This window comes from Hyperolius riggenbachi, chromosome 3 (genome assembly GCF_040937935.1).
Source record: "Hyperolius riggenbachi isolate aHypRig1 chromosome 3, aHypRig1.pri, whole genome shotgun sequence".
NCBI classification, from domain to species: Eukaryota; Metazoa; Chordata; class Amphibia; order Anura; family Hyperoliidae; genus Hyperolius; species Hyperolius riggenbachi.
The window spans coordinates 345,030,553-345,174,731 of NC_090648.1; the positions used below are offsets into that span (position 1 = coordinate 345,030,553).

The following is a 144,179-nucleotide window of genomic DNA, read 5'->3' on the forward strand; positions in this document are numbered from 1 at the left end:
CTTGGCAGCTGCACGCTTTACTTTTCTCAGTTCATGGGCAGTTATTTTGCACCTTGGTTTTTCCACACGCTTCCCTGTTGACTATTTTGAATGAAACGATTGATTGTTCGATGATCACGCTTCAGAAGCTTTGCAATTTTAAGAGTGCTGCATCCCTCTGCAAGATATCTCACTATTTTTGACTTTTCTGAGCCCGTCAAGTCCTTCTTTTGACCCATTTTGCCAAAGGAAAGGAAGTTGCCTAATAATTATGCACACCTGATATAGGGTGTTGATGTCATTAGACCACACCCCTTCTCATTACAGAGATGCACATCACCTAATATGCTTAATTGGTAGAAGCCTTTCGAGCCTATACAGCTTGGAGTAAGACAACATGCATAAAGAGGATGATGTGGTCAAAATACTCATTTGCCTAATAATTCTGCACTCCCTGTAATAAATATACATTTGTTTTGTTTTTTGTAATTGAAACATTTTCAAGTATAACAAATAAAATCAAATAATTTATGTTAAATCAAAGAAAGTTTGTCAGTTTAGAATAGTTATAATCATGAACTTATTCTACCTGGCCCTAATAAAAAAGATTTCTCAAAATATCCAGCCTATGAGGTATGATTGGTTCTTCTGTGTGTGATGGATAAGATTGAAAAAAATTAAAATTGAAAAAAAACCAAACCTTATTTGTTCACAAAGGATCATTTCCAATCAATTATATCCAATTTAACAAATCAATCATAGATTATGCAGCTTATTTCTTGTCTCTTTTCACTGAGTACTAAATGAGTACTAGAATAAACATGACCATCAATGATCCAATTTTTATTGTTCAATTTTACCAAATCTATGAAGTAGAAGGTTAGACTGAGTATACTTTTAATGGATACTTTATGTAGTCCCTAATATTACATAGAGGTGGTAGGCGAAGTACAATCAAGATTGTATCATTCACCTAAAGAGTGTATTTAGTAAATGCTATACATTTCTACAAGGCATTCAGAACTTTATCTGAAGGCTCTTTTACACTGAATGACTCAATGTTGACAATATCGGTGCAATTTTCCCACAATTGTGTGTGAGATTCTCATTCAGGAAACAAGAATTGCACCTGAAATGCAGCATACAGCACAGTGCAATCACAGCAGAATCATGTAAAAATGGTATTAAACAGCCCTTGCTTCTCTGAGACAGCTCAACACAGGCTTGCAGTTGTCAAACTAATTAGAGTAAAGAGTTGGGCAAAACTGTCTACAGTGAACTGAATTCTGATTGGTTGTTTTGGGCTAATGCAATTTCCAGTGCATTCCTCCTTGCACCTTCTACAAAATAAGCCTCTGAGACCGCCTATTGGCCTATCTAACATCATTAGCTGTACCATTTCATAGCAGATGGATAGAAGCAAATGGAATAACTAATAAATGGGTACAGATTAAATATTCATACTTGGGTTTAGCTACCATTAAAATAACTAACCTAGCCATTTCCAGCCCTGCTCTTGATATTATATTGGGATAATTATTTGTTTTCTACTTTGGAGTCATACATTTAATGGTTTGAAAAGGCTGATGTGGTTTCTAGTGTCTCAGTTGCTAAATGGGTTGAAGTCAATTGTGGGAAGACAGTCGAAGATGAGCAAAGCTTGTAGACTCCGTTATTGGTTTTATTAACAACTTATGTGTTCAGAGGCAAAACTAAACCTTCAAAACAAGATACGTGCAACAAAGACAGAACTACAACCAATATAGGAATAATAGCAGGTCAATTCAATTTGATCTTTATCTTCTGTTCCAAGTAGTGATGCAGGTGGTCTTTTGATTCTACTCTTCTATGATGAAAGGTAGAAGTCATGTGATCCATGGAACCTGAGAATCAAAGGGAACTGCCTCCCCTGAAGTCATCTGAACAGGGGACCAGGTTGCTATCATTAGATGGATCTGAGAATCTGGCTGACAATGCATTGCTAATGCACCTGTGTGACCTCTGGTGATGCTCTTATTTCCAACACCTCCTCAGATACGCAAGACTTTCTGACACGTGAGATCAAGTGAGTCATTATTCTCAGTCTGGTGATAAATGAACATTACAACGCAACTAATATAATAATTATAAGCCCACCCCCTCCTCACCATTTTCAGTTCAGTCATATCCCAGGTATTATAGAATTTTAATCGCATCAGTAAAAGTTAAGTTTCAATATCTATTAGTCCTCCTGTAGTAGTATAATATTGTGTTGTATTTATTATCAGAATTGTGCATTGTTTTGATAAATGAACATTCAAAGTTTATATGATTCTGCAAAATTACCTCCACAACATGAAAAAGCAGACAAAGCGTGTTGCAACTTTTCATCCACTAACCATTCTACCACTCTCGTAATGGACCAACTCCTATAAATAGACAATGTTGCTTTAAACACTCTGGGCCATATGCAATTCCCTTTTTCACCTGATTTTTCTCCTAGGAGATAATTTTTCATATTCAATTTAAAATAACTTTCCAGCACTTTTCAACTTAAAAAGTACCAAAAAGTAGGTGAGAAAGTACTAATAAAATTATTTTGAGTATTTTCTTGCTTGCTTGTGGCTTAAAAGAAATTTTATTGGCAAGTTTAAAATTATCACCTAGGAGAAAACTCAGGTGAAAAAGTGAATTGCATATGGGCCTTTATATTCAAAAATGTTTAACCCACTATAGTCTATGTATTATTTAGATATACATTTTTAAACCTAAAATTTTAATATTTTAAAGTGATTTAGTTGTTGGCAAGTTTTATCTTACAATTTCTAAAACATATTTTGAGTCGGCTGCTATGACTATTTAAAATGTATGTCGAATGTAACTTACCTGTATCATTTCTTTATATAATAATTTTTACAAATGTGACGTCAAATTTGTTAATTGTTTTTAAATAAACTGTTAATACGGTAATTCATTTTCCTTTTTAAATTGCATTTAAAGTGGACCTACCCTCAATTCAACAAAAGTCTTGTAACTCCATTTACCCCTCCCAGAGAGCAATCATTACACTCGGGAAGCTGCTACGGCAGACCCTCACTCATCACACATCAACATGGCTGCTGTATGTATTTCCAAATCTCCAGTCTTCCTGGCTGTGTGCAGAATGCTCCTCATGGATTACCCCCTTTGAACAATCATTGGGCCTGAATGTGATCACGTGGGGTTAGATGTGGTGATAGAGATTTGGTTTGATATTTTCATAGAAGAGTTGAAAGCTCCAAGAGTGCAGTTCAGGAGTGTGAGTACCTGTTACATCCTTCTCCTGATGGTGGCCATTTTCAGGGGATTTGAGGGATTTTGTTGCTCAGGTTCACTTTAAAACCACACATCAATTTATATGTATATCTCTACTTGTATCACTAGTTGTCCAGATTGTACAGTATGTTGAACTACTCATGTATCTATGCTCTCCATTGTTGTAGGTTTTGCATGTCAAACAGTGCTATGGAATATGTTGGCGCTCTATAAAATAAAAAATAATAATAAAGCCTCTTTGTTTCCCTTCCTTTGGTCCTAAATTGAGAATAGGACCTAAAGGAGCCCATCAATGATGCAACCATAATTGTATCATTCAAACAAATCTATGTACTAAAAGGCTAAACTTTGAATATGCTTTGAATAAATACTTTAAGCATACCTGAAGTCTTTTTAATAATCCGAAACAGCAATGCTGGTATGTGCCTTTATGGCAGACATACCTCTTCGGGTGGTTTGGTCTCTTTGCTGCCGCTACCTACAGCAGTTTTGCAAGACACGCACACCTCCTCAAGGTAAAAAGGGCTTCATTTCACTATAATAGTAAATGAAATAGTGGTGCCAACAAAATTAAAATACACTAAAAACTGATAAACAAAAAGAGGCTGCGGTGGACTTACCTCCAAGAAAACACAAACAGCCTATTTCAAAACCAGCTTTATTTAGGGAAAACTCCACTTGCGACTTGGAAGCACTGCGCTCACAGAGATTCAACTACAGATACTCCCATATTTTTGCCTGAGAAAGCAGTTGTTACTTGCGAAACACGTCGCAAATGGATTTTTCATAAAAATGGCTGTTTTTTCCTAAATAAAGCAAGCTTTTGATTAGGTCTTCTTGGAGATAAGTTCACTGCTACCTTTATAACTGTAAAGGTATTTTAATCTTGCTGGAGCCCCTGATTTACCTACTTCCATGTTGCCTATTGTCCAACCTTGGTCGAGGGATGCTACCTCGTTTCCAGATCTACAGAGAGCAACTTCTTAACCCAAGTGGGGTTCAGTTTGTTCTCCCCAGCCACCTTTATAGCGGTTGGCTTTGACGTAACCAACCTTTGTATCACTCTACCATATGTAATTTGGGTCCACTTTGGCTAGATACATACTACACTATATTTGGCTTGATACATACAATACTGTACTTGACTTGATACAAACTACACTATATTCGTTTTTTTCTCCCTTTTTGTGTTTTCTCCAAGCTTCATTTCAGTATAGCTTCTGATGAAATGAAGGTGTAGTCACTACTATTCTATATATGTAACCTCTCCACTAACTACACTGTTGGAATAAATCTCATCAGGATTCTATAGCACTGTCATCTTCAATTTACACTATTAATATTGAAAGTGCCTGATAAACATTCGCATAGGCTTAGAACAGTCTAGGATTGATGCCCTCATGCATTTTGCAGGTGAATCAGAAGAGCCCTAACTGCCTGATTATAGCCACTCAACACACATTTTCATTTGATGCAAGCTTATTTGTGTTTCGCGATTTCCATAAAAACAATTGCATTCTAAAAACATAAACAGTGTGACTGCCAGAACAAATGTTATTTTTATCCAGCAAGTAGGACCATCTCCAGAAGTGCTCTAGAATGAGGAGCGCAAAATAGAATCTGGCTGGAAAACAGCTGGCACCAACACAATCAGTTAAATGAAGTTGTCCATTCTTGTTTTTTTCTCCTTTAATTATCAAATATGTCATTAATTTAAAAGGAGCTCTCATCCTCTCATTATTTAGTGCACACTTTAATGTCATTAAAATCTTCCAAAGGACACAATTTCTCTAAGAGCCTTATCTCTGCATCACTAATGGACGGCTTTTGGCTTGGCTCCCTGTGAAGGGAAAGCAAGCAGTTGTTTACCGGGAATCTAGAAGTACATTACAAAGGGAATTAGCTCTGAGCTGTTAGTCTGATTAATGCACTTAACTATTCCTGACCACCCCCTCCTTCTCCTGATGGATAATGTATCCCCCATACATTATCCATCAGGAGAAGGAGGGGGTGATCAGCTGTAAATGGACAGGATGGGTCAGATTGAGGAGGTGATGGATGCGTAGACTACTGAGGAGGCTGACCGGTTAAGACTTTCGTGTTTTGCAAGAAAATAAAAGAAATAGAAATTGTTTCCTGGACATGAGCTAACATTGACACTTTATGACACATTCCATTAGGAATCATGCGGCAATTATTATTGAACAGAGTGAGAAAAAGAGTAAACATTAAAAACTTGAGGCGGAAAGATAAATCCACTGTGGCATGCATTTCACTGTGAAAAACAAATATCAGCTACATTTATGCCACACCTAATAACAAAAAAAAATCAACAGTAAAAGTTACATAAAATAAGCGGCATTGAAGATCTGGTGAAGATCAATTCAGCAAGGCTTCTTTGAGTAATCAAAAAAGACATTTCGCCACTGTTCAAAGTATCTTTATGACTTGAAATCAGTCACTTATAAAGTGAATCTTTCTCCACTTTAGTAGAGGGGGAAAAAAAGTCCCTTTAGTCCCATTCAATATATTTCAAGGGATAATACCAAACCTGCAACAACGACCCTTGGATGACATTCCATGGTCAGGATAGGTGTTTTTTTTCTGCAATTGACCTGCAATCTCAGCCCTAATATCGATCGACGGTCAATCAGTGCTGTGTTTGAATAGTGTATGGGTAGCATTAGATTCTAGGTGTAACTGTAAACAAAAACTGAGCTTCTATGCTGCGTCGGCATCATTTTTCTTGAAAACTTTCAACTGTTCTTTTTGCCAATTCTATTCATCGTCTCTATGTTTCTCCCAGGTTAATTTCCTTCTGGACCAAGAATAACATTAACTTAAATCTGCAAATGTGAATCAGGTTGCTGGTTCCCAGGAATGAGAGCTCTTCTTAAGTTTCCAAAGATTCCAAGAGGATACTGGCCACACATGGTGATCTGACCGAGATAAAACCTGGACAGACTATACAACCTGAATATACCAAGGGGGATGCAGACACACTAGAATACAGGTGTTAAACTCCAGTCCTCGGTGACCATAGCCATGTCAGTGTTTAGGATGGGCTGAGAAATGTGTTCCACTCAATGAACCACGCCTTTCCCATCAATTGATTTGAACTGTGCCAAAAATATGTGAGGGCCTAGGGCTCTTGGGAACTGGAGTTTGACATCCTTACACTACATAGATACTGGTAGGGTTCCAAAAAGCTTGCTAAATTAGGTGGGGGCTGGGTGTCAGGGTGAAAATATGCATTCCAATCAAGTTTATCATTGACAGATTCTGGTGCTCTCAACCTACTGGAAAGCAGCCCTCAGTACAAGAAAAAACAGCCCTGCCTCATTATTGATTAAAAACTAAACTCCTGAATCAGTCAGCTTCTTGGTTTAAATGCTCCCAGGCGATCACCTACTAATTAGCTATGCATTCCCTTATTTGGAACGACAACATGCAGTCCACTTTAAATACAGCCATTGATCTTGAGACATCATTACCTCAGGAGCTAGGATAATCCACAGCTTAACCACTCTCACTTATTCTCACTAAATGATGACCCCTTCCAGTACTGACAGATCAAATATTCCACCACCATTCCCAGCATTAAAGCAAAAAATTACAAAAAAAAATTATAACGCTAAATTATTCCTTAAGAGAGTACAGCAGGATGGGTTAAAATACTTCATTTTTAAATATGTTTTTACCTGCTAATTATTTGCAGCAAAAGATTGATAGACAGGCTTTTTACCTCCTGTCAAGACTTGGGCCCATATGCAATTCAGTTTTTCACCTGAATTTTCTCCTAGGTGTTAATTTTAAATTTGTCAATAAAATGCCTTTTAAGCCACCAGAAAGCATGAAAATACTCAAAATAATTTTGATAGTACTTTTTCACCTAATTTTTGGTATTTTTTTGTTTGAAAAGTGCTGAAAAAGTTATTTTAAATCAAAGATGAAAAATTATCTCCTAGGAGAAAACTTAGGTGAAAAAGTGAATGGCATATGGCCCTTGGTGTCCTTGTTTGGGATTAAATGAACTCTCAGAAGGTGTTTTTGTATCGCCTGCTGTACTAACAATTAAAAACAGTTCCTACAATGCAACCTCTTTTTTATACAGAATCTTCATCTTCCTTTAAATGTGTATGGAGACATGGCCTGCTTCTGTGTTTAGTTATGTGCTTGTTAAGGTCTTCCCCTGTGGCTCTCTAACTAGGTTACAGGCCCTGGAGATGAAGAACATGTTTGCCTGGATTATTTTACTGAACTTACCTTCTGCTTATACATCTGCCAGGGGAGCGACAGAATTCACAAAATTGTTGAGCCGTTAATAGTGGTGTAATAGATTAAATGAAACCACACATTTCCTTACTTCCTGAAAGGGCCATTGTGTTCAGTTATTCATAAAGATAAGTACACAATCCAAGTCTTTCATTAAAGGGGCACATTGGTGAAAAACGAACGTAAACAGTAAAACTGAAGCCACCTAAAAAAAAATAAAAAAAAAAATAGATAACTATGGAAAGGGAAGGCTCTGGATCTCATAGAGCCTTCCTGGTCCTCTTTCTATCCCCTCGTTCTTCAACCAGCTTGTTCAAATGCCCCTTCCGGAGTCCTTGTGAAGGCTTTGAAAGCACTTGTGTCCCCGAGTACTTCTAAAGACGAGTGGGTTCATACTGTGCATGTGCAAGTCAGGTCTCACACATGTGCAATCTGGAAAAGCCTTCCCAGGATTCCTGAAGGTGCAGAATTTTAACGGGGGGAAAAGCGGACTAGGAACAATGTACAGGATCCAGAGCCTTCCTGCTCCGGTGCACATTTTTTAAGCTTGCTTCACATTTGCTTTAAAGTGAACCTGAGATTTTAAAGTAGTGGGCATTTATACTTTCCTGGGGCTTCCTTCAGCCCCATGAGGACTGGCCTCCCTTGCCATCCTCTTCGCTCCCCTACGTTCGTGCACTATTCTCGTGCTGATCTGGGCTTGGCTGCACATGAACCCCTCATTGAGCACCCATGGCAGAGAGCGCTCTGCATCTGAGCAGAACGCTCCTGGGGATGGGAGTGCAGCAGGGATGTGCATGCACAGGGCCAAGCCACGCATGCGTAGAAGCCCATGACTAGCGGTGACTGACCGGATTCCTGGAAGTCAGAACGGAGGGGTCAAAGAGGACGGCGAGGGAGGCCACGATCTTCATGGGGCTGGAGGAAGCCCCAGGTGTGTATAAATAAACCCCAGTGCACCATCTCAGGAACATTTTGAGTGCTTTTGAAAGTAAAACAATAAATCCTTCGAATCCCGCGTGAGGAGATGGACTAGTCCAAGACCTGTCAGGAAGAGGTTCAGAGTTGGCAGACTACTATATAATACTTACTGTAAGTGACAGCTACAGTGAAATAATAATAGTAAAAGAATAATATGGCAACTGGGAGACAAATGTACAATAGTTAGAAGTGCATTTAACTGGCTCTAAATTGTATAATTTTTGCATCAAATTTACATGGTGCGTAGAATGATTTGCTTCTCACTGACCATCTCTATCTACCAGCATGAAATCTCAGATACACAGCTGCTAGTGTGGCACACATTCTGTTCTTCCTGAATCATTAACTTATAGCATATGGTATGACGGTTAGATATTTCAGTGGCTGACAAGATTTACAAAGTTTTGCCAGTGTAACTTTATACACTGATTTTCTTCCTAAACATGCCAGTTTCAAATCCATCTACTAGATTTCATTAAAAGCAGCCCTCAGGACAGAAAAACAGGAGCTGCAATATGTGAGTGTCGACACATCAGCTACCACTGTAAAAAAAAACGAATTTTGCAGAAATTTCTGAAATACTTATTTCCTAGATACGCCAGTGTGGATTACATGACCAGTACCTAGGCTTCAAGACAGGAAGTGCAGGAACCTCCCATGAGGGGTCTGTGACAACTATATAAACATGTTTTCTAATTGCTACTAACAATAAAGAAGTTAAGTACTGTAGGTTATACTCTTTATTTGCAGTAGCAGTAGTGTCTTTGAGTTTTGGGTTCGTTTTCTGGATTAATCCCTTTATGAGGTCCTGAGCACACGGACTCACTGCAAAGTTTTACATATTGTCCTTTGCTTCTTTTTAGGTTATACAAACGCACTATAATGCCTACAATCAATTAACTTTAGTTGCTATTAACCACTTAATCTCACAGGCTATTTAATCCTTCCTGCCAAGAGCCATTTTCCCCCGTCGGCGCTCCTCCCATTCATTTGACCATAACTATCACTATCGCACAGAAGCTCCCTGCTATAAATCAACCCTGATTGTCTGCACTCTGAGATGAAAGAATAATCCCTTGGAAGCTTAGAGAATGTATTGTGGCACAGCTCCATGAATAAAAAGTAAATCTATTGGAGTAGAGGGGGGATTTTACATGTAATTTTGGTTTAAAATTATATTCTACCTTTCATGGAAAAATGACCATAACATAGGCTCCTTCACATCCAGCGATATATGGCTCTCACAAGTCCCTTTTGGATGCCTGTTGGGATCAGTGTACATCAATATGACCGCATCCCTCTCCCAGGGGATGGATATTTGTACATACAGAGCCACATATACAGTAGATGCAGGACGAGGAGGGGTTGCATAATAATGTCACACCATAATTTCCCCTAGAAGAACAGGCCGTGTGTTGCTGATAGGCAGTGGGAGAGGTAAAATAAAGCGGTACCCTTTTCTGTACAACATATGAACAGACATTACTTTAACTAAATATACATATGTTTTATTTATGTTTCAGGAAGATTGTGCAACATCATTTATACTGCAGAATATGTGAACGTTTTCCTTCATTTTACACGTATTAATATTACACATAGATAAGTTGCATATACAGTAAGTTATTGCACAGCTTACTTCCATATATTAAGAAGTAAATGTTACCATAATAACCACATAAGTGTATTATACCGGAAAGGTTTTATAGTATGGGAAATTAAGCTATGCATTCTAGTACCTTTCACAACTCTGCATACATTAAGAAGCCATTATGATGTTACAAGAGGCGTTGTAAGCACATAATAGCCAGGAGAAGCATTTTCATCACAAGTGGGAATAGCTACAGCAAGTTAGTATACAATGAGCTGTCAGAATAATAACTGCCAACCCCCTGATGTGTAGGGCCCCATAACAGTCACACAGTCTGCTATGCTTATAGACGGCCCTTAGTGCAAGCCCCAGATCAACAAATCAGGTTCTCCTATTCAACAGATGTCACTTGCCAGTGCTGGTTTGACATTGTTTGGCTGCTCTGGACTGAGTCAGCACTTTAAGCTGATTTAACACTAAAGCGTAGCCGCAATCAAATGTATGACCCTTAGTGTGTGTTCATTCTTTTTTGGTGTCCATTGTAGGGGGCATGTGATAGACAGCGTGCTATCTATGATGTTCAATATCCATCCTGCATCTGAAAAAGTTGCGCAGGATGTGACCTTGTGTATAGTCACTGCGACACAGCGGACATGTCAGAACCTGCTTGAACGAATCCTAAAGTTCAGATTTGTCCGAAAATGTTTACATTTGCCCTATGGTGTGAAACTAGCCTACAGGGATACAATCTTGATTGCACAATTTTACCAAATGTATGTAGTAGAAGGGCAAAATGAGTGAATACACTTTGAATGGATACCTTAGGTAGTACTTCATATTACATAGACTCAAGAAGCACAATCAAGATTGTATCATTAGTGGGCACCTTGAGGCCCTATTTCCACTGGGTGCTACAGCAGTTTCCGAATTGGTGTGCTAATATTAGCAAGAAAGTGTTGGCACCAGATGCAGACAGAAGGCCGGTCACTTTTGGCGGTGCTTGCCCAGAACACCAGCAACTCAGAGTTAGCGTTAATGATCAGCAGAAAGGATATGATGAGGCAATGTGTCCTTAAACACCTTTTATTTCTTCAGTCGGGTATATATACAGAGGTTCATACAATGGGGGTTCGCATCATCAGAGGCCTTAATGACCTCCAATGATGCGTTAGTATGTGAAACGGCTCTTAGGCCAATCACCTAGCCCTCACTGTATGTATGCCTGACTGAAGAAATTAAAGGTGTTTAAGGGCATCAGTTTCCGAACTGGACATGGCACTCGTACTGCTGCAAAGCTGCAGATGAATCACGGCTGCATGGTTATAGGGATTCGGATGGGTGCAAGGGAAAACTGCAGCATGCCATCCAGAATTGCACCTGTAGGCGATTCAGACGGCATGCTGGTGTCAGCATAGGCAGCGTTTCCCTGTCCGGCTCGCATGTGGGAAAATGCTGCACATTCAGATACAGTGGAAACGGGGCCTCAGACACTGAGAAAAAGGTGAAGCACTTTGGGGCCAGTTTATAAAAGTACAACTATAGTTCCCTTTTTTATTTGCTACACATCACATCATTTCACATAGGAAAGTTTGAGCAGTGTATGGAGTAATGGAATGTAAAATACACCTGGTTGTGATGTGCAGTGAAGTATTTATGCAAATCTTGTTACCAGGGCCGGTTCTAGACGTTTTGCTGCCTGAGGCAAACTTGTGAGGATGCACCAGTCAATCTACTCTGCTTCATTTAATGTTCTCACATGACATGCTGCAGCTCATCACAATAGCACACTGGCTGGCTGTGAGTCTGTGACAAACAAACTGCTCACCCTCAGCCACGCCATTCCTTCTCAGGAAGGTACACACAGTACAAAAAGGCAGCCCCTGTAATCTGTGTTTCACCTTGCCTCATGAGAGAACCGGCCCTGCTTGTTACTGCTTAATAACAGAGGCGCCCAATTTTTTATAACCAATGAATGGAAGACTGGCACAGCACTGGTGCAGAAATGGAACACATATCCAGAACAAAGACTTATCACAGGATACAGGCGGACAAAAGAGAGTGCAGATAGTTCCCACGTCTCTCTATACTGATTGCTGTCACTATCGGAGTCTGGATGTGTTTGTTCCCCCCTCTCCCAGTAGGAGGGACTTGAGTTTTACAGTGAGAAGTCCATATGCAAAGCTCATAAGCATTTTTGGTTTTAACAAATATGTCCTTTGGACTAGAACTTCTTACGTTTTCTATTTTCATATACATTAAAGCAACCTTTAAGCTTCCGGTTACTCATTTTCCTCAACTTCAGTTTTCTGATATTGAAGTTATGCATCTCTGGGAGTTAAAAACAAAATCACCTGGCTGTCACAATCTGTGCACTAATGCAGAGGATAAATACGGCTACAGTAGTAAACCCACTTAAGCTTGCTTGAAGCTTCCATGAGACAGGAAAAGCGGCATACACTGAAACCTAACCATCAGTTTGAAACTTGTACATACATTACAAGTGTTTTTTAGTTGTTAAAGTGAGACTCCACTGTTGCGCTATGCATGGCGTGGATAAATAGCAATGCTTATTTTACTCCTTACATGTAAGCATGTTATTTCACAGGATTCCTAAAAGAGATATGGTGGAGAAATCAAGATTGCTGCCAGCAAATAAATTAGTGCGAGTGTGGAAAATGAGTAACAAGCTCCTACTCTGTGCAGCTAGTTCCTCCAGAATATGGGGGCAGTCTGTGCTGTCCATACAGAGAGGGCAGATTCCAGTTTTATAAAGAAGTCAATTTTCAGCTTCCGCCAGTTTTGGAAATTCATAACTGGCAGCAAAGTGAAGTAGAAACATACTAACAACATTAAGTTTGTAAGTAAAGTTTAGAAGAGCATAGATATGTGTTTGTTTACAAATGTTGAATGAAAATGGAGTTTCACTTTAATACTATATGTGATATCTGTGCTGGTAAGATATGGACTGAGTTCAATGCAAATTTCAATGCAACCATCTCAAATAATGATTTTCACAAAACAGTTTGAAATGGATTGAAAGCAATAATGCAATGGTTTTAAAAAAACAATTAATTTGGTCTCATCAAATCAACATTTCCCATCTCTCTTTATCTTTCAGGAAAATTACTGCATTTCACTGAAAGTACTTACACTGATGGTTAAAAGAGGAACTGTAGTGAAAATAACATACTAAATAAAAGTGCTTATTGCTTACAATAATCATTTATAGATTATTTAGGCAGTGTTTGCCCATTGTAAAATCTTTCCTGTCTCTGATTTACATTCTGGAATTTATCACTGGTGGTGACATCTTTAATTCTGCCAGGTGATCTGAATGGAATGTTTGTTACTTAGAGTTCTATGCACAGAGGGGGTTGTTACTTGCTTGGCAGTTGGAAAAAGCTGTTATTTCCCATAACTCAACGAGGTTTACAGACAACAAACTGTCAAGACCTTTGTCATGACATCACACTGTGAGAGGGGTGTCACCACAATATCAGCCATACAGACCCCCCTGATGACCTATTCAAGAAAAGGTAAAGATTTCTCATGGGAAAGGGGGTATTAGCTACTGATTGGGATGAAGTGCAATCCCTGTTCCTCTTTAAAATTTGCAATTGAATTGTGCACAGATGTTTTATCAAACTGATTGTTTCATAGCACAATCAAAATCTTAAGTCTTATACAGAGGCAAGGTTGTTTTTTAACGGAGCTTCCTCTGTCTAGAATCTACAATGTGTACGGCTACGTCTGACCCTTCCTGATACATTGGCGAGAGATCTGGACTGCCAGATAATCTCATCCGAACGACAACTCAGTGCATTGTTCCCCTCCTTACCCCTCTCTCTCCATGTCACCCCTCCATCTTATCCATAACAACAGAACTTGGCCCTGCACTATTGCCCCAAGGATTAAGTCCCGATCTATGCAGGTGAAAGAAATTGTGCACGAGTATGCACATCTAGTGTGTGTGGCCAGTATTACAACCAAAGTGATCGTGGTGTAAAAATCTGCTCTGCTTCTTAATTTTACAGAATGATGCAGATTCTGATTATGCAGAATGGACAAATTCTGACAAATGAAAACAGGTGCGTAGATTAAGCATTGCCCCTTTCTAGTCCCCATTTGTAGCAGAGCAGAAGTGTCTCTCCAATTTGTTTAGTCAGAAAAGGTAAGTGTCCCTATTCCAGGCACATCAGTTCCACTTTTCCTCCAGACTTCTTCTGCGATATGGAGAACAACACACAGCATTTCTGTTTCAGTTCATAGCATTGATATCCTCACACATACAGGAATAATAGTACCGGGATGGCTTGGAGTCACAGGGCAGGAGAAGAGAAGAGGATTCAGCTCTTTATGAGGCAACCAGCATTGAAAAGGTTCCGTCAACATTACAGTTCCTCCCGTTCAGTTACCAGCCATATGTCTGGATGTCAGAGGTCAACCAACAAAGCTGCCAAGTCCTAGCTATGTGCTGACCACAGCAATATGCAGTCACTGTCTGGTCACCTCACACTTCCTGTCCACTTCTGCTGCTTTCTGCATGTCTTTGTGGTGGGACGCCATGATGCAATGAAACAAGAAAGGAGATCCCCATGTTTTGAGAAACATCTTCATTTAGCATAAGGTTGAAAGCCAAATCCAATGTAAGTCATCTATTTTCCAGATGTTTTCTTGTATGGAAGATAAAGAGCTAAAGCCAGCATGTGTATATTATTGTGCTGTAGCGCTGGTTGCAGTTGCATTGTTCCTTTGCTTACATATGTAGCATAATGTTCAAGAGCCACAAAAACAATGCAGGACTTAACAGTGTCAAAGCAAGGGATGGAGATGACACACCAGATGCTGTATTCTGAGACCGTATCATTGTGGCGTGAAGGACTGGCACCTGCAGGGAGCACAAAGATACATACCGTAATTATAGTAAGTGCACTACAGCATCTTAGCAACTCTGGTCTAATATACAAAGATGAGGGAATCATGAAAAGCAGTTGTGCAGTAATAATAATACATAAAATAAGGTGCAAATTAGTAGACTAGACACAGTATAGTACTATAACTACCTGTCATTTCCATGTATTAAATGATCTGCCTGTGATCTGAAAAATCCTCAGAGCATGCCTCTCTTAAAGGACCACTAGCAAAAAAAAAAAAAAAAACAACAACATTGTAATGTCACTGTTACTTACAGTAGGTAGTGAAAATGTGACATATATAACAGGTTTTGGAGTAGGCCATCTCCTCATGGGGGATTATCCAATATTTATTTACAAAAGCAGTTACTGAATGGCAGTTGCTCAGTCCAACTGCCAAAATAGTGTGAAGGAGTAGGGAGGCCACCCGACATTTTTATATACAGTGGTGTGAAAAACTATTTGCCCCCTTCCTGATTTCTTATTCTTTTGCATGTTTGTCACACTTAAATGTTTCTGCTCATCAAAAACCGTTAACTATTAGTCAAAGATAACACAATTGAACACAAAATGCAGTTTTAAATGATGGTTTTTATTGTTTAGTGAGAAAAAAAAAACTCAAAACCTACATGGCCCTGTGTGAAAAAGAAATTGCCCCCTGAACCTAATAACTGGTGGTTGGGCCACCCTTAGCAGCAATAACTGCAATCAAGCGTTTGCGATAACTTGCAACGAGTCTTTTACAGCGCTCTGGAGGAATTTTGGCCCACTCATCTTTGCAAAATTGTTGTAAATCATCTTTATTTGAGGGTTTTCTAGCATGAACTGCCTTTTTAAGGTCATGCCACAACATCTCAATAGGATTCAGGTCAGGACTTTGACTAGACCACTCCAAAGTCTTCGTTTTGTTTTTCTTCAGCCATTCAGAGGTGGATTTGCTGGTGTGTTTTGGGTCATTGTTCTGCTGCAGCACCCAAGATCGCTTCAGCTTGAGTTGACGAACAGATGGCCGGACATTCTCCTTCAGGATTTTTTGGTGGACAGTAGAATTCATGGTTCCATCTATCACAGCAAGCCTCCTAGGTCCTGAAGCAGCAAAACAACCCCAGACCATCACACTACCACCACTATATTTTACTGTTGGTATGATGTTCTTTTGCTGAAATGCTGTGTTACTTCTACGCCAGATGTAACGGGACACGCACCTTCCAAAAAGTTCAACTTTTGTCTCGTCGGTCCACAAGGTATTTTCCCAAAAGTCTTGGCAATCATTGAGATTTTTTTTTAGCAAAATTGAGACGAGCCTTAATGTTCTTTTTGCTTAAAAGTGGTTTGCGCCTTGGATATCTGCCATGCAGGCCGTTTTTGCCCAGTCTCTTTCTTATGGTGGAGTCGTGAACACTGACCTTAATTGAGGCAAGTGAGGCCTGCAGTTCTTTAGATGTTGTCCTGAGGTCTTTTGTGGCCTCTCAGATGAGTTTTCTCTGCGCTCTTGGGGTAATTTTGGTCGGCCGGCCACTCCTGGGAAGGTTCATCACTGTTCCATGTTTTTGCCATTTGTGGATAATGGCTCTCACTGTGGTTCGCTGGAGTCCCAAAGCTTTAGAAATGGCTTTATAACCTTTACCAGACTGATCGATCTCAATTACAGTACTTTTTTTCTCATTTGTTTCTGAATTTCTTTGGATCTTGGCATGATGTCTAGCTTTTGAGGTGCTTTTGGACTACTCTGTGTCAGATAGCTCCTAATTAAGTTATTTCTTGATTGAAAGAGGTGTGGCAGTAATCAGGCCTTGGGGTGACTACAGAAATTGATCTCAGGTGTGATAAACCACAGTTAAGTTATTTTTTTAACAAGGGGGGCAATCACTTTTTCACACAGGGCCATGTAGATTTGGAGTTTTTTTTTCCTCACTAAATAATAAAAACCATCATTTAAAACTGCATTTTGTGTTCAATTATGTTATCTTTGACTAATAGTTAAAGGTTTTTGATGAGCAGAAACATTTAAGTGTGACAAACATGCAAAAGAATAAGAAATCAGGAAGGGGGCAAATAGTTTTTCACACCACTGTAGATCCTGTTCCAGAGAGAGCTTCTGTAAAGAATAAAGGAGATCTTGAGGATCCCCTATGAGATTTTAGACTAGTCCATCTGCTATCAGATCTGTCAGCTTTCTACTACTACATATGGCTGGTAAGTGGCAGGGAAGTATGAGAAAAGTAATTATTTTACATTTTAAAATGCTTTGTGCTAGTTGTCCTTTAAAGGAAACCTGAGATGTACATATAACCTGAGATGTGTATATACATACCTGGGGTTTCCCCCAGCCCCCTCCAGGCTTATCGGTCCCTCGCCGTCCTCCTTCGCCTCCTCCTTCTTCTGCAATTGGCCCCTGAAGTGTGTAACGTCCGTGTGTCGCGCATGCATGCTGGCAAAAAAAGCACCGCCACAGGGGCAGTGGGCTCAGGGACACAGGGGTTTTATTGTATGGGATATATTTCTTAAGTCCCATCTCACGTACACTTGAAGAGATCATAGACACTCCAATAGGAAATGATGAAAACGTTTTCTGCTGAGGAAACTGGCATCAGTAAATACAAGACTGTAGGTTTATAACATTCTGCAGTATATTATTATTATTATTTTACATTTATGTCTCTTTTTGTGGTGTTTCTCTCCCTTCTTGTTTATGTGATCGAGGTGATTTCTATATTAGGTAAGAGGAAATCTTTCCACCCACCACTGGGGATACTGAAAGCAGTAAAAATCTAACAGAGGTAATAAGCCTTATTTTATATCAGAGCTTTACATGATAAAAAAGAAACTGTTAAATCTGTTTTTTCCCCCTCGGGAATACTTACCTTGGGGGGGAGGGAGGAGCCTCTGGATCCTAAGGAGGCTTCCCCTTCCTCCTGTGCCAATGTGGATCCAGCGTGGGACCCCCCGGACAGCAGCAGACAATAATATTTACCTTTGTGATCCAATGCAAGCGCATTACCATCTCCCTCTCGAGCTCTGGCGGAAATAGCCCGATCGGCTCCGCTCTACTGCGTAAGTGCAGTCGTCTCACACCTGTGCAGTAGGGAGGACCCAATCAGGTTTGGCTATTTCTGCTGGAGCTCGGGGGGGGGGGGGGGGGGGGTGTGTGTGTTTAGTTGGTACTGCGTCTGCGCTGGATTGCAAATGCATGCACTACTGCGCCTGTGCACATCCGCTGACAAGCTTGTTGGTGGATATTCCGTGGGGGAGGGAGGTAATGACAGGGGTGGTTCCAGGGCTGGATCAGGGCTACTGCGGAGGATGGGGAAGCCTCATTAAGATCCCGAATTAAGTACTTTTTATTTGCTAAAGGTACACTTTAAAGTTTATCATTTGTCCAAACTGAGGAAGTCCACTAAAAACAAAAAAGCTACAATCTTGATACTTTTAACACCGGTAATAAACTATACAGTTCCAAAATTGCACACATCATTTCTTATTAAAAAAATATATATATATTTTTTACCTCAGGCTCAAGCAGAACAGGTGGATTAACTCTCTCAGTAGGGGTTGTCAGCTCAGGTTCTGTATTTATGTCAATGTTTAATTCTGAACTGAGTGCTCTCTCTGAAAAAAAGTTAAAGAGGTAGGTAGACTGTTACTGTCTTTCCTTACTACATACACACACACACAAACGGTAGGTAGACTGTTACTGTCTTTTCTTAGTACACACACACACGATAGGTAGACTATTATGTCTTTTCTTAAAAGGAAACCGTGACCAAGAATTGAACTTCATTCCAATCAGAAGCTGATACCCCCTTTCCCATGAGAAATCTTTTCTTTTTTTCAAACAGATCATCAGGGGGCTCTGTATGGCTGATATCGCGTTGAAACCCCTCCCACAGTGTGATGTCAGGACCATGGTACTGATATCACACTGTGGGAGCCTTGTTGCATTGTGGGAAATAACAGCTGTTAACAACTGCCAAAGAAGCAAGCAGCAGCTACTTCCACTGACATCACCTGCTAGCAGTAAAAATGTCACCATGTGATAAATGTTAGAATGTAAATCAGGGAGAGGAAAAATGTTACAATGCGCAAACACTGACTAAATCATTTATACATAATTATTTAAAAAATTGTTTAAATAATTGTTAATTGTTAATTAATACACACACACACACACACACACACACACACACACACACACACACACACAGAGTTAAAAACCTATAATTGGACCATTGAGGGGTGAATAGCAGAGTTAAAAGAGTTGTTTTTACCAATCAGTGAAATTTGTACACAATAGAGAGGAATGGCAGCACATCTAAACCAAGCTGAATCTGACTGACACTATCTGCAAAGAGCTGCAAGGCCTCTTACACAACTGTGCTCGTTACAGCTGAGACAGTTGCTCATCACCTAATGGAGGATGTTTGCTTCCAAAATTATGTGCATGCCAAGGATTTTGTACTAGATTATTCCACTGTGATGAGGTCATCCCGTTGGAAGGTACTCTACACTAGGATTGCTTGATCTCTTTCCAGCTCATACTGGTTTACCCCCAATATAAGGCAGAATCTTATTTTTCTTTTTGCTCCAAAAGATGATTAGAGCTTATTTTGAGGCTGGATTTAAACTTAAATGCAATGAGTTGCATCACTTTGCAGCAGGCTTTTTTTTCCAGTAGGATGCAACTCAATGCAATGCATGTAAGTGTGAATCCAGCTTCAGGGAATCTCCTCAGGTTGGATTCACACTTAGATGCGTTGCGTTGAGTTGCTTGGTGTTGGATTCCATTGAAAAAGCATGCTGCAATGCAATGCAACGCATCTAACTGTGAATCCAGACTTATTATTCCTTGAAAACAAAAATCTACATTACACTTAAATAAAAAAAAAAGTTGCTTTCCAAAGAGAAGTGTATTGTATTTACTTGTTGAACACTAATGGGCTAAATGTGGGTATTTCTCTATTTCCCATCAGATACCTTATCTCAATTAATTATGCTTTCAAACCTGTGTGTGTATGTGTGTTGCTGGTTTTAATTATTTAGGTCACTATTTACTCTCCTTTATTGTTGTGGGAGGGGTTTAGCATTTATGTATGCTTACTGCACCTGTTTCAGTTAGGCTATGACTAAGGGCCAGACGGTGGCCTGAAACATGCAAGCCTTTCTGTCACCGATGTCTTCTGTATAATAAAAGAAGAATTTTGGCATATGTGGTGTGCTGCAGGCTCTCCTTTTCAAAAACACATGTGTGTTGTACAAGTAATGCTTATATATGGAAAGTGATTGCAATTCTCTTAGCTATGCCCAATATGCAGAGTAGCACAGAGAGCAGTAGCCATTAAAGTGGACCTGAACTCCTGCACAGGACAGAAGGAAAACAGAGATAAATGCAACCTGTATGTATTTAGTTAGTTTAGCCTGTTTAAAGAGACACTGTAACAAGAAAAACGTCCACTAGGGGGTACTCACCTCGGGAGAGGAAAGCCTCTGGATCCTAATAAGGCTTCCTCGGTCCTCCACTGTCCCACGGGGGTCTCGCTGCAGCTCTTCAAAGCCGGCCCGACAAATCTGACAGCCTGTTCAATATTTACCTTTCCAGGCTCCAGCGGGGGCGCTGTTTTGGCTCTTCTGACGGAGATGGGCGGAAATAACCGATCTCCGTCGGGTCCGCTCTACTGCGCAGGCGCAGAAGCCTTGCGCATGCGCAGTACAGCGGCCCGACGGAGATCGGCTATTTCCACCTATCTCCATGAGAAGGAGCGGATACTGCGCCTGCACTGGAGCCAAAAGGTAAATATTTACATCGCCGCAGCTCCGGAAGGATTTTCGCCGCCACCGTGGGACCGAGGAGGATGGGAGAAGCCTCAATAGGATCCGGAGGCTTCCCCCACCCGAGGTGAGTACCCCCCGCTGAGTTTTTTTCGTTACCTATTTTCTATAATCCCTCTCATTTCTGTATAATCACAAGTTGTAATTCGATCTCTCCTCTGTGTCACATGACTGCCACAGCAGAGATGGCAGATAAGCTCATTTGAAACCACAGGCTGTTAACAATATGTCTGCTTCCATGAAAGCAGGAAGTAGAAACAGTGCAGATTTATTTTAGGATTTGTATCAGCTGTAACAAAGAAATGTTTTTGTTTAAGGATTATTATGCTGTTGTGTATCTTTTAGAGCAGAGAGGAAGTTCTGAGTTCAGGTACACTTTAAATGGTCCCAGCACTGGGTAACATCCACTCTACCCGCTGGTGTCCAGCAGCATATCTTCGTACAGTTTTTAGGTGTTCTGTCACACTCACATGCAGGAAATCCCAGGATGGAGCTATGTGGCTCCACACCGGCCTGTAAAGAAAGCAGATCCCACCCTGCGCTAAAAGCATGCCCAGGAAGTTCTAGGGACACCCCTCCCCAGTGGGTCACAGGAGAAGACCAGAGAACTTAAGCTGTGGAAGTCTAAAGCTGGCCACTAACGGTCCAATTTCTAGCAAGAAATTCTGATCGAATTGGTTGTAAATAATCTCCATTGGTGAACACAATCGATTATGAACGAGTGAAAAAAATGTCGCCCGAATGAATTTTCGTCGAACGAAAATTTAGATTTTCTTGGTGGTCGTGATAGATCGGAAGCAATGATTGGTTAGTTGATGGTGTAGGGAACGATTTTTCGTCTGATCAAAATTTCTGATCGCTCGAACGATTTTTCGTTAGAAATTGGACCGTTAGTGGCCAGCTTTAGTATGCATCTCTTCCCAGTGTAGTATCACCAAACCATTACCAGCACTAATGTAGAAGCAGGAGATCAATCAAGTGGCGTGTGGGAGATGGGAACTAGCATGTGAATCCTGGGTAGATCTGCAATCTAGAGGGACTTTTTGCTGTGCACCCATATGTTGCATTTATTGTATGTTCTGTTACCAAAACACACAGTCCTTTAAGCCCCTAAGTAAATTGACTATGAACAGTACTAATTCCCAAGGCTGAAGAAAAGTATGCTACAAATATGTCTGACATTAGTTTTGTTCATTATAGGTAAAAAAAAGTTTAGAAAAATTGTACTGTTTTTGTACCTCATAACAATTAGTGCTATCCCGAAACAAACTTGTAGGAGACAACAGGAAGAGCTGTAGGAGTTCTGTAACTCTGGAAACTTCACGTGGGATGTTCATTTTTACACTGTTCTTCTGTCCTACTACAAATAGGCATGTTTCTGTGATTCTTTACAGACTTTCCATTCTGTGCAATAGCTTCCACATGTACAAAACCCCCTCACAATCTATGCTTAGGTAGAGGTGAGAGGAATCACTATGTTCTGACTTCTAAATGGGAAAATCATGATCAGCACAGTCTTCAATCCTGCTCAGTCTAGTATTTCCCCAAGAGTAGTTGGCCAGCAGGTGACTAATTCACCTATAGTTATAGTGTTATTTATTATCCAATCTAAATACAAAGTAAGTTGACAAGCAAATCACTTTAGTAAGGTAGACTAGGTATCTGGCCTACCGTAAATGTTATAATAACAGCTATAGCATTAGACAAGTGTGCATACATCTGCTGATAGCCATAATAACATGGCAGTACAATTATCCTTTATATGCCTCAGTGTGACCAGAAAAAAAGATATTTTTGAGAAGCTTAAAGCTGACTTAAGGAGGCACTATGATGAAAAATTGTAAAATTTAAAATATGTGAAAACATAAACAAATAAGAACTACGTTGTTTACAGAGTAAAATGAGCCATAAATTACTTTTCTCCTATGTTGCTGTCACTTACAGTAGGCAGTAGAAATCTGACAGAAGTGACAGGTTTTGGACTAGTCCATCTCTTCTTGGGGGGGATTCTCAGGGATTTATTTATTTTCCAAAGCATTTAGTGAATGGCAGTTGCTCTGTCCAACTGCCAAAAAACTGTGTAGCGAGCAGGGAAGCTGGCCAGCATAATTGTTTAAATACTTTTTAGGGAATATCTTTATAAAGAATAAAAGCCTTGCTGAGAATCCCCTATGAAGAGATGGACTAGTCCAAAACCTGTTGCTTCTGTCAGATTTCTACTACCTACTGTAAGTGACAGCAACATAGGAGAAAAGAAATTTATGGCTCATGTTACTCTGGATAAAACATACTTCTTATTTGTCTATGTTTGCACATGTCTTAAATTTTACAATGTTTCGCAATAGTGCCCCTTTAAGCACAGGAAACAAAAATATGATACTATATCCTTTTTTCCTATCCAGTTACATTGGAGGCCTCCAGTTCTTCTATTCAAATTCTAAATCTTCAAGGTTTCACAATTCGCATGAACAATCCAACCCGCTTGTGATGTTTTTCATTCGATTCCAGTAATTGGTGCTTGGGACACTGTGCATCATGCCAATGCGGAGGACCACTCTACACATCACTAGGAAGGGCCTAGCTACTTGCCAGAATTCAAAGCCCACTTACAGTATTACTAAACCAGGGAAGCTGAGTATCAGCTCATACCTGATGATGCCATTTACAGTAATAGCTGGGGGTGAGGCTTATTTCATTCTTTATTTTTAGAACAGTTCTGGTTTTCTTTAATCAAATACTCTATTTAAAATGCAGTTAATTCATGGGTATAGATTCTGACAATAGTCACTAGTGTGTCATTTGGAATTTACACTTACTAAGACACTTGTTAGAGGTGAACATTGCAAGAATATCTTTGCACCTCTCCTCTTCGTTCGCACTCCCTTCACAAGTGCACCATAAGGAGATATCCATAGACATGTTATTGATAAAATTTGGAGTCATTACAGTACCTGTGCAAGACATAAAATAGAACAAAGTCAGTAATTCTGTTGTTCAATAGACTACACAAGACCTAATTTTGGTGTGTTTTCCAAGTCATTTCATGAATAACATTCCCATCCCCCCACCACAACCACCACTGCCTATAATACTGGTACATCATTGTAGTAGGGCTGATGGTAGAAAGCTTGTAGGCACCATGCAGATGCAGAATAGCTCCTCCCACCCCACAAACTAGATGCATAATAGCTCCTCCCACACAATAAACTATATACAGATTAGCTCCTCCCACACCACAAACTAGATACACAATAGCTCCTCCCACACCACAAAAAATGCAGAATAGCCCCTCCTGTCAGGAATATACTGGGGTGCTTATGATGTAAGGATAATATTTTCATTTTTCTGTCTACTGGGTAAAACCTCAGATGTGTATTGGGCTTGGGTGTAATTGGTCACCTGGCCAGAGTAAACTAAAGTCTAATGTAATTCGGTATGTAGATGTCCATTACCTCTGCCCCATTGTCCAGCAGGGGAAACTGTGTGTACTGCTAATTAGCGGCCAATTGAGGAAGAATAGGCTGGTCGGCATGGCTTTTGAGTCTGGTGTCAGCTATTGTCCCATTATACAAGGAAAGCCTGCTAAGAGTCTTGAGGAAAGGGGTGAAGTCCTTTTGATACCATTTTCTACCTGTGGAAATTGAATTATTGGTGGAGGTGCAACCTCCTTATCTTTGATCAGCTAGGAAGTACTGTCAACAATGGGGTTGTCACCTGTAACGTGGACTAGGGAAATCTTTTCATGTATGTGGGCTATTGTACATTTTTCGCAGGTGGATGTTAGATCTCTGGAGATCCAATTATGACTGAGGATGTAATTAAATCTAGCTTCCCCCCGTCCACACAGGCTTACAGCCTCGAGGCGAATATTTCATTATAAAAACCAGGGGACATCTACCTCAAATCAGTTCTCTTCTGACGGTAGTGGCAGCCGGTCTCCTGGCCCAAGCTAGTGAACTCCTGGTCTAACCAGAATTGTGTCGGTCCACAAAAGTCCAAGGTTCTTCTATCTGGATTCCTGTATTTTTGGTAAGCAAATTGCTTGGTGTTGTATCTTTGTAACCTCTTATCTTTGTAACCTCTTATCTTTGTAACCTCTTATCTTTGTAACTATTTTTACTTTGTTTTTTGTAATCTCTTTGTATATATTAAGTTCTGCACTGTTCTATGTTTTTCTAGAATATTAAATTATTATTTAATAAGTTTGACTTCTGCCGTACTAAACTAACACTCATAGCCTAGAAGAGACTGAAGTGCAACCGTGTATAAGTTCATGCCTAATTGTACGCTTGAGCAACACTACCGTATGAAATTGTAATTGCATTGTGTGTGGGGGCGTTTGTCATACATTGGCCTAAGCGCGCAGCTGACCCAACGTACGAACAACGCCAGTGCGAGTAGCGACAGCAGAGTGGCTAACAGTATCGTTCGGAACGACTGTTAGTGGGTCTTTGCTTCACGACAGTGTAAGATTGCAACTGTGTGTGTGTGTGGGTGCGTGGCGTTCCCGTATTTGGCCTAAGCGCAAAGCTGACCCAAATCCGAAAACGCGGAGTGCGCGCTGAGGACTCGACAGCAGAGTGGAAGTGTCTAGCGAACCGCTAGTGGTGGCAGTGAGAGGTGTTCTGAGGGGTTCCAGCCTTGTTTTAGCTTGACTAAGGCTGCTTCCCCTCTCAGTCTGGTCAAACCCGCAGTCGGGAACCGTATACGCAGGCGTGCCGCGGGCCGGTTCCTGACACCTCCCACACCTCAAACTAGATGCACAATATCGCCTTCCACGCCACAAACTAAACTGTGCAAAATTGTCACTGCTGCCAGTAAAAAAAAAATATATTTTTTTCATACAAAACATCGTTCTTGTATGATTCATTTAAAATAATGTTCAATCAAATGCATATAATAAATTGTGTCCAAGCCTGGGCTTTAATGTAATAACTCATAAATTCATGAAAAAAAGAAGATAACTTTGGCCAATAAAAGATATGATAAGGGACCCATACTTCTCTATAAATGAACATATTGTGATAAACCATTATAGCACAACCGTCCTCAGAACTCACATGCAGAAAACTCTTATGACAAATGACACCTCACCTATCATCCCCATGTAGGACTGGATGCATGGGCTGTGGCTTTCCGCAGGGCAGCCTTCCGTTGTTTTGTCAGATAGGAAGCAATGTTTTCGGTAGTCTAGAAGGCGTGATCTGAAATAGAGCAGAGTATTACCAGATATGAGCAGTGACTGAACATTGGCTAGAGATGCCAGATACATTCTAAATACCATCACAATTCTTGGCAATACACAGAAACACTTTTTGCCACATATCACAGAAGACCAATTGCTAGGGGATCCAGAGGTTTGCGACCACATCAGGGGGCCCTGGACCAGAGGGGCCCACTATAGAACCTCCTCCATCCATCTTCTTTTCATTGGTTATGCTGGTAATGAACACCTCTATATGTGTATTGCATAGTGGTAATCCTTAAAGAGACTCTGAAGTCTCTTAAAAATCCTCTTTTTATTACAAATCCTGTGTAATAGTATTGCCCTACCTAAACCGCCACATCCCTGCCGCTGTAATCTAACTAAATCCCCTCAAACTCCCCGGGGGGCAATCCGGGCAGCGCTTCCGTGAGAGGCAGAGCTATGAGTTGCATCTCTGTCTCTCAGCGCGTCTATCAGCCGGATCGCCGCCTCTCCCCGCCCCTCTCAGTCTTCCTTCACTGAGAGCGGCGGGGGAAAGGCGGAGATCCGCTGCTGATAGACGCGTAAGGAGGCAGAGCTGCGGCTGAAAGCTCTGCCTCCAACAGCAGCAAAATCCACGACCAAGAAACTTGTGGATTTTGCGGGGGAGAGAGAGGGGGAAGTTAGGGGAGATTTAGTTAGATTACAGCCGTGGCGATGCTGTGTTTTAGTTTGGACAGTAATGTTAAACAGGATTTTGTAATAAAAAGATGATTTTTAAGAGACTTCAGTGTCTCTTTAACATACTGTTTCCTAACTCTAAATACATCCCTCCGTCACTGCAGCTGTCATTGGTAGGTTTTGGGGCTCTATATCAAGCAGGCGTGCTTCCCCTTTCTTCCTTCAGCATCCTTCCATCTTCTCCCTTGCAGTGCCTCTGTGACCAGGTGGCAACTTCCTGGTGGGTCACAGGGACAGAGATGCCACAGGGATTGGGACAGAGGGATGCTGAAGGATGGAGGCACCTGCTGGACAGTTGAGAATGCTATGCTGTGTGCACTCTGGAAGAGAGGGAGTGCAGGTTGCCCCTGATTCGGCTAATTTGGAGGGTGTCACATACAGTCAGTACTTGATACCACTAATTTGAGGGGGAAGGGGGGGCACTGATAACATTTGCCCAGTGTTCCATTTTATTTAATGACTTCTGGGCAGCTGCACCCATTGTACAATATTTCTCTCTTCGCCTGTATTTAGCTGGAAGTAGAGCTGCTATAAACTATCACCTCAGGCAGCAGCAGCTGTAATCTGGTGCGCTTGTCCATGCTCACTCCTCCTTGAGTCACAGGTCTGTACTCTGTGCTCTGACCTCTCCTCTAAGTGACTGAAGGGAGGGGGCAGAGAAGAGTGCAGATGCCTGTGGTTTGTGGAGAAGAGACCATGGGCAGCACAGTGACATAGTGGTTAGCACTCTCACCTTGCAGAGCTGGGTCCCCGGGCAAAATTCCAGCCAGGGCACTATCTGCATCTTCTCCCTGTGTCTGAGCAGGTTTTCTCCGGGCACTCCGGTTTCCTTACACATCACCCCAACAATACAAACAGATAAATGAATTGGCTTCCCCCCTAAATTGGCCCTTGACTATGTTACATACACTATACAATAGGAGGAACAAGCAGGCACAATAATTGTAGTGTCTTCGGCATGCACGGGCCCCGTTAAGAGCATGAGCCCGGCCTCAACTGTGGGCCCAACGCCAGTGTTTACAGCACTATTGATTTTGTTTGTTTTTAAATGAATTAGCTAACATTTAGGATTGTAGCTTATATAGGATTATCATTTACTAAAACTCTAAATTCGATATACTTAAAGGAATACTATTGATGTAGCACACATTAGGACAAGTACTAGGAGCAATTTGATTCCTCACACAGCTGTTTCTCTCAGCTGTAAAATCCTCCGTCAGTTTTGGCGTCAGTGTTGGATACAAAATGTATCTAATACTGAGGCTCCCAGAGGGCTAGACCATGTCTTTGCACAGGGGAGTTGCTATCAAGTCTTCAGTTTATAGTTTAATTATCACCTTGCTGAAAGAATCTTGTTGATATGGTGGTAAGGGGTTAAAGATTCTAGCAATGTGTGTTTATTATCTTTGCTTCTCTTGACTGATAAAGATACTAATAATGCTAATTGTAGACAGTGGTCTGCCCCTCTCAGCAGCTTGTAAAGTGGATGCAGCCTGGAGTGAATCACCTCAAGCAGGCAGCCAGTCTGAGTGTAAACACAGACTCCTGTTATAGCTAGTTATATTCCAGCAATATTACAGCCTCAGATCAGCCTGTTTCTCCTCAGGTCTCCTGCATGCTGTGAGTGACACAGTGACATATATTTGTGAGCTGTGTGACAGAGTAACCAAGCAGCTCAGGGTGACCCAAACTACTATGAGCTGTGTGAGAAATTAATTTTTAAGCAGGGATAGTGAGAGAGAGACCTGGGTGAATAAATAAAGTGCCCCTAGCACTAGTGGTAATGTGTACACTAATATAGAGTATTAAAAAAAAAGTCGTTTCAATCGATAGTATTCCTTTAAGTAAATCAAACCCAAGTACCCCCTGGACCTATCAGAAGTACCCCCTGGAGTACGCGTACCACTGCCAGTTTCTCCTACTCATTGATTCGTCACACTATATATAGGTGCTGGTTAACATACATAAACACCAAGGGATACTGCTTCTAAAAAATGAACTGCTCGCCCACATTTTTACTATATAGAAAAGTAATTGCACCAGGTTTGCCAAAGATGATGGCAGGAATAAATCATGAACACAATCCACTCTCTTGTATGAACATGGATGCGTTCAATACACACACATAAGCACAAGGGGGGTGGGGGGTGGAATTTACTGCTACAATAGTAGTGTAAGGGAGAAAAGGAGATTCCCGTATAATTGCTGTCAGTGGCATAGTGTATAAAGGGCACAGCAAGCATTGTACCTTCAGGCTGTTTCCCAGGCATTGTTCTGCACTGCCTCAGCAGATGTTCACATCCCAGCGGCCACCCAGCATGAGAGAACATGGGAGTGCTCTATTGGCAGCCTCTCGCTGGGATATGAAACGGTTAGCTCAGTGCAGCGTACTGTTATATCCCACTGACATCAGTGACTGCCTAACTGCTGCTCATCTCTGTCATGTTACTACAGCCATTCATTCAGCCTACACAATATGCCACCCATCCTCACCAGGCCCTCAGGCCCCAGGAAAGTTCCCCAGGGGAGGGGAGGGGGGTGCACTGATGAATACAGTTATACATGCAGATCATACATCTTCCCAGGATAAAGATGGACCTTTCACACCTGCAATGGTCATTTGTGTACATTATATCAAGTGTTTTATCTGTGCATCAGTGCACATTTTGTTTACATTTGCAATTTTCGCCACTATTACATTAAACCACATGCTTTTTCCCCCGATAGATGCAACATGCTGTGCCTTTGGAACTGCAAACACGCAAACGTGAAAGCAGTAATGGTTTTCTATGGAAAACCACAGGTAATGAGTTTTTAAAAATGCACAGAAACACTTGCAGAGTGAAAAGGCCACAAGTATATCTACTTACTGAATAGACATGCATCAGAAGAAATACACAGGGCTGTGCAAGTATACTAGGCAGGCTGTGAAGCAGGAATGCTTTCAAAATAATCTTGTAAATAGTTTTTTTTTGTATTAAACAATAAATGTCCTAGAGAGAAGACTACAGACAGGAGACTGCTGGTAACCATTTACAGCAGAGGAAAGGGCAAAGTGCACACACAGGCTTTTTCAGGAGCAGTGTGAATGTATTGTCCCGTCATACACATACAGACATCTGACCACTCTCAGATGATCGTTTCAGGGCCTCTCCGATCCCCTTTATCTAGCCCTGACAAAGAGGAATGGATAGGCCCCCGAAACGATCGTCATTGTACAGTCAGATGTTCCTGAAATAAGCCTCCCTGTGTTCGGATACCTTCTTAGATTTTGTGGATTTACATTTCCTTGGTGACGCAGCACCGGCAACCACTTTATACAGGTGTGCGATTCTCCTTACAGGAATCAAAATTCAAGGCATCCTGCCGGAGGCAAGTACAAAAAAAGAATCCGTTTTACTCACTTGCATAAATTATCATTGATGCAGGCATCATGGAGCTCCAAACAGCTTCTCTTATGCTTTTCCTCAAAAGAACACTTTGGTACTATATTTTGCCGCCTTCGTTCTGCACAGTAACTATCCTGATTACATGGGCAAAATAAGAACCTCTTGGTAAATTCAACAGGCACTTTTTTGAAGAACTGGCGGAGATGATAGTGGCATTTGTGTCGGGAGCAGGAGCTGAAGGGATTTCCACAGTTTCCTGCGTAGTCGGACTTATGCTTGTCACACTTTTCATAAGAACTGCAAATATTCGCTTCCCTCAGACAAGCATTTTTGCTGTTACTCCCAGTCTCGGTCCCTGAGAAGAGAGATGAAACAGACAGTCAATACAGACAAGAAAGACAAAACTGTACCCAAAGCAAGTCATATATCTTGTAACTGATTGGGTAAGCCATTAATATCACCCTATGCACCATTTGATACTAGGTGGATTTCAGTAGAACTCTTATGGAACATTTACTGGAACACCAGAAATGCTAGCTTTGTACTGCTCAACTCAATATAAAGCTATGTAGAAGCTGAACACACACCTCATACCCTACCAACCTCCCCCCATAGCTTCCCAATCGCCCAATGGCTTTCAAATGGCCTGTCCTGATCACTGTTAAGGTGCCCATACATTGCTTGATTTGCAACAATATCCGTCCAATTCAATCATAGTGATTGAATCCGGCAGAGATCGATGCTGCAACATGGCCATCCCATCGATTGTTTAGATCGATTTCTGACCTAATCTATTGAAACAATTGATCCAGCATGCTGGAAAGATCTCACTCGAAAGGGCTTGGTCGGGAGCAGGCAGTGATGGCTATCAACAGAACTAACAGACTCCCTGGCCTGTGTTCCCCCATATAATTTGTGCCCCCCCACCGGTCCATGGTGAGTAAGGAAGCAGTGCACCTATCTACTGCGTGTCTCTTCTAGTATCTTCTCTAACGCCGGTGGGGGCACCTATACCCCATGACCCAGACTAATGTACTGACATTGCGTATACGAGATGGGGTCACGGGCTACAGGCACCCCCAGCAATGCAGAGTAGATACTAGAGGAGGCATGCAGTACATAGGTGATCTGCTTTCACACTTATCACAGGGATGGGGGGGGGAGATTACATGGGGGCTAAGAACAGCAGGCGGTTTTGTTAGGTAGATTTCCAATAGATTTCAGGCTGAAATGTATTGGAAATCTGTGTGCAGTGTGTTGCCTGGTAATACATCCCTCACTGATCAGATTCATTTAGAGAGGGATCTATCAGATGGTCGATCTGGTAGTTATAGACTAATGCACAGCCACTGTTACACATACACCATACAATGTTTTTAATAGCTCTGACTTTTGATTTCCTAAAAACATCACAATATCTAATATGGATTACAACCTGGGCTTTTTGGGTAAAGTTTTTACTGTACAGTATATTTGTTTGAATCTATGCCTTATCAAATCAATGGTCAAATCATTTAAGAACATTACAGGGTTTACTGCTACTGTCAGGTCACTGTTAAATAAAGAATAAATGTAATTGTGATATATATTCTATATAATAATAGGAAACTGTCCCTGCATACAGCAGGGACAGTTGTCTCTGTGTAGCTGGGTCCGTGCTTTTTGCTACTGCGCATGTGCACAGCACGTCCCCAGCCTCACACAGGCAGGAGGACAGGGTCAGGGAGCCAGGCGGGCGTGTGAGCGGGCGGCCGGGTGTGTGGCGGGTGCATGCACGCGCAGCGGACGTGCACAACAGGTGGGTGCGCGCATGCACGCGTCAGGCGCGGACACAGACGCAGCCCCTTTTTAACACGGGCTAAGGTCACTAGTATACTATAAAATGAATTTTGTTTGCTGCCTCAGCTATTTGTTTACTGTAAAGACTGAACTGTCTGACTGTTACAGTATTTTGAACATCTTAAAGTTAAGAATAGATATGTTGTAATCTAAGTTTATTTATGTATAAAAATGAAGTACACAAAAGACTTGAAAAAATACACACACACAAAAAAGGTACTATAACCAGAAAAAATTAAAACATACTAGACTGTAGAGTAACTGCACGTCTATAGTCAGCGGCTCCCTTGGCGTCGTTTTCTTCAGCTATATATGGAGAATCATATGAATCCAGGGAACCTGTACAAACAAAACAGTGAAAAGTCACAGAGGTATGTTTTTGTGGTTTTGCTACATGTCTATGCTGTGTAGTGGAGGGGTTGACGGTTGAGATGAAGTGTGGATCATGGATAGCGGCAGTATTGAGACAGCAGAATTGCAATCCCAGGCTGGTATGAGTCTGCTCCGTCAGGAAAGGGGGAGGGCACACAATGTAAGTGAGTATGTACAGTGTTTTGAGGTGTTGAGAGTACTACTGCAGGTTAGGTGTCAGAGGCTTAGGGACTCGGATGGGCAAGGTTAAAAAAACAACAAAAAATGGGATGGGCTTTAATTGGTATACCATACGAACAAGGCTGGGTTAATATGTTTTCTGCCCCCAGGCCAAATTCCTTGTTGCTCCCCTTCCCTGCACAGCTGCTGCTCTACCATTTTATGTTCAGCCTCCTCTTCCATGTCTAACATCCATATACAGATTGTTGGGCAGCACTCCCCTCCCCTCTTTTATATGGTGCTCCCCATTTCCTGCCACCCTTTTCCATTTGCAACTTTATGAAGCAGCCCCTCTTTTATGTTAAGCCAAACCTTTGGTCAATACGTACCCAAGGCCTGGGCCTTTGTGGCCTTTCCAGAAATCCAGCCCTGCATACCACAAGTCTCAACCCCTACAGAGCATTCAGCTCCTCACCTTACTGTGATAAGTGGCAATACCATGAAACAGCTGTATGTAAGAAGAACTCATTATTTCAATGTGTGATATAAACGGATGACTCTGGATGCCATCATAAGTATAATTCAGAGAACGGGAATCGATCACATACAATTCCATTTTGTTTAACCTCCTGTGGACCGTGTCTAGTAAATCCTACACCACACTTGTGGTTGCCTAAGCCTGATGCGGTGTAGGATTTACGCCACCTGCTTTTTCCGCTCCCTCCACGATCGTGCACACCCGAGAGGGGAGATTCAGCTGTTATATGACAGCCGACACCTCCCCTCACTGATCAGCAGCCATGGCAATTGGCTCCTGATCACACGATCACTACGATCACCGGTCGATCGTAGTGAACAACCTAAGCAGCGGCAGTAGGAGGGGAAGAAGAGGACCGGGACTCACCTTCCTGACGTTCCCCCAGCAATCGGCGCTCTCCTCTGCTCTGCCTGGCATCCCTGCTCGCTCTGGCTCTAATGTAGGGTCTGGGCTTGATGACATCATCAAGCCAGGACCCGGAACTTGTCAGCAGTGCAAGCAGGGATGCCGGGCAGAACGGAGGGGGGTAGAGCTGCTCATCGCTGGAGCTTGGGAGGTGAGTAATGGTTGCTGGTTATACAGGGGACACCAATCTACACTGGGGACACCCATGCCTAGCTATCTATACTGGGGATACGGCTACTTGGCTATCTAAATTCCCCCGCCCCTCACCTCCACATGTAAAAATTCTCTGGTCCTTAAGGCGGGTTAGGCTGCCGGTCCTCAGAAGGTTAAGGTGTCTATACTGTGCATATCTTTGGATTTTTGTTACACAAATAATTGTTATTGGCCATTTCAAAATAACAAATCCCCATACAAACATGCTGCTCTGCTCATGGCCAAGTAGCCTGCTCTATCCTATGGAGAGGGGAAGGGGCAGTAATGAGCAAAGATGTGCTGCACTGGGAAATATATAGTCTGAAAGGTTTTCCAGCAAGTTCAAAAGCCAAATTGGTTTCCCTGAAATTCCAGTGTGGGTACAGGCATCCCCCAATGGCTGCAAACAATCATTCAGATGACAAAAGACTGAAGCATGTACACGCCTTTTGTAATGCAGTATTGAAGCAAAGCATTAAATTAAAAAAAAACCCTTAGATACTTACCTCTGTAGTGGGAAGCCTCTAGATGGTCCAGAGGCCTCCCAGATCCTCTAACAAATGTTCCAGAGAAATGTCACTCTAAACTTATTTGACTTACGCCAGTTAATTACGTTTCTTCCAGCCGTGTTTCCTCCTGTGTACAAGAACATTCCAAATGAGCATGTGCGAGTAGGGTCCACACATGCCCAGTAGATTGAAGAAACCTTTTCCTCCTTTAACATGCCCTGTGTTCTACAGGGCATGCTCAGCCTGGAAGTGATAGTGTGATAGTGCGGCTGGAAGAAACTTAATATACTGGAGAAAGTCAAATTATCATCATATATCCTGCATCATATCCCTTCTAGTCCCTAGTCACAGTAATTGTGGGAAAACAATGATTGCAGTTTCCATTAACAAACCTGCCACTCCTTTACATTTCCCAGAGTTTCTCTGACCAGGAGGGAAGGGAATTGGTGACCTATTATTAATAGTTACAAGAGCTGCTCATTGAGATGCTAGTAATTCCAGCCTACATGTACATTTATTTCAAACTGTTTGCAACTTGGAACTGGAATTAGCCAATCAATTGTGCTATTTCTGCCCATTTGGATTGGCTAAATTCTGCTAGTATGCAAATTGGCAAACTGTATACAGCTTAGAAATGGGTCTGTCAAAACAGTCAGTAAGTGTATTTGATTGGCCCAGTTCCAAGCTGCATACAATATGCAAGATGGAATTTGGCTATCTCTATTGAGACTGCCACAGCAGTGATGGAAAAAAAAAACAAGAAGAGTAACACCAATGACTGGCAAAAGTCCTTTTTGGCCTCCACGCTTTTGACATTCTCTGTTTTGTATTTTTCAGTTACAGACATGATGGAGTTGTGCCACATAATTCAACAGTCACATGACCATTCTGCCAAGTATTCACTAATAAGACGCTATTTTCTGCTGAGAGAGGTTTGTTGGAGGGCTGGTGTAATCAATAGAGTGAGCTGCGCGGTGTGTGCTGTATGTAGCACAGAGTATGGGGACCTCTTCATCAAGGAAAGGACATTGAAGCAGAACTGCAGTCTGGCAAAACAATTAAAACCCTTATAACCTGTCCTCCAATGCATAATGGAGTGGTTGGTTATCCATGCCTTCCTTCGACTGAAAGCAATGTCATCTGTGTAAAAATTATAATCTACCCATCAGCTAATACAGGAAGCTGCCATCTTCCATAACAATGTAGTATCCAGTTCAATATGTAAGTACAACATTGCTGCTTTTAAACTGCAAAGATTTTTTCTTATCTTTACCCCAGTATTTTTCTCTCCTGCATTCAGGATGTACAAATGGCAAATTGGAGAGCTTTGTACTGGCTCATCGACTGATAAGGCTTCCAGGAAAAAAAGAAAACTAAAACCATCACTTTCAGACACTTTCTTTTTAAAACAAAAGGAAGAAATTAGAGAATCCCAATAGTGTATTATTGATAATTTGCAATTAAGAATTGAGAGAATGTAATGTATGCAAAAGCGTGGGTTGCCGCAGCAAGCAACTACTGTATGTGCAGATGGGGAAATTATCCTGTCACCACTCAGGCTAAGAAGTCGCTCTCTGTAGGCAGGAAAAAGGGTAGTGACACCCATCCACCTGGTAGATATTCAAATGACTTTGAAAATACAGAGGAACAGTAAAGATTATAAAATATGTTAAGAACAGCTTAAAAATGAGGCGGGGGGGGGGGGGGGGGGTATTACTGGTGTACTTACCTCTCCACAGATGGCACAACAGTAATGTATCATGAAAAGATATAATATTTACTTCTTACTCAAAAAAACATGTCGATCTTAAAATAGAGTGGCTAATTTGCTGGAGCAGTGGGGAACTTTTTGCTGTAGTATCACTTTAAAGGACAAATTAAGTAATAGGGATATGGAGGCTGCCATATGTATTTCCTTTTAAACAATACCAGTTGCCTGGCAGCCCTGCTGGTCTATTTGGCGGCAGTAGTGTCTGAATAACACCAGAAACAAGCATGCAGCTAATCTTGTCCGATCGTATAAAATCAGAAACATCTGATCTGCTGCATGCTTGTTCAGGGTCTATGGCTAAAAGCATTAGAGGTAGAAGATTAGCAGTGCAGCCAGGCAACTGGTGTTGCTTAAAAATAAATAGGCAGCCTCCATATCCCTTTTGCTTCAGTTGTCCTTTAATGCATTTGATGATGTGCACCAGTCAGGAATTACGGTTGATGCAGTAATAATGTATGTTTTTCTATCTGTCCTTTGTTATAACTGTAACTGGGAGGTCAGTGAGGAAAGCAAGAGGAACTTTGAATGGTTTAATGAATGAAATGATTGTTATTGAGTGTACATGCTGGAACATGCGATCTAACAGCAGATGTCCTCATTCTTAATCAAAATATCAACACTTCAAAGTATAGTTGATTTACATAAGGTGAAAATTACCTTGAGCGGAACCTGGGTGAAGAGTCCAGTAAATAGTCACACAGTGCTCTTCCTTCTTCATCCGCCTGGAACATCTGCATTGCATTAGGCCCTTCTGGGAGAGAACCCTGGATGCTTCTTTGCACTGTGCTGAATATACCGGGTTCATTACTTCCTTGTGGGAACAGTTCATGAAAAGCTGGTAGCTTGCTTCACATTGAGGATCTTCCATGCACAGCTGTTTAGCAGACAGGCAGTCGCTTGTTTCCGTAGAGTTGGTGGATATAACATTTACTGTAACAAAGAAGGTCAAAGGAGGAAGATTTAGTTTTTCTCTAACTGAACAAAGGAAAACTGAGATTTACTGTGAAAGTTTCCTAATTACTCTCTGCTGTTCACTGTGCCAAAATAAAAAAATTGCCCCTAATCATTTCATAACCATGCAATACACTCTATCATTGCAAAACCGTAGCAATTTGCTTTGCTTTGTGCTCGGTTGTTAAAACAGTTCCTCTTTGGGGCAGATTGAAATTGTAATTTCAGTGGAATTGCAATTTAATCATAACAAACAGCCAGGCCAGGTCACAGTGATAAAGATCCAACATGACAAATTAAAACCAGGGAGAGGAAAAGGGCACAGAAACCTTAAGGTGCCCATACATCTAGCGATGATGGGCAGATTCGACCAAGAGACGAATCTCTCTCTAATCAAATCTGAATAGAGAGATATCTGTCAGCTGCCCATACACTGCAAGCCAATTTCCGATCAATTTCATGCAGAAACCTCTCAAGAATCATTCTCGGGACGCCGCATCTGCCACCGCGCCGCTACCCCCAGTGTATAAATGTACCCCCTGTGTATGCGTTTATACATTACCTGTCCTGTGTTGCCCGCCACGCGGTGCCCATCTGTTATCGGAACCTTCCGCTCTTCCATTAGCGGTATACACGCCGCCAGCGTATAGCACATGGCGCTTGTGAGGTCATGTGGGCAACACAGGACAAGTAATTTATAAATGCACACACATGGTACATCTATACCATGAGGAACACCGTTGGGGGTTCTGACGTGTCCACTCGTCTTGATATCCCTCACTGTTACCACCATGCACCCGATTGACCACAATGGCCCGACATCTTGCAGCATGCCCAATCGATAAATGTGACCAGTTTCGGCCTAAAATTGGTCACACTGTCGATTGAGCATGATCTTAGTAGCACAGATTTTCATCCAATTCAATAATACTTATTGAATTGGATGGTTGAACTGCCGCCAACTCGAGAGATGTTCAGTATGAGCACCTTTATACTGTGACAAAGGCAGCTCTGACTTTTAAAATAAGCAGAGCAGTGCTGAACTAGTAGCACCAGACCTGCTGCCGGTGTTTTTTTTATATTAGCTTTTAGTTGTGTTTTAGGGATACATTTTTTTTACTCATCTCTAACTCACATCTCACCTCCTGCCCCCTTGATCCTATTCCTTCTCAACTCATAACTCACCTTTTTTCTTCTATCTTACCTGCTCTAAACTCTGTATTCAACCTTTCCCCTTTCCACTGGTACTTTCCCATCCACATACAAACAAGCACCTTGGAAAATCGATACTCAGAAAAACTTTCTATTGACCCCACCACCCTGTCCAAACACTCCATCTCTCTCCTTCCCTTCTCCTTTAAACGACTTAGCTCAGAACTTGTATATCACCTAACTGCCAACTCAATGATCATTTCCAGTTTGGGTTCCGACCTAGTCAATCCCCATAAACAGCTTTAGTTAAAATAGCTAACGATTTATCCACCGTTAAAGCTAAAGCTTTCTACTTTATTCTTTTCCTTTTGGATCTCTCCTCAGTTTTTGACACAGTGGGCCATCTTCTGCTTCTCCAAATCCTCTCCTCTCTCGGCATGCAGGGTCTTGCTCTCTCCTGGCTTTCCTCTTATCTCTCAGGAAGAGCCTTCAGAGTTGCACATTCAGGTACCACCTTCTCCTTCCACCCCTCTCTGTTGGTGTTCCTAAAGGCTCAGTCCTTGGACCCCTTCTTTTTTACCATCTATCACACATGGTTATGAGCTAATTATCAGATCCTTTGGCTTTCAGGGTCACTTATATGTTGACGACCCCAACTAAATAACATTTCCTGCAATCACGCTTTCTCACCCAGGATGCCACCAAACTTCTTGTGCACGCCTTGATTGTCCAACATATTAATTACTGCAACTCCCTTCTCTGTGGCCTGCCTGCTAATTGGCTGGCTCCACTCCAGCCCATTAAGAACTCCAAAGCATGGCTCATCAACCTCTTCTCACGCTCCTGTAATGCTAACCCGCTCTATCAGTTCCTCCACTGGCTGCCTATCACACAAAGGATAATATTGAACATCCTAACTCTCACCTACGGTACAAAGCACTCTACAGTCTTTCTCCTCTCTACAAAACTACACTTGTCTCCAAATACAGTTCTGCACATAATCTTGGCTTCTCTAACAACATTCTCCTCTTCTCCTATCTAGTCACCTCTTCTCATTCTCGCATAAAAGACTTCTGTTGACTTTCTCCACTCCTCTGGAACTGCCTTACACAATGTGTTCATCACTCACGTAAACTTACCATCTTTTGTCTAAACCTGAAAACTGACTTCTTCAGGAAAGAATATAACCTCACCTAAGACTCTTAGGGCCCATTTACACTTTTGCGGGTGAATTTACCATGATTAGTGGGGTAAAAATCGCTGTACACTCTCACAATTCCCCAGCGACCTCCATCAGCACTGTTTAAGCACTGTATCGTGATCGCTCCAGAATCGCGATAAAATGCTACATGCAATGCGTTTTGCGATTGCTACTAATCGGGAATTGCCCGCGATCAGTAGCAATTACGGCAGTGAGATCACGGCCACATAGTTAATGTTACACTATCGCTTTAAAAAGCGATATCGGTTCGGCGATTAGCAGTAAACGGCAGCTAATAGCCTAAGTTAGAACGGGCCCTTAACTAGCCACCGATCACCTCCTTATACACAGCTCCTCCTACTCTTTATCTACTTAGATTGTAAACCCATTTTGTGCAGGGCTCATCCCATTTCTGTGTTATTACTGCTGTGTACAGCGTTCCATGTTTTCCACCTTCATGTATGATGCATTGCTGGAGTACATATTGTGGCACCACCGAGTGAGTTGGGCACCAATATGAAAAATATTAGTAATATAACATCACTGATATTTTACTATAGACTGACCCCGCGCCCCACTCTCACATTTACCTTCTCTTCTACTGCTTAACACTAAGGACCCGTTTCCACTACCCACAAATTCGCATCACATAGCATTGCACCAATCCTGACGCCAATGCATGTCAGTGGAGTAGTTTCCATTGCATGCAAATTTTGCACTAACCTATGGCTCTTCTACTTAAAGAGACACTGAAGCGAAAAAAAAAAATGATGATATTATGATTTGTATGTGTAGTACAGCTAAGAAAAAAAACATTAAGATCAGATACATCAGTCTAATTGTTTCCAGTACAGGAAGAGTTGAGAAACTCCAGTTGTTATCTCTATGCAAAAAAGCTATTAAGCTCTCCGACTAACTTAAGGTAGCCATACACTGGTCGATTTGCCATTAGATCGACCAGCTGACAGATCCCTATCTGATCGAATCTGATCAGAGAGGGATCGTATGGCTGCCTTTACTGCAAACACAGATTGTGAATCGATTTCAGCCTGAAACCGATCACAATCTGTGGAGCCGCCGCTGCCGCCTGTCCCCCCCCCCCCCCCCCCGCGCATACATTACCTGACGCTGGCTCCCGGGCATCTTCTCCGCATCTTCTCCACGCTGCACCCGCTCCATCCCGGCGCTTCCTGTGTCACTCCGTGACCAGGAAGTTCAAATAGAGCGCCCTCTATTTGAACTTCCTGGTCACTGCAGTGACAGGAAGCGCCGGGATGGAGCGGGTGCAGCGCGGAGAAGATGCGGAGAAGATGCGGAGAAGACGCCCGGGAGCCAGCGTCAGGTAATGTATACCTGATCGGATCGGCCGCCGCTAGCGACGCACTCCCTACCCGCGGGCGATCGAGGGTAATTTCCCGCACGGCGCGATTGACGGACCGATCCGATTTCGGGAGGAAATCGGATCGGCGGGTGCATTTAGCGCGAAAGATTGGCAGCAGATTCGATCCCAGGATCGAATCTGCTGTCGAAACGGCCGCGAATCGGGCCAGTGTATGGCCACCTTTAGTCGTGGAGAGGGCTGTTATCTGACTTTTATTATCTCAACTGTAATTGAACTGTTTACTTTTCCTCTGCTAGAGGAGAGTTCATTACTTCACAGACTGCTCTGAAAGACTCATTTTGAATGCTGAGTGTTGTGTAATCTGCACATATTATAGAATGATGCAATGTTAGAAAAAACACTATATACCTGAAAATAAAAATATGAGAATATTTTCTTTGCTGCTAATCCTCTAGTAATTATTCATAGTACACAACCAATTCATTATATCATATATTTTTTTTCGCTTCAGTGTCTCTTTAACACTAACCCCCCAGCGCCCAAATGATCACAATTACAAGCCCCTCCAATATTCAAATAGGCAATCGGCTAACCAAAAAGGGGTAGTCTGGCACTCAGGTTTATTATGGTGCAGGGTGGCAGTGAAGTATTCTGCTGCTGTGACTGCATGGTGCTGTCCCACTATCAACTCAGTAGTGGGCTCGATTCACAAAGCGGTGCTAACCCAGTTAGAGACTTTAGGCATGATAACCATTGCACCACGCCGGTGAAAAGCCAGTTTAGGCGTGATAAGTTTAGGTGTGATAAGTTTAGGCATGCTAAGTTTAGATAAGTTTAGTTCACTTGCAAAGTCCCGCACGCAAAGCAGCGCCATTAAACTTTATGCGAAGTGCACCAGACTTTGCTAGCGCAAATCTTTTGATCAGCTGTGCACTGCGGTGCTAACCCAGTTGGTGCTTAAACTTATCACGCCTAAACTTATCACGCCTAAACTTATCATGCCTAAACTTATCACACCTAAACTTATCACACCTAAACTTATCACGCCTAAACTGAGTTTAGGCATGATAAAGGGCTTTTTACCAGCGTGCTAACTGTTAGCACCGCTTTGTGAATCAGGCCCAATGTGTTCAGGATGGCAAGGAGAGTAATACAACAAATCAAATAGAAACAACATCTGGTACCATTGTGAAGATTTATTTGCCAACAGTACAAGTAAAGTGCATGTGCACAGAGTGTGCTTGTATTCAAATACGCATAGCAAGTCCAATATCAATCTTGTACTCTTGGCATGTGTGGGGACGGGAGGTCCGGTGGTGGGTGCCGAGGGGTGCAATCTTCACAATAGTTCCAGACATTCTTTCTTCTATCAGTAACTGCCAGAAATTTAGCACTCATGCCAATTGATGGATTATGTGCTAAAAATATAAACAGCTCAGGCTTCAGTCACCCAGCCAGCACCCAGTACAGCCACTGGGTAATAACTATGAACTGTAGCATCTGTAAGAATAAGCTGTATTTGACAGGGAACTATATGGGATGCTAGTTGCCCTGCACTTTTCTGCCAAATAGAACCCTACCCTCTGTATACATAAACTATTCCTTATCTTGTCTATTTTACCAAAAGTGTCAAAAACTAAAACAGAACATTCAGACCATGATGACAACCCTGCTGAGGCAGAGTCCAACAGTTCAGTCCTATATATGAAGCATGTCAGCCAAAAATACAAAACAAAAACAATGTGGCATGCCTTTAAATCAGGGAGAGACTAAATTACAAGAAAATCTGTGTTCTGATTGGCTCATACACCTGCCCTAGTGTAGTCCACATCATGCCCTTTCCTTCCACCACCCACCTCTTGCGTACACACAAAGACCAGATGGAGGAATCGTTACCCACATGATTCCCTCCAGATGGAAAAAGCTTTCGTTTACTTAACCACGAATCAGCTGTTATGTTAGAATATATTGGTTAAACAGCCCTTATCAGGAAAACAATAGGGTTAATTTATAACCTGTGATCAGTGCATTGTGCAAATTTGTCCACTACTCTGGAAAGAGTGACCTTTGCTGATAGGTCTCTAGGAACACCAGGTGATAGTTTGTGTTTCTGATCCAAACGTCTGCTAGTGTCAAAGCGTTCACTGTGGCAAGCTTTGCAGTTTATTTAACTTGCGCTATTTTTTCATTCATCTGCCAAAGTGGAAGAGATTGCTTATTGTAAAGCAATAACACCTCTCTTGTTTGCACACATTTGACTGCAGCTGCTCATAAGAAATGTAAAGGTTCATATCTCCAGGTGGTTGTTATCATTCTGTATATTAAGTTATGTGTTAAACGATAGTTTTATATTTTGATGGCTGCTTTGTGTAAATGTCTGTGTCATTCTTGATTGGAATTATTTGCCCTCTTCTTAAGTTTTTTATGCAAGCAAGTTTAAGCTCGGCCAAGGCAGCTGATAAAGACTGCCTCTGCTGAGAATCTAGAGTGTGTACAGCACCCCGCGATGCCCCCTTTACGAGTCATCAAGAAATCTAAACTCGGCTGAGTGCTGGCCGAGGGCATTGTACTTCCCACTCACCCTGTCTGCTCTGTGACCCTCCTTGTGCGTCACTCTGTCAGCCCTCCTCCCCTCTGCATAGCAACTGAATGCGTTAGCCTCACCCGCACTGTCACCCGTGGGATTGAGTTCCATCCTCTGACGGGCAACGGTCTTTGTATGTGTGTATGACTTTTCAGCTGAAGCAGTACTGGGAGGTTCAGATATTGTGATGTATGTTCTTGGGCTGAAACAATGTAAGGAAGAAATACAGATGAGTATTTGTCAGACGCCTGTAGAGGGTCCCCACGCTGTCCTCTGGGCCACCATTGTCACTGGCGGACCACCAAAAGAAATCTGGTAAGAGCTTGTCGGATTTCTGACCATGAATCCTTTCACAGATGAGGTAATTAGTGTCTCAGCAGAGTTCAGTAACTACCTCAGTGTTTTCTGCAAAACGTGCACTGTCGGGGGTCCTTGAGGACAGAGTTAAGAAACACTGCGAGGATCCAGAGGCTTCCCTCTTCTTAAGGGGCCCATACACCTAACGATTTTCCCGCCGATATACAGCCGTTTCGATCACAGTGATCGAAACGGCTGTTAAAACGCCGTGCACACCGCTGACAGAACGATAAATTTTCGTCCGAAATCGATCGTTCCCGTCGACCCATCCGTGCGGAAGATTTTTCTCGGTCGCCGGCAGGTCAGGAGTGCGTCGTTAGCGGCGTTCGAATGCCCGACGACCGACGCAATACAGCAGTGATACATTACCTGCTCCAGCCGGCGTGAGTCCCCTGGTCTTCTTCTCCGCTTCGGGCTCCAGACCGTTTCTTCTCCGCTTCGGGCTCCAGAGCTACACAGAACTTCCTGTCCCAGGCAGGAAGTTTAAACAGTAGAGCGCCCTCTTCCCCTGGACAGGGAGTTCAGTAGCTGGAGCGGAGAAGAAGACAGCGGGGACTCGCGCCGGCCAGACAGGTAATGTATGCAGGGGGGGCGGCAGCTCCACAGATTGTGATCGGTTTCAGGCTGAAATCGATTCACAATCTGTTTGCAGCAAAGGTGGCCATACGATCCCTCTCTGATCAGATTCGATCAGAGAGGGATCTATCTGTTGGTCGAATCTGATGGCAAATCGACCAGTGTATGGCCACCTATCGGCAAGTATCTTTTTTTTGACCTGAGGTTTGCCTCGGGTTCACTTTAACTTCATAGTGCCACCTTTAAAAATCTAAAGTGGATTTTTTTTTCCTAATGAGATGTTATCGAGTTCTGTTTTTTTTTATATATTTTTTTCAATTTGAGAAATTTGTTTCCACTACAACTTCAGTGGAGCATTTTTAAATTACCTGTATAGCACCATGTCTGCCTCTTCACAGCAGCCTCTTGCTCTAAAGCCCCATCTACACGATACGATTCTTTGTACGATTCAATTACGATTCTATTTACGATCCGATTAAATCCGACATGTCCTATCAGGATTCGATTCGATTCAGTTTGATTTGCTATTAAAACAATGGCAAATCGAATTGAATCGAATCGAATCCCGATTGGACATGTCGGATTTAATCGGATCGTAAATAGAATCATAATTGAATCGTACAAAGAATCGTATCGTGTAGATGGGGCTTAATTCAGCCATGTAAGTTTCCCAACCTGGGTGCTAAAAGTGGGGGGAGTATCAGAGGATCATTTAAAAACACTGCAAGTTTCAAAGGGTGTGGCTATCTCCCCTATTGATTACAGCTGCTGTACAGAAATCTTAGCAGCTACAGTTTAATACAGTTAGCGCCAATTTCTATGTGTAGCTGCCATTTGAAGCTGTTATTTTCTATGTGTAGCTGCCATTTGAAGCTGCTATTTTCTATGTGTAGCCACTATTTATTGCCACTATTTGCAGATGCTAATTTCTATGTATATCCGCTATTTGTAGCCGCAATTAGGGTACCCTTTAAGGTTAGTTGGGATGGGCGGTTTAAGGTTAGTTTCCCACCAGGTTAAGAGTTAGGCACCACCGGGAGTGGGGTTAAGGTGTAGGTACCACCAAGGAGGGATTAAGGGTTAGGCACCACTAGGGAGGGGTTAAGGGCTAACCACTGGTGGAGGGTTTTTTGTTAGAATAGGGAGACGCTAGATTATTATTATTTATTTATAAAGCGCCAACATATTCCGTGGCGCTGTACAATGTAAGAAAACAAACAAGGGATATATAATGATACAGACAATGATATACATCAAATATAAACACTGATACAAGATACAGCACTGCTGATTACAATTTGATTTAACATGATGACTAAAATGTATAAATGTCTAACAGTGTGCAAGCAATTAAATTAATAACATTGAATGACACAAAAGGGTGAGAGCCCTGCACTTGCGAGCTTACAATCTAAAGGAATGGGGTGGAAACAAGAGGTGGGGATGTATACAGTATATGTACAGGCAGTGCGTAATTAGGTTATTTAGTGGGTGCATGGCCTAAGCTAGAGAATATGCTTGTCGGAAAAGGTGGGTTTTGAGGGAGCGTTTAAAGATTTCAAAGGTGGGAGAGTGGCGGATGTGTTGTGGAAGGGCATTCCAGAGGAGGGGTGAGGCACGTGAGAAGTCTTGTACACGTGAATGTGAGGAGGTAATTGTAGAAGAGGATAAAAGAAGCTCGTGTGCAGATCTGAGATTGCGGTTGGGTTGGTATCTGGAGACTAGTGAGGAGATGTACAGGGGAGAGAGATTGTGGAGAGCTTTGTAGGTTAGGGTTAAGAGTTTGAACTGAATCATAGTAAAGTATTGGTAAATATTACCAATATTTTACTACATGAATATTGTAGAGTATCGGTAAGGCTGTAGACACACTGAGCGTTTCTGAGTGCTTTTCTGAACATCAGTGCTTTCTGAGCGTTTTTTACTTGCACTGATGGTCAGAAAAATGCTCACACTGTGTCTATAGCCTAACACTGCTGAGATTCTACTGTCACAATCCTGCACCCTTTTAAACGCGCGGCTTTTTCAAATGTATGCGAGTATCAGGGGGAGCATTCTGAATGAAGAAAGGCAAAAAAAGAAACAGTTTAGTCTACGTTCACACTAGAGGCGCTTTTTCATTTTTTTAAGCGCTGGTGATTTTTCAAAATCTCCCTGAAAGTGCTTACACTATGTTTTCGTATGTGCTAGTTCAGATTGGGGCATTCCGTATACTTTCCGATCTGAAAAGCGATGCATAGACCATTTTTGGGGCGATTTTGCGATAATGGGAGGTATAGGAAAAGTGCAAAGCGCTAGAAAAAGCGCTTTTGCCAGCGATTTTGTGGGCATTTTTTCCCTGTCAATTTAAATGTGAATTGTTTCCGGGAGTTTTAGGTCCTTTTCCCTTTAAAAATAAGGCCTAGGACACTTAGAAATTGCAAAACACCCCAAAAAGCGCTTACAAAAACGCTTACCAAAAACGCCCAAAGCACAGAAATTGTCAGGAATCGCAAAAAAAGCGTCAAAAACCGCTTAAACGAGAACGCGATCAGAACGCAATGTGAACAAGGCCTAAGAGCTGTGACAGGCTGTGGTTTGGAGGAGTATCATTTATAGATCCGTAGGGTAGAGATTTTGTGCCCCCAAGATGTAACTCCAGTGCTGATCTTTGGTGAAAGAGAGACAGCAAACTGACAGTGCTTGAGTTCATTTCCTTTGTCTCTGCCTATATCATTTACAAGCTAGGATATTACACATCTGTTCTAGGTGGAGGTTGGCAGACAGTCTGGCCAACAAAATTTATTGCATCGCAAATACGAGAAATGTTTCTTTTAGCTTCTGTCCCAGCATCCCTGAGTTTCTATTTGCACATATCTCACTGAACCACGAAGGGTACTTCCACTATACACATGCGCTGTACATCCTAAAAACAAGGATCCCAAATGTGTGGAAAAGTCGCATTGCGCATTACAAGTGTGATGCGACACATAAAGTGCATAAAAGTATGCTTCACAGCAACTCTAAATGTGCACGTCATCTGGCAAATGCACAGCATGTTGTGTGTCACTCCAACAGAATCCGCCGCCCAGCACTAATACTGCGCCAATGTGAACAAACCATTGCCATATAATTGCATCGAGCTGCCATGCAATTATGTTGTCTATTGCAACGGAACGAATGCAGCGTGAAAGTATTGTTGCGGAAAAGGCATGTGTTTCTGCACATAACAAAAGTCTATGGACCGCATAAAAACGCATATTTATGCTTTTCGCAATGTGAATCACAACTTGCATATTTCTCAAAAACGCATATAGGGGTTGATTCAGTAAACCGTGCCAACTCATATCACGGCAGTTTCCGCCTACATTTCGCATTTGCGCACAATGGTGAATTATTGGGCACAACCTCCAATTATCGCACAAAAATTTGCGATTGTGCACAATAATTCCCGATCGGGTGCAAATGCGAAAATGCGCGCGAAAACGGACGTGATATGAGTTATCATGGTTTAGTGAAGCAACCCCATAAAACGCACATATTGTTATTTAATGGAGATGCAGAGGACTGTGTTTTTATTACACGCCTTTTTGATGCATTTTTTATTAAATAAGATACTGCAATTTACTCCACTGAAAAAAGGAAAACTATTTAAAAAAAAAAAAAAAAAAGCAAACCGCAAAAACGCATCCAAAAATGTATCCAAAATGCAGAAAATGCCTGGTTTTGTGCACTGCCTAGTGTGCTCCTAGCCTGCAATATTTTTATCTTGCCTGTATTCCACTCAACAACCCTGTAGAAAAAAAGGTTTTGTGAAACAGATTGGAAATTTAAGGTGTAAACTGACAAAATAAGATTAACCTTTTACCCTGCCAAATCAACAATATTAAAAAGAATCTGAAGACCTACCATACCATAGCCAACACAAAGATTTATCCTTCAAACACTAAGGTGCCTATACATCAGGCGATTTGAATCAGGCGACCAACCGATAATCGAATCAGGAAAGATTTGAGTCAATATCGAGCACAGAAAGAGTAATCGACCAACCAATAATTGTAAGAATCGCGCCGTTTCATTGATCGCGCATGCGGCAAGATATCGGTTGATCGAGAATGAATCGAGTGATGTATGGGCACGATCAACCGATCGCCGTGCACCCGTGTACTGCACTAGTAAACCGATCGACCATGGCGGGCGAGATAAATAGTCTATTTTCTATAGTATGTCACACGTAATGTATGGCCTACCATCCGACTCATCACCGATCGACCAACTATTTTTAAAGTTGATTGTTCTAGTTAAAGGGAGGGGGGACACCAAGAGCCCAATAGTGTGATATTGTATAGATGATAATTAATAATGAGTAATGTAACAATTTAATACTCACAAACCAGGGTTACCATTAGGCAACCACTGTGAAGGCAGGGGAGATTAACCTGACCCCACTCAGGATTAAAAGTCGCTCTCTGTAGATGGGAAGAAGATGGGTACAACCCTCCACCAAGGGTGGACTTAGCAATATGTAGAAGCTTTCCAGAGGCGCCAATAGAATAAAAGTCACTTAAACGAGCTTAAAACCGATGGGGCAGTGGTGGGCCTATCCCATCCATGCAGACAAAGCAAACAAAGGAAGGACTGTGGCATCAACAGTCAAACAACAATTTATTTATACTCCATAGTAAAAATAGGCAACGCGTTTCATGGGCTCAATCCCGCTTCATCAGGCCAATCAAAAAGGAGCATACAGCTAATCAGCATCAAAACCATACTGAGCGCCTCTGTCTAGTTGGTCAATTCTACATCTATGGGCACCTTAATGCTGGGAATACACCATGAGATTTTTCGGCAGATAGATGGCTCGATAGATAATTTCCAACACGTCCGATCTGATTTCCAATCGTTTTCCTGCTAAATGTATATAGAAGTGATCATAAAATTGATCAGAAAAACTATTGAAATCAGATCGGACCTGTCGGAAATTTTCTATTGAGCCAACTATCTGCCGAAAAAACTCATGGTATATTCCCAGCATGAGGGCTGGAACCCACTAGAGCGATTTTTTAGCTAATGTTAATGGATGGGCCAAATTCCACTGGAGTGATTGCGATTACCAAAATCGCAAACGCAGGACATGCAGCAATTTTTGAGCATTAGCGTTTTGTGCAATGTAAAGTATATAAACGCTGGCGTAATCGCTCATGAATCGCTACACATAGCGATTTGCTAGCGTTTTTAAATTACTGCACACTGTAAAAAAATTCAAATTAATTGAAAGGACCAATCAGAATTAAAATCGCTAATCGCAAATCGTTACACAATCGCTGGCAAAAAGCTTACACTTTTTAAAATTGCTACCAAAATCCCCAGAAAACACTCATGAAATGGCTTACAAAACGCTCACTAAAAACGCTAGCGATTTGTAATGGGTTCCAGGCCTAAGAAGTGAGAGGAATTACTTGCCATCTTCATTCCCTTATAAATAATAGCAGTTTCCTGGCTGTTCTGCGGGTGTCTTTGGCTGCATTTCCACTTGTGCGGTGCAATTCGCCGCGGTAAAAATTCGCATGCGGATGCAAATTTTGCATGCGAATCTTCATGCGAATTCGCATGAATGACGATGCATGCGAATTTAACCATGGCAGTGCTGGTGTGCTTTTACATCGTTTCTATGCGAATTCGCATGAAAATTCGCATACTCAAACCTCATGCGAATTTCCTATTAAATACATTGTATGCGATTCACATAGCGGTATGCGTTATGCGAATTCTGATGGTTATGCCATGCAAATTTTTTCTGCACAGAAAAACGCAAAGGAATCCTGACAAGTGGAAACAGTCCCATTCACTTATATTGCTATGCGAATTTGCATGCGAAAAACGCATGAAAATTCGCGATAGTGGAAATGGGCCTTATGTGTCTGAATCACACACCAGAAACAAGCATACAGCTAATCAGGTCACACTTCTGCCAGAAAAAATGATCTGCATGCTTTTTAGCAGTGCCTACATAGTGTAATGGTCATGGGCTCTGACATAGGCAACCTGAGTTAAAATCTTGGTTCTTCCTATTCAGTAAGCCAGCACCTGTTCAGTAGGAGTTATTGGGCAAGCCTCCCTAACACTGCTACTGCCTACTGTGTTCTAGTGGCTGCCTCACAAGCGCTTTGAGTCAGACAGGAGAAAGGTGCTACACAAATATGGGAATTATTATTGTTTAGGGTGTATGGCTAGCTGTATTAGAGGCAGAGCATGTGCAGGACAGCCAGACAATTTGCATTGTTTAAAAGGAAATAAATACATCGACCTCGATATGCCTCTCACTTCAGGTGTGCTTTAAGTATTTGGTGCAGACATCAGCACAGCAAGTCAGGAAACTTGCATTGTTTATTAGAGAATAAAGATGGCTGCCTCCATATTCCTCTTCCTTCATGGTTCCCTTTCAGGCCTCTTGCCTCAGGGCTCGTTTCCACTATAGCGAATCCGCATGCGGGCACTGCATGCGGATTCGCATACTTAATGTTAGTGGATGGGGCCGTTTCCACGTGTGCGGCGGCGGCGTTTTTCGGTGCGGGGAAAATCTGCACGACAGGGTCGTGCAGATTCGCGTGCAGCAGGAATGCGGGCGAATCGCCGCTAATGTATTCAATAGGGAAATCGCATGCGGCTTTGTCATGCGGATTTCCCCACGATTTCGCATGCGATTTTGCATGAAAGCCAATGGAACTTAACACAGGCAGTGACATGGTTAAATTCGCATGGCTCCTTGCCATGCGAAATCGCATGCGAAATCGCGGGTAAATCTGCATGCGGAAACGCAGCCGCATGCGATTTCTTCAGCGGTGGAATCCAGGCGATTCCGCACCGCTACAGTGGAAACGAGCCCTAAGTGTTATATCACACAGGAGGCTGAACTGCACTTGTTAACCTGCTGCACATTAAGCAACGCCCTGTCACCATGTAACATAACCAAATGGCGGTGTTTGTATCCACAGCTGTTGACATGCTGTACAGTTACTGCGCAGTACAAAACTGCGGAACATAACATCAAGCAGTCGTTTGCCACCCACTCGGATGCTCATGCAGAGGACAGGCGCTGACACACCGCCCATGCCGAACGCTTGCAGAAGTGCCCAACAGGTCCATGGAGCAGCTGCCAGGCGGTGGACAGTAATTGCTCCACTTCCATAAGCTGCATAATATGAAAAGAAATAGCAGGACATTAATTGCCAAGCAAAACATTAGCTAATTCCAGCCTTTTATCACATATTCACTCCAGCCAAGCCACAGTGAAATATGATACATCAGCTTGAGAAGGAAATGATACAATACAGAGATTAGAACAATCCCAGAAGATAAAGTCACTACCACTGCTATGAAAAAATAGTCTAATGCTGGGCATACAGGGGTCGATCCGGCGGCCGATTAGCCAGGGAATTGAGCGGCTGATAAGGACCGCCAGCGGGGACGAGCGGGGATCGATCCGGCGGCTAATCGGCCGCCGGATCGACCAATGTATGCCCAGCATAAGGGCACCTGTATTAGGAACAATGTACGACCCACACCATCCTGTTTATTAGCATGGCTGTAAAAAATTCAAATATATGGAAAAGTTGAGCTGATAAATAGCACTTCAGACACCACAGCTGAATTTCTGAAGAGAAAACACTATACACAGGCAGCCATTGTTCAGGGTGATGGATTTCTGTTTATTAATACTGATAAGGATACTACTGAAAAGTACATGATGAAAACAGAAGAACGATAACAAATGAAGAATGAAAACCACAGAAGATATCACGGAAACAGATGGAAGATGCAGAATTAGGGCTGGAACCCACAAGAGCGGTTTTTTGAGCATTTTGGCAGCGCTGCGATACGCTAGCGTTTTGCCAAAACGCTCAGCTGATGTTAATGGATGGGGCAACTTCCACAGGAGCGTTTGCGTTTCCCAGAAACGCAAACGCAGGACCTGCAGCATTTTGGGAGCGTTAGCGCTTCAATGTAAAGTATTAAACCGCTAGCAGAAACGCCCAGCAAAACCTAAACTGAGCGGTTTTGCTAGCGTTTTGCGGTTCAGCACACTGTAACAAAATTAAAAATAATTCACAGGACCAATCAGGATAAAAACGCGAAACGCAAAACGCTACACAACCGCTGAGGAAAAAAATACACTGTTGCAAAACGCGACCGAAAACTCGCATGAATCCGCTTGCAAACCGCTCATGCAAAACGCTAGCGGTTGCGTTTTGCGTTTGCGGATTTCAGTGGGTTCCAGGCCTAAGAAAGTAGTACACAGATCAGATGGAAGAAAGATAAGAAGGATACAAATTAGTACTGCTTTAGAACAGAAGTGTTTCTTTTGTCATTTTTAAAATATCTATTAATGTATTTTAACGTGTATTTTTAAGAGATCCTCTTATTGAAGGAGGGTTCCATATTCCATATAATTTCCCCATTATCTCTCCATCTCTGCTTGTTTCATGTAGAGTTCCCCCTGATGTTACACACCATGTAGAGTTCCCCCTTATGTTATGTACCATGTAGAGTCCCCCCTGATGTACTGTACTGTACTGTACCTGTGCAAGTACAAGCGCTTGCGCAGTATAGCCACACTCGTACACAGTGTTGAGCGCCAATGATAATATATCTCTGGTCTGCATGAGGCAATGGTGGCCTCCAGGAGGATGTGGGACGCTTCTTGGGGATTCAGAGGCTTCCCTATTCTTAGGTATCTGTTGTTGTTTTTTTTATTTTATTCCACCTCGGGTACTCTTTAAGAGGCAAGCACTTATAGCAATGCCCTTGGAATCATCTGTCTGAATTCCCAAAGTGCTGTTTTTGAATAGCAAACGCACAGTCCCCAGGTTTTGACGCTTCACAGTTTACATTCTATTAGTGAGATACCTACCCAGTCTTGTCCAGTTTGGGTCCGATCTGCTGGTGGTGTTTGGCACTGCATCATTGAACATGGAAGAGGTGCAGAGAGTGCCCCCCGCCCAAAAAAAAAATGTTAGCATATCTGCAAGTGATGTATATAGGTATAGAAAAGGAGATCCTACCGTCAATAAGTACTGCTCACATTTTGAGAGTTAAATAAAAAAAAGTTTCTTTAATGTGCATTCGTAGACAACGCATTTTACGGCAGCACAGGCACCCAGGACTAACTTTGTACCCTGTAATGCACGGTAATTGACCTGAGGAAATGGCTTACACCATGAAATGCGTTGCCTACGAATGCACAATAAAGAAACACTTTTTTTTAGCTATCAAAATGTGCAAACTACTTAAAGAGACTCTGAACTCACCCGAAAATGAGGTTTTTATTTTAAAAACCTCATTAACATTATTGCCCCTCTTAAAACGCCGCAGAACCACGGCTGATAACCCCCTCAACCACCCCAAACTCACGGGGGTACATTGCAGGCTCCTTCCGCATAGAGGCCAGCGCGGGTCGCTGCCTCTCCCGCCCCTCTCAGTCTTCCTTCACTGAGAGGGTTGGGGGGAGGCGGAGATACGCGCTGATTGACGCGCAAAGAGGCAGCAGCAAAATCCATGACCAAGGAAGCCGTGGATTTTGCCTGCCGAGTAAGGGGTGAGTTTGCGGTGATTGAGGGGGTTTTCAGCCACGGTTCTGCGGCGTTTTAAGAAGGACAATAATGTTAATGAGGTTTTTAAATATATTATTTTCCTATATTTATCTACTGTACATCGCTTACAGATATGCATACAATTATTTTGGGGTGCCTCTAGTAATATCCTTACTGTATCTAAGCTACCCCAGAATAGGGGTAATCACACGTGGAGTGGATCTTTTCTTTTCTGGGAGCCGTGAACCCCTGTCCACAAGGCCGAGAGGGGACGGTATTTCCCCACATGCTGGTAAAAGTGGTTGCCTCTTGTGAGTATAATCACCCACCTGCACTTCCCATACCTTGATACCGTAGGACAGTAGTTCTCAAACTTTTTGGGGTAAGGGCACCTTGAGGGATTTGAAACTTTTTCAAGGCACCCCTGGGCAAAAAACAACTACCAAAATGCTATTATGACCTTTATTAGGCCTCTTGCACACTGCAAGCGATTCCGATTCAGATTCCGCTTTTTAATCGGTTTTTACATCCGATTCCGATTCGCAGTTTGCTCCCTGCACACTGCAAATCGGAATCTGAATCTGATGTAAAAACCGATTAAAAAGCAGAATCGGAATCGCTTGAAGTGTGCGAGAGGCCTTAGGCAGAATCTCCACCACCACCGCCCCCCGCCTTCCAAGCAGCAAGTGATGCTTATTAGGCATCATTCCCCTTTAAGTAGTTAGTGGCCACTCCCTGATTGGGTACAGTTCCCCCCACTGATGGATAAAGATGAAATGGGGCCCTAGGCAAGGTAGTAGCTTTGGCCCATGCTTATGGTCCTTTTAGCAATCTGAAGTGGGAGACAAGGCAGAAAAAGTGGCAGTTGGGCCCCTTGACACCCACTAGGTCCCAGGCATCTGCCTAGGTTGCCTTGTGGATAGTCCTGCTCTGATTCCCCCCAAGTAGCTAGTGATGCTCATTAGGCATCATTTCCCTCCTTTCAAGTAGCTAGGGATGCTTATCAGGCCAATTCCCCCTTCAGGTAGTCATTGACCCTCATTAGGCAGCATTTCCCCTCCAAGTGGTCACTGTTCCACCCATTGTATATCAATGTGCGGTCACGTTACCAGATGGCAATGCACAAAGGATGGGGATGACAGCTGAGGCACCCCAGGGAGGTGCTTGAGGCGCAGTGCCACGGCACCCAGTTTGAGAATCCCTGCCCTAGGATAATACACCAGACTGGGCTCCCGGTGTCCCTGTGTTCTTTTGTCTCCATAAGTTTGACTCTTGTGCAGAGACTGAGCTGTCTAGGAAAATTACTACCTAAAGGTGCGTACACACATGCGACTATAGTCGTTTGTAACGATCGTTCCCCGATCTTTACCAACGACGATCGTTACAAAAAACGAACCACCGACTATTAAGGCAAACGACGAACGAGCCAAATCGTTACAAAAGAAAGTTCTGTCTCGGCGGATTTTAACCAACGACGATCGTTTGCAAAAGTAGTACATCGTTGGAAACGGTCGTTCGTACTAGGCTTGACATGCGCATTTCACTATTTCTCTGTGAAACTTCTCATTTTTATGCGCAGGCGCAATAGTTGCTTTACGTGATGTAACTCCGTTCTAACGATCAGATCGTTACACACCTTTTAAAACTATCTTTACTTAGGTCGTTCGTTCATCAATTAAAAGTTTGTTCGTCGTTCTCAACGAACGATCGTTGTCGCATGTGTGTACGTAGCTTTAGGCTCTGGAGGTCTGTGCTATAGGCAGCAGCTGATTGACTAATGAAGAAGTCTCTACATACAATATAAAGAAAACACAGCCACTGTTTAATTACACAGGACTAGTAAAATATTTATTCCTGCACTTGGGTTTTTAATGAAATTCAAAAACATCTATAGTACTTTCACTTTAATAAAAAAACGTGTCTTTTTCCATCTTCCCCCACAGCTACGTCAATGAGAATAAAGTACACAATAAAACACAGCCATAATCAATAATGCTTTTCCGATTCCATAATGCGGTGCAAAACCATTAAATTTACTAACTCGGTGTTCCAGTTGCTAAGACTCGATAAAGTAACTGGTGTTATTAACCTTTGTGAATGGACAGAAGAGGAGCTGGCCTGATTTACTAAGCCGTGGGATCCCATTTTGTGATTTGTTTTGGGTTAAAATAGAATAACAGGGCTGTAATATACTGTATGTAGATATCGTAGGTATTATTTGAGGTGACAGTGTTTTCTGTAAAAAAAACTGTGATCTTATAAAGATCATCCTTTTCACAGACTATGCAGTGATCTACTATATAAAATACATGGATGTACAGCGACATTGCCCGCTGTTTGCTGGTGATGCTGTAGCCATCACCAGGGCATGTTAGCCTATGGTGATCAGTAGTGAGCTGTTCGGAAACAGAATAAGGCATCATTTGGGCACATGTGGTAGGCATTTGTTTGTAAATATTCCAATCAACACTTTTCCTGCATCTCAATGTTTGCCACCCATTACAGCTATTCAAAAGGTAGGGGGTCCTAAATCCTAGTTACCAGTAGGGGGAAACCTGCAATGGTGGCTCACCTTGAAAAATGAGGCTCTACACCATTAGGGTTGGCATTCATGGGGGCCATGTGGGGTCACACTTGGCAAAATCGCTTGCATTTTGCCACAATGTGAAACTGCATGGGGAAATGCACATAATGGTTTCCTATGGGTCTACTGTGAGTTCTATTCCTCTCTACAAGTCTACATGGGGATAATGGGTTGTTATGCCTCAAGCGAGTCACACCAGTACTTAAAGAGACACTGAAGCGAAAAAAAAATTATGATATTAGGATTTGTATGTGTAGTACAGCTAAGAAATAAAACATTAAGATCAGATACATCAGTCTAATTGTTTCCAGTACAGGAAGAGTTAAGAAACTCCAGTTGTTATCTCTATGCAAAAAAAGCCATTAAGCTCTACGACTTTCAAAGTCCTGGAGAGGGCTGTTTTCAGACTTTTATTATCTCAACTGTTCCTGAACTATTTACTTTTCCTCTGCCAGAGGAGAGGTCATTAGTTCACAGACTGCTCTGAAAGAATCATTTTGAATGCTGAGTGTTGTGTAATCTGCACATATTATAGAATGATGCAATGTTAGAAAAAACACTATATACCTGAAAATAAAAATATGAGAATATTTTCTTTGTTGCTAATCTTCTAGTAATTATTCATAGTACACAACCAATTCACTATATCATATTTTTTTTTTCTCTTCAGTGTCTCTTTAAGCAAAAACGATTCTACGGTTCTGCATTACTTTAGGCCGCAGGAAAGAAAACTGACAACATGCACTACTTTTTTGCTTGCATTTGCGAATTGGATGCGAGTCACAAATAATGTATTTAAAGGGACCCTGAGCAGAAGCCGTGGGTTTGCATATAAGCATACCTACGGCTATTTAGTACAGAGTAGACACTCACTCGCGCCTTATAGAAGTGCTCCTGCTGCCGGGCTGGCCGCTATTAATAAAATTGGATCCAGTGACTCTGCACTAAAGTCACACTGTGACTCGGAAAAGGAAGCCTGCAGGTCCTCTCTGTGCATGCGCAGGCTATCTGGCTTCCTCCTCCCCACCGCTCATGAACCGCATAATGGTGCACAGCAGAGGGAGGGGGAAGAAGCCTGTCAGGGCTTGTTTCCACTGTTGCGACGCGATTTCGGCCGCATTCCGACGCTTGTAAAAACGCATGCGGATGCGTTTCCACATGCGTTTTTACCCGCGATTTCGCCTGCGATTTCGCATGGCAGGGTGCCATGCGAAATTAACCATGACACTGCCAGGGCTAAATAAAATTGAAAAAGGTGCGAAATCGCACGCGAAATCGCGGGTAAAAACGCATGTAACAAACGCATGCGTTTTTACTATTAAATACATTAGCGGCGATTCGCACGGATTCCCGACGCAGGCGAAATCGTTGGCTCTTTTGTGCGTTTTTTTCACGCTGAAAAAAACGCACCTCAACAACGCTACAGTGGAAACAGGCCCATCCACTTGTATTACATGTGCGGATCTGCATGCGTTGGACGCATGCAGATTCGCGATAGTGGAAACTAGCCCTAAGCCTGTGCATGCGCAGATAGGACCTGCAGGCTTCCTTTTCCAGGTCACAGCGCGACTTTAGTTCACAGTCGCCAGATCCAATGTTATTAATAGTGGCCAGCTTGGGAGCAGGAGCACTGCTATAAGGGGCCGGTGAGTGTCTACTCTGTACCAAATAGCCGTGGGTATGCTTATATGCACACCCACGGCTTCTGCTCAGGGTCCTTTTAAATGGGGTAAAACACACTAAAATTGCATTAAAAAATAATTGCACATTGATAAATAGCACAAATGTATTGGAAACGCAGTAGAAGAAAAAATACATGTGTTTGCAACCCTGCAAGTGTGAACCTTGCCTGAGGAACAATCTGTGGTGACCTGTAGGCAGGCAGGGGTGTAAGGATCACCACAGCAGCTGCTGTGGGATCCATAGCAAAGAGTTCTACCAATTACAGTGAGTTCTAGCTCAGTCTCTGAAGTCAGGTTTTGCGCTTGTAAATCACCAGACACATAGGCCCATATGCAATTCACTTTTTCTCCTGAGTTTTCTCCTAGGTTATATTTTTACAACTTGTTATAAAATGCTTTTGAAGTCACCAGCAAGCAAGAAAATACTCAAAATAATTTTGATAGTACTTTTTCACCAACTTTTGGGTACATTTTCATTTGTAGAATGCTGAAAATTTAGTTTACAGAGATGTTGAAAATTATCTCCTAGGAGATAACTCGGGTGAAAAAAATAATTGCATATGGGCCATAATGTCAGAAAACACATTGCATTGCCTTTAACCTGCATTACAAAGAATGACTTGCACAAATGTTTCCCATCCCGTGTACAAATCACATGCAATGTATTTCAATGGGAATGCATATGTACTGCGTTTTTTAGGCTTCAACATAAGATACATTAATGGAAGCTGTTCATTTAGAAATCCGTTGTGATATGCCATGATGGATTCAATGTGAACTTACCTTAAGGTTACATTCACAGTAGTGCGGCGGTCTAATACAACTTGCCACACTGCAATGCACCACCTCTGTAACCTTCACAGAGCAGCAGGTGCGTGGAGTACAGCATCCTAACGCACTGCGTGCATGCAGTACCTTTCCCCAAAACACGCAAGGTAACAGCAACAGTGAAGCATACTTTTCATTGACTGTATGCTTCCTTGTATGCAATGCTACATACAGATAATGTGTGGCACCGCTTTCCCAATCTGTTGTGTTCCCACGGTTACAGGGAATTCAATGCCCACTGTGAAACTAGCCTAAGGCCTGGGACCCACTGGCAGCACACCTGCAGCACTTGTTGATCGCCGGGGATCGGTAAAGTGCTGCAGCAGTGGAACCAGTGGGTGTGGTTCCACATGCAGCATTTTGGGAGCATCCTAAAACGATCGCATCATTGGCTGCAGAACAAGAACTGTGACTGCTCTAGGAATCACAGTCACAGCACTTCCACTAAGAGTTTGTTGTGGGTCCCTGGCCTAAGGCCCAGTTCACAGTGGAAAGTTGTGGTGCAGCATTATGCAGGCTCTGCAATGCAGCTTGCCACACCAAAATGCGCCAATTAGGGCTGGATTTACCATAAGGCACTGTAGGCACGTGCCTACAGGCGTCTGATGATGGAAAGTCGGCTCACTCCCATCAACTAGCGCCTCCCTCCATCCTTTCCTTTGCAGTCCCAAGTGGAGTGTAAATGACAGGTCCCGGCACTCCACTGATGAGATCTCCCTTCAGTCAGAGGGACCTCTAGCTACTTAATACTGAGGGCACCTCTGGCTACTTAAGGGCTCTTTCACAGTGGGACGTTAAAGTCTGATGTTACAGCAGTCTGTAACGCAGACCAACTCACAGTAATGAAAAATCAATGGGCTGTTCACAGTGCCCACGTTGCGTTGGAGTATAATGCTGCACGTTAAATGAAAGTGCAGCATACTGTGCGTTATACTCGTATTCGGCTGCGTTAGACTGTTTGCACATGCTCAGTAATGTTTTTTGTTTTTTTAAATGTGCCGCATACGCCATTTTCGTTCGATCCATATGCGTCAAAAAGTATGCATCAAGTACGAATCAAGAGACGCATAACGCAGTTCAATGTAACGTCCAACTTCAAAGCTAACATGCGTTGCGTTAGGGGCACGTTATGCGACCTTAACGTCACATCAAACGCAACGTCTTAGTGTGAAAGAGCCCTAAAGCTAAGGTGCACCTGTAGCCAACTATGACGGACAAGGGAAGTAAGGTAGAAGTGACAGCTGGGACAGCCAGCACACTGGCGGTACGGTTCGGCGGAGGTTGGTAGATTCATGGAGGGTGAAGTCTAGGGTGCCAGGACATCTGTGCCTATAGGCTCTTGTGATGTAAATCCAGCCCTGGCGCCAACTTTTGCGATGTTCACAGTGCGGCAGGGGCATTGCGGTATAATGGTGGATGGCACGCAGTGCATTATTGTAAAACCTGCAATAGTACTATTCATTGAAATGTGTGCTTCATCGTACCCAACAGAAAGCATGGGTAACATCGCTGTTGCTAACATTGCGTTGTGTTTCTGCTGTCACAGGGAACGCAACACAACTGATCATTATGAACAAGGCCTAGGACCCACTAGCAGCGCTTTTCTAAGCGCTTGTGATTTGAAAAGCTCTTGCTAATGCAATGCTGTGGTATTTTTTTGCTTTTTTAAATCACATCCCTCAAGTGGGATCACACCCATAGCATTACATTAGCAAGAGCTTTTTAAATCACAAGCACTTACAAAAGGGATAGAAAAGCGCTGCTAGCTAGGAATCGCTGCATCGCTTTAAAATTGTCACATCGGTGTGTGCAACGATTTCTAAGGTGTTTGGATGCGCTGTACAGCAACCTGTACAGCGCTTCTGATTTGCAGTTGTTTTTTTTAATAAAACTTTACTATACGTACCAGGCAGCCTTCTTCTGTCCATAGCCCCACCCCCTAAAAGATGGGGTCATAGGTGCTTCTTTATGACCAATCAGAGAAGCGCCTGTGACCTCTTCCTTTAGGGGGCAGAGCTACAGACGGAAGAAGGGAATACAGAGACCCAGTAAGTATAATAAAATTAGGTACTTATCCGTTAGCCGGGCGCATCCGGCAAGTGGCGCTAATTACTATTCCCCCTCCAGGCCGACATGGATAGTAGGGAAAGATGTAACTCTGGTGGAGTTTTGTCGCCACCTGCCGGATGCGCCCGGCTAACGGATAAGTACCTAAAATTGTATTAAAAGGTAATCACTCTGCGCCCATAAAGCACTGCATAATCGCTTTGATAAGCGATTGATGTAGCGCTTATATACTGAACATTGAGCGCAAAATGCTCAAATTGCTGCATGTCCTGTAACTGCGATTACCCCTAATCGCAGTTGCACTAATGGGTTCCCCCCACTCACTTTCATTGGCAAAGCGTTTTTGGGAATCGCCGGCAATCCCAAAATGCTGCCAAAAACTCCCTAGTGAGACCCTACCCTTAGAGCTGGTCAGTAAGGTATAAAGGTACTTATCCGTTAGCCGGGCGCATCCTCTAGGTGGCGATAATTACTATTCCCCCACCAGGCCGCCATGGATAGTAGGGAAAGATGTAACTCTGCTGGAGTTCTATCGCCACCTAGAGGATGCGCCCGGCTAACGGAAAACAACCGGTATAAATAATTCCAACCAGCATACACATTTTCATGCAAATTCTATGCAGCTAAGATGTGGACCACTAAAAATTGACAGGATGTGCATTTGATTGGCCCGGTTTCAAGCTGCATACTATTTGCATGAAAACCAGACTTATTAGCATCTCACTTAGGCCTCCTTTCCACGGACTGTTTGTAGGCAGTGAAATGCCTCTCAAACTCTGACAACGACTCACTGCTGCCTAGTAACTGCTTGCTGCTGCCTGGTAACTGCTCACTGGCACTGCAGCCTGGCAACTGCTTGCTGAGCACACAGCTTAACAATCCGTGGAAAGGAGGCCTAAGGCTTCTTTTCCACGAACTGTTGAGCTGTGTGCTCAGCAAGCAGTTGCCAGGCAGCAGTGAGCAGTTGTGAGAGTTTGAGAGGCATTTCACTGCCTAGAAACAGTTTGTGGAAAAGAGGCCTAAGTCTAGCCACTTTACATATTCTTCAATAAGTCCTCCTTTCCACAAACTGTTGATAGGCAGTGAAATGCCTCTCAAACTCTCACAACTGCTCACTGCTGCCTAAAAACTGCTTGTTGCTGCCTGGTAACTGCTCACTGCTGTCTGGTAACTGCTTGCTGAGCACACAACTCAACAGGCCGTGAAAAGGAGGCCTAAGAGGCCTTTTCCGCAGACTGTTGAGCTGTGTGCTCAGTAAGCAACTTCCAGGCAACAGCGAGCAGTTACCAGGCAGCAACACGCAGTTGTGAGCGTTTCAGAGGCATTTCACTGCCTATCAACAGTCCGTGGAAAAGAGGCCTTACTGCTGGCCGTTCACTTCTGGGTTAATAAAATGGGAGTGTAACTCTAGAATGTAGTTTGGGCCTGTCTGATCATTACCACATGGGAAGAGTTGTGTCCTGAGAATAAATACTCCCTTGTTATAGGAGGAAGGTGTGTTCTATAAACTATGTCAACTACAAGTAACCATTTCTTGCAGTCGGTTCTGACTGAGCTGGGATAAAATTCTGGGATGCCATCTTGGATGAATTAAATGTAATGTGGCTGCAGTTTTTATTTATGGCAAGTTACTGTGACTATGCAAATATCAGCTTTCAAAGGTGAAAGAGAACATTCAAACTCCCATGCAAATACTGTGCAGAAGATAAGTCCACTGTCTTCCTGTCAGCTAAACACAATAGCTTGTAACCAATACAAAAATGTATTTAACAACAAGGAAAAAACTTCAGGAGCTCATTCAACTATATCACATAATCAGTCCACACAAGCCACTATATTAACGTTTAGTAACAAAAGCCTGAAAGCAGCTTTTCAGCTGGAGCCCAGGGTGTTAATGAACAGCTAAGCATGAATTTGACATGGTAGTGACTCCAGCTGCTGATTCCAGGCTGCCTCCCTGCTCCTCACAGCCACATACTGAGGCCAGCAAATCAATGAAATGGTTAAATAACTTAATCAACCTCTACATACTGCACATGTCCTACCTGCCAAATGAAGCCTTTATAGTTGCAATTACTTTAGTACTTCATTACTGCTGTCACTAAACACACTTAATTTGTCTGCATGGTTGGTCATAGCATTTATACAGTGCAACTACCAGTCTACTGCAGTGTCACTACCAGACACAAGTCACTACCTTGGGCAAGTTGTATGCAATGGTTTCCAATCTATGTGCTTTCTGCTACTGATAAGCCACCATGCTCACATGCCTGTATGTACACTCTAATCTGGCTATATGTGACAAGCCTTGGAGCCCATATTACTTCCTTAATGTCTCTTTTTACCTTTAACCACATGTCCGCACCTGCAGGCAAATGGGATGTTGTTGCTTATAGTAGCCAAAGCAGAATTTAACATGCTGCTGCCCCCCTTTACCCAGCCTATGGTTCTGTACAGTCGAGTAGATGACTAGACAGCTTCTTCAATGAAATAGATAGGGAGGCCAACTACTGCCTACAGGGCAGCACCATCTAGTGCGTGGAGGAAGACTATGGCCTCAATTCACTAAGATCATGCTGGAGATAATAAGGCAAGAGATAACTTGCCACCACACAGTGAAAGAGTTATCTTATCTCTTCATTCCTTAATTTACCTCCTCTGTAGTTAATTTACCTCCCCTGTAGTTAATTTACCTCCTCTGTAGTTATTTTCACACGCAGTTAATAAACAGCCTGTCTTTAAAGCGGAATATAACCCTGCATTTCAACTTTGCTCTAAAACATTATTTACAGCATATTATATGCAAAAAGCATTTTTTTTTTTACTAGACCAGCATTGGAAGGGTTAAACACAGAGGTTTTAAGTTCCGAGCAGATGTTCAGATAGTTACATTCTATTTAGTTATATGTATATATTTAGAAATGTTACACACTCTTTGGCTGTCTTCCAATTCCTTCTCCGTGAGAGAGATGAGTCACAATAAACACTTAGATACATTTGTGTAAACAAAAAGTATCTAACTCAAGTTCGGATGCGTCTGCAAAAATCTCCAGGGACTTTAAAGCCCTGTGTAACCCTTCCAATGCTGGTCTAGTAAAAAAAAAATGCTGGTTGCATATAATATACTGTAAATAATGTTTTAGGGCTCGTTTCCACCATAGCGAATCCGCATGCGGCGCCGACATGCGGATTCGCTTGGTACATTGAAGTGGCCGGGGCTGTTTCCATATGTGCGGCGTGCGGGAGCGATTTGGCGGCGGGCCAAATCTGCATGACGGGACCCACAGAATTCGCCTGCGTCGGGAATCTATGCGAATCGCCGCTAATGTATTTAATAGGAAAAACGCATGCGTTTTTTACATGCGTTTTTACCCGCGATTCGCGTGTGATTTCAACACCTTTTTCAATGCTATTTTGCCCTGGCAGAGTCATGGTTAATTTCGCATGGCACCCTGCCATGCGAAATCGCACGCGAAATTGCGGGTAAAAACGCATGCGGAAACGCATCCGCATGCGTTTTTACAAGCGTCGGGATGCCGGCGAAATCGCGTCGCAACAGTGGAAACGGGCCCTTAGAGCAAAGTTGAAATGCAGGGTTATATTCCGCTTTAACTCTGGAGTTATTTTAAGGATTGAAGAGTTAACTTAAAGACAGAAGAGTTAAGTTTAGGTTTTCCTGAGGTAAAATGTTTCCTGAATACTATATGCCTCATCACCATGGTAACAACTCTAGAAACGTTATTAAAGACAGGAGATAAGCTTAGTGAATTGAGGCCAAACTCTCTAGTGCAGAGGTGGCCACACTTTTTCAGCTTGTGAGCTACTTTTAAAATTACCTACCAGGAAGAATCTACCTACAGATGCAAGCCACATCTGCAGCACATGCACCAGTGATTACTACAAGCCACCACTGCAGCACATGGACAGCGGCAGTCCATCAGTGATTACTACAAGCCACCACTGCAGCACATGGACAGCGACAGTCCATCAGTGATTACTACAAGCCACAACTGCAGCACATGCACAGTGGCAGTCCATCAGTGATTACCACATGCCACAACTGCAGCACATGCACAGCGGAGTACATTTGAAATCGGCGCCGGTAGACTTGGGCGGAGGATACAGCTGTTATACGGCTGATCCTGCTTTTGCACAAGTCCGGGCAGTTTTAATTACCATTCCCCCTCCAGGCCACCATGGATAGTGGGGGAATGAAATAATTCGACTTCCAGCGATTGCTGGAGGCCGAATTATTGTGTTTTTTAAGCAACCGGCTCCGTCTTCTGACGGAGCCTGACGTTACTCACTGAGCGCTGCAATAGGAGTGATTCCTATTGTAGTCTATGGAGGCGCCGGCTGCGCCCAAATCTAGCAGCGCTGAAAAGCACTGCTCCGGCACAGTCCATCAGTGATTACCACAAGCCACAACTGCAGCACATGCACCGCGGCAGTCCATCAGTGATTACCACATGCCACAACTGCAGCACATGCACCGCGGCAGTCCATCAGTGATTACCACATGCCACAACTGCAGCACATGCACAGCGGCAGTCCATCAGTGATTACCACATGCCACAACTGCAGCACATGCACAGCGGCAGTCCATCAGTGATTACCACAAGCTGCCAGTCAATCAGATGCATAGTCTATCACAGTAAGCCAAATAAAGCAGTGCTTGATCAAAAAGAGTCACAATATCATGCTTATAATATCATACCCAGTGTCCTTCAAAATTGTTAATCAGCAGTAGCACATAATGGACTTGTTTCACAAAGCCGTGATAACTCTTATCACGGTCGCGCTAGCGTTTTGGCGTGCTGTAACGCTCATAACGTTTTTCACGTGCTATAACACACATAACGTTTTTTGCGCGCAAATGCGAATTTGCATTCAAAATTGCAGCCATTTTTGCGCAAAAATTTGCGTTTTCGTGCGAAAATGGCATTGAATCAAGCCCCATGCTTCTAAATGTCTGGCTCCCCACCTTTCAACATCATATTTGTAATGCTTGGGGGTTAGACTTTGACCACCCAGAGCAACAAGGCTGGTAGCTGAATAATGGAAGAGGCTACACAGGCTGCCCAGAGCAACTGCAGCTCTGGGCTTCCGATATCGCTACAAATAAAACACAATGGCAGCGCAGTGCGATGTTGCACTGCCTTAGCGATAGCAAGCATTCAGACAGGACCAAGACAGGACTATAGATTGGAGCGTAACTAGTAGCAACCGCAGCTCACAGTCACGTCCACAGAAGCAGAGCAAGCAGGCTAACAGTCACCAGCAAGCATCCACCCAGGCAAAACTACAGGATAGACGGTAACTAATAGCAACCGCAGCCTATAGTTACGTTCCCAGAAACTAGAGTAGCAGGATCACTACCAGTCACCAACGTGGCGATGGCAGAATCCAAGCTATCAGGATAATGGACTTCACTGACCCACCGCGGATTCAGCGAACGTCCATCAAGCATGGAACTAGGCAATACACAGCAATACAGAAAAATAACAAATGACTCAACTAACGGATAAATATATATTCAAAATATATAATTGCGCCACAAAGTCCCCACAATTGTGTTGAAAGTCTATTTGTTACCGGGATCGCTGCAGAAAAAGCCCCAAAAAACAAACAATTCAATGATTACTGCTGCGTTCTTCGTGATCAGAAAAAAGCCACCTCAGCCTCCAGGTGGGTCTTAGGTTTTAATCACAAGCCTTTTACTTCAACTCTTGTCCTGTAAAATATATAGGGTTTGATTCACAAAGCGGTGCTAACCCAGTAAAAGACTTTAGGCGTGATAACCATTGCACCACGCTGGTAAAAAGCAAGTCTAGGCGTGATAAGTTTAGATCGCGCACAAAGTCCCGCGCGCAAAGCAGCGCCATTAAACTCTATGCGAAGTGCACCAGACTTTACTAGCGCAAAACTTTTGATCAGCTGTGCACTGCGGTGCTAACCCAGTTGGTGCCTAAACTTATCACGCCTAAACTTAGCATGCCTAAACTTAACTTATCACGCCTAAACTGAGTTTAGGTGTGATAAGGGGCTTTTCACCAGGGTGCTAACTGTTAGCACCGCTTTGTGAATCAAGCCTATAATCTCCACATAGGGTAATACTGTTTCTGCTAGTTGCAACACTATACACCACTTTTGCACAGTGCTTAGGTGAACACACTCCGTGCGGTGACACTCCCCTTCACCCCACACTAGTCGCTTGCCAGATTTAGCCCACCTCTGGTTGCAGGTGGATCATGCGCATAGGTTGTTTCCTTATAGTAGTCAAATGGCATTTCCATATGTCTCCATGGCAGCACGATAGGGTTAAGTCCCACCCACTTCACCCCATAGGACCAATAGTGAATAAATTGAATCCCTAGAGCGTCCCTCCCCAGTCTTTTGTCCTCGTAATCACCTCACCCCTGGACCGGTGCAAGAGGATTAGAAGTTATTACATGTTGCAGAGATCCTGCTTCCTACCATGCCAGCAGGTTGAGCCTCTCCTGCTGAGGTTCCCTGCCAGCAACTAAATGGCGCTGGCTGGAGAAGGACACCATTTCTGGCCATGGTGAAGGTTAGTGCGGGCCGCAATGCACCCAGACACTACTAATTATTTTTATGCATAGCGCAAGGCGCTGCTGTGGCTGACTCCATACTAGTTACCTGGTTAATGGCGTGTCGCCGGCGCTCCCCCTGCAGTAGGATGCACGCTCTGGCGTGCGTTCCATCCGGAGTTCCGCTTTCGGCTCTGTGACGTCAGCCGCATCATTCCACCGCCGGGGGCGGTGATTGGTCGCTCGGCGGCTGACTGGCTGGGACTCCTCCCCCTCCGCTCCTCATTGGTCAGGAGAGCTGGGGAGGGATATTTAAGAAGCTAGCTGTCAGTTTTCGCTGGCTTCTGACGGAAGTGCAGCGCGGTCAGTGTGGGGACCAGCTGAATGGGCAGTAATTCACTGTGACTGGTAAGAAACAATCTTCGGTGGGAAGCGCTGGGGCATGCATTATTATTATTATTTTGAGCAAACTAATAGTATGCTCTGTGTTTTCTGCGGCAGGGTTGCTGTATCATGGAGTCTTTGCCTGATAGTGACCAGTTGGATGGCCTGAGGTAGGAAGCAGGTAGTAAGTGGCCTTTCTTCTCATTTACAAAAGAGTGCTTACTAATAGGCTGTTTTTGCTTATATTACAGCCTAATTCAGGAGCAGGTACGAGGCTTAGACCAGGCGGATCCTTACAGAGGTCAAGATGAGGGATATTCTCCAGGGAGGAAATCTACCCCAAGGAGAAGATCATCTTCTAGATCCCGCTCTCGATCTCGTTCCCGCTCCAGTAGGCGCTCTTTGTCAAAAAGAGGGGAAGATCGCGGATCACCCAGACGTAGAAAGTCACCTTCACCTTCTGGGAAGAAATGCTGGGCCTGTGGCAATAGAGTCATGACTGGCAAGCTAGTGTGCAGGGCATGCTTTGACTCTATGGCCAGGGAACCTGAACGACCAATGGACATTGCTCATATGATCAAACAAGCGGTTCAGGAGTCCATGAACCAGTATATAGCTACCTTGCCCTCCCAACCAAATACCCAGAACATGGATACGGGTACACATCCCGGAATACCAACTAATGTCGAGACAGAGCCGGACCAACCACCAGTTGGTTTCGACTTCAGCCTGGTACAACCATATATTAAGTCAGTCAGAGACGCCATGGAATGGCAAGATGAGGAGACCCCAAGTACTTCTGCACAAGCACAGAGGGAATACTACTCACATCTCAATAAGAGTATCAAGACCTTCCCGTTTATAAGTAATATTAATGACATTATCTTAGAGGAATGGAAAAAGGTTGATAAGAAACCGTCTATGGCTAATAAGCTAAACAAGCTATACCCGCTTGAACAAGACAAAACGACTGTATTGGACGAGCCCCCCAGAGTGGATGCATCCATTATGTCCTTAGCCAGACATGTAACATTACCCCGTGAGAATTCTGTATCATTCACAGATCCATTAGAAAGAAAGATAGACTCGGAGCTTAAAAAGTCTTATTTATCTTCAGGAGGTGCCTGCAAGCCAGCGGTCGCTCTCACGGCAGTTGCTGAGGCCTTAAGAGGATGGACTCAGAACATTGAGGACGCCTTAAGGGCTGACACAGATAAGGAAGTAATTATTGCAGCATTGGATGACTTCAAGCTTACAGCCGATTTTATCGGTGAGGCGGCAGTTGACGTTCTCCGATGCTCCTCCAGATCAATGCTGCATTCTGTTGTTTCCAAAAGAGCCCTATGGCTGAAGCACTGGTCTGCTGATCAGGTATCTAAACAGGACTGGTGCAAGATCCCTTATGATGGGAAGAATCTGTTCGGCCAAGAGTTGGATACGGCCATTAAAAGGATAACTGGGGGAAAGTCTGGGATGATTCCCCAAGATCGCAAGAGCAGAAGACCGAACCTGACGCAGAGACCTACATATCAGCAAAACAGATTTAGATCCACTACAGGTTACAGGCCAACGGGAGGCTTTAGACGGAACTGGCAGAGCTCCCAATCAACTCTGCAAAGACTTAATAAGCAGAAAAAGACCAGCCAGGGTCCCGGCCAGCAGAAGTCGTTTTGATGTTCAGACCGCCCAGACATTGCCAGTTGGCGGGAGGCTGCAGGCTTTTGGGGACGTCTGGGCGGATGGCATCAAGGATCCCTGGGTCGTACAGACAGTAAAAATAGGACACCGGTGGAAGTTCACAACAAGACCACCACAGATATTCAGAACTACAAAAATACCAGTTTCTCAGAAGAAAAGACAGATTTTGATGGAATATGTTCAAGAGTTATTGAACAAAAATGCAATCATACAAGTTCCTCAGAGAGAAAGAGGCAGGGGCGTCTACTCACCCCTGTTCTTCGTAAAGAAGAAATCAGGGGAGCTACGTCCAGTAATGGACTTACGAACTCTAAACAGACATATCAGTCTAAAAAAATACAAGATGGAGACCTTACAAACTATAACAAACGTAATTATGAAGAACGACTGGGCCCTCTCGATAGACCTAGAGGACGCCTATCTTCACGTCATGATTCATTCCCACTACCAGAAGTTTCTGAGGTTTGCGATCGGCAACCGCCACTTCCAATTCCGTTGCCTACCGTTTGGCATCTGTACTGCCCCGAGAACTTTTTCAAAAATTCTGTTGTCGTTAGTGGAGGTTCTAAGAATAAAGGGACTCAGGTTATTCCATTACCTGGACGACCTACTTCTGTTAGGGCAAGACAGGCAACAGCTGCTGTTACAGAGGCAGATTCTGCTACACCAATTGGAAATGTTCGGTTGGAAGATCAACACCAGGAAGAGTCAGTTAACACCAACAAGACAGCTCATATTTCTAGGTGCTTTGTTCCAGACTCAGGCAAATACCATAAGCCTCCCGCCAGAAAAACAAGAAAAACTCATTCAAAAGGTACGCAATATGATATGTTTGTCAACAACAACAGCGACACAATGTTTAAGTCTTCTTGGAACAATGACCTCGACAATCCCGATGGTCAGGTGGGCCCAGTGGCACTGCAGGGAATGGCAAACAGGATTTCTGAATCAGTGGTACAGCAGGAGATTAACACAGGATGTATTGATAACGCACCGAATGAGGAACAGTCTGCTTTGGTGGACGGAAAAGTCGAATCTGTCGACCCCGTTACTAATATGCCAGCCTTCTCCAGTCATTGTGACTACAGATGCCAGTCAGATGGGCTGGGGAGGGCACCTGTTGGGACAGGTTGTACAAGGTGCTTGGGGGCAGAAGAATGTGACTCTCCCTGCGAACATTCTGGAGATCAGAGCCGCTTACCTAGTTCTTCAGAGATTCAAGTCTTTTCTCAAAGGGAAACGAGTGCTATTACGCATGGACAACCGCACAGCGGTGGCGTACGTGTCCAAACAGGGTGGAACGAGATCCAAGACCCTTCTTCAGGAGGTGGCACCGATATTCAATCTAGCAGAAAACCATCTCCTAAGTCTATCAGCAACCTACATCCCGGGGCTGGAGAACACAGAAGCAGACTACCTCAGCAGAAATCGTTTAGACAACAACGAATGGACCCTCAACGACAACATCTTTCAAATGATCTGCAACCAGATAGCTACTCCAGAAGTGGACTTAATGGCAACGTCGAAGAATACAAAGTGCAAGACCTTTATGTCCAGATGGCAGTCCAGAGATGCACTAGCGACGGATGCCCTATTAGCGGAGTGGAACTTCAAGGTGGGATACGTATTTCCACCAATTCCGTTGATCCATCGCCTACTCCTGAGGTTGGTGAGAGAGTCAGTCACCCTGATAGCGGTAATTCCATTCTGGCCAAGGAGGCCTTGGTTCCCATTGCTATGGGAGTTGAGATCAGGGGAACCTCTGAGATTGCCACAATGCCAGGACCTTCTACACCAAGGTCCGATTCTACATCCAGACCCAGGCAGGCTGGACTTAACGGTGTGGACATTGAAAGGGAAAAACTTGAAACCTTAGGCTTCACAAGTTCAGTTATTGAAACAATATTGAAAGCCAGGAAGCCGTCAACCAGATTATCCTATCAGAACATCTGGGAGAGATTTATACCCTTCATGAATCAGCTACAACTCGATCCATTTAAGCCAAAGGTTAAGGAGATACTACACTTCCTACAAACAGGATTAGACAAAGGCTTGGGTTATCACACCTTGAAAGTTCAGGTCTCGGCTTTATCTGCACTCACCGACTTCAGGTGGGCCCTGCACCCCTTAGTGATACAGTTCCTTCGAGGGGTGATGAAACAGAAGCCTCCCACAAAGACGATTTTCCCTAAATGGGATTTACCTCTTGTGCTGAAGGTTCTAGCAGGGCCACCATTTACACCACTAGTAGACTGTGACATAATACATCTATCCTACAAAGCTGTATTTCTGGTGGCCATCTCATCGGCCAGGCGAGTGTCAGAACTCCAAGCCTTGGGTGTAGAGGAACCATCTCTAACGTTCTTTCCAGACAGGGTGGTTCTTAGACCAATTCAACACTTTATTCCAAAGGTTGCATCTGTATATCATTTTAACCAGGACTGGACTCTACCTACGTTCTGGCAGGAGGATAGAACATCTCCTCATCCGCTAGATGTAGGCACAGTCTTGAAAGAGTATATTTCAAGAACGGCAGCTATCAGAAAATCGGAGAGACTCTTTATAATACCGACAGGATACAGAAAAGGACTCTCAGCATCATCTAGAACAATAGCAAATTGGCTAGTCAGGACTATCCAGGAGGCTTACAAAATGAGTGGCTTAGTGCCACCAGAACAGGTCCGTGCCCACTCGACTAGAGGCATGGCTGCCTCATGGGCAGCATTCTCAAAAGTGTCACCCGACAAGATTTGCCAGGCAGCAAATTGGAGCTCGCTAAACACATTCATGAGGCATTACAGAGTAGACCCAGCAGCAAACTCCTCTGTACAATTTGGTGCAAGTGTATTGAATGTAAATACTGTAAATAATGTATGAATCTAATTAAAACTTCTGAATTGCACCTCATCCCTCCCGATGTTTTATTGACTAGTTATGTCCCTATCGTGCTGCCATGGAGACATATGGAATAAGGAAAATTGGATACTTACCTGCCGGTAATTTTCCTTTCCAGATGTATCCATGGCAGCACGAGGCTCCCTCCCTAGATTCGGTGATTCCGAGTGACAAGACTGGGGAGGGACGCTCTAGGGATTCAATTTATTCACTATTGGTCCTATGGGGTGAAGTGGGCGGGACTTAACCCTATCGTGCTGCCATGGATACATCTGGAAAGGAAAATTACCGGCAGGTAAGTATCCAATTTTCCTTAATGTAGAATTAGTTGATTTAGGATTATGAAAATACTTGAAAATATACAAATTCTAACTCGGCAAAATTTGATGGGCCAATATGCAAGCTGCATAAATTTGCATTCAAAGTTTACGTAATCCTGTATCAACTCGGAACTATTTGCATATCATTGATAATCACTAGTGGCTACTGTGAGCAGATAAGACCTGATGCATGCGGATTAGGAAGGAAGGGAGCAAGTACTAGGGTCAACTGAGGCAGAGTCAATTTTAAGTAAAATGGGGCCTTGAGCAAAGGTTATCTTGAAGCCCTTTGAAAGTTTTAATACTGTTCTGACATTTCATTAAAGCAGCTATTAAAGTGCATCTGTAACAGAGAAAAGTGCCCCTATGGGGTACTAGCCTCGGGAGGGGAAGCCTCTGGATTCTGGAAATGCCTCTGCCTTCCTCCTCCACTTGCCCATTCCAGCATTGAGATCCCTGAAAATCCCTTTGACAGCTTGTGCATGCGCAGTAGCATGGACTCGATTGTGCTCGGCTTCTTCTCCTGGAGCTCAAGGTTAGTGCTGCTGCACAGTCGGAGTGCGAATGCACTTCAGGATCTTTGCTGGATTGGCCTGGCTGAGGAGGATGGAAGAAGCCTCTTAAGGATCCAGATGCTTTTTCCTCCCGAGGCACAGAAAGTATCCAAATTCGCCGATGGCAAACTTCACAGGTTTGCTTTAATATAATTTCAAACATATGTTCAATGTTTATTCCTGTATTTGCTTGTGGACCAGGCTAATTGAAATCTTCATCCTGTTTGGGACCTGTTTTCCCTGCCAGGGCGTCGATTTCAATTATTACGCTGCACGCACCAGCCGATTGTGCCGCTCTCCAGTCACTGCAGCCCACTCATTCTGCCGTCGCTATGACAGCAGAGCTCCGTGATACGGTCAGGAGCGGATTTCATTGGCTCATGACCCTGTGAATACTTTGAGCCAATCACAAGAGCAATGGGTCCGTGCAGCATGATGTCGGTGAGCCCCGTTTTTTGTACCAGCAGTCTCTGACCCTTAGGGGACAAGAGACTGTTGGTACTCATGTGGGTAAATCAGTATTTCTCAAAAGAATAAAACGAAAACAGTTTGGCTACAGCTGAGCAGCACCTCTGTAGCAATCATTACTAAAGCCATGTACTGAAATGATCAGTGTGATGATTTGCTCAGCTGCCTGTGCAGGCAGCCAGCCTTTTGACCATTGTGTAGGTTTGCATGCTGCAGGACTCTGGAAAGAACAGCTTCTGTCAGTTTTGCAGCTTGTGCTTGCAGAGGAATTTGCATACGTTGTCATGCAAATTGCCTGGCCACATTCATTGGAGGCGTGTACTATAAGTACTATGTCTTTCCCACAATGCTTGGCTGTTCATAAGGATTTCGTCCTATGTAACACTCCTGGTGGGGTGTCAGCCTTGCTCTCTGTTTGAACATCAGCTTAGAGTAATTCCTAAATCTGCGCTAGGCAGATTTCCCTAGTGCTGTTAGAATTGTATTATCTGTATTGCCTGTTCTGTCTTGTCTTGCCTGTTTGCCATTGTCCTGTCCCTATGGTGGTTGACAGGAAATGGTTCTGATCTGTGTTCTTGGAGTATAGCTGGTGCAGCGGTTGCTACCAGCTATCTCTTCTGTTCTGTCTCCTGGGATCGCACTAGCTACTTTTTGCTAGCGCTGGGGATCCTTCTGTTCTGTCTCCTGGGATCGCGCTAGCTACTTTTTGCTAGCGCTGGGGATCCTTCTGTTCTGTCTTCTGGGATCGCGCTGGCCACTTTTCGCTAGTGCTGTGGATCCTATCTCTCGCTTGTCCCTGTTTTCGTGTGTCTGTCTGCTACGCTTGCTGGAGGCTCGGTGAGGTAACCGTTAAGCAAGCGCTCGCATCCTCTGTTTCATGTTTGTCTGTTAATGGTTAGTTAGGCGTGCTTGTCTCTATTGTGCTTATCACGTGGAGACCGCGCATAACCGCGTGCACTGTTGCGAATGAGTGCGGTGTTCGCGGTTAGCTAGCATTTGTTATTTTCCGTATCTCCTCATTGTATTATTTGCTGTGCCTTTGCTAACCTCGTATTCTGTTCTGATCTGCCTTGTGTCTCATCTGGCGATCGCACCTCTCGCGATCGCGTTCCTATTTCATATCTGCTGTTGTGTGTGTGCGGTTGCGGGGTGGCGACTGGATTGGCACACACACATACAACCTGTCCCTTTGCTCATTCTCATTCGCAATCGCCTCTCTTGCGATTGCGTTCTGCGTTTTGTACAATTCCTGTCTGGCATTTGTGGAGGTACAGAGGATTGGTTCCTCTGCACTCCCCAGCGCCATCTGCCGACAGGAATTTTCCCTCTACGGGTGCGTAGCACCTTTTGCTGGGTTCCTGCAAATTATACGCTTGTGGAGGATTTCCGCCGTGTCAGCGCACGCGTTGTGCGCTGATCACGGGGAAAGTTCCACGATCGTTACAGTATGAACAGCCCAACCCAAAACCCCAGTGTAGACGGAAATTCCGATTTGTACGATTTTGTCGAGTTTGGGTCCTGTGTCTTTAAGAGCTTTAAAAGGCTTAATTCAGAGACCAAGGCAGAATTTCTTTCTGAATGTGTGAGGTTTTGCCTGAATCCCACCTTTCAGATTTCTGATCCGTCCACGTCGGCTCTTCTGTTTGCCTATGTGCTCTTAAAAGACGATTTGTTCACCTGGGCATATAATCTGTTAAAAATCAATTCTTGGAATGGTAATCTGTATCAGTTGCTTGCAGAGATATTCTCTCACTGGTTTAAACTGCCTGGATTACCACCTGCTCTGATTGAGTGTGTAGCTGCTAAGTCAGCTGATCTTTCCCTTCCATGCAAAACTTTTCAGTATGACAATCAGTTCAATGTGTCTGTTGCCACTTCAGGTTTTAAACAGCAGACATGCAAAGTGGCGAAAAAGAGAAAAACTAAAAGACGCAAGCATCGGAATAAAACACTTCCTATTGATGTTTGTAATGATGTTCCGTCTCCGGCTTTTTTGCCCCAATCCAAAGCTTATGTGGATCCTGCTATAGGTAGGATCGCACACTACATTAAAGCAGTTAAAAAATCTGTTCTTTTTCCTGAACTCCAACCCTATGGAGATTATCTGGATACTGGCCTGTTTGAACCCCCATTTGTTTCCTGGGATGTTGGGGCCTTGCTGGAGGAATTCGATTTTGATTGGAAAGCCTTTTGCGATTTTTACATCGCAAAAAGCGAAGATGTCTTGAATGCTTGTCTTGACTCTATGTACCTTCTGATTGATTCCGATGAATGTGACAAGGATGATGTGGATCTGGTGATCTATGTATGGCAAACGATTTTGGATGAGTTGCACACACACCAACCAATTGATTCCAATAAAGAGACATCGTTGTCGGATGATTGTTCCTGCCTTTCTGGGGTAAAGCATGTAAGTCTTGACTTTGTGCAATCTGAAATGAATGAGTGTGCCGCTGTGGTTGATTCCTGTGCGAATCCTGAAGGATTCGCTCCTGACAGTGTGCAGTTTGAATCTATGCGATCTGATGCCTGTTTCTCGGATGTTCCTGCAGATTGTGATCGGCATGAGTCTGCCGGTTTCCTCAAGGATGTGTGGGAACCTTTGTCATTTAGAAACAGATCTTTGAGATCTTCCGTCTGTGACCCTGCTATGGGGAAAAGTTCTCGACTATGCAGCGTCAAAAGTAAATTTAATATGCCTAATAAAATTTGTCCTGTTGATGTCACTATTTCTTCTGCAGATGAGTCTCTGTCTCACCCTGTTCACACCTGTAAGGGCCCGTTGCCTGGGGACAGTTGCTCCAGCGTTTCGGTCCTAGATGCCTTGCAGTCTGCTCCGCAGATCGCGGAGGTTTGCGCTATAGAAGCGTCAGTTTCACAACCTAAAGTGAATTTTGATTCGCAGGTTTTGCGTTCTGATTCTTTGGATTCGACATTGTTAGCCGAATCTAAGAGTGAGACAGCGCTTCGGTTTTGCGAATCTGATGCTGAACCCTCTTTGCCTTATTCAGAGACGCTTTCTCTGAATCTGCCCTGTACCATGAATAAAAACATGATCTCCACTTGCACTGACATTTGTGAGTCCCTTTCTTGTTTTGAGAAAAATGCTGATTCTGCACCCTGTACTCTGGATGAGTTAATATTGCCTTGTACAATGTCTCCTGCAGTGCCCCTAGAGGCTCGTCTAGGTATTGCTGCTATACTCACCTGTTTTTCTGCAGTTTTGGAGTTGCAAGCTAGTTTGACTGCTACGCAGAATTCGGGGTGCAGTGAGATTAAAGTTGGGGAGTCAGTGTGTGTTCTAGTAGATATTCCTGTACATTCCGCTCATGATGATGAGATCCAGTCTCAGTTTATAGTGGAACCTTCCCTAGGACATTTGCCCTGTCCACAAAATAAAGTTCTAGTTTTGCCCTGTAACATGGATAGTTCAGAATCCTTCTCAGAAAACTTGAAAAATTATGTTCCTGAAGTTTTGTCTGATGTTCTGGAGGTCTCTGAGTTCCTCCCAAAGGGAGCAGAACTTGTAGGAGATGTCTCCTGCCCCCCAAGTCCTTCTGAGGTGTTGCCCACTTCAGTAGGCATTGCTGTTGTGCTGACTACCTTTGCAGCTCTGGTGGAGCTTCACTCATATGTAGTCAATGATGATATTGCAGTCACAGAAATTTCTGAATTTGAGTCCGAGTCTTCTTTTGAAAGTCCAGTGCTTGAGACTATTGCTCGTGATGATTCTCTGCCCGGTCCTGGTTTTGGTTTCCTCGTGTCGGACTCTGAGGTTGGCAGTTCCCCGACATGTCCTGAGGTTTCTCCTGTGCTGGTGTACCCCAGTGTGCTCTGTGACCCAGAAAGCCCAAGTGTGCCTCGGTTACCAGCGTACTCAGATGCTTCCTCGGTGGAGACATGCTCTGATATGGCCTGCCTGCTTGCATGCCCAGAAGTGGTCCCTAAAAGTCTTGATCTTGATGGGGGTCCTCGTAATTCTGAATCCGGAATTGTCATTGGTTCCATGGGGGTTCTTGGTAATTCTCCATGTGAGCCTGGTGATTGTTCTGCCCTCTTGGGATCTCTGTGGAGCTTCAAAAGGTTCTGGGAGATTCCGGGAGAAATTTTGCTTGGTACCCTGGATAAGATCAACGGTGGCTTTTGTGTTGTAAGGGACACTTCGAACAGGTATTGTGGCAGATTTGGTATTTTCAGACGCTCCTTGGAAGGTGGTGGGTATTGTCTGGAGGGTGTCGATGGCTTCTTCTCTGGCTTTCACAGTCCTGATGGGTGTTATACTGAGACTGGTAGTACTGATGGGCATGTTTCGGTGGCTTCTGTTTCCGATGAGGTCGGTTTCGGGTGGACTGACTCTGGAATTGGACCTTGTCGGGCTGCCCCGACCTTCATGAGTCTTCAGTTTGAGTCTGTTGCTAATAGCAGTTTTGAGGGTCGTCTAGAATTCGACCCTGGAGGGGGGGGTACTGTGATGATTTGCTCAGCTGCCTGTGCAGGCAGCCAGCCTTTTGACCATTGTGTAGGTTTGCATGCTGCAGGACTCTGGAAAGAACAGCTTCTGTCAGTTTTGCAGCTTGTGCTTGCAGAGGAATTTGCATACGTTGTCATGCAAATTGCCTGGCCACATTCATTGGAGGCGTGTACTATAAGTACTATGTCTTTCCCACAATGCTTGGCTGTTCATAAGGATTTCGTCCTATGTAACACTCCTGGTGGGGTGTCAGCCTTGCTCTCTGTTTGAACATCAGCTTAGAGTAATTCCTAAATCTGCGCTAGGCAGATTTCCCTAGTGCTGTTAGAATTGTATTATCTGTATTGCCTGTTCTGTCTTGTCTTGCCTGTTTGCCATTGTCCTGTCCCTATGGTGGTTGACAGGAAATGGTTCTGATCTGTGTTCTTGGAGTATAGCTGGTGCAGCGGTTGCTACCAGCTATCTCTTCTGTTCTGTCTCCTGGGATCGCACTAGCTACTTTTTGCTAGCGCTGGGGATCCTTCTGTTCTGTCTCCTGGGATCGCGCTAGCTACTTTTTGCTAGCGCTGGGGATCCTTCTGTTCTGTCTTCTGGGATCGCGCTGGCCACTTTTCGCTGGGGATCCTTCTGTTCTGCTACTCTGTACTTGGATCGCGCTAGCCACTTTTCGCTAGTGCTGTGGATCCTATCTCTCGCTTGTCCCTGTTTTCGTGTGTCTGTCTGCTACGCTTGCTGGAGGCTCGGTGAGGTAACCGTTAAGCAAGCGCTTGCATCCTCTGTTTCATGTTTGTCTGTTAATGGTTAGTTAGGCGTGCTTGTCTCTATTGTGCTTATCACGTGGAGACCGCGCATAACCGCGTGCACTGTTGCGAATGAGTGCGGTGTTCGCGGTTAGCTAGCATTTGTTATTTTCCGTATCTCCTCATTGTATTATTTGCTGTGCCTTTGCTAACCTCGTATTCTGTTCTGATCTGCCTTGTGTCTCATCTGGCGATCGCACCTCTCGCGATCGCGTTCCTATTTCATATCTGCTGTTGTGTGTGTGCGGTTGCGGGGTGGCGACTGGATTGGCACACACACATACAACCTGTCCCTTTGCTCATTCTCATTCGCAATCGCCTCTCTTGCGATTGCGTTCTGCGTTTTGTACAATTCCTGTCTGGCATTTGTGGAGGTACAGAGGATTGGTTCCTCTGCACTCCCCAGCGCCATCTGCCGACAGGAATTTTCCCTCTACGGGTGCGTAGCACCTTTTGCTGGGTTCCTGCAAATTATACGCTTGTGGAGGATTTCCGCCGTGTCAGCGCACGCGTTGTGCGCTGATCACGGGGAAAGTTCCACGATCGTTACAATCAGCAATTGTTTTTGAGTGACAGCAGTTTAGTGTCTGTAAGGGACTTCTAGGTCTGTAGCTGCAGTTCAAGCACTCTCAACAGTTGTTGAACTGCACACTGAGCAGTTACCAGGCAGCAGCAAGCAGTTGTGAGAGTTCCAGAGTCTTTTCACTGCATACTGTATCAACTACTCATGTAAAAGGGCCTCCTGAACTGCTTGGCAAACGCTCATGGAAGCTATCTGTCAGAGGCGCTATACCCATCCTGACACTCATTCAGCTGCTCCATGTTGTACTTTGCCTGAGGAAGCATGCGAGAGACCCGCGAAATGCGTTGCAGATGTTACTGGAGTAAGAAATAAATGTTGAATACGTTTTAAATATACATTATGGTTGTGTCATCTATGGGGAGGTAAGTCCACCAGTACCCCCCATTATAAACTGTTTTTAATATATTTTATACTTTCTTGTACCTATGTATACACAAATCATTGAATATCCTCCTGGTGGATGGGTGTCACTACCCTTTTTCCTGTCTATGGAGAGCGACTTCTTAGCCTGAGTGGGGACAGGATAATCTCCCCATCTGCGCATATACTGTATGGGGCGGCAATCCATGTTTGTGAGTACAATTTCTACTATTCATTGCTACTAATACCAATCAACAGTATTACACTATTCAGGGCTCTCAAATTTTTCTTCTTGTCTAACAGCTAATCTCTCATACTAATAATAGAAACCGAGGGGCGCTGCTAATGTAATATTATATAAGAATAATATTATGTAATAATAATTATAGGTTGCGAGTACAAATTTCTTCCTGCTGCTACCTCACTACAGTGGGGATACACCACCACCCCATCCAAGGAAAGGTACAATATATTTAAAAAAAAAATAGAGGAGCCCTGGATATATTTCAATTGAAATCTTCTATATATCTTCATTGACAATAAAACAGAGTTGAATGCAGTACAATAAATGTGAACACATTCCCATCCATTCACCACGCATACAATGAGTTTACTGGTTCCCCTTTTAAGAAAAAAATGTACTGTATACTGTATATAATCTCTAGTATTAAAAAAAATATATATATAATTATAAGTCCAGAAAAAAATTCTAAAAATAGCTGCTTCTCAAAAAGAGGAAGAGTCATAGAACATACCTGAATGAAAGTGCAAAAAGTTGGACACAAATGTAACATGACTAGCTCTTCAAAGAGCACTGCATCAACAGTTTTTGTGATGAAAAAAATAGGACCACAATCATTTCAAAATGACTGTCTGACTACTCTTTTATCTGTGCCCTACCTAGTAGGGATCTGGTGGCACTTCTACCTTTTAGGCCTTAGTCCATATATCTTGCACATTTACGGCCTGCGTGTCACTGTGTGCTGAGATGACACACTAGTCATCCCTCAATTTTTGGAAAAGATTGGGACATTGGAACTGAAAGAAGGCAAGTGATCTGCTATACCGTTACTAGCACCCTTTTAATATAAGTACAGCATTCAGTCTTCTTTTGGAGGAATGTATCAGCATGGTACATCTTGAGTTGGCAATACTTGCCAACTCTTCCAAATCTGTCAGATTGGGAGAGCATCTCTTGTGTACTGACTTCTTCAGGTCACCCCACATCATTTCTATTGGATTTAGGTCTGGGCTCAAGATGAGCCATTCCAAAACTTTAAATTTTTGGTGAAGTGTTGTTTTTGCATGAAATGAACTTTCAGAATTGTTGCCAAAAAGTTTAACCCTGGTCTCATCAGACCATAACACATGTGCTTTTGGAAAACGTTTTTTTTTTTTCCGCAAAGCTGCTGTACGTCTTTTGGCAGCGTACCCTCTTGTCTTTTTATCAATATTCAAATTTTGGAGGGACATCCATATTTACTTCACTTTTTTATGACGGTTTTCACGTTGTTCCATGGTATGTCCACTGCTATGGAAATTTGTTCCCTTCTCCTTTCATGGCTTTTGCAGTACCAGGAAATTGAGTAAATGTCAGGAAAACTCTATTTAGACATCTGAACATTATTTGAAGTTAGAGTCTATTTAATTCATGACAGGTATGTACCCAAGAAGAGTGAGAGCTGTAATTAAAGCAAAAGGTGCTTCAACAATGTGTCAGTTTAAAGTGAACCTGAGATGGTACATACTGTTGTTTATACTTACCTGGAGCTTCCTTCAGCCTCATGTGGTCCGTGGGCTCCCTCACCATCCTCCCGGGCCACTCTGTTGTCCCGTGGTAGCCCCAGGTCAGTATAAATGCAGCAGTACCATCTTAGGTACACTTTAAGGATGTGCACACAAGATAATAAGCTAGCTGCATATGTTGTTTGATTTGGTTGTTTTTTAATGGAATTGTACATATAAGTCACTTTAAAGGTAGAAATAATTGTGAAAAGATTATTGTGATCTAATTTTTTTTTTTTACAGGGAGTAACTTTAACAGGGGTGTGAACAGTTTTTATATGCACTCTACAAGAGTGGCTTGTAAGGTCCTTTTCCATGAATGGTTGAACTATTAGTTTGTCGAGCAAATCAGCCTCCCAGCTGTGCAGTTTGGCTGCAATTACATGCATCCCAATGGTAGTTTCCGGTAACGTGTCAACGGGCATGTCTTGCTTGACATGAGGCAGCGTTAACCAGCTTTAAAAAATAAAAAATCCCATGACACGACTACATACATGGGGTGGACCGCCTGTTCCCTGCCGGCGCTGAGCACTAACAAGCACCCGTTCAATAGAGGGGAGCAGCTGACAGGCGCAGAGGCATATTTAGAGGGGTGCAGGCATGGCTTGTGCCACGGGTGCCACAGTCCCAAGGGCTCCATGCCTGCCCCTGTGCTGCGCTCCCATGCCTCTCTGTCACTCACACCTCAGATTAATGCTGTTATCTGGGGAACATGGCTGCTTAACTTATGCATGTATGGTGCACTTTGCTTAGTGTTAGAAAAGAGGACAAAAAGTGAATAACGAGAGCTATCTCCAAAAAAGTAACCTCAGCAATATCCTGAGCTAAAATACACAAGCAACCACAATACATGTATGCAATAAAGAATGCTGCTTTTAGAAGGGAAGGGGGCTCTGAATGAGGAGGGGGGGCGCAATTTCAGTGTTTGCCATAGGCGCTATATTACCCAGATACGCCCCTGGACAGGCGGTGAATTTCCAGCTGCACGTGGAAAAGAAGCCATAGATAACTGCAATAAAAACTTTTCTATGTGGCCTGCACTCATGCTGTATGTCAAGTTAAGGAGAACCACTGGTATGAAAATCAAATGAATAAAAAACAAACAAAACATCTAATTGGCACAAACGTGCTGGTTACCCTGCTTGCTGCTACTCTCACTTCATCAGAGACATCTCTTGTATTAATGCCACAATTCAGAAAAACCACAGAAACCCCAAGAATCCACATGCTGGAACAAGACTATCACTGTAAGCTTGGCCATACTGGCAGAGTAATGCGATCCAGCACACTGATGGCATCATGTCCTTATCAATGGCTCTCTTGTGTCACAGAGACCCTATCACTTGTTGGATCAGATTTTGATTTCAGTAGGGAACAGCAGCACAAGGATGCTTTGTGGACCAGCACATTTAACACATTATTATAAAAAGCCTATAAGATCTATGAACAATGCCTATGGCAGAACGCTTATCTACTGCTTAGTGGAATGAGTTCAAACATTACTGTTCCTTATTCTATAAAAGTTGAAGTCCAGCCAAAGCTGTCTTCCCCCCCCCCCCCCCCTTTTTTTTTTTAATTGTGATGAAGGTTTATTAATTCCTCTGTCCAAAAGATTCTGAGTGGGAAGTATGTGCAATGATGGATTCCCACAACATATTCATTGCATTGGCCTCAATTTTCATGTTCATAGACATTCCCTCTACTGTAGGGTTGCCAGGTGTCCGGTTTTACACCGGACAGTCCGGTTTTTGTGCGCTGTGTCCGGTGCAAAAAGGCATGCTAAACCGGACAATTAAGTTGTCCGGTTTAGAGCCCCCCCGCAGCGCAGGAGGAGAACAGCGCAGCAGAGAGAGAGCTGGGAGCAGCGGTGGAGAAGGGGGGCAATCTCCCCCCCCCTTCCCTCACCTTAGGGTGCTCTCTCTCCCCCGCTGTCTTCTCCAGGATGATGTGCAGGCTGGCGAGTGGCTGCAGGCGGAACTTACCTCTGTGTCGCTCCAGCGCCGGAAGTTCGGGTCCCGCAGCCGCTGAGATTCGACTCAAAAAAGATCCGGATCAAAGATCCGAATCATTCATGAGCCGGACAACACTAATCAGTCTGAATAGTGTTGTCCGGCTCATGAATCATTCGAATCTTTGATCCGGATCTTTTTTGAGTCGAATCTCAGCGGCTGCGGGACCCGAACTTCCGGCGCCTGCGACACAGAGGTAAGTTCCGCCCGCAGCCACCCGCCAGCCTGCACATCATATTGGAGGAGACAGCGGGGGAGAGAGAGCACCCTAAGGTGAGGGAAGGGGGGGGGGGAGATTGCCCCCCTTCTCCACCGCTGCTCCCAGCTCTCTCTCTGCTGCACTGTTCTCCTCCTGCGGGGGGGGGGGGGGGGGCACCTGGCTACCTAACCTATTCTGGGCACATATAGCCCCTGGCTACCTATTCCGGGCACATATACCCCCTGGCTACCTATTCTGGGCACATATAGCCCCTGGCTACCTATTCCGGGCACATATAGCCCCTGGCTACCTATTCCGGGCACATATAGCCCCTGGCTACCTATTCCGGGCACATATAGCCCCTGGCTACCTATTCTGGGCACATATAGCCCCTGGCTACCTATTCTGGGCACATATAGCCCCTGGCTACCTATTCTGGGCACATATAGCTCCTGGCTACCTATTCTGGGCACATATACCCCCTGGCTACCTATTCTGGGCACATATATCCCCTAGCTACATATACTGGGACATATATACCCCTGCCTACGTATACTGGGACATTTACACCCCTGCCTACATATACTGGGACATATATACCCCCTGGCTACATATACTGGGCACATATATCCCTGGCTACATATACTGGGAACACTGGCTGTTTGTCATTATGTGCATTTAGTGGTGAAAAGCTGTCTCTTTTGTGCATTTACTGGTGAAAAGCTGTCTCTTATTATGTGCATTTACTGGTGAAAAGCTGTGTCTTATTATGTGCATTTACTGGTGAAAAGCTGTCTCTTGTGAATTTACTGGGGAAAAGCTGTCTCTTATTATGTGCATTTACTGGCGAAAAGGTGTCTCTTATAATGTGCATTTACTGGTGAAAAGCTGTCTCTTATGTGCAGTTACTGGTGAAAAACTGTCTTATGTGCACTGGACCAGTACTACTGGTGAGGACAGTTAGTGACATGGCTATGTACTCTGTAATGTGCTGCAGAAGATGTCAGTGCGATATAAATACTATAAATTTTTTTTAAAAAAGCCCATTGCTTAGCCCCACTCTACATAAAAGTGCGCTTCTGACTCCGCCCCTAACTCCACCCCTAACTCCACCCCCTGTCCGGTTTTCTCCATCTGCCGAGCCCATTGCTTAGCCCCACTCTACATAAAAGTGCGCTTCTGACTCCGCCCCTAACTCCACCCCTAACTCCACCCCCTGTCCGGTTTTCTTCATCTGCCGACCTGGCAACCCTACCCTCTAGTGAGACCTATGTTACTACTAAGTAATAGCAAAGGATGCCTTAGGCCCTGTAACACAAGCAGCTCTGTTCAATCATTCCTATGAATTTTACAGATCATAGATTGAATGCTCGGTAACACCAAAAAAAGTACACATGTGTACGATGGTGTTCTTGACTGGTCTTTTTTTTTGTTTTTTGTTTTTTTTATTACAACTTATGGGTCTCTGTAAAGATCAGTCAGTTGCCCGCACATGCATGACACAGCATCTGCAGGATAGATCAAGATTCATGATTATTTTTTTATTTATATAGTGCCAACATCTTCCGTAGCGCTGTACAATGTACAAAAAACATACAATATTTGGGAATATAGGTACATGAGCAGTTCAACATACTCTATAATCAGGACAACTAGTGATACAAGTACAGATACATAAAACTGATGTGTAGTTTGAAAAACATCACCAATACTGATGGGTGTTCATTTGATATACTGTAATGCACAGAAACAGAAAACACAAGGGAGAAGTCCCTGCCCCTGCAAGCTTACAATCTAGAGGGTAGTGGGGTGGGGGTAGATGAAGGGGTTAGCAGATGAGGACGTGAGCTTTAAATTATAGCCATAGCAAATTATAGGCTTGTTTGAATAGGTTTGTTACTGGCATTTAAGATCTACTGGCATATCTGATCTGGCATCAATTGATAAAATTATTCTGGGCTACTGGGATAATTGGGTGGAATGTTTGCAAAAAATTTCAAAATGTTGAACAAACACACATACAGTGAGATCAGCATACAAGGTCCTGATCCCGGGATATCCACTGAAGGTGGCATAGCTCTAAATGTTTTTGAGGATTTAATGTTCAAGGTGACATGATACAAACCTGTGTACATCTGACTAGGTTCTAGAGTAGAATTTATGGGATATTGAATTCCCTCTTCCACGTAGTTCTAAGAAAGGAAGGGGTCCTTTCTTAGACCCAGGGGGGTCTGTTCTACTGAAGTCCTGGACCAACTCTAAGAACAGTCCTTCTCTTCATAGCTGCTAAAATAACTATGCCAGAAAGTTGGAAGAAAACTACTATTAATGTACTGGAAGTCAGGATACATTGAGGTGAAAAAAATACTGTAGCATTCTAAAGAACAGCTACAAAAAAATTATTTCCCTTCTTCGTCTTGTAGGCTACATTTCAATTGCCCCACTCTTGTGGCCTTGTTTCTACCTTCTATACTTCTGTGATTTATGCCCTGGTTGAGCCTGAGGGCCAAATGGTGTACTTATGTAACAGACATGGATGATGAGGAGTGGATGGATGCTCTTGACTCCCAATGCCTCTGCCTTTATTTCCCCAAACAGTAAGCCAATCCAATTTTATATTTTAAGACGACCCTATCATTCTCCAGTCTGGATGGCCAGAATTAAAGACCTTTGGGACTCCCTATGTCTGAAGTGTTCCAGTCCAAATGCTATTTTTTGTCCTATGATGTAAGAATGCCAGGAAATTCAATAGTTCTGGAATCAGGTGACTGAGTTATCTGAAATAGTTGGGAAATCAGTAGACCCTCACCCCAAACTGTGTTTGTTATGTGTGCCAGGAAAGGAACAATACTCTAAGTTTGAACGCACTATGGTGTTACATGCGCTCTTCATGGGCAGGAAAGCCATCACCTCCATTTCCAACGATAGCTGTTTGGGTGACTAGTATTTATAAAATGCTTCCATTTATTAAATTGGTACACTATATACATAGAGGCTGTGCAGCAAAATTTCAGAAGGTGTGGCAGTCTTGGGTGGATTCCCTTCTCACCCTCCCTACTAACTAGCTGTAGATAAGAGTACCTCAAGGTTTTACATCCTTGCATGTGGCTCCTGTGTATAGGCTCTTGATTGATATTTATTATACATTTCTCATAGCCAGGGGCGTAGCAATAGGCCCTGCAGTGCCTGCGCCCGCGGGGGGGGCCCGGCCCCCCCCCCTGGGGCCCGCTCGGGGCCGTTTTTTGGGGGCTGGAGGGGTGGCAGCATGAGGGAAAAGCCTTGCCCACAGTCGGCGGGGAGAGGGGAAGTTCCCCCCTCTCCCTCACCTCGGGGCTCTCCCCTCTGCGCCCCCCTCCAGCTAGTGAATGTGTGTGGGCAGCGGGCAGCAGCGGCGGCGGGATACATACCTTCTTCCTTGCGTTCCATCGCCGCCTTCTCGCTCTAGCGGCTGACGTCACTTCCGGAAGCGGAGCGGAAGTGACGTCAGCCGCTAGAGCGAGAAGGTGGCGATGGAACGCAAGGAAGAAGGTATGTATCCCGCCGCCGCTGACGTCACTGCATGGGGATTTTCAGGTGTCTGCTGCCCATATTACGATTTTCTGGTCACTGCTACCCACATTGTGATTTTCAGGTGTCTGCTGCCCACATTATGATTTTCAGGTGTCTGCTGCCCACATTAGGATTTTCTGGTCACTGCTGCCCACATTGTGATTTTCAGGTGTCTGCTGCCCACATTATGATTTTCAGGTGTCTGCTGCCCACATTACGATTTTCAGGTGTCTGCTGCCCACATTGTGATTTTCAGGTGTCTGCTGCCCACATTGTGATTTTCAGGTGTCTGCTGCCCACATTGTGATTTTCAGGTGTCTGCTGCCCACATTACGATTTTCTGGTGTCTGCTGCCCATATTACGATTTTCTGGTGTCTGCTGCCCACATTACGATTTTCTGGTGTCTGCTGCCCACATTGCGATTTTCAGGTGTCTGCTGCCCACATTATGATTTTCTGGTGTCTGCTGCCCATATTACGATTTTCTGGTGTCTGCTGCCCACATTACGATTTTCAGGTGTCTGCTGCCCACATTACGATTTTCAGGTGTCTGCTGCCCACTTTATGATTTTCTGGTGTCTGCTGCCCACATGAGGATTTTCTGGTGACAGCTGCCTACATTGCGATTTTCAGGTGTCTGCTGCCCACATTGCGATTTTCAGGTGTCTGCTGCCCACATTACGATTTTCAGGTGTCTGCTGCCCACATTGCGATTTTCAGGTGTCTGCTGCCCACATTGCGATTTTCTGGTCACTGCTGCCCACATTGCGATTTTCTGGTGACTTCTGCCCACATTAGGATTTTCTGGTGTCTGCTGCCCACATTACGATTTTCTGGTCACTGCTGCCCACATTGCGATTTTCTGGTGTCTGCTGCCCACATTACGATTTTCAGGTGTCTGCTGCCCACATTACGATTTTCAGGTGTCTGCTGCCCACATTGCGATTTTCAGGTGTCTGCTGCCCACATTACGATTTTCAGGTGCCTGCTGCCCACATTACGATTTTCAGGTGTCTGCTGCCCACATTACGATTTTCAGGTGTCTGCTGCCCACATTACGATTTTCAGGTGTCTGCTGCCCACATTACGATTTTCAGGTGTCTGCTGCCCACATTACGATTTTCTGGTGTATGCTGCCCACATTAGGATTTTCTGGTGACTGCTGCCCACATTGCGATTTTCAGGTGACTGTTGCCCACATTGCGATTTTCTGGTGACTGCTGCCCACATTGCGATTTTCTGGTGACTGCTGCCCACATAAGGATTTTCTGGTGACTGCTGCCCACATTAGGATTTTCTGGTGTGTGCTGCCCACATTATGATATTCTGGTGACTGCTGCCCACATTAGGATTTTCTGGTGACTGCTGCCCACATTACGATATTCTGGTGACTGCTGCCCACATTAGGATTTTCTGGTGACTGATGCCCACATTGCGATTTTCTGGTGACTGCTGCCCACATGGCGATTTTCTGGTGACTGCTGCCCACATGGCGATTTTCTGGTGACTGCTGCCCACATTGCGATTTTCTGGTGAACTCTGCCCACATTACGATTTTCTGTCCCACATTACGATATTCTGGTGAACGCTGCCCACATTACAATTGTCTGGTGAATGCTGTCTACGTTACAATTTTCTGGTGACTGCTGCTCACGTTACGATTTTCTGGTGACTGGTGCCCACATTACGATTTTCTGGTGAACTCTGCCCACATTATGATTTTCTGGTGAACTCTGCCCACATTATGATTTTCTGGTGAACGCTGCCCACATTACGATTGTCTGGTGAATGCTGTCCACGTTACAATTTTCTGGTGACTGGTGCCCACATTACGATTTTCTGGTGAACTCTGCCCACATTATGATTTTCTAAAGGCCCACATTACGATTTTCTGGTGAACTCTGCCCACATTACGATTTTCTGGCCCACATTACGATTGTCTGGTAAAATGCTGCCCACTTTACAATTAATTTACAGTGAAACGCTGCCCCATTACGATTATTTGGCACCTATTGGGGGGGGGGGGCCCATCCAAATATTCGCAGGGGGGCCCAGTGATTTCTAGTTACGCCCCTGCTCATAGCGATCTCTGAAAGACTAAAGTACAATCGTCAACGAATTATTTTTTAGGCCTCAACCACTATCACTAATATTTTTACTGTATATATGTAAGTTACTCATTAATACTCAATTAGGAGTTATCTCTTCATATAGAATCTTTTCTTACCTTCTTTGTTGGTTGGAAACATGCTGTGGTCTGTTATGACATATTCTTAAGGTGCCCATACACTCGTCAGATTGGCAGCAGACAGATAAGAAATGCATCTGATGATCTATCTGATGCGTTTTTAGAACATTTTTTACCAGGATAGAATTCCAATAGATTTCAGTTTGAAATCTGTTGAAATTCGATCTGATGGCATTTTTTTGCCATCAGATTTCCATTAAGGCCAATGCAAACTGATAAGCAATCTCATCAGATCGACCTAAATTTTCCACCCTGCTAGTTCGATGGAAATCCATCGAAATCGATCGAAATCGGCCGTCGATCGGTCGATTGGCCAACCGATTTGCGATCGATCGATCGCGATCGATCGGTCGGCCAGAAAATCGGCTGAGTGTGTGGGCTGCTTTAGATGTGTTGCATAACTGTATTGCTATAATCTTTTTACTTTGCAACTGCTGAGTTTATGTAATGGTTAAGCAGCCGGTTGCTGATTGTTACACTGATAGCCTTTGAACTAACTTTGATATATTACAAATCTTGGTCTAAATGAGCAACTTGCAAGTTATTTTGTAATAGACTACATTTTGATCTCTTCTTAATTGCATATTATAACTTTGTACTTCACTGTTGTTGTCTGATAGCACATTTTTTACCAAGATGTTTTTTACTTTATTTCCTTTTATTGACTTCTTAATAAAACATGTTTGATCACTTCCTTCACTTCTTAGTGCAAAACAGGCATATGGGGGATCTGGGGGCAGTGGACCGGGATGCACCTGCGGCAGGGGGGTGCACGTTCACGGCCACTTTCCGGTGCCCATGGGCGGTTGGGAAGTGGTAAAAAGAAAATTGGACCCCAGCTGGAGTTCCCAAGAACAGAAAATGGGATAATTAGCTTTTAAGTAGTCAGGTGTTATTGGACTGGATTTCTTTCTCCTAAACTTCCGCAAACAATTAAGCTGGCCAAACATAACTAGATTTCCACCCAATGTCCCAAAATGATCAATGATCATATTTAAAAGGAATCAATTCCTATCACGCACAGCACGTAATCGATTGAACCCCAGCGCTGCACTGTTCGATATACTGCAACACTATGGGCCACAGGTTGACCGCCTCTCCTGCCCTGCACCCAATCAAACTAGATTTTCCATCCTATCTGTTTAATACTTCTGATCCATTTTGGTTACAATCGATCGTTCGATTCATCTGACATTTTAAGGGTATCCCAATTGAAGTGATTAAATATGCTAGGAATCAAACAATAAAATGGATGGACATATGTGTGGGCACCTTTAAGATTTGATCAAACTGAACTATTTACTCCCTGGGACTTTTTAGGATGAGAGATCTGTTTATTTTCTTTGTGGGTCTAGCTGGCATTAATGGATAGTAGCTCTCTGACCCATAAATAATAATTTTCTATTTGTGTTATTTTAATTTGTTACTTCAGCTTTGTTATATCATATGATAGATTATGTTTACACTACTGGCTTGTTTGCACATGACTCCCCTGCATGTGAAGCAGATCAAACTGGATTTGTACAGCCTGGATTTGTACAGAATCAACAGAATAGGGACACAGACAGCAGCAAAATCTTGGCTAAGGTTATAAGGTTGTTGTGACACCCTATTGCTAGTTTTGGTGGTGAAGTCCAGGTTAGACTAGGGTTAGCAAAAGGTAAGTTTGAGGCTTCCATAAGTGTACCACCTGAACGTAATTGGAACTTTATGGTTGTGGGCATGAAGTGTTCAATTCCAAATTTCAAAAAAGTGATCAAACTTCCCTGATCTGTTGATGAAATATCTATTAGTGGATGGAGTCCTTTATGCCTGGTAAACACCATGCAATCATGTACTGTCAGATAGATGGGTCAAATCATTGATTTCTGGCAGGTCAAATCTGATTTCTGATTGTTTTGTATAGAAGTGATTGGAAAATGGATTGGAAAAACGTAAATCAGAACAGAACTAGCGGAAATTATCTATTTGGCGGGAAATTGCATGGTGTGTACCAGGCATTAGGGTTAGGCAGATGTATTAGGATAAGTTAGTTATAGTTTAGGTGTAAGGCTAGTACTAGGCTTTGTTTAGACTTCATGAACAGGTGAATAACAGGTATTAAAGAGAAACCGTAACCAAGAATTGAACTTCATCCCAACCAGTAGCTGATACATGAGAAATCTTTTCCTTTTCTCAAACGGATCATCAGGGGGCTCTGTATGGCTAATTTTGTGGTGAAACCCCTCCCATAGGGTGATGTCAGCACCTCACAGCTCTGAGGTCCTGACATCACACTGTGGGAGCCTTGTTGCATTGTGGGAAACAACAGCTGTTTCCAACTGCCAAAAAAGCAAGCAGCATCTCCTTCCAGTGACATCACCGGCCAGCAGTAAAAATGTTACCATGTGATAAATGTCTGAATGTAAATCAGGGAGAGGAAAGATTTTACAATGAGCAAACACTGACTAAATCATTTATACATAATTATTGTAAAAATTAAGCACTTTTTTACTACATTATTTTCACTGGAGTTGCTCTTTAATCAAAATACTTTTGCCATAGCCAATAATCCGTCGTGTGTGCAGAGGCCCCCACCGACCGTATGACGAACTACAAGGTGTATTAACTTAGCCGAGTGAAGGCCAATTCCACTGCCCCATCCCCTGCATTAAAGAAAACCTGTAATGAAGAAAAGCTCCCCTGCTGGCAGTCACCTCTGGTGTGGGAAGCCTCCGGATCCTATCGAGGCTTCCCCCGTCCTCCTGTGTTCCACGGCGGCAGCGGAAAAGCTCCGGGAACGGCGGGGATGTAAATATTTACCTTCCCGGCTCCAGCGCAGGCACAGTATCGGCTCTCCGCTCGGAGATAGGCGGAAATAGCCGATCGCTGTCGGGCCACTCTACTGCACAGGAGCAAGTCTCCTGCACCTGCGTAGAAGAGCAGACCCGACAGCGATCGGCTATTTCCGCGTGCTGAAAGCCGCAACAGCACCCCAGCTGGAGCCATGGAAGGTAAATATAGCAAGCCTTCTCAGGCTTGTCAAGCACGGATTGCGGGAAGCTTTGGGGGAGCAAGCGCTTGATTGCCTGCAGCTACAGGGAAGGGGGAAGCCTCATTGGGACCCTGAGGCTTCCCCCTCCTGAGGTGAGTACCCCCCAGGGGACCTTTTTTTTGTTACAGAATCTCTTTAATACAGAGTGCATAGTCAGCCTACAAGATGACTATGCATCTATACAGCATTGGCCCAGCAATGTCGTCTGGCGGATTGGGTACCGATCCCCGATTGGGTGACATTAGTCATTTGTGTACGCATCACTAGTGTTTTTGATTTTCTCAGTGAAGTAAGACAACCAGAAAGGCTCAACTGGAGAATCTCAGGGTTCATTTCAATTGCTGCTTTCTCTACATTGGAAACGTACAAAGCTGACATATCACTGGCCAAAGATGGTCAATGAGAGCCTTGTACACATGTGGAACATCCATGTTATAAAGGTGTCTGGAAAAAAGGGTGCAGGGGACTGCGCTAGTAGAATATTGGTAAAATTACTACTACTGCTTAATACTGAGTAATCTTTACCAATATTTTACTATGACTCAACCTAACCCTACCCTCACGCAGAACCCTCCCTCTACCGTTAACTAACCCTTAAAGCGGACCCAAACCAAACATTTTTTTAATTCAAAATATTTAGTTGCACCACTCTGACACATACAAAGATAAATAAACACTCCTTCAAGCCTATGAGCATTTCAGTGCATGCTTTTCACCCTCCTCTTTGCATAACTAGGGTTATACAGGTGGCAGCCATTAGCAATTCCTCCTTTGCTGGACACCATCTACTCCACCAGTTTGCCGGATTTTTTGCCGGCAATATGAAAGGAAGGGAGAGGTTTCTCCAATAAATGTAAAATATATTATATCATGCAGCTGAAAAAAGGCTGCTATTTACTATTATAATTTAGAAAATAGATTTTATTTCTGAAATCTTGTATTTTTAGTTTGGGTCTACTTTAACCCTCGGTCTACTGATGCTCAACTCTCCCTCCGCCAATGCCTAGCCCTTAACCCCTCCATGTCACCGACTTTCCCCCCCCCCCCCTCCCACTGGAAAGCGGGTGCCGAGTCTTCCCAATTTGGCGCTTTGAGTCCGCCTGGAGAAAAGCGCAATATAAGTGTTCTGTGTTTGTTTGTTTTAGCTATTTTAAGTGCAGGCGCTCAAACGACCTCATTGCCACAAATCTTGGCTTTAATAATAGGCACCTATTGCCACGCCCTTCTTTCCAAGGCACCTGTGGCACCCTTCTTTCTGGCTTCGCATTTGGCTGCTCGGGCCTTTCAGTCATGAATCTAGCAAGTGTACCGGTGTTTCCAGAGGTCTGGCATGCTGGATCTTTAAGCAAAAATCAGTGGCCAGTCTACTGTTCCCACCTTACCCACCTGCGGAAGCCACTCCATCATCCTTGGCATTGTTGTCCCTCCTTCCCCTCCATAGAGAGAACGTGTCACTAGGGAATAGTGTCTGTACAGCACTGACATCCCACATTGTCGCCCACTAGTTAATTGCATGTAAGGCCAGATGTATACTTTTTCTGCCCCTAGGCCTACTTTATTGTGGCATAGTTTAAATTAACATCAGCATTCTCTCATTGCATGTACAGCAGCACTCTCTTTCATGCTTCTATTTCCCTATTCTCACACAGAACCCTCCCCTGATGGTACCTAACCCTAAGACCCCCCCCCCCCCTCCCCTTGGTGCCTAACCATTCCCCCGTCACGAACACCCTTACAAACATAGAATTGGAACATATTTGATAACATAAAATTTGTACATACAAATGAAATAATACAACAAAGACTATAACGTTGCAAGTTTCAAAACCATAAAATATTTCAAAAACTTTAATGTTCTGCTTTGGTTGCCGTATTAACAGCATTTAGCGCTTATGGGGTGTCCAAATTGTCCACTAGCCACCGGCACCCAAATTTCCTGCTTCCCCCACAAACTAGTCTAGCTCTCACTATAAAGCAAGTGGAATGCCCATGATGACAAGCTAATAAAGCAAGCATACACGAACAGAATGGCTGGGTGAAAGAACCATTACCCACAAACAAAATCACTCCATGTACTACTGCTAATCCATATTTGTATTCACTGATGAATGTCTACATCATGAATGTTGCTTTGTCTGCATAATAAATGCAACAGATGAAACGTCTAATTTTACACAATGATAATTTGCTGTCAAATTTTTGTGTTCTCCGCTCAAGTAATGGTACATATGCTGCACTTTCCCATCAATAATACATTCTACAGCATTATCAGCAAGTAAAGTGGTTTTTCCAGGAACATCTCACCTTGTCGTTCACATTTAATTGCCGATGAAGGCATTTAGTATGTGAAATGAATTGTTTCTATGCATTTGGAGCAGACAGTCATGGGAAGTCGAGGTGTTCCAGATAATGACATACAGTATTGTCCTCTTCCACTAGCATGTTCTTGTAATGAGGCTACGTCACCCATTGGCAAATCATTTCTATAGGGCCTACGTCTAATGTCTCCGGTTAAGCTGTATTCATTTAAGGCTAGATTCACACTGGGGTATTGTGTTCCCTGTAAAAACAGGATTGCAACGTAACGGAGGGGAAAAGTCACTTTATGGGTTATGTGCGCGATGTGACACATTGGTCAATCATATAGTACATAAAAAGTATGCTTTGCGGCAACTGTAAACGCACACATTGTCCTGTAATGCACAGCATGCCTCGCAAAATATTCATAAATTTTGTTGCACCGCACTGCCAACGTACTGATGTGAACATACCATTGCAATACAGTTGCATTGTGTTTGCTATGCAAATATCAGCACAGTGGCATAGTGGTTAGTACTCTCACCTTGCAGCGCTGGGTTCCTGGTAGGTATCCCAGCCACGGCACTATCTGCATGGAGTTTGTATATTGTCCCTGTGTCTACGTGGGTTTCCTACAGGTACTCCGGTTTCCTCTCACATCCCAAAAACCTACAGATAAGTTAATTGGCTTCCCCCTAAAATTGGCCCTAGATTACAATGGACATATGACTTTGGTAGAGATTAGATTGTTACAGTTAAGGGTACCTGGCATGAAGATATAATCTATATTTATAACCTACAGGTGCCTATTAATGGGACAATCTCCCTCACCATCCTTTCTGAACTCTCAGTTTGTCTCCTAATCAGCCCCAGTAATATGGCCAGTCGCAGCCTGTCGTGCAATTCTGCGCATGCGTGGTAGGGCCGTGCACGCCCCTACCACGCTTCTGTGCCCGGGAGAGCGACGGGGGTGCGCACATGGCTGATCTGTGCATGCACAGACGAGCATGGTCGGCCACATTACCAGGGCTGAGTAGAAGACAATGGAGCGGCCGGAGAGGATGGTGAGGGAGCCCATGCACCTTATGGGGCTGGAGGAAGCTGCAAATTTATTTATTGTATTTATAAAGCGCCTTGATCTTCATCTCGGGTACCCTTTAAGTGACAAGACTATGGGCCTGATTCACAAAGCTTTTCTGTTAAATTATCTCACCTTATTTATTAACTCACAATTTACCTCTCCTTTAAAGGGATACTGTAGGGGGGTCGGGGGAAAATGAGTTGAAGTTACCCGGGGCTTCTAATGGTTCCCCTCAGGCATCCTGTGCCCGCGCAGCCACTTACCGATGCTCCGGCCCCGCCTCCGGTTCACTTCTGGAATTTCAGACTTTAAAGTCTGAAAACCACTGTGCCTGTGTTGCCGTGTCCTCGCTTCCCCTGATGTCACTAGGAGCGCACGGCGCAGGCACAGACCATACTGGGCCTGCGCAGTACGCTCCTGGTGCCATCAGCGGGAGTGAGGACACGGCAACGCAGGCGCAGTGGTTTTCAGACTTTAAAGTCTGAAATTCCAGAAGTGAACCAGATGCGGGGCAGGAGCATTGGGGAGTGGCTACGCGGGCACAGGATGTCTGTGGGGGACTATTAGAAGCCCCGGGTAACTCATTTTCCCCTGACCCCCCCCTACAGTGTCCCTTTAAATTACTTAACTCATGGTTTAGCTCGCCTTATCTAACTTAACTCATGGTTTAGCTCTCCTTATCTAACTTAACTCATGGTTTAGCTCTCCTTATCTAACTTAACTCATGGTTTAGCTCTCCTTATCTAACTTAACTCATGGTTTAGCTCTCCTTATCTAACTTAACTCATGGTTTAACTCTCCTTATCTAACTTAACTCATGATTTAGCTCTCCTTATCTAACTTAACTCATGATTTAGCTCTCCTTATCTAACTTAAATCATGGTTTAGCTCTCCTTATCTAACTTAAATCATGGTTTAGCTCTCCTTATCTAACTTAAATCATGACTTAGCTCTCATTATTTGATATAACTCATGGTTTAGCTTTACTTATTTGATATAACTCATGGTTTAGCTCTCCTTATTTGATATAACTCATGGTTTAGCTCTACTTATTTGATATAACTCACGATTTAGCTCTCCTTATCTATTTATCTCATGAATTATTGATATCTCTCCTTATATGTTTATCTCATGCATTAGCACTCCTAACAGTTCAGGTGAAAAATAAATAACCTTTGTGAATCCACCCCTATGTATTTTGTACAGTGCTGCGGAAGATGTTAGCACTATATAAATGCTAAAGAATTATAATTGTCTAACCACACAAACAACATGTCAGTGTGAAAGTAGCCTAAGACAATTAACGAAAAAGAAGCAATTTCATTATCCCGATTTATTGTATGAATCAGAATGGCTTATTATATTAAAAAAAACTGCTTTTATTAGGGTTCTATAGTTTATTATTCTCTTTTATGAGACCAATGACTACAATTTTCAGTGTGGTTCAATAAACAGAATGGCAATGTTAAAGATTTGTCAAATATGTGCAAGGATTCTTAGAGAAGTGAAAGGTTGGCTTGATATTAGCCAACATGTAGATCTACAACAACTCGACTGTTAGGATTGCCTGCACACTCAGGAAAACAAAGGGGAAGCCAAAACCTAGAGCCAGACAATGGGATAACAGGTGTACAGTATTGTGACATAATAAGGAGGAAAGTCTACCATATTGTCTACTAGCACAAAAAAATGAATGATTGTGGAAGTCAGTGGAGCTGATAAACCTATACACTGACAGCGCAGTGAAAACTGGACCAGAAATAGAGCATTTACCCAGGGCAGTCTAACAGGTGGCTTCTCTTAGATGAAACAAAGGGCTTGTCAATAAATAAGCAACAATCCGATAATTGCCACTAATCTGATAATCATTTTATTAAACCAGGGTGCTCCCATGAAGGTTCCTTTCGCACTGCGTTCTGTTGCAACAGACATTGCAACGCAATATTTCCATGGTAAGTGTACATCGGACGACTTGCATGTATAAAGTGGCAGTGGAGCATGCTTTCATTGTACTTATGCTTCAATACATGTATCGCATCAAATGGCATGCGACTTTTCAGCGCTGCTCCGATCCTATCATAACACAACATAGTATGAAAGGACATTACAGGTGCCTATTAATAGGACAATCTCCCCAACGATCAAATGGGCAATCCGATCAACAATAATTGTTCAGGAGCACAAATGGGGACAAACCTATAATACGATCTGATCCAATCAGTGGGAGCATTCTGAAAAATGTATCAACATAATGATTCATACAGTGATAGGCACCACTAATGCTGCCAGATCCGACCAATCATTTAGGAGATTGTACTGTTAATGGGGACCTTAAAACTGATTCATTTATAGGGGGGGTTATCCCTGCTTTGATCACCAACTGTAATTACATTAAACTAAGAAACACCCCTGTTCTCCATTAAAGCTTACTGGCAAACTCCACTTTTAACCACTTGGCAACCTACAAAGTGGGGAATCGGGAAGATGTGTAAACACAGAATTTGTATTTTTATTGCTGATAGTTAACAGCTATGCCAATGATCAGTAAAAGTGGTGATCCTGCATAAACGTGTCAATTATTTATGCTGGGAACCACTTTTATAAATAGGGAGATCTACAGGTCTCTAGAATTCCATTGCTTCTGCAGAAATTACAGCACATTTCTGGTGATCTGCAAATTGCCACCTTTAAAAACAGGAGCCAAAGATTTGAATAGCTTTCTCTAGGCATCTAATCCCCTTTTTCTTTGTAAATCATTACCCACATAACATTGTATGTGTGCAATGCAATAACTAGACTGCAGCTGATAGAAAACACAGAGGCGGCTGATCAAGATGGGTACAAAGAAAACCGTGGCAACAGTGAAGCAGTTGCTCAGAGCAACCAGTTAAGATTCTTGTTTCATTCATAAACTTTCACCTCAATTGTTGTTCAGTGCAACTGCTGCACTTTTATTTGATGAACTATCTCCAGTGTTATCACTAATGCTAATATTTGTGATGAATGAAAAGTACATCAACCACAAATTCCCTACAAAAATAGTAAACCGCCTTCAAGATTAGCAGTAGGTGTAGTGAAGCCAGTGTCCTCCTCAGGTGTTCAGTGATGAGAAGATAATGTGACTGACAGGGCAGAAGTGATGTGCTCAGTGCCAGAATACATTGTACTACACACAGACCTCTGTGACACAGAGAGGCATGCACTGACTCCAGTAACATATCATTATATCCAGGAACAGTTCCTCAAACTAAAATCTACAAAGTATCCACAGAGGCTGCATTGCTCCTGCAACTACCCTGCGCCATGGTTACATTATAACATGCAGAATTATTGGCAGATCCAGAATACATATCATAATACATATAGTGCTGTGCATTGTTCACGTTATTTCCATTACATGACAATACATTCTCTATTCCAGCAGATCAGGTTGTACAGGTTCGCCACCAGCTGTCTGGATTGTCAAAAGCATTTCAAGCAGTGTATTCCACTCTGAACTAAAAGAAATCATTTCATATATAATTACCGGCACATGCAAGGAGCAGGGTGACCCCAAAGATGCCCATGGTGAACATTATAGGAAGAGCCTCCAGCAGCAACCAGCTCCCTTAGTCCAGGCAAAGCATCTCCAGTAAGGATGGAGGAAATAGTCCCAGGGGGTCCTCTAACAGCTAATAAGAATCCCAATTCACTGAGCTGGAAGTCTGCAGTATAGAAAGTGATCTTACTAAATGCCTCCGCAAACTGAGAGGACTAGTAAGCTGTGCAGTCCAATAAGGGTATGGTCCAATATTATCAAGGAAGATCGTCCAATTGCCTGCAATAGTAAATGTCTGGAAACTTCAGCCAAGAGCTTCTGACTGAGGCAACTATGAGAAGTGCTTGTTGTAAGGCTCAGTGCAGGAGAGCAGCGTGCTCCGGAGATAGAGAGGCTGCTGGATTCGGCACAGCTCTCAGTGCAGGCGTCCATCCAGGCTTTCGTGGGAACGTCTTGCCATGAAGCTGCCTCGTCTTCTGTCCTCCCCCGTGTGCCCCGCCCCTCCCTTGCCTGACTTGTGTGCTTCCACTCCTGAGTCCTGACAGCTCAGGAGGAACATCATGCTTCCCTGCTGCCTGCTGGGATTATTCTGCTACCCACACACAGCCGGATTTCACCCCTCACATCCACACTGAACCCTTTCAGCCATCAGTCTAAGGTGATCAGACTGAGGGATGTAACGAGGGAACACTCACCATTGTGCTTTGCTTCACAATTACTAGTTGCTTCACCTCCCTGTGAGAAAGTGAATTAAAAAGAGCATCTCACCTCTGTGTGCTTACATATTGGCTCTCAGCCCCACTCAGAGACTAATGTATGGTGTGGCATGGCATGACACTTGCCCTGGGCGAGTTGTGTAAAGGGCGCACACTGGCTACACCAGCTGTGCTGTTGCAGAGATACTTGAAGAGGAACTGTACTGAAAATAATAAATCAAAACCGCTTATGTTAAATATTCCTCTCTGCCTTCACCAGGGGCATAACTAGAGGGAAGCAGCCCCTGCCATCGCAGGGGGGCCCAAAGCTGTTAGGGGGCCTTGCCTTTGTTTTTATTATATCGTCCACATTATTTTATTACCCTGTGATCTCATTCTCTTGTTTTCTCCATGGATCTATCCCCCCTCTTCTTTTTTTTGTTCTTTGTTTGTACTTCCTCCCTGTTTACAAATATACAAACTAACAGCATCAAAATCTTAAGGGGGGGGGGGGGGGGATCACATGTGCATGTGGAGGGAAGTTTTTATTTTTACTTGTGTTTTACATTCTTCTGGCTATGAATAGAGTTGGGCCGAACGGTTCGCCGGCGAACGTGGTTCGCGCGAACTTAGGTGGTTCGCGTGCGGGTGTCGCACGCGAACGTTTTGCGGCAAAAGTTCGCAAAAAATCGGTTCGCCCCATAATGCACCTGAGGGTCAACTTTGACCCTCTACATCACAGTCAGCAGGCCCAGTGTAGCCAATTAGGCTACACTAGCCCCTGGAGCCCCACCCCCCCTTATATAAGGCAGGCAGCGGCGGCCGTTATGGCCACTCGTGTGCCTGCATTAGTGAGAGTAGGGCGAGCTGCTGCAGTCTCTCATAGGGAAAGATTAGTTAGGCTTAACTTCTTCCTGGCTGCATACCTGTTCTGTTCAGTGAGCCCTCAGCCCACTGCATACCTGTACTGTGATCCTGCCACTGCATACCTGTTCATTGATCCTGCCACTGCATACCTGTTCAGTGATCCTGCCAGTGCATACCTGTTCATTGATCCTGCCACTGCATACCTGTTCAGTGATCCTGCCAGTGCATACCTGTTCATTGATCCTGCCACTGCATACCTGTTCAGTGATCCTGCCAGTGCATACCTGTTCATTGATCCTGCCACTGCATACCTGTTCAGTGATCCTGCCAGTGCATACCTGTTCATTGATCCTGCCACTGCATACCTGTTCAGTGATCCTGCCAGTGCATACCTGTTCATTGATCCTGCCACTGCATACCTGTTCAGTGATCCTGCCAGTGCATACCTGTTCATTGATCCTGCCACTGCATACCTGTTCAGTGATCCTGCCAGTGCATACCTGTTCATTGATCCTGCCACTGCATACCTGTTCAGTGATCCTGCCAGTGCATACCTGTTCATTGATCCTGCCACTGCATACCTGTTCAGTGAACCCGCCACTGCATACCTGTTCTGTTCAGTGAACAGTTTGGTGTGTCAGTGTGAAGCAGTACCTTAATTACACTACCTGATTGATGTATACACATGCAAGATGTTTTAAAGCACTTTAGGCCTGTCATTTAGCATTCAATGTGATTTCTGCCCTTAAAACGCTGCTTTGCGTCAAATCCAGATTTTTCCCGGGGACTTTTGGCATCTATCCCACTCCGCCATGCCCCCCTCCAGGTGTTAGACCCCTTGAAACATCTTTTCCATCACTTTTGTGGCCAGCATAATTTTTTTTTTTTTTCAAAGTTCGCATCCCCATTGAAGTCTATTGCGGTTCGCGAACTTTAACGCGAACCGAACCTTCCGCGAAAGTTCGCGAACCCGGTTCGCGAACCTAAAATCGGAGGTTCGGCCCAACTCTAGCTATGAATCATGTTCATTTTATAGCACACATGAAGCCTGCGCTGAACAGGAGATCAAAGGAAATGGGACACCACTGAGTTCGGTGTATAGAAAAGTGACATTAGAATAGGTTAAATAAAGTTTCGTCTTCTCTCCATCTCTCATTCTTCTCTTCTGTACAGGGATCACTCCCCAATTAGGATGGTTACAGGTCGTGATATGGAACTGATGAGGTCACAGGAACTAGTTACAAGGTAGCTGGTGTCAGCAGTGAGGGAATGGCAGGGGTCAGTGGGATAACAAATAGCAAAATGTAGGTATTTGAAAACCAAGGAACAAGGCTATGATATTAAGGCAAAAATATTTGAATACCCACTTTTATGTTAATCATCCTGGTTTCATCATCAGAAACACTTCCTATATGTTGTATATTAGTGTAAATTGATACGTAACCCCGCCCTCCCAATGATGCTTAGCATAGGCTATGATGTCACAAATCCTTCTCCTCCCCATGCACCAGGGCCCATATCCAATTAACTTTTTCTCTAGTTTTCTCCTGGGAACTGTATTTTTTATCTTCTTGGTAAAATAACTTGTCAGAACTTTGCAATTGAAAAAAGTACCAAAAAGTAGGTGAAAATGTACTATCAATATTTTCTTGCTTGCTGGCCACTAAAGCACAGAATGACGGCGAGGGACCAGGAAGACTTCAGGGGGCTGGAAGAAGCTCCAGGTAAGTAACTGCCCACTAACTTGTAAGATATATTCAGTAAATGCAAAGGCAAGAGTGCCAAAAGGAACCATAGTTCTTACATACTGTGTATGGTAATAACTAGTTTAAAGTACTATTATAGGGGGGTAGAGGGAAAAGAGTTGAAATTACCCAGGGCTTCTAATGGTCCCCCGCAGACGTCCTGTGCCCAAACAGCCACAGCCACTCACCGATGCTCCAGTCCCCGCCTCCGGTTCACTTCTGGAATTTGCGACTTTAAAGTCGGAAAACCATTGTGCCTGCATGGCTGTGTCCTCGCTTCCGCTGACGTCACCAGGAGCATACTGCGCAGGCACAGACCATACTGGGCCTGCGCAATACACTTCTGGTGATGTCACTGGGAGCGAGGACACGGCCGCACAGGCACAGTGGTTTTCCAACTTTAAAGTCGCAAATTCCAGAAGTGAACCGGAGGCGGGGACTGGAGCATCGGTGAGTGGCTACACAAGCACAAGACATCTGCGGGGGACCATTACAAGCCCTGTGTAAGTTCAACTCTTTTTTCCCCTACTCCACTACAGTAATTCTTTAACTTTATTCTCCTAGTTAGAAACCAAGATCCGAAAATAGGGGCTTAATTGTAGTGAATTTTTGTCCACAGATATAGACCTCTATAAATGTTATCATGCGTACATCAATACTATGTACACATGCCCAGGATGAATCAAATGCATGCCGTATTTCTTATTTGATTATAGATTCCATCTTCTATAACTAATGCCAGTGATGAATGACACACCACACACATGCAGTACATGTGCCATCCAGACTGGTTAACTAATGAAGATACAGTTCCCTTTTGGATTATGACGCTGGTATTTAACCTCACGTGTGGCTACACAAATCTAACCATTATATATGGTCATCCTCTTATGAGAATTTTGGCTCTTGTGGGAATAATTCATGCTGGTTATATATGGCTTGTACAGTCAATTAAGAATTATAACATGCATAAGTTCATCGAGGGCTTCTGAGAAGCTGACAAATGGTTGCAAAATGAGCATCAGGCATTATCATAATTTACTTTGTGTGGACAAAAAGAACATTAAAGGACCAATGTAGTGAAAAAAGTAAACAGTTAAAATCTGTCAGGTTTTGGACTAGTATTTCTTGCACACATGCTACATGATACTCGGCCATGGTGGCTGTTGGTGACCATCTTGGTCAAGCATCAAGTGTGTGTACATGAGTATCCACCCCATGTCATGCTGGAAATTTAGTGACCATGATGCTCAACCAATTCACAGGAGAATTGTTCTGCTCCCCGCACCCACCAGACGATGCTTCTTATTTCACTGCCTGTTGTCCCTCCTCCCCCATCCATAGCAACAGATGTGTTACTAGTTTCTAGGCTAACGATGTGACTCTAGAGCACTAAGCCCCCGAAATGTTGCAGAGTGATCGCATCCCAATCCCTGCAGGCAACAGGTATAGAGCATGTGTACCCAGCTTAACACCTGCAAGAAAGACCCTATTTTTTGGATCTTGCTTTGTAACTGAAAGAATACATTTAAATTAGTCAGTTGAGGTGTGAGGTGTGGCAGTAAGACTTAGGAATAATGTAAATACAGAAGGTATGCATTCAAGGATGGCACATGGTTTTTTTTGGCAATTGATGCTTCACGCTGTAGTTTTCCTTTCACCTGCCCTGACAGATCATCCCCAGCCGTGTCTGGGCATTCAGGCACAACATAAGTGCATAATAATTTCCTGTCAGAAATGATCTGCCAATGTTGGTGCAGAGCCAGAGAGCACATGAGGTGTGTCACAGGAAGTAACAATTTCTTTCCCTAAATATGGCTAGCTGACAGTCTTTTCTGTCATTTGCATTAGATAAAGTTTATGATCGCCAAGGTTGATGTCATATCATGTGCTTATCGACAGTCGTGTTGTTACGGAATCTTTGACACAATGCTGCTACGACCTGGCATCTCTTACCAGAAAAGGATTAAGATTAAAGAGACACTGAAGCGAAAAAAAAAAATATGATATTATGATTTGTATGTGTAGCACAGCTAAGAAATAAAACATTAAGATCAGATACATCAGTGTAATTGTTTCCAGTACAGGAAGAGTTAAGAAACTCCAGTTGTTATCTCTATGCAAAAAAGCCATTAATCTCTACGACTTTCAAAGTCGTAAAGAGGGCTGTCTTCTGACTTTTATTATCTCAACTGTAAGTGAACAGTTTTCTTTTTATCTGCCAGAGGAGAGGTCATTAGTTCACAGACTGCTCTGAAAGAATCATTTTGAATGCTGAATGTTGTGTAATCTGCACATATTAGAGAATGATGCAATGTTAGAAAACACACTATATACCTGAAAATAAAAATATGAGAATATTTTCTTTGCTGCTAATCTTCTAGTAATTATTCATAGTACACAACCAATTCATTATATCATATTTTTTTTTTGCTTCAATGTCTCTTTAAGGCTAGTTACACACCAGGACGTTGCGTTTAGGGGACATTATAGGGCACATAACGTGCCGCTAACGCAACGCCTGGTGCTCTCTGGTGTGGACGTCGGAGTGAGCCGCGTTGTGCAGCTCACTCTGGCGTCCGTGATGCCGTGATGCGTACTCTTGGACGCATGCGGCATCACGTGGTCCCGCCTGGCCAATTGCCGCACAGAGCGGCCGCTCCAGGAAGTAAGCACTGCACGTCACTGAGTGCAGTGAATATTAATTAGCCATGTGCCCGGCCGCTCTCCCCTCCTCCCCAACATGACTGAGCATGTGCAAACAGTCTAACGCGGCTTAGCCGCATAGAACGCACAGCATGCAGCACTTTGCTGCATTACAATGTAACACAAAGTGGGCAGTGTGAACAGCCCACTTGTGTTACATTGCTGTGCGTTGGGGGAGCGTTACAGGCTGCACTAACGTGCGCCTGTAACGTCCCTGTGTGCAAGAAGCCTTAATGGGGACCTAGGCAAGGTAGCAGTCTTTGCCCACGACTGATGGACACCTAGCTTTTTTAGTAAGATTTGGGAGGGGGGGAGGAGTTGGTATTCGCTAGGCCCCTAGACTTTCTCCAGGCCCTAGGGTTGCCTTATGGATGAGCTGACTCTGTCACTTACAGATTAAAACATTGGATGCTGATCTTCATCCTCCAAGGTTCTGGCCACGGGGTAGGATTGTGAATGCACAATGAAAGGATAAGTTGGATAAAGTAATTGCATGATCAAAGAAAAACTGTTAAAAGCTAGCCATTCATAGGTCAGTAATGAGCTAATGTACCAAGTTGACCAATCTGTTTTTTGATTGGAATTTGATATGGCAAACTTGATTTTGATAGATTTGATTAGAAACGTACCTAGCATCAATTAAACAACATCAGTACAACACTATGTGCACCCCCCCACCACCACTCTAATACCCCCCTCTCTTCCCCCTCACCACACACACACACACACACACACACACACACACACACACACACACACACACACACACACACACACACACACACACACACACACACACACACACACACACACACACACACACACACACTTTCCACTGGTAAACTGCCAAATGAAATGAATAGATAGAAGAGGATGGTGCAATAGTGGACTGGCAGATTTGATCAAAGTGATAGAATCAGAAACAAACTGATCTGAGAATTGATACGTGCATGGCCAGCTACATGCATGCTCATCAATGATACAATCTTGATAGGGCAATCTTACCAAATCTCTGTGGTAAGAAGGTTAAACTGAGTGAATATACTTTGGATATTTTAGGCAGTCCCTCATATTACAAAGAAATGGTAAAATTGTACAATAAAGATTGTACCAATAATGGTCACCTTTAAGATGCCCATTAATGGTGACATTTTTATGAAGAATTCTTAATTTTACTTAGCTAAAGCTCCTCAAATAGTATATAAAGTCAGAATTTGCTCACGATCCATCTAAAAAATGATCGTATAGTCGATTGTAAATAGCCAGTTTATCGATCTGCCCTGCGGATTTGAGTAATTGTATCTGACCTTATCTAAAATAAGGGATGTTGTGGGATAAAGGTGATCATTTCCAATGAATTATTTCTAATTTACTAAATCGATCGAAATAAAGAATTGTTTGATAAAAATGTCACTGTTAATGGGCACCTTTAAGACATTTTTGATTGGATTGAACTGAATGAACCTTTTATAAAGCAATTGTTTTAGATTACGTTGCAGTTTTAAGCCCCATCTACACCTTCCATTTTTTGTCTGATTCAATTCAATTCGTTTTGATTCATTGAGAGAGATACAACTTGTATCTCTCGGCTGGTAACGGTACGGTAGCCTGTATGTTTTACTATTTAACCACTTAAGGACTGCATTCATAAAACCCCTAAAGGACCAGAGCCTTTTTTTCCATTCGGACCACTGCAGCTTTCACGGTTTATTGCTCAGTCATACAACCTACCACCTAAATGAATTTTACCTCCTTTTCTTGTCACTAATACAGCTTTCTTTCGGTGCTATTTGATTGCTGCTGCGAGTTTTACTTTTTATTATATTCATCAAAAAAGACATGAATTTTGTCAAAAAAATGACTTTTTAACTTTCTGTGCTGACATTTTTCAAATAAAGTAAAATTTCCTATACATTTGAGCGCGAAAGTTATTCTGCTACATGTCTTTGATAAAAAAAAAAACATTCAGTGTATATTTATTGGATTGGGTAAAAGTTATAGCGTTTACAAACTATGGTGCCAAAAGTGAATTTTCCCATTTTCAAGCATCTCTGACTTTTCTGCGCACCTGTCAGGTTTCATGAGGGGCTAAAATTCCAGGATAGTACAAATCCCCCCCAAATGACCCCATTTTGGAAAGAAGACATCCCAAAGTATTCAGTGAGAGGCATGGTGAGTTCATAGAAGATTTTATTTTTTGTCACAAGTTAGCGGAAAATGACACTTTGTAACAAACAAAAAAAAAAAAAAGTTTCCATTTCTTCTAACTTGCGACAAAAAAAAATGAAATCTGCCACGGACTCACTATGCTACTCTCTGAATACCTTGAAGTGTCTACTTTCCAAAATGGGGTCATTTGTGGGGTGTGTTCACTGTCCTGGCATTTTGGGGGGTGCCTAATTGTAAGCACCCCTGTAAAGCCTAAAGATGCTCATTGGACTTTGGGCCCCTTAGCGCAGTTAGGCTGCAAAAAAGTGCCACACATGTGGTATTGCCGTACTCAGGAGAAGTAGTATAATGTGTTTTGGGGTGTATTTTTACACATACCCATGCTGGGTGGGAGAAATATCTCCGTAAATGACAATTGTTTTATTTTTTTTACACACAATTGTCAATTTATAGAGATATTTCTCCCACTCAGCATGGGTATGTGGAAAAATACACCCCAAAACACATTATACTACTTCTCCTGAGTACGGCGATACCACATGTGTGGCACTTTTTTGCACCCTAACTGCGCTAAGGGGCCCAAAGTCCAATGAGTACCTTTAGGATTTCACAGGTCATTTTGAGAAATTTTGTTTCAAGACTGCTCCTCACGGTTTAGGGCCCCTAAAATGCCAGGACAGTATAGGAATCCCACAAATTACCCCATTTTAGAAAGAAGACACCCCAAGGTATTCCATTAGGAGGATGGTGAGTTCATAGAAGATTTTTTTTTTTTGTCACAAGTTAGCGGAAATTGATTTGAATTGTTTTTTTTCACAAAGTGTCATTTTCTGCTAACTTGTGACAAAAATAAAATCTTCTATGAACTCACCATACTCCTAACGGAATACCTTGGGGTGTCTTCTTTCTAAAATGGGGTCATTTGTGGGGTTCCTATACTGCCCTGGCATTTTAGGGGCCCTAAACCGTGAGGAGTACTCTTGAAACCAAATGTCGCAAAATGACCTGTGAAATCCTAAAGGTACTCATTGGACTTTGGGCCCCTTAGCGCACTTAGGGTACAAAAAAGTGCCACACATGTGGTACCGCCGTACTCAGGAGAAGTAGTATAATGTGTTTTGGGGTGTATTTTTACACATACAGATGCTAGGTGGGAGAAATATCTCTGTAAATGACAATTATTTGATTTTTTTTACACACAATTGTCCATTTACAGAGAGATTTCTCCCACCCAGCATGGGTATGTATAAAAATACACCTCAAAACACATTATACTACTTCTTCTGAGTACGGCGATACCACATGTGTGACACTTTTTTGCAACCTAGGTGCGCTAAGGGGCCTAACGTCCTATTCACAGGTCATTTTGAGGCATTTGGATTCTAGACTACTCCTCACGGTTTAGGGCCCCTAAAATGCCAGGGCAGTATAGGAACCTCACAAGTGACCCCATTTTAGAAAGAAGACACCCCAAGGTATTCCGTTAGGGGTATGGTGAGTTCATAGAAGATTTTTTTTTTGTCACAAGTTAGCGGAAAATGACACTTTGTGAAAAAAAAAACAATACATATCAATTTCCGCTAACTTGTGACAAAAAATAAAATCTTCTATGAACTCACCATACTCCTAACGGAATACCTTGGGGTGTCTTCTTTCTAGAATGGGGTCATTTGTGGGGTTCCAATACTGCCCTGGCATTTTAGGGGCCCTAAACCGTGAGGAGTAGTCTTGAACCCAAATGTCTCAAAATGACCTGTGAAATCCTAAAGGTACTCATTGGACTTTGGGCCCCTTAGCACAGTTAGGCTGCAAAAAAGTGTCACACATGTGGTATCGCCGTACTCAGAAGAAGTAGTATAATGTGTTTTGTGGTGTATTTTTACATATAACCATGCTGGGTGGGAGAAATATCTCTGTAAATGACACATTTTTGATTTTTTTTACACACAATTGTCCATTTACAGAGAGATTTCTCCCACCCAGCATGGGTATGTGTAAAAATACACCACAAAACACATTATACTACTTCTCCTGAGTATGGCGATACTACATGTGTGACACTTTTTTGCAGCTTAGGTGCGCTAAGGGGCCCAACGTCCTATTCACAGGTCATTTTGAGGCATTTGTTTTCTAGACTACTCCCTACGGTTTAGGGCCCCTAAAATGCCAGGGCAGTATAGGAACCCCACAAGTGACCCCATTTTAGAAAGACGACACCCCAAGGTATTCCGTTAGGGGTATGGTGAGTTCATAGAAGATTTTATTTTTTGTCACAAGTTAGTGAAAAATGACACTTTGTGAAAAAAACAATAAAAATCCAATTTCCGCTAACTTTTGACAAAAAATAAAATCTTCTATGAACTCATCATACACCTAACAGAATACCTTGGGGTGTCTTCTTTCTAAAATGGGGTCACTTGTGGGGTTCCTATACTGCCCTGGCATTTTACGGGCCCAAAACTGTGAGTAGTCTGGAAACCAAATTTCTCAAAATGACTGTTCAGGGGTATAAGCATCTGCAAATTTTGATGACAGGTGGTCTATGAGGGGGCAAATTTTGTGGAAACGGTCATAAGCAGGGTGGCCTCTTAGATGACAGGATGAATTGGGCCTGATCTGATGGATAGGAGTGCTAGGGGGGTGACAGGAGGTGATTGATGGGTGTCTCAGGGGGCGGTTAGAGGGGAAAATAGATGCAATCAATGCACTGGGGAGGTGATCGGAAGGGGGTCTGAGGGGGATCTGAGGGTTTGGCCGAGTGATCAGGGCCCACACGGGGCAAATTAGGGCCTGATCTGATGGGTAGGTGTGCTAGGGGGTGACAGGAGGTGATTTATGGGTGTCTCAAGGTGTGATTAGAGGGGGGAAATAGATGCAAGCAATGCACTAGCGAGGTGATCAGGGCTGGGGTCTGAGGGCGTTCTGAGGTGTGGGCGGGTGATTGGGTGCCCGCAAGGGGCAGATTAGGGTCTAATCTGATGGGTAACAGTGACAGGTGGTGATAGGGGGTGATTGATGGGTGATTGATGGGTAATTAGTGGGTGTTTAGAGGAGAGAATAGATGTAAACGATGGATTTGGGAGGTGATCTGATGTCGGATCTGCGGGCGATCTATTGGTGTGGGTGGGTGATCAGATTGCCCGCAAGGGGCAGGTTAGGGGCTGATTGATGGGTGGCAGTGACAGGGGGTGATTGATGGGTGGCAGTGACGGGGTGATTGACAGGTGATCAGTGGGTTATTACAGGGAAGAACAGATGTAAATAATGCACTGGCGAATCGATAAGGGGGGGGGGGTTGAGGGCAATCTGAGCGTGTGGGCGGGCGATTGGGTGCCCGCAAGGGTCTAATCTGATGGGTAACAGTGACAGGTGGTGATAGGGGGTGATTGATGGGTGATTGATGGGTAATTAGTGGGTGTTTAGAGGAGAGAATAGATGTAAACGATGGATTTGGGAGGTGATCTGATGTCGGATCTGCGGGCGATTTATTGGTGTGGGTGGGTGATCAGATTGCCCGCAAGGGGCAGGTTAGGGGCTGATTGATGGGTGGCAGTGACAGGGGGTGATTGATGGGTGGCAGTGACAGGGGGTGATTGACAGGTGATCAGTGGGTTATTACAGGGAAGAACGGATGTAAATAATGCACTGGCGAATCGATAAGGGGGGGGGGGGGGGGGTTGAGGGCAATCTGAGCGTGTGGGCGGGCGATTGGGTGCCCGCAAGGGTCTAATCTGATGGGTAACAGTGACAGGTGGTGATAGGGGGTGATTGATGGGTGATTGATGGGTAATTAGTGGGTGTTTAGAGGAGAGAATAGATGTAAACGATGGATTTGGGAGGTGATCTGATGTCGGATCTGCGGGCGATCTATTGGTGTGGGTGGGTGATCAGATTGCCCGCAAGGGGCAGGTTAGGGGCTGATTGATGGGTGGCAGTGACAGGGGGTGATTGACGGGTGATTGACGGGTGATTGATGGGTGATTGACGGGTGATTGACAGGTGATCAGGGGGGATAGATGCATACAGTACACAGGGGGGGGGGAGGGTCTGGGGGGGTCTGGGGAGAATCTGAGGGGTGGGGGGGTGATCAGGAGGGAGCAGGGGGCAGTTTAGGGACTAAAAAAAAAAATAGCGTTGACAGATAGTGACAGGGAGTGATTGATGGGTGATTAGGGGGGTGATTGTGTGCAAATGGTGGTCTGGGGGGTGGGCAGGGGGGGGGTGTGAGGGGTACTGTGGGCGATCAGGGGGCAGGGGGGGCAGATCAGTGTGTTTGGGTGCAGACTAGGGTGGCTGCAGCCTGCCCTGGTGGTCCCTCGGACACTGGGACCACCAGGGCAGGAGGCAGCCTGTATAATACACTTTGTAAACATTACAAAGCGTATTATACGCTTCCTATCCGGGGATCATCGGGTTAACAACCCGCCGGCGCTTCCGATTGGCCGGCGGGTTGACGTCGCGGGTGGGCGGAGCCTATTGCCGGTGGATGCGCGCGCATCCCAGCGCGCGATCCCCGGCCAGAGAGTGCCCCAGGACCTGACGCCAATCTGCGTTACGTGGTCCTGGGGCTGCCACTTTGCCGCCGCCAATATGAAGTAGGCGGTCGGCAAGTGGTTAAGAAGAAAATAAACTGAATTTGCATTGGATGTGTGTGCCCAGCTTTTTGCCTTTTTTTACGAATCATTGATTCGATTCGATTCAATCCGACATGTCAGATCGGGATTCAATTCGATTCAATTTGCCATTGTTTTGCAATGGCAAATTGAATCAAATCGAATCCCGATTGGACATGTCGGATTGAATCGAACCGAATCAATGAATTGAATCGGACAAAAAATGTTATGGTGTAGATGGGGCTTAAGATTGATTGCTTAAAGGTGGTCACTAACAATACAATTTGAACAATTCTTCATATGTTCTATCAGAAATGATTGTTTGAGAACACTAATGGACAAATATCTCCTAATCAATATGATCAGATTGATGAGATTGATCTGAAAATCAGATCAACTTCATTAATCTGATCAGATTAGTTTGGAGACTATTTCCATTAGTGGTCACAGACGATCATTTCCATTCATTCATATGAAAAATCATTTGTAAACGATTGGTCGGCAAATTGTTTCGTTAGTGGCCATTAGATGAGTATTAAAATCTAGCTGCATAGTTAGTATTAGGTGTATGGTGAACAGATGCTTCATTGCAAAATGGAATGAGCACTAACAGGGTATTGTCTCCTATTTTTTTTATGCGTTTACATTATATCCTGCAGTCTACGGTAGTAACTGCTATATGGTTTCTCCATCACCAGCTGGAAAGCTGTCACCCCCAGAGACCACCCACTGGCTGTAATGTAAAGGCATACAGGTGAATCCCAGCTTGCATTCATGGAGAATGCTCTGGGCTCCTGCTGACACTGGATAAGCAGCAGCTAAGCTCTGTAGTTCATCATTTTCCCTAGTTTTCCATGCTTACTAATGGCGCAGTACAACCCGTACTGGCTGAGAAGCAGCTTTCAGGAAGCCGGTTAATCACAATCTACAACCTCTTGCAAGATCTAACTGTCCTTATAAATTGTTGGTGCACTTAGTGCCATACACATGCCAGTCTAAACTGGCGATAGGTTAGGGCTGGGCTTTCACTGCTGGCGATGATTCTTCTACAGCATTGAGAATTTCTATAAAATTGCAGAAGTATTGTCTGCAGCATTTTCTGAGCGATTGCTCTTGAAGGAATGCTGCAAAATCACACATTCCTTCAAAATCGCTAGGAAATTGTAACAATTGTGGAATTCTCTCCGTGATCAGCGCACAAGACGTGCGCTGACACTGCGGAAATCCTCCACAAGCGTGTCATTTGAGGGAACCCAGCAAAAGGTGCAATGCACCTGTAGAGGGAAATTCCTGTCGGCAGGTGGAGCTGTGGAGTGCAGAGGAACAGCTCCTCTGCTCTGCCACACACGCCAGACAGGAATTGCACGAAGGGAAGAAACGCAGGGCAAGATAGCCCTGAAAGAGAGAGATCAAAGCGACAGAGGGTATGTGTGTTCACCAAACTAGTCGCCACCCTGCGACGATGAACACACAACCAGGAAGATAAAGTGAGAAGGCAATCGCCGGAGATGGCAGTTGCTAACAGCGACACAAGACCGAATAAGCACAGATGAGGAATGTATGTATGTCCACCAATCTAGCCGTCAACCTGCGACGGCGGACACACAACAAAGGAAACTGAGTGAGAACGCAATCGCCTGAGAAGCGATTGCGAATGAGATTGAGCAAAGGGACAGATTGTATGTGTGTGCACCAAACTAGTCGCCAACCCGCGACGGTGCATACACAACAGCAGATATGAAGTCGGAAAGTAATCGCGAGAGAGGCGATTGCCAGAGGTGACACAAGGCTACAGCAAGGCAGAGCATGAGAGTAGCAAAGGCACAGCAAATATACAATGAGAAGATAAGGAAAATAACAAACGCTAACTAAACGCGAACACCGCACTCATTCGCAACAGTGCACGCGTTTATGCGCGGTCTCCGCATGTTAAGCACAACAGAGACAAGCACGCCTAACTAACCACCGACAGACAAACATGAAACAGAGGACGCGAGCGCTTGCTTAACGGTTACCTCACCGAGCCTCCAGCAAGCGTTCGTAGCAAACAAGACAGATACACGAAAACAGGAATAAGTGAGAGATAGGATCCACAGCACTAGCGCAAGAGGCTAGTGCGATCCAGGAAGACAGAACAGAAGGATCCACAGCACTAGCGCAAGAGGCTAGTGCGATCCAGGAAGACAGAACAGAAGGATCCACAGCACTAGTGCAAGGCGAGTGCGATCCAAGCTAGACAGGCAGATGAGATAGCTGGTAGCAACCGCTGCTCCAGCTATACTCCAAGAACAAAGATCAGAACGATCTCCTGTCGACCACCACAGGGACAGGACAATCGCAACAGACAAACAAAATAGATATGCAATCCTAACTGCACTAGGGAACCTGCTTAGTGCAGTCCCAGGAATTACTCTAAGCTAATCTTTAAACAATGAGCAAGGCTGACACTCCAGGAGTGTTTCACAGGACTAACCCTTATGACCAGCCCAGGTCTGTGATATCACATGGTATATATAGAGCAAGCCTACAAAGGATGTGGCTAGGCAATCTGCATGACAAACGTATGCAAATTCCTCAGCAGCAAGCTGCAAAACTGACAAAAGGTCTCTCTCCCAGAGACCTGCAGAATGCAGACCTGAACAGTGGTCAAAAAGCTGCCTGCCTGCACAGGCAGCCGAGCGGATCCTCACAGAAAGTCACTTGAAATGGGAAGCAATTGCAAATGCTTAGTGTTTCCGATCTGAGATTGGTCGAATGAAATTTAAAAAATAATATTTTTTTTGATCAAGAAAAACAAACTATTATCCTGTTTTTTCAATAACAATCCGAACGGACGTTTTGTAAAAAAAAAATAATATTTGATCTAACAGAATAATCAAGCAAAATTATCTAATTGAACAAAAATAAAAAAATTGTACCATGTATGGCCACCATTATTACTCTAATTCTCTAGTCAACTTGCATGTAATCTTGCTGCAGCCCTTCTACACACTGTACAGAAACATCGGTATAGAACCTCAACTGAAAATTAAAAGTCAAAATAAACTTACACATGTCATACTTACCTCCTGTGTAGTCCCCTTATCACACCCTTTCTCCTCTCCTGCGTCCTGTTTGTCGACTGTGATCGATGGAATTCTCTGTCCTCCATATTGAAAATGACCATTACCCCCTAACAGCTTCCAGATCAGCACACTGTTAAACTGTTATATCGCCCACTTGAGCCATAGGGAAACATGGACATTACCTTGCACATTCAGTTGTAACTGACAGCAGCTGACATATAACTGACAGCAACTGGTATATTTCAGTTCTGACAAAATATTGTCAGAACCGAAAGTGATCTCTGTAAAAAGAAAATGGTGAGCTTCTGAGAGGAATTGACTGAGGTAAGTAATTAATACTCATTAAGGCCCGGTTCACATTAGCGTTCGCTATCCGGATTTTCCGGATCTGATCCGGACCGCATACTGTACAAACGGAACGTACGTTCCGCATAGCAATGTAAAGTCTTTGCGGACGTTCACACGTGTCCGTTCCGTACAGTACGGAGCCGGACCGGATCCGGACTCCGGACTCTTTTCCAACATGCGCTATTTTTTGGGTCCGGATCTCCGGTCCACGCACCCGGACCGGAGCCGGACCTGAGCCTGACAGCACCATCCGGAACACAGAAACCAATGGGGAACGGAAGGCACAGAACACACTGCCTACAAAAACCTGACGTTGTACCCCACTTTCTAGGCGTATCCAAGCGGCCATTTCGGATGGGGACACATGGGCCAAGCATGTCTGGAGTGGAGCAGCAGTGACAGACGTGCTGGAGCTGTTTGGCAAAATGTCGGAGGTGGAGGTGAGGCCTGCAGCGGAGGAACCTGATTCTACAGGTGCACCAGGTGCACCTTCTGCTGACCCCAACATTTTTCTATTTAAATTTAACTATTTTTTGCCCACGGATCCGGATGGCAGCCTGATGCATGCCTGATGCAAACGGACCGGATCCGGATCACGTTCCGATCAGGATCCGGTCCGTTTACTTGCCAAAACGCAAGTGTGAACAGGGCCTTACAGCTACATCATTTGTTTATTTTAAATAATTTTACTCAGTTCAGGTTCCCTTTAACCTCATGAATTGTTCAATAGTCCATAACATGTAAAAAACATGAAAGTAGAAAAAACTTGTGTAAAAAAAAATGGCCTCCACAGTGGCCGCTGTGAATGCGTAAAGCTGGCTTCTGCACATGCGCTGCTAATCATAGCCCTTTGGTGAGCACTATCTATTTATGTACTTACACACTTTCTTTCTTATAATACTGTGACTATTGCAGCTTAATTTTGATTCCTATACGTTGCTATTGGCACCAGTGCACTTTTTGCACAGAGGTGTGTGTGTGTGTATATAATGTATATGTTTTTTTTACACAAGTTTTTTCTACTTGCATGGTTTTTTTTGTATGTTATGGACTATTGAGAAATTCATGAATATTCACTATTTATTATCACCATGCACTTTAGTGTGTGCTATTCTAGGGACATTATTGTAAACTAAATACTATTGATTTATTGCATATCAGGCAGTGCACTGATTATAAGCAGTCAAGGAAAGGGGCTTTTTTTATGTTTTTATTTTTTTTTATTCATTTTGTGTCCTTAATACATTTTTGTTACATTTTTTATCCTAATGGATTTCTTTGACTTTTTTTTTTATCCATATCTGGGCAACTTTGTTTTGGTACACTGTAGTATTGAGCATCACCCCAGATGGGATGCAGATTGAATAAGGTTAATATTGCTATAGCTCTATGTTTTTGGCATATATTTGTGTCATCATTTCTCACTGGATTTCATGTTTCATTTAGCGTAGTAAGGCCCCGTTCACACTGCACGCGTTTCCAACCGCGTTTTGGAAACGCGTGCAGGTGGCCGACACGCACGACATCAGACATTGCATAGAGTGCAATGTCTGATGTTCACACTGCATGCGTTCCGGACCTCTGCGGTCCGGGAACGCATGCTGCACACATTTTTTGCAAAAACGCGTGGCTGTCCCATTCACTTTTTAGTGATGGGATCAGCCACGCAACGCACACAAACGCGGATGGCGTGTGTTCGCATGCGTTGCGTTCCGCATGCGTGGCCATCCGCGTTTGAGATGTGAACGGGGCCTAAGGCCCCTTTCAAAATCAGTTTTCTTTCAGTTATTACTGAACGAAACTGATTAAGTGAAAAAGTAATGCCCATTTTTTTGTATGGCGTGGTTCCCACTATATGCGTTTTAACTGAAAGCTTTTTCACAATGCCCTGCTATGGAAAAACCGCACATCAACGCATACTAGCGCATACCAATGCATTAACTGTAATAGGACCCTTACGAAAAATTACATGAAATTATAGATAACACAAAATCATAATTTCGTGTTTCATGCAAGAATGAATCCCCCAAAATTCTCATAATTATGAAAATGTTTGTAATTTTAAAAATGTATTCACAAAATGATTTTTATTATAAAAACTATAAATTATGAAAATTTCATGTATGGTCGTAATTACGTGAAATTTCACACACATTTTGTGATTATGATTTTTTTTTTTATACTACGAACTTAATCGTCATTATGAAAATAATGTGACATTTTGAAAAATTGTACTTACATTACATTCATTACTACTCTCTATATGTAGTTTCCATCCCCATTCCAGCATGCCCTCATAACACCTATAGGCAAGAAACCTTCTCTGGATCACACTACCCTCCCCTACTACATGTCTATCTTTATTGACCATTATATATAGCCTATGGTGGTAATAAATATGCCCTAGAGAGATCTGTTGCCCGCCTACACTGCAGGCTGATTCCCAATTGTTTTCAGCATGAAATCTGTTGGGAATCGGCCTTGTGAAGTCACCATGCAGCCTCGCTGCCCCTAGCCGCTGTTCCCCCCAATGTTTTGGGGGACAGCGGCCGGGGGTTCCATTGTATCTGTCGCTTGCCCTGACATTGGACGCAATTACCTGAGCTCCTGATTGAGCATGTCGCCCGAAATTTTCCAGCATGTCCGATCGATATATGGGACATAATCAGACATGCTCTTGGAGGCACCGATTTTCGTCAGATTTGATTACAGGTATCAAATCGGATTGGTCGATCGGTCGCCAAGTCGAGTGGTGTATGGGCACCTTTAGTGCATTAACATACTGACAAGTCACTGTTTGATCACCTACAGTCTGGCTTCCACTGAGTCATTCAGCAGAAACAGTCCTAGTCAAAGTGGTTAATTATCAACTGCTAGAACTAAAGGCTTCAATTCTATTCTCAATCTTGATCTCTCCTCAGCCTTTGAAACAATGAACCATCTGCATCTCCAATCATCTCTTTAGTTCTCTCCTACCCTGCCTATTATCTCTCTGACTGGACCTTCAGAGTTATGCACGCCACCACCACTTCCTCCTCAAGCTCCCTCTTTGTTGGGGGGTACTCCTGTACTCGAACGTTGGACCCTGGCAGAAATCCTGCAATAATATGGCAGCCTCCATATCTCTCGCTTTTCAGGTTCCCTTTAAAGTACACCTGAACTGAGAGGGATATGGAGGCTGACATTCATTTCCCATTAAACAACACAAATTGCCTATCTGTCAATACTTTAGGCCATAGACCCTGAACAAGCATGCAGATCAGATGTTTCTGACTGAAGTCTGACTGGATTAGCGGCATGCTTGTTTCAGGTGTGCAATTCAGACACTACTGCATCCAAAGATATCAGCAGGACTGCCAGGCAACTGGTATTGTTAAAAGGAAATAAATATGCCAGATTCCATGCTCAGTTCAGGTGTACTTTACGATTTGCCTTTCAAATTACAAATTACACTGCACTGAACCTGATTGTGTGTCATTTGTTGTAAAGGGTGCATACTGAGCATTCTTAAAGGTAAGGAAACGAATAAATAATAATAATCCTGTGTAATGTTGTCTATCACTAATTCATGTCCTCCTTAGGGCTTGTTTCCACTGTTGCGACGCGATTTCGGCCGCATTCCGACGCTTGTAAAAACGCATGCGGATGTGTTTCCACATGCGTTTTTACCCGCGATTTCGCCTGCGATTTCGCATGGCAGGGTGCCATGCGAAATTAACCATGACACTGCCAGGGCTAAATAAAATTGAAAAAGGTGCGAAATCGCACGCGAAATCGCGGGTAAAAACGCATGTAACAAACGCATGCGTTTTTACTATTAAATACATTAGCGGCGATTCGCACGGATTCCCGACGCAGGCGAAATCGTTGGCTCTTTTGTGCGTTTTTTTCACGCTGAAAAAAACGCACCTCAACAACGCTACAGTGGAAACAGGCCCATCCACTTGTATTACATGTGCGGATCTGCATGCGTTGGACGCATGCAGATTCGCGATAGTGGAAACGAGCCCTCAGTAATGTATTTGTGAAAGTGTCCTGTGGCTGTTAGCCTTCATTAGTGTGCATAGGTAATCCATTCTGCAGCACCTCTTAGAATGTTACATATTTCTGCAATGTGAGTAATTATATGTTGTGCTACACCCCCAGCTGAGGGAGAAAAGCGAAAGCTATGCAGACTGGTAACATAAAGCATGTTAGTTGACTTAACTTTTCTTTACTTTACTTAAAGAAAACCTGAACTGAAAATTAAAAGTCAAAATAAGCATACACAAGTCATACTTACCTTCCATGTGGTCTACTCCTCAGTGTCTTTCTCCTCTCCCGCGTCCTGTTTGTTCACTGTGATCAAGGGAATTTTCCATCCTCCATTTTGAAAATAGCCATTACCCATAACAGCTTTCTGGTCAGCACACTGTTAAACTGTAACATCGCCCACTTGAGCCATAGGGAAACATGGACATTACCTGGTACATCAGTTTTCCTCTCAGCTATAACTGACAGCAACTGATATTTTACTGACAGCAACTGATATATTTCAGATCTGACAAAATATTGTCAGAACTGGAAGAGAGTATTGTCAGAAGAAAATGGTGAGCTTCTGAGAGGAACTGATGGCAAGGTAACTAATGTTCATTTGAAGTTACCTCATGTGTTTATTTTAAATATTTTTACTCAGTACAGGTTCTCTTTAAAAAAACAAAAACAAAACACAGGAACACAAAACAAATGTTAACCACTTCCCAACTGAGGGGTTTTACCCCCTGACCACCAGAGCAATTTTCACCTTTCAGCGCTCCTTCCATTCATTCGTCTATAATTTTATCATTACTTATCGCAATGAAATGAACTATATCTTGTTTTTTTTGCCACCAATTAGGCTTTCTTTAGGTGGGACATTATGCCAAGAATAATTTTATTCTAAATGTGTTTTAATGGGAAAATAGGAAAAAATGTGGGAAAAAAATTCATTATTTTTCAGTTTTCGGCCATTATAGTTTTTAAATAATGCATGCTACTGTAATTAAAACCCATTAAATGTATATGCCTATTTATCCCGGTTATAAAACCGTTTAAATTATTTTCCTATCACAATGTTTGCCGCCAATATTTTAGTTGGAAATAAAGGTGCATTTTTTTCAGTTTTGCGTCCATCCCTAATTACAAGCCCATAGTTTATAAAGTAACAGTGTTATACCCTCTTGACATAAATATTTAAAAAGTTCAGTCCCTAAGGTAACTATTTATGTTTTTTTTTTATTGTAAATTTTTTTTTTTAATTACAAAAAAAAAATAAAAATTGGGGAGTGTGGGAGGTAAGGAGTTAATTTTTTGTGTAAAACAAGTTTATTTGTGTGTAAAAAATGGTTAGGGTGTAGTTTTACTATTTGGCCACAAGATGGCAACATTACCAATTTGTTTCATGCGACCTGCAAGCGTCCTTCTGGACGCTTGCAGGAAGTAGAAAGAGGCTGGGACTTTGTTATTTTTTCACAATGATCGCGCTGCTCAGCCGAGCGGCAGCAGATCATTGCGGGGCTTAGATCAACGAACGGGAATGGATTTTCCCGTTCGTTGATCTCTGGGCGAGCGGGCGGCGGCGTGTTTACTAGCGGCGGGCGGCGTGTTTACGAGCTGGAGCGCGGACAGCGGCGGGAGTGCGCAAAGTACGGATTTCTCCGTCAATGGGGGTGAAAGGATGGAAAAAGGGGCGGAGAAATCCGTACGCGCGGGGGTAAAGTGGTTAAACCGTACAACACATTTTGGACACCTGCTATAACTATTTGTTTTTATATTCCTAATTTGAAGTTATTGACAAACATTCTGTAGATAGTTCACAGTAGTAAATGAACACAGTCGCATACTTCTACAACAAACAAACAAACCTAGCAGTATGTGTGTGTTTTCCTGTTTTGATTGTAGGAAGATACATGACTGTTTCAGTAGAAAAGTAGATTGGTACCTGGCCGGCCATATAGACATACGGTCCACACTTGTCAGGTTACAGATCGGAATGCGTTTTAAACAAATCCGTTTTTCTAAAAAAAAAAATTCAAAATGTTGTGCTTTTGCAGCATACATTTCCAGTCCGTTTAAACATATGTCAAAAACGTGTACTTCCTTCATGTGTGTTTCTATTGGATAAAGAGGTCCACAAAGATGACACTGAGGGGAGAAGCAGACAGTAGGCAATGTGCTTTGGCATCCGTTTTGTATGCAAAGTTCTCTATGTAGAGGGAGATCCTTTTTTGTGTTGCCTTTCATTGCCTCTTCGGGTATCCAGGCTCCATGAAAATCTGCAAAATCGGAACTCTCTGTTCAGTTTTTTTAAAACAGAGCCCATGGATCAGTTTTTTGAATTGTGTGAAGACGGCCGCTATTTAGCTACCGTATGTTGAGAAATATTGGAAATGCGCCCTTGATAATGAGCTCTAGAAAACAGTTAAATGCAAAATTTCTGGGGGGTGGGGAGGGGGAGAGGCAGGCATTCAAGAGGTACTGTGATCACAGGAATTTAGCCTCCCCAAATGCTTTCGAGCAATGTTCCCTAGACACTGCAGAAACACTCATTTTAACACTGGCATTTTTATAACATTTCTTCAGCTGTGACCGGAGATGCCAGGAATGGTGAGAGTTTCTGTTTCCCACAAACTGCTGTTATTCAGTCATCTAATCTCTTCTTTCAGGTTATCACAGAAATATTGGAGCCATGGCAAAACAGCCCATTTGGATCAGAGCGGACAAATCAGTATCCGCTCCTTGATTCTTTAACTGGATTGTGATCGGAGCAGATGTGCTTCCACCACAGGATTCTATGGGAAACGCATCCGTTATCTGGAAGGGACTTTGCATTCGCGTCCCAATCCGATCCCATTTAGTTTGTGTTGAAAGGATCCTATTAACAACCTAGGATGCGTTCATCTTCCGATTTCAAGTTCTGCTTTGATCCGGAAAAACGGGATCGTCTTTATCAGTCTGTGTGAGCCGAGCCTTTTACCTTTAGCAACTGGACAGGAATTCCAGTGACACCAGATCTAGTGTCTTCTGAGTCCTACTAGAGGTTGCATTGTTGTTGGAAATGACGCCACTTCCTAGATAATTTCACATTGGTAATTATAAATGTCTGGATGCTAGTGAACACTTACTGAGAAACAGTTGCTTCTTGTTAATATAACATATGAAAGAAGAGAAATGCGTAGAATATTACGCTACGCATTCCTTTGTGCGCGCTGTTATTCCAGTTAACAGTTCTTTGTTACAGTCGCACTGAGGGTCACTGTAACTTCCAGGCAGGCACAGCTTTCATTCTTTAGGCCACATATTTCATGGACATATCATGTATCTTTACCTCTTTACTGCCCCACAAATACTTATCAGTGACCGAAAGTATTAATATCACTAATATAAGCATACTGAAACTGCAGCTTCAATAATATGACATCCGCATTATGACATTCAATCTTCCTGAAATTAAACTGTAGTGTCAATGTTATGTTACTGTTAGTAACATCCAGCTTCATGAGAAAGCCTTGCAGTCAAGAAAACACAATTGTAGTCAGTTTACATTACACACAGAAACTCTCTGATATAAATGAGACTTTTGATCCCCTGCAGTCGAAGATTAAATAATTGGAGCTGCTTGAGGAGCTCACAGCACAGTTACAGATGAATAACAAGATGCTGATAATTCTGGCTTGTATCAAAATTCAATACAAATTATATGTAGTTTGGAAATGGGCAAAACAGGCAACAGTATGTGCATGTGACTGTTCCACGTTGCACACATTCTTCATGAAATTTGCATGCAAGCCAGACTTATTAGCATTCCATTGACCAGATCCGCTCACTGTGGTTCAATGCGAACACTGCTAAGGTTCCCATGACAAAATGAAACTAAACCTATATCTGTTAGAGCAGAGAGGAAATTCTGACCTTATTAGTTCCACTTGAACATATATGTTCTCAAATGCGCTTTAGCAATTTTACTTTTAGAATTTTCAGAAGTCGCACCAGATGATCATCATTTCAGAGGAGGTTGCAGGCTACAGCTCTACAGTCAGTAAGGAAACAGTCTCATGATGAACCATTGGTTGAATACACTTCCTATTTATTTTAAATCTGGAAGAAGTTTGCATATTACCTTTTATATGCTTGATATCCATATTGTATCTACCAAAAAGTCCTTTTGATTTACCAAATAATATTCCTTATTTTCTTTCTGGTTGATTACATTGTTATTCTGCTCCATGGTGTTGAACCTCATACTATGTTTGTTCAGCTGTTTGAAATGTAATAAAAATGATTGAAAACGAGAAAGGGCTAAGTACAGTATATGCGCTACAAAAGGCAGAATTATGTCTCTAGGTATATACTGTAACAATAACTCTGCAGACTGATTTATAAGGATGCAGTGAAGTGTATCACTGCCATGGGCATAACATGGGGGGGGGGCTTTAGGGGCCCCTCCTCCTCCCATCTACATGCAGAGTATGCAGGGAGCAACATATTTACTTGCTTTCATTGCCAAGGAGGAGACTCACTGCACTGGAATCAGGTAATATTACACTCGCTACCTGCTTCCAGTGCTGCGGCTCTCCTCCGTGCATCACAGTACCCTCTCTCTGCTGCCATTCACCAGCTCCCTATCACATGACGTGAGCTCAGCGAATGGCAGCAGATAGTGCTGCTGTGATGCACGGTGATCCGCCACACTGGATGCAGGTAAATATGCTGCTCTGCATGCTGAGAGGGGGTGGCAGGGATGTTTGTTTACCAGCTGCCTGTCTGGTCCCATGCAATCTGTTTTTGCAGGAGGGGCCCATACATGGTAGTTATGCACCTGATCACTGGTCTTACATTGCTTCACAATAGTCAATGGAGTGCAGAGGAACTTGAATTTGACAGTGAGTGCAATCCCCTCTCACTTAGGGGACAGATCTCTGGTCAACTCCAAGCTACTAATCATAGCCTTTGTTTATGATGATGGTGCAATTATTCCATGCCCTCTTACTGGCCAGTCCAGTCACATTATATTTACAAACATGGTGTGAGGTTGGCCAGCTGGGGACTGGCGTCTTCAGAGTAAACATAACTTCACATCTTACTTCTGTTTTCCTTGCAAAATAAAAATAGTTTCTTTCTGGAAGAGGTGTTATGTTCAGTGATGAATAGCATTGTACAAAGCAGTGTTTTATCTCCTCTTTCAAAAACAGTCCCTACAATGTAAATATACAATAAGAGGGCACAATGCCTAAAAGTTTTGTAGGTATATAAGATAGAGCATAACTTGTGGCCATATGGATCCAAGGCCCATATGCAATTAACTTTTTCCCCTGAGTTTTCTCCTAGGTGATATTTTTAAACTTGTTGATAAAATGCCCTTTAACTACTTTCACCTCCTGGACATAGAAGCTACTTCCAGGAGGCCATGTGCGCTCCCGCGGCCCATCGCGCACGTGCATGCGTGCTCCCGGCTGTGGATCGTTAGCCCAGGAATCAATGAATTGGGCCGTGGTGCCCGATCACTGATTCCTCTCCCCCGCAGAAAAAGCAACAGCTTCTCTCAGAAGCCTTGCTTTTTCTGCCTCATACGTCCCCCTACGTCCCTATAGGCATACATGTTACGCTTAGAGTGACGTCATGTAAACAAACCTAAGGTTGCCATCTTGTGGCCAAAAAGTAAAACTTCATCTACATTAAAAAAATATATATACCGTGTTTCCCCAAATTTAAGACATCCTCTTAAAGTAAGCCCTAGCCCGTATTTCGAGTATACTCAAAATATAAGGCATGCTCCTAAAATAAGCCCTAGTCACAGTGGGCGCTAGGGTCCTGCTCCACATGCACCCACCCGCTCACCGCCCGCCCGCTTACTTTACCTCCTCTGTGCCAGCTCCTGTCCCCCTCCTTTTGCAAAGTCGGATCCTCCTGCGGTTACTGCCGGGCATCATTCAAACCGCAGATCAGACCGTGACGTCAGCTCATGTAGCCCAGTTACAGCGCCACCCTGTACAGGAAGTAAACAGAGATCACTTCCTGTATATGGCAGCGCTTACTGGACTACATTAGCTGCCTTCGCTGCTGATCTGCAGTTTGCATTATGCCTGGCATAAACCGCAAGGGGATCCAACTTTCTTGAGGGGGACAGGAGCCGGCACAAAGGAGGTAAAGCGGGCGGGCGAGGTGGGGGGGAGAAATCTGCCTATATACACAGGGGGGGTCAGCCTATATACACTTGGGGGAAAGCGGGAATCTGCTTATATACACGGGGATCCGCCTATATACACAAGGAGAATCTGCCTATATACACAGGGGGAATCTGGCCATATACACAGGGGGAATCTGGCTAAATACTAAAGGGGGGATCTGGCTACCCCCACAAAATATAAGACCTCCCTGAAAATAAGCCCTAGCACATATTTTGGAAGGAAAATTAATATAAGACAGTGTCTTATTTTCGGGGAAACACGGTATATATATATTTACATTAAAAAATTACTATTTACATCCCACCCTCCCAAAAATACCCAAATAAAATGTTTAACCACTTCACCACTGAGGGGTTTTACCCCCTGACCACCAGAGCAATTTTCACCTTTCAGCGCTCCTTCCATTCATTTGTCTATAACTTTATCATTACTTATCACAATTAAATAAACTATATCTTGTTTTTTCCGCCACCAATTAGGCTTTCTTTAGGTGGGACATTATGCCAAGAATTATTTTATTCTAAATGTGTTTTAATGGGAAAATAGGAAAACATGTGGGAAAAAATTCATTATTTTTCAGTTTTCGGCCATTATAGTTTTTAAATAATGCATGCTACTGTAATTAAAACCCATGAAATTTATTTGCCCTTTTGTCCCGGTTATAAAACCGTTTAAATTATGTCCCTATCACAATGTTTGGCGCCAATATTTTATTTGGAAATAAAGGTGCATTTTTTTCAGTTTTGCGTCCATCCCTAATTACAAGCCCATAGTTTATAAAGTAACAGTTCTGTACCCTCCTGACATAAATATTTAAAAAGTTCAGTCCCTAAGGTAACTATTTATGTATTTTTTTTAATTGTAAATTTTTTAATTTTTTTTATTACAAAAAAAAAATGGGGAGTGTGGGAGGGTTTAGGGTGTAGTTTTACTATTTGGCCACATGATGGCTAACTTTTTGTTTGTTTAACTTTTTGTCTAATGCGACCTCCAAGCGTCCTTCCGGACGCTTGGAGGAAGTAGTAGGAGGCTGGGTACGTTTTTTTTTTCACAATGATCGCGAAAAGCAGCGGATCATTGCGGGGCTTAGATCAACGAACGGGAATGGATTTTCCCGTTCATTGATCTCCGGGCGAGCGGCCGGCGGCGTGTTTACCCGTGGGAATGCGCGCTAGAGCGAGCGGGAGCGCGGGCAGCGGCGGGAGCGCAGAAAGTACGGATTTCTCCGTCCCTGGGGGTTAAAGGATGGAAAAAGGGACGGAGAAATTCGTGGGGTAAAGTGGTTAATAATGGAAAAAAAAATTACAATAAAAAAACACATATTTACCTAAGGGCCTAAACTTTTTAAATATGCATGTAAAGATGAAATATTTCTATTTTTTTTTATATTATAAGCTTGTAAATAGTGATGGATGCAAAACAGAAAAAATGCACTTTTATTTCCAAATAAAAAAGTCGCCATACATTGTGATAGGGACATAATTTAAATGGTGTAATAACCGGGACAAATGCAAATACAATACGTGGGTTTTAATTATGAAGGTATGTATTATTTTAAAACTATAATGGCCAAAAACTGAGAAATAATAAATTTTTTCAGTTTTTTTCTTATTCTTACTGTTAAAATGCATTTACAGTAAGGCAGCTCTTAGCAAAATGTACCCCCCCCCCCCCAAAAAAAAAGCCTAATTGGTGGCGGAAAAAACAAAATATAGATCAGTTAAGTGTGATAAGTAGTGATAAAGTTATAGGCTAATGAACGGGAGGTGAACATTGCTCGGATGCATAAAGTAGTTAAGCCACTGAAAAGCACGAAAATACTCAAAATAATTTTTTCACCTACTTTTTGGTACTTTTTTAGTTGAAAAGTGCTGGAAGGTTTTTTAAATTGAAAATGAAAAATAATCTCCTAGGAGAAACTCAGGTGAAAAAGTGAATTGCATATGGCCCCAAATCTTGTTATGAATCTTTCATTTATCATGCACTGATAAGTAAGAAGATCTCTTCCTTAACCATCTTAGCGGTATGGACGAGCTCAGCTCGTCCATCCCCGCCGATGGCTGCCGCTCAGGCCCTGCTGGGCCGATTTTTACGAAATAAAAAGCAGCACACGCAGCCGGCACTTTGCCAGCCGCGTGTGCTGCCTGATCGCCGCCGCTCTGCGGCGATCCGCCGCGAGCAGCGGCGAAAGAGGGTCCCCCCAGCCGCCTGAGCCCTGCGCAGCCGGAACAAATAGTTCCGGCCAGCGCTAAGGGCTGGATCGGAGGCGGCTGACGTCGGCTGACGTCCATGACGTCACTCCGCTCGTCGCCATGGCGACGAAGTGAGCAAAACACGGAAGGCCGCTCATTGCGGCCTTCCGTGTTACTTTTGGCCGCCGGAGGCGATCAGAAGAACGTCTCCGGAGCGCCATCTAGTGGGCTTTCATGCAGCCAACTTTCAGTTGGCTGCCTGCATGAAATAGTTTTTTTTTAATTTAAAAAAAACCTTCCCGCAGCCGCCCTGGCGATCTTAATAGAACGCCAGGGTGGTTAAAGGACAAATTATCAAAGTTAACTAAACTTCTTTGTTCCTGTCTGTGTGTCTCTCTCTGCTAGGCAGTGTAAAGTAAACAGTTTACAGCCAGGTTACAGTTCAGCTCTGCCTCCCCCCCCCCCCCTTTCCCGGTGTCTACACAAATTGTTACAAAACAGCTGGTAAACATAGCTTTTTTTCCATACAGGCTGAGCTGAGAGACCTCTGAATGGCATTTTAGTGTTGCTGACTGAAATCTCTATACTGTTTCTTTGGTAGTTGTTCTTTAAGTACACAGCTGGTACCATCAAATATTGGCTGTAAAAGACACTCATATACCCAGGGTAGGATTTCTGGAAAGGCTAAAAAGGCCTGAGCCTTGGGCGGCAGTGGAAGAGGGACTGCTGCATATAGAGGTAGAGGCTGCAAATGGAATACAGAGGTTGCAAATAAAGAGGGGGCTGCACAAGGAAGGGGAGCCACAAGAAAGTTGGCATGGGAAGTAAAAGTATAAATCTGGCCTTACCCATACCTTGCATCCTGTATGGTGCTTCAGGACAAAGTAGCTAGTTTGGTCACCCAGGGCACCTGCTAACTGTTACTACAGGATCCGGAGCTTAGCTATATACTGTATAGCCGAGCTTAGGATATTGGTTTTAGGTATTTAAATTCGTGTTAGTGGGCAGCTACCATATCGCAAAAATAAAAAACCTGATTGAAAACATCAGAACTTCTATACTAGAATCTTTAATTTGTTTGTGGATCAACCTGAACATAAACTCAGACACCAATACCACCAGTGGCGTAACTAGGGAATTTGACACCCGATGCTGATTATTTACAGACACCCTCCTCCCCCCCCAAAACAGCCAATTTTTTTGATGGGAGGGTTGACGGGTTGGAGCGCCAAGTGTGTTGCTGCAAATTTTAGGGAAAAGAAGTCATCAGGATGTGGACAGAGCTAACTGTTACTGTACTCTATACATTGCTGCAGTGGATGCCAGTGCTATATAAATACACAATAGTAATATAGTAGGACATTAGACTATGACTATGGTAAAATTAGATTGTGAGCTCCTCTGAGAACAGTCTAAAAATGGGAACATACAAAAGAGGGGGATGCATAAGAGGAAGGGGGGGGGGGGGGGGGGTAATGAGATAGAGGCACAAGACAGAGAGCCTGGTGGTAGAGGAGAAATGGCAGGAAGACCTCTCCTCAGGACTGCAGACCTAACTAGTGCTTTTTGGCAGGGAAATGTTGTTAAAAGAAGCCACTAAAATCTGAAAAGAGCAAAGGGTCATGGGGGAAGACAACAGGGTGGGAGGTGGAGCTTGGAAAAGAGATAAGATTACCTGCAATCAAGCTAAACTACATTGCTTGGAGTTTGCGTCTCTGCTCACTACAGAAGTCGGCTATCAGTACCTGTATCACTGGCTTTTGCAACAGCAGACTGCCTTGCATTATTGAATAATTACTCTGATCAGGCAAAATAATCAATAGTCTAGGCCACACTGGTATTACAGCATCCAGTGCACATGGTTACTAATGACAGCCAACTTCTGAAGCACTAAACACATCCTGTCACCTTTCCCTGCTAATGTCCCAGCTGCAGCACAGCAACCATTCTCTCTACTCACCCTGCACATTCACTCACTGCAAGCTGTGTGTAGAGAGCGAGGAAACACATTGCCCATGGGACAGGAAGGGGGAGGGGTGCTACATCTAGTGCAGGAAGTAGTACAGTCCCTTGCACTGCCTGCTGCTATTTTCCCAAATGTTGCCCAAACTATGAAAAAAGGTCCCAGGTGGAAGAACACAGTGACTGAGCACCACAGTGGCATCCCTAGCCATGGCTACACCTGGTGCTGTGAGCACCTGCAGCCTTATGGTAGGTATGAGAGCTTTTGAGAGCTAATGTTGTTCTTGTGATCTATTTTTTGTGTGTGTGTGTGTGTGTGGCCCACTTGCATTATATACAGCCCTGTCAGTCACTCGCATCTGGCCTTTGGCCCCTTGGTGGTAATTCCTACTGTGCCACTGCCAGGCCCAGCACATTCAGTGACTACCTGTGTGTGTGACAGGCAGCTGCATATTTGTAATCCCAATCACTGCACCTGTTCACTGTTCAGTGCACCTACCTACTTACGTGAGCGCACGCATTGTTAATACCACCAGTCATTGCACCTGTTCATGGTACCTGTGTGTGTGTGACAGGTAGCTGCACATTTGTAATCCCAATCACTGCACCTGTTCACTGTTCATTGCACCTACCTACCTACCTACCTACCTACCTACGTGAGCGCACGCTTTGTTAATACCACCAGTCATTGCACCTGTTCATGGTACCTGTGTGTGTGTGTGTGACAGGCAGCTGCACATTTGTAATCCCAATCACTGCACCTGTTCACTGTTCAGTGTACCTATCTACCTACCTACATGAGCGCACGCATTGTTAATACCACCAGTCATTGCACCTGTTCACCGTACCTGTGTGTGTGTGTGTGACAGCTGCACATTTGTAATCCCAATCACTGCATCTGTTCACTGTTCAGTGCACCTACCTACCTACCTACCTACCTACGTGAGCGCACGCATAGTTAATACCACTAGTCATTGCACCTGTTCACGGTACCTGTGTGTGTGTGTGTGTGTGTGTGTGTGACAGCTGCACATTTGTAATCCTAATCACTGCACCTGTTCACTGTTCAGTGCACCTACCTACCTACGTGAGCGCATGCAGTTTTATATACCACCACCAGTCGCTGCACCTGTTCACAGTACATGTGTGTGTGACAGCTTCACATTTGTAATACCAGTCACTGCAACCTGTTCACTGCACCTGTGTAACTGCACATTGTTGTACCAGCAGTCACTGCAACCTGTTCACTGCACCTGTGTAACCGTACATTGTATTAGTCAAGTCAGTGCATACCTTTCACTTCATTCCTCCCCCCCCCCCCCAATATGGACAAAAAAAAAGGCAGAGCCAGAGGCAGGCCAACTGGCAGATCTGTTCGAGGTCACACTGTCGTGATTTCATGAGGCCCTCGACCAAAGTACAGTGTTCAGAAGAAGGCACGTGCCATCAACCCCCAATATTGTCAGGACGTAGTTGACTATTTAACACAGAACACCTCATCTTTCTCAGCTTCCGCAAGGAAGCGTGGCATATGTGATATATCTTCCTCCTCCTGCTCTGATTCTAGCACCCCACTTAACACTCAGTCGGCCGCCGCCACCAAAGTGCCATCACCCCAGGGCTCAGCGGTGGGGAAATTTTTTTTGTGTGTCTGCCTCAGATGAGAGCAATGCCATCTGTACTCTCTGCCGCCGAAAATTGAGCCATGGAAAGACCAAGACCCGCGTAGGGACAACTACCTTACGAAGGCACATGATTACAGAGCACAAACTGCAATGGGATGACCATCTGAGGAAAAGCAGCACACAGAAGCAAAGCCACACACCGCAGTGGAAGATACCAGGCCGCAATTATTTCGCAAAAAAGGCAATACCTAAACTGTACCGTGATGTTGAAAGGCAAGTGGTGACATCTCTGGCACACAGTGTTGGGTCAAGGGTCCATCTGACCACGGATGCCTGGTCTGCAAAGCACGCTCAGGCCTGCCCGAAGAATAAGTCAGTCCCCACACACAGCATCTCTGCCTGCACGCCGTGTGACTGCCTGCCCCAAGACTAAGCCGCTCCCCACACAGCATCTCTGCATGCAGGCCGCTTGACTGCCTTCTCCGCCACCACCAACAGGGTCCAGGACTCCAGGCGGATTCCTGAATTTTTAAAGCCACTGCTAGCAGCGGCCGCTATAATAATTTTTTCTGGTGCGTGTACATGCCTGCCTAATTTTTCTGGCTGCCCTGCGGCTGCAACCACAAAACAAAAGGCATGCACATGTGTCAATTCCCCTTCGTGATCGTTACCTTGCCGCGGTGAAGGGGCTTGCGTATCACAATGAAGCAATGACCGCCGGCTATATGAGTGTGTTGGGGTTGGGGGGCACACCTGTCCCAAGAAAATAGATAATAAGGTTGTTGCTTCATTGTGGACAGACCAAATTTGATCAGCTGGACACTCAGTCACTGTTGTTCTGTCATTCAGCTACCTCAGCCCGACCATATGCGCTTGAAAACCGCTATTGCCTGAACTCTGGCCATGGTGTGCACCAGTCCAGCACGGCCGTCACTACACAAACAGCTGTTTGCGGTGAGTTACACAGTGAGTTTGGTCTGTCAGTGTGAAGCAGTACACTAATTACACTCCCTGATTGATGTATACACATGCAAGATGTTTTAAAGCACTTTAGGCCTCCAATTTAGCAATAAAATGTGATTTCTGCCCTTAAACCGCTGCTATGCGTCAAATCCAGATTTTTCCCGGGGACTTTTGGCGTGTATCCCACTCCGCCATGCCCCCCTCCAGGTATTAGACCCCTTGAAACATCTTTTCCATCACTTTTGTGGCCAGCATAAATGCTTGTAGTTTTCAAAGTTCGCCTCCCCAAAACAATGGCAAATTAGTCGAATTGAATCCCGATCGGACATGTCGGATTGAATCAAATCGAATCAATGAATCGAATTGGACAAAAAATGGTATGGTGTAGATGGGGCTTTGTATATGGGGTTCATTTAGGCTTTACATTAAATAGTGGTCACATGATCATTTTTGAATTTGTCTGCAAACCTTCACCCCACCCCAACCTGACATAGTGGGAGAAGTGACACATCCAAGTCTAATGGCACAGCTCACCTACACTTTTATTCAATTTACTTTTCTTCCAGGAGAGAATTTTCCATCTTATTTACAGTACAACTTAACAGCACCTAGCAACTAAAGAAAATGCTGCAAACAGTGGCGTAGCTAAGGAGCTGTGGGCCCCGATGCAAGTTTTACAATGGGGCCCCCATGCACTCTATACATAGCAATTGAAACAGCGCACTAAAAGCTGCCAATGGCAACTACAATGTCAGAGGTGCAAGAAGGGGATGGGGAATAGTTTGTTAATGATTACCACTATTCAAAGTATATATATAAATGATTATTATGAGCACAGGACCAATATAGAGCTAAAACTGTAGTTGAGGGAGGGCCATTCGGGGCCCCTCTGGCCCAAGTGCCCCGATGCGGTCGCTACCGCTGCACCCCCTATTGCTACGCCCCTGGCTGCAAAGTAGGGAAAACATAATATCCATTTAAAAAAAAAAAAACATTTTTTGTTTGCTGGGGACCTAAAAGGTGTTTCAATGATAAGATGTGAAAATATCTGAGGGAATACTCAGGAGAAACTCTAATTGCATAGAGGCACTAATCTTCATGCACTCTTCGATGTACGTAGCTGCTGTACAGTCTGTCTCCTCGCGGCACCCATCTCTGCATGCCCGATGCCACGTTATGTGCAGCGATAAGTCGCGCAGGGAGATATTGTACTGTGACTGCAGCAGTGTCGTAGCAATAGGGGTTGCAGAGGTCGCGACCACATCGGGGCCCTTGGGTCAGAGGGGGCCTCCCTCAATCACAATATTAGCTCTCTATTTGCCCTGTGTTGGTAATAATCACTTCTATAGATGCTTTAAATAGTAATAATCATTAACAAGCTGTATCCCATCCCCTTCTTGCACCTCTGACACTGTAGTTGCCATTGGCAGGTTTTGGTGCGCCGTAACAATTGTTATGTACAGAGTGCTTGGGGGGGCCCCATGTAAAACTTGCAGCGGGGCCCATAGCTCCTCAGCTACGCCTGGAGTGAGGACCTGTCACACCACTAGATGAAGGTAATATATGATGCTGCTGCTCTGCTCTCCTTGCCACATGACTGTGTCCCCCTCACACACTAATGCACTGCAGTCTTGTGGAGGAGGGGTTAAATATGGGGGCCCGGCTGGCACAGTTTTACTGGGGGGCCTGCTGGGATCACAGTACGCCACCGGTGGGATCCACACATGGATTTTAAAAGATCCTCCTGGAATTAGACTTTAATGATATTTATTTTGGGGCTAATTTGATTAACATAGAGTAATGCTGGTGTTTTGCTTTAAACATGTCTCCTGACCATGAATGAGCAGATCTGAAAGACTTTAAGGACCTTTTTCTAAATGCCACTGGAAATTGCTCCGAGCTATAAGATCAAGGGACAGGACATAGAATCTTGTCTGACAGACCAGTCATTGTTGTAGCGGCTAAAGAACAGAGGGTCATTTTATGGGTACGGACAATTCAGTGTGGCAACTCTATGATCATATCCAATCTCGTCACATATAGACATTCATACAGCATGTCATTCATGAGACATGATCCTGTCATTCAGAACTTGATATAATACAAAAGACAAAAACTACATTACAATTATAAATACGTCTAAAGCTGGGTACACAAGCTACAATTTTTTGTCAGGTCGACGGATCAGTCAGATAATTCCCAACCGTTCCTATCGGATTCCAAGGGATTTTGCAATCAATTTTGGGTACTTAATGCAAAATCGATCGGGAACACACACACGTCACACACAATGCAATTTCTTATCAGATTACTGGTTGATCTGATGGAAAATTGAACTGTGTGTGACTAAAAGATGCAAGCTTGCGTGTATGGGCGTTCATTGCACTTACCGTATTTTTCGGCATATAAGACGCTCCGGCATATAAGACGCACCTTGGTTTAGAGGGCAAAAATAAGGGGAAAAAAAATAAACTAAACCTAGGTGCGTCTACATTGCCGGGGCGTCTTATGGACCTTTTACCCCCTAAAACTGCCTCTAAGCTACTCTATCTACACTACACTAATCCCTGCTGCCCTAACAACTAAACTACACAGCAATACAATACACTACACTACCACAACACATTAATACACTTCACTACACTATGCTACACTACACTACCACAACACTAACACAACACACCACTGCAATACCCTTCCCTACACTATACTACACTACAATGCACTGACACAACACACAGCTTCACTACACTACACTGTACTATACTAACACTAAGCTGCACTACAATGACATTAATACTACACCTGTTCCTGCCGCCATGCTCCTCTTCCCCTCGCTTCAGCCGCGATCCTCTTCACCTCCTCAGGCGCAGTTCTCGGATGCCACCTCCGCCGCCAGGTCCTCCGCTCCTGTAAAGGGGAAAAGAAAACATTAGTGGCATTGTCCCCCTCTCCTGCCGCGATCCGCTCGACGCTGCCACTCACGGAAAGCCGCCGCCGCCCCCTCCGCCGCTACACGCCGAGCGTCCATCCTCTTGCCCTCCTACTTCCTGTTTACATCACGTGCAGCCGCGTCATGCGTAGCCCGAGCGCAACGCGGCTGGGGCTACACATGACGCAGCTGCACGTGATGTAAACAGGAAGTAGGAGGGCAAGAGGATGGACGCTCGGCGTGTAGCGGCGGAGGGGGCGGCGGCGGCTTTCCGTGAGTGGCAGCGTCGAGCGGATCGCGGCAGGAGAGGGGGACAATGCCACTAATGTTTTCTTTTCCCCTTCACAGGAGCAGAGGACCTGGCGGCGGAGGTGGCATCCGAGAACTGCGCCTGAGGAGGTGAAGAGGATCGCGGCTGAAGCGAGGGGAAGAGGAGCATGGCGGCAAGATGGGTAAGCGCTTCCCTGCGCACTCTGCAACATTTTTTTGGGTGCATTTGGCATATAAGACGCACCCAATTTTTCCCCCCTGTTTTGGGGAAGAAAAAGTGCGTCTTATATGCCGAAAAATACGGTATATTTTATTTTGTTTTCTTTATAAGGTACAATGGTAAATGATGTTTAGTTATTTAGTTTAGTTGTAAAATAAGTACATTTGGAAATATTACACATGAATGTTTCATATTGTGGTGCTCCGCCTGCTGGTTGGTCTGGTAATTTTTGTAACTACAACTGAATGTTGTTCCCCTAGTGCAGTATATAAGGGGTTTCTGTGCTTAACAATGTAAGCAGTTATTTGTAATATCATATTCCTTTCTAATAAAAAGTGTCAAATTAAGGTTTTATGTTTAGCACTAAATATACAAAAAGGCACCATAGTAACATATAGTAGAGTGCAGTCAATTATTCAGGATACCCACTTTTATGTTAATTAACCTGGTTTCAGTATCAGAAATACTTCCAATATCTATATGTTGCTGTATATTGGTATGTAGCCCCTTCCTCCCAGTGATACTTAGCCTAGGCTGTTTAGCTATGTGGAATTCTCCACCCAGAGGTGGTAGACCAGGCATTTTTTCAATGGCTTCAGAATTCTAAGAAATAAACATTCCGTAGATATGCACCTGACGGCACTAAAGATTTTGCCACCTGTGATAAATTTTAGAATGTACATCAAAGAGAGGAAAGAATTTACAATTGGCAAACACTGACTAAATCATTTATGAATAAATACAGTATTGTGAAAAAAAAATAAGCAGTTGTATTCATTACATTTTCAGTACCTACCATATACGGTGACAAAATGTCATACAACCCCTTCACAGTGAAGCAGTGAAGATGTGAGTGTAACCACTGCTGACTTTTCAAGTTATTACCAATTCCCTATCTGCTGTAGCTATCAGGTAGATATCACTCATTCACCAGATCTGATAGTGTATAGGTGACCAGTGACCACTAATGATACAATATGCTGACCGATCGATTACAAACGATTCTTCGTATGATCGTAAATTATCTTTTGTGACAACTAATGGACAAAAATGTCCTAACCAATCCGATCAGATTAATGAAATTGATCCGAAATTTCGATTCAATCCCATCAATCTGATCGGATTGGTTGGGAGATTTTTGTCTATTAGTGGTCCCAAATGATCATTTATGACCATTCATACGAAGAATCATTCGTAATCGTTCGTGATCGTTCAGGAAATTGCATTATTAGTGGCCAGTGGCCCCCTTATGATGGCTTTTATTGAATCATAGGTGTTACATCATTGAACAGTACGGTCACCATAGTCATATTTGCAAGTGTTAAGCACATCTGTGCGCTGCCCTTAGTCTACTGCCTGATATGCCTGATACAAACTGCAGTCCAAGCCAGCAGAGACGATCAAAAAAGTGGAAATCTTTTGGATTTTTGCAAATGCAATTAGTATGCAACCTGAAATGGTGCCAATCAAAATCAGTAGTTGATGAATTTATCTATCTCGGTTCCAAGTTGCAAGCCATTTAGAATGTTAATTTGGGATATGTGGATCTCAGTTATTAGCTCTACTATTCAGTATTAAAGTAATTTTATCAAACTGGGCTACATATGACAGGAGAGCCTTAACATTGCTTAAAGAAGAACCTCAGCCTAAACAAACATACTGTCATTAAGTTACATTAGTTATGTTAATTAAAATTGATAGGTTAAATAATCTCTTACCCACCCTGTTTTAAAAGAACAGGCGAATGTTTGTGATTTCATGGGGGCAGCCATCTTTTTGGTTGAAAGGAGGTGACATGGAGCATGAGACACAGTTCCAACTGTCCTGTGTCCTGATCACCCCTCCCAGTTGCTAAGCAATGAGAAAAACAACATCAGAAATCCCCATCATGGTTTGCACAGCATCAGGGGAAAAATGCCTGGGCAGTTTTCATTGATGGGCGGAGCTTAGCTTCTTTTCAGCTAAAAATGAGGCTTTGGTAAGAAAAACAAAGTTCTGATGCTGTGAAACTGTTAAAGAAACACCAAGCTTTTTCAGTGCTGCTGAGTAGATTTTTACGCAGAAAAAGTGGGATCAGCGCATCACCAGGCCGCCTCTGAATGGCCTCAGCTCAGAGATGCGCTGAGCCCCCCCAGAGACTACAAACGCACCTTGAACCCAAACAGAGGCTCTGCATATACACCAAAGAAAAACTAACAAGTGGGAGCAGCTGACCAGAATTAAATCAAACATAGTAAAGAAATGAACAGCGCTACTTAAAAACAGATGAATGCTTACCTGCAAAAAAGTGCAGACCCCACTCATGGGATACAAATACACAATGAGCACACATACAACCTGTCTACCACTTGGAGGATGTTAGTTTCCACTAACACCTTGCATGCAATTTGTTAGGTACTCGTCCCTCCCACTGTCGAAGAAGTCTTTCCTCCATGGGAGGGGACCTAACACTAACTAAATCCTACCTATGCATATGCATAGCCTGGGCGCGCTACCAGTAAAATTAAGAATTGCGCAGAAAAAGTGGGATCAGCGCATCACCAGGCCGCCTCTGAATGGCCTCAGCTCAGAGATGCTCTGAGCCCCCCCAGAGACTACAAACGCACCTTGAACCCAAACAGAGGCTCTGCATATACACCAAAGAAAAACTAACAAGTGGGAGCAGCTGACCAGAATTAACCACTTGATGACCCACCCTTTACCCCCCCTTAAGGACCAGCGCTGTTTTTACTGATCTGTGCTGGGTGGGCTCTGCAGCCCCCAGCACAGATCAGGTAGCAGGCAGAGAGATCAGATTGCCCCCCTTTTTTCCCCCCTATGGGGATGATGTGCTGGGGGGGTCTGATCTCTTCTGCCTGCTGGGTGATGCGGGGGGGGGGGGGCACCTCAAAGCCCCCCTCCGCGGCGAAATTCCCCCCTCCCTCTCCTACCTGCTGCCCCCCTGGCGATCGAGGCTGCACAGCACGCTATCCGTCCTGTGCAGCCAGTGACAGGACGTCCCCTGTCACATGGAGGCGATCCCCGGCCGCTGATTGGCCGGGGATCGCCGATCTGCCTTACGGCGCTGCTGCGCAGCAGCGCCGTACAAATGTAAACAAAGCGGATTATTTCCGCTTGTGTTTACATTTAGCCTGCGAGCCGCCATCGGCGGCCCGCAGGCTATTCACGGAGCCCCCCGCCGTGAATTGACAGGAAGCAGCCGCTTGCGCGAGCGGCTGCTTCCTGATTAATTAGCCTGCAGCTGGCGACGCAGTACTGCGTCGCTGGTCCTGCAGCTGCCACTTTGCCGACGCACGGTATAAGCGTGCGGTCGGCAAGTGGTTAAATCAAACATAGCAAAGAAATGAACAGCGCTACTTAAAAACAGATGAATGCTTACCTGCAAAAAAGTGCAGACCCCACTCATGGGATACAAATACACAATGAGCACACATACAACCTGTCTACCACTTGGAGGATGTTAGTTTCCACTAACACCTTGCATGCAATTTGTTAGGTACTCGTCCCTCCCACTGTCAAAGAAGTCTTTCCTCCATGGGAGGGGACCTAACACTAACTAAATCCTACCTATGCATATGCATAGCCTGGGCGCGCTACCAGTAAAATTAAGAATTGCGCAGAAAAAGTGGGATCAGCGCATCACCAGGCCGCCTCTGAATGGCCTCAGCTCAGAGATGCGCTGAGCCCCCCCAGAGACTACAAACGCACCTTGAACCCAAACAGAGGCTCTGCATATACACCAAAGAAAAACTAACAAGTGGGAGCAGCTGACCAGAATTAAATCAAACATAGCAAAGAAATGAACAGCGCTACTTAAAAACAGATGAATGCTTACCTGCAAAAAAGTGCAGACCTCACTCATGGGATACAAATACACAATGAGCACACATACAACCTGTCTACCACTTGGAGGATGTTAGTTTCCACTAACACCTTGCATGCAATTTGTTAGGTACTCGTCCCTCCCACTGTCGAAGAAGTCTTTCCTCCATGGGAGGGGACCTAACACTAACTAAATCATACCTATGCATATGCATAGCCTGGGCGCGCTACCAGTAAAATTAAGAATTGCGCAGAAAAAGTGGGATCAGCGCATCACCAGGCCGCCTCTGAATGGCCTCAGCTCAGAGATGCGCTGAGCCCCCCCAGAGACTACAAACGCACCTTGAACCCAAACAGAGGCTCTGCATATACACCAAAGAAAAACTAACAAGTGGGAGCAGCTGACCAGAATTAAATCAAACAGATTTTTAGTTTGGAGGTTCACTTTTTAAAGTGACTGTTAAAGTGACCCAGAGATGTAAAAAAAACAAATGATTTGATACTTACCCAGAGCTTCCTCCAGCCCCACGGGACTGAACTGTTACCGAGGCTGATCACGGCTGAACGGCAGACTACGGGAGGTCGGCATAGGACTCAGACGGGCTTATGGGCTGGAGGAGGCACCGGGTAAGTATGAAATCTTTCATTTTTTTCATCTCTGGTACACTGTAAATGGGGAAAAAGTTGAGTTGTACTTACCTGCGGATTCTTCCAGCCCCCAGGATCTAAGGTCCCTCAATGTCCTTCTGGTCCCCTCCATTGTGCTGCTGTCAGCCCAGTAAAGTCTGTGATTCCTTGATTGCTGTCCCATGACCAGGAGCATTCTGTGTATGTGTAGTTGCCAGATTATAAACTGCGCTTGCGCAGAACACTGCCAGCCATGGGAGCACAATTGAGGAGGCGCACGCAGGTGGGAAGCACATGGTGTGGCACTGGCACAATGGAGTGGACTGGAAGGACACAGAGGGACCCTATAGACTGTGGAGGGTCCAGGTAAGTAAAAATCAACTTCTTACCCTTACTTAAGGTTTCCTTTAACAGGAACCCATCTATACACAAAGGCGTATCTACAGTGGTGCAGGTATGGCTTGTGCCATGAGCGCCTCTTACTGGGTGCAGGGGCTCTACACCGTAGCATCCTTGGTGTTCTCCATACGGATTGTAGTTTTTTCTTAACTGGGGGCCATTTTGCTGCCTGGTTACATCTTTTGGTGGGACAAGCTGCCTGTTATTTGGGGAATTTGTATAAGCTGACCTATTTCAATACACCATCTTAAAGGCCACGCTTTCTTCAACTTGAACAAAACCAATTCAACCAAGACTACTTGTTAAAATATATGGAGGTGCACCCCCCTCCCTGGGGATTTCAATATTTGCCATAGGTGCTGGTTTCGCAAGATACACCTCTGTTGATGTGTCAATCAAGATGCAAGACGATGAGCTTGTCTGTCGCCCTCAGAGCTGATATCCCCTCAGAACTTTTATCAGCTTTATGGCTCGGCTGTCACAAGCTGAACTAGAGTTCACAACGTTTGGTATGACTTCTGCCTGTGTTGGCAGATTCTTAATTGTTCTACTTAGCAGAAGGAATTGTAGAGACACTACTTGCAACCGTGTTCATCAGTCAAGACTGAAAGAGTAAATGTAATGGGCAACCTGCACTGTTGAACTGAAAAATATTCATAATATCATACAATAAAAGCAGCAATTTATGTTCTCCCATGATCTTTCATCTTTCAGTAATAAAACAAAAGTGTAAGCTGCTAAGTAAACAGAAGAGAAATCAATATTTTAATTTGTGGAAAGGCCAAGAATTCTTTGTTTTCTCCTGTGAAAGTCCAATCTTATTACTAAGTGCAGTGTACCACAACAAACCTTTTAGCAGCTGCTACTCCTGCCGGCAACAGACCATCTGTGTGTCCAGTAAAGCATGATCTGCTCTGATCTGCCCATCAGCAAGTGCAAGTGGCAAGACTAATAGGAAATGTTGCTTCACTACATTTGAAAAAAAACGGGGAAAAAAAATCAGTTTTAAGCCAATACTTTTTAGTTTTCTTTTGCTTGACAAACTATCACCAAGAAAAGGCTGTCTTGGCAGACAGCAGTTTACTAATTATATTTACATATTTCTCCCAAGGCTGTTGGCATCTGGGTTGATGTGACAATGTCATATTACTGCCAGAAATCCAGCTATGCAATGATAATGCTTAGCTGATTTTTCTTCATTGAAGTGATCTTTTTCCGAATTCTGTCCTCTCAGACCTGAAGTACAGATCCCAGATAGGATGTGTAAGAACTGGTGAACACAAGGAAATACTCTCTCCTGACTGACAATCTGTGGCATAGCAATAGGGGATGCAGAGGTGCTCAGACAGTAATTTGGGCGCCGTCAAAATATGGAGCCTAAATTACTTAGCAATAGCTGGCAGGCAAACTACGTATATTCCCTGAGTCCACAGAGGCCTGGAAGGGGAAAGGTAATTAACGCCGCCTAGGACTTCTGCAGGAGCAGGGTGAGCCTTTTTATGTCTTCACCCTGCTCCCAAATTTCCCGAAGCTGTTTTTGCATGTATTCATTGTGTCATGTGTTTGGGCAAATTACTTAAAGCCGATACCCAATGAATCTTGCTGGGAATAAAAGATAAGTCAGAAGAGCCATTGTACATGTGCATATATTAGTTTGCAATTACTGCCCAGTCATTTATACATCAGAGAATCAACTGAAGCCCACCGATCTTCTAGTGTGTAAGGGTGCATACACATATCCATTTTTGATTGGCCAACCACTGACCAATTTTACCACCTCCATGTAGTATGAGGTAAGCAGACTGAGTACTATGAAGAGATTGTGTAGATAAACTCTTGTAATACATGGAAGTGATAACACTAGCCAATCAAAATTGGATGTGTGTACCAGGCTTAAGAATTGGAGGGAGAGGAAGATTGCAGGCTTCTACTCCCTTTCCTTCCCATAGGGATTTATGTTGCAAGCTTATTCAAGCCATGCATACGTTTTTGTATGTTTCATATGAAAAAATTGTGGTTGTTAGATCGTGCTCTGACTTAGCATAGTATGTATGAAGTTAGAGCAAGTTTACATAAGTTTCAAATTCAAAAACAAGCAAATGCAGCCAAGGATATAATGTAGTGGTTTGAGATGCGTTTTGGTTCATCCTGAATGTAAGATGACTTGCCATGATTTACAGTCAGTTGCACAGTACAGCCAGTTGTATGTGGTCCGGTGTTAGTCATGGAGAGAATCCGTAGAGTCTTAGACATAACAAAAGTTGTTTAGGTGATACCTTTAGGACCCGTTTCCCCTATAACTATGCAAATTCGTATAAAAAAAAGCCAGTGCTATGCGTATGCGAATTAGCATGCATTCGTGGACGTTTTTTTCATGCGACTTCGCATGCGTAAGCAAATTTTTTTTCATGTTCCCGTCGTCATTCATCACTATTGACCTACGTGTAATCATGTATGCGTGCCTTTTTTTGCCTGCGGGGGGAAGCAAATTTTGCCTGTAATGGAAACAGGCCCATTGAAGTACATTGCATATGAAAAATTGCGTGCGGCTATTGCATGCAAATTCGCCATAGTGGAAACGGGCACTTAAAGCAAAACTGTAAACTGCCTAGAAAAAAAGTTTCACTTACCTGGGGCTTCTGCCAGCCCCCTGCAGTTCGTAGCCAGTCACTGCTGCTCCGGTCCCACGCTGTGGCTCACTTTCTCTTTGTGCAGTTTGGGGGAACTGCGCCTCTCCTCGTTCACGCTCCCATAGCTGGACACGTACTTCGCAGGCGCAGTAGAGATTTTTTGTACTTTGCCCCGCGCAGGGGGTTTTTGTGGGTTGTTTGAGGAACACTCTGCTGGTTGGAGAGGAAATTCGGCTGAATTATTTGTTTCAAGGAGACATGCTGCCTAACTGTTGTATGTGTGTTGTGTTGTGTAAAATGTTACATCTCATATGGCTTTTTGAATAGGATTTTTTAAAAATATTTTTTTCTTTGTTCAGGAAGAGGCAACATCCTCCTAAGTTTTGCTGCGTAAGCCCACTAACTTTTCAAGGTAGTTAGGTTCATATACATTTGGTCTTGCTCATA

The 144,179-nt window shown here is 43.7% G+C and overlaps 1 protein-coding gene across 1 annotated transcript; it reads right to left on the reverse strand.

Moving 5' to 3' along the window:
- Nucleotides 1–10,050: 10,050 nt before the first annotated feature.
- GFRA3 (GDNF family receptor alpha 3) lies at nt 10,051–100,154 on the reverse strand. The gene is made up of 8 exons (XM_068277007.1): nt 99,666–100,154; nt 36,617–36,889; nt 32,260–32,352; nt 30,190–30,529; nt 25,954–26,063; nt 23,676–23,810; nt 18,542–18,642; nt 10,051–15,008 (listed from the first exon to the last, which is right to left on the reverse strand). Exons 1-8 carry the CDS (start codon nt 99,712–99,714, stop codon nt 14,877–14,879), a joined length of 1,233 nt encoding a protein of 410 aa, XP_068133108.1. The 5' UTR covers nt 99,715–100,154; the 3' UTR covers nt 10,051–14,876.
- Between the last annotated feature and the right edge of the window lie 44,025 nt (nt 100,155–144,179).

Excerpts from the sequence above, each read along its gene's own strand:
- GFRA3 (XM_068277007.1), bottom strand. The coding sequence starts at position 99,714 with ATGTTCACCATGGGCATCTTTGGGGTCACCCTGCTCCTTGCATGTGCC. Across the intron at positions 32,353-36,616 it reads TCACCCAGGTTCCGCTCAAG|GTTCCCTGGATTCATATGAT; the intron begins GTAATTTTCACC and ends TTGTTTGTACAG. Across the intron at positions 15,009-18,541 it reads CTGTTCTGCTTGAGCCTGAG|GTGCCAGTCCTTCACGCCAC; the intron begins GTAAAAAATATA and ends TGCTCCCTGCAG.